The sequence below is a fragment of the Panicum virgatum genome, chromosome 6K, assembly GCF_016808335.1.
Source record: "Panicum virgatum strain AP13 chromosome 6K, P.virgatum_v5, whole genome shotgun sequence".
NCBI lineage: Eukaryota > Viridiplantae > Streptophyta > Magnoliopsida > Poales > Poaceae > Panicum > Panicum virgatum.
In genome coordinates this window covers 29750900-29895078 of record NC_053141.1, presented here as the reverse complement: position 1 = coordinate 29895078, position 144179 = coordinate 29750900, and the positions used below count along the sequence as shown (strand labels likewise).

Below are 144179 nucleotides of genomic sequence, written 5' to 3'. Positions count from 1 at the left end.
GCGAAGTCGCCGAAAAAGTGCAAAGGAATTGTAAAGTTTGTTGTATTGGATGTGTATCAAGTTTTTCCAGTCCCTTACAACTGATATATATAGCCTAGCATTATCAAATCCTAGCCGATCACGGCAAACATTACTTGATTCTAGAGAAAAGACTAACTAAAGATAAACTACTTTAAATACTACAACTGAATCATCAAGATTTTCGTAGGGTCCAGATCCTCTTCTCCTTCCTTGACTTCATCGGCAACTCACCATCGGCCGAGCACTAGAGCGGGCAAATCAGCATCTTTAAAGCATATTCCCTTGGTCCATCGGACGGACTCCATCGGCCGATTCCAACCCTGTGCATATTTCCCTTCACAGGAATCACCTTCCTTGACACGTGTCAAAAAACGGTGTCAACACATGCCCCCCAGTTTCGGAGTAATTTATTTTGTTTCGAAACTACTCCAATCAGCATTCAAAGCCATTCCTCGTACCCTGTGCACACGGCTCCTTCGTACAACTGGGTAAAACTCTTCTTTGCCCCTGGCCTTTCGTCTTCCATCCACGCAAATCTAACGCGCCGATTCTCCTTCCGTCTTTTCACCCATCAGACTGGGCCATAAATATCATCTCTTGGCTTTGCATCGGCAGCAAACCTCCATTAGCTACAGCACTTCCTTCCTTCCTCTTTCAGCAAAAACCCTAGGTCTTCCTGTAGCAATGGCAGGTACCAAGCGCTCCGACTAGGGTCCTTCCAACGCCCCTCCGGCGATCTGCCGCCGCTTGGCGTAAGCCTCTCCTCTTTACCCCCAATCACCATATTCTTGCTGGGTTCTAATCTCCAACCTTTGCACAGCGACGACGCCCCCTCTTCTTCAGACTCTTCCAACTCAGAAGGTCCCTTCCCCGGTGCCGACGAAGGCACTGTGGGGTACATCTGCCAACTCCTTCAAGAGAAGGATGAGGCTCGGGAGAACTACTCTCAGGAGACCATCAGGTCTCAGTGCCTCGCCTCCGAATTGGAGGCAGCACAAGCTGATCGGGACATCATCTGGGCCCAACTTACCGCCGCTGACTCCAGGGTCACCTGTAAGCCATTTCTTCCGAAGCATTGTTCTTTTTCTTACTCAAATCTTTATCTCTAATTCTTCGCTTCGCTAGTCCTGGAGTCGCAGGTCCAAGCCCTCCACGCCGCAGCTGCCACCGCAACCGGATCGGTGAACACTCGCGGCAACACCGTTGCCGCCCGCCTAGAGGACATCCCCAACTGCGTCCGGGAGGTCGCCGGACATGGAGTCCGCTGCGGCGCTGCTGTGGCCCTCGCCACAGCTCAGCTCGAGACCGGCCATGACTTCTTGCAAGACAAACTGGTTCACTTCCTGCTGGGCAGCGAGGATTGGTGGGCATTCGAGGAGCTTGCCGATGACAAGGAGATGGCAGCCACCGCCATCTCCGAAGATGTTAGCATTGAGGCGGTCATCGGCAACGTCTTTGCCGATGATTAGATTTCTAGTAGTAGTATCTCCCTAGAAGTAGTCTTTTGCTGTATCGGCCAGATTATTTGATCGGCACTTTTGTAAACAATATCACTAATGAAGTATTCCCTTTCCTTGTTAACTTCCATTGAATTCGAACACTCTGATTTGTGTAGATTTTTTGCACTAAGGGCGATACATATCATATCGGCCATATCAATTCAATTGATAACTCAATCAATCGGCTATGCATCTATCCAAACGCTAGGGTAATACTTCTTCAAATACTTTCCATTAAGAGCTCTATAATACTCTTCTCCTTCGAGCGTTTCCAGAATGTAAGCATTACCAGGAACACACCGGCTTACTCTAAATGGTCCTTCCCATGTTGGTGACCATTTGCCGAATTTTGAACTTTTCGTTCCTATCGGCAGAATCAATTTCCAAACCAACTCTCCTTGTTCAAAGGCCTTAGCTTTTACCTTCTTATCATACCATCGGCCAATCCTGGCTTTGTTTGCCTCAACATTCACAAGGGCCTTCAGCCGATGGCCAGCTAAATCTTCCAACTCATCTTTCATCAGAGAAGAATACTCATCGGCCGTCAATTGATCTTGAAACGTGACACGTCGTGAATCAAGCTTCAACTCCCATGAGAGAACAGCTTCATATCCATATACCAAATGATACAGAGATACTTTTGTAGCACCATGACAAGCCATCTTGTATGCCCATAAAGGTTCATTAAGCACAATATGCCACTTCCTAGGATATTCGTCAATTTTCCTCTTGATTAATTTAATGACTCCTTTATTAGATGCTTCTGCTTGACCACTAGCTTGAGCATAATACGGAGAAGAATTCAGCAATTTAATACCCATTTCAGTAGCAAATTCCTCAAATTCATCCGATGTAAACATAGTACCCTGATCGGTCGTAATGGTCTGTGGAATACTAAACCGATAGACAATATGTTCTTTGACAAACTCAATCATTTCCTTCGATGTAACATTCTTCAAAGGAATTACTTCAACCCATTTAGTAAAATAATCTGTAGCCACCAAAATGAATTTGTGATTCTTACTAGACGGTGGATATATCTGGTCGATCAAATCAATCCCCCATCCTCTGAACGGCCATGGTTTGATTATGGGATTCATGGCTGATGCAGGAGCTCTTTGCACACTTCCAAACTTTTGGCACTCTTGGCAACCTCTGTAATACGTAAAACAATCTTCTAATATTGTTGGCCAAAAATACCCATTCCTCCTAATCACCCACTTCATCTTATAAGCCGATTGATGAGACCCACAAACTCCTTCATGAATTTCACCCATTAACACCTTTGCTTCTTCTTTATCAATGCATTTGAGCAAAACTTCATCAATCGTCCGATAGTACAATTCCCCCTCCAACAATACATACTTGATTGCTTGGAATCTGATTTTTCTGTCCACTTTCTTGGAGGGATCATTCAAATAATCAACAATTTCCTTCCTTCGGTCATTGGCCATCATTCCCAAAGCTGTTACTTCTTCCTTCGGCCGATACCCTGAAGCATGCTGAGCTAACCGATTTGCATCACTATTATGAAATTTTGGAATATGCTCAATGGTCACCTTCTTGAACTCTTTTAGCAATCGGAGACACTCTTCATGATATAATCGTAAAATATCATCTTTGCATTCATACTCTCCAATTAACTGATTAATTATCAACATAGAATCTCCAAATATTTCAACAGCATCGGCTTTGATTTCTCGAAGTAATTGAATTACTTTGAGAATAGCACGATATTCAGCCTGATTATTTATCGCAGATGCCTCAATCGGAAACAAAAACTCAAAATTCGCCCCCCGAGGGGAAATCAGCACCACAACAATTCCAGAACCATTTCCACACAAAGATCCATCAAAAAATAAAGTCCAAGGAACAAGATCTATCATGTCTAGTTCTGGTCCACAATGTTGCACAACAAAATCGGCTACGGCTTGACCTTAACTGCTTTAGCCGATTCATACCTCAAATCAAATTCTGACAAAGCCAGAATCCATTTTTATATTCTCCCATTTAAAATCAGCAGCTAGAGCATGTATCTAATGACATCATCTTTGCTTACAACAACACACTCAGCCGATAATAAATAATGTCTAAGCTTAGTGCAGGAGAAATATAAGCAAAGACATAATCTTTTGTCGGGAGAATACCTGGTTTCAGCATCCAGCAATCTTCTACTCACAAAGTATATAGCTCTTTCTTTTCCTTCAAATTCATGAATAAGGACCGATCCGATAGCACGTTCATTAGCCGATAAATACAATTTAAACGGCTTGTGCTTTTGGGGAGGAACCAACACTGGAGGATTCACCAAATAATGTTTGATTTCTTCTAATGCCTTCTGATGCTCCTCTCCCCATACAAACTCCTGATCGGCCTTCAACTTCAGTAAAGAACTGAACGGCTGAATCTTTCCAGATAGATTGGATATAAATCTTCGAATAAAATTAATCTTGCCGATCAATGACTGAAGTTCAACTTTTGTCGTAGGGGCTTCAACTTTGTCAATAGCTGATATAGTCTTCTGACTAATCTCAATTCCTCGATCATGTACCATGAAACCCAAGAATTGGCCAGCTGACACTCCAAAGGCACATTTATTTGGATTCATCTTCAAGCCATGCTTTCTCATGCATTCCAAAGCCCTTCGCAGATCGGCCAAATGCTCTTGGTACCTCTTTGACTTTACAACTACATCATCAATATATATTTCCACAATGTTGCCGATGAGTTCATGAAAAATATAATTCATAGCTCTTTGATACGTAGCACCGGAATTTTTAGGTCCGAAGGTCATGACTACCCACTCGAACAAACCAAGATGTCCCGAACACCTGAATGCAATTTTGTGGATGTCTCCTTCTGCCATAAAGATCTGATTATATCCAGCATTGCCATCCATAAAACTGATCACCTTGTGCCTAGCAGCGGCATCTACCAACATATCAGCTATCGGCATAGGATAACCATCCATCGGTGTAGCCTTGTTGAGGTCCCTGAAATCAATGCACACTCGTAACTTGCCATTCTTCTTGTAAACAAGAACCACATTAGAAATCCATTCGGCATAACAACACTGCCGAATAAAATTAGCTTCAATTAACCGTGTAATCTCGGCCTTGATATCTGGCAAAATCTTAGGATTGCACCAAATTGCTCCTTGCTGATATGGCCGAAATCCCGGTTTTATAGGCAAACGATGTTCCACAATAGACCTATCCAAGCCAGGCATCTCATAGTATTCCCAAGCAAAGCAATCTTTGTACTCTTTTAACAAACTCATCAATTCCTGCTTGTATTCGGGATTTAAATTGGCACTAATAAATGTTGGCCTTGGTTTATCACCATCTCCAATGTCAATTTCCTCTAATAAATCGGCCGACGTAAACCCATGCCCTAGCTTCCCCACTTCTTCTAGGAACTCATCCATTAGGAACTCTCTGAAGAACCGACTGCTTGGGTCGGTGTGGAAATGTTACTGGCCGATTCATCATCGGTCTTAGCCTTAACACGCCAAACTTGCGATTTGACCCCCTTCTTGCTAGGAATCAACTCTTGCTCTTCCTCTATGATCTCTAGCTGGCGCAACCTCTGAACACGTCGCTTCTGAGACCTAGTCAAACCTCCTGGACACCACTGGGATTGACTTGTATGATCAGGCTCATGTTCTGGGTCTCTCCGCATTGGCTGATCGTCTTGCACTCTGTCATGGGCCATCTGTTCTAGCCGATCGTGTGCAGGCACTCTTCTTCCAGAAGGATCACGTAGCATGGTCCTGCCCCACAGTCGATCATGCACCAATACTTTTTTTTTCCTAGCCGATCATGCACGGAAGCGCGCTCACGTCGATAGGGTTCATCAACATGACGTGATCTTTTGTATGATCGGCTGCCTTGACCATTGCATTCGGGACAATCATATGCCGATGGCAATGTCAACTCTTCTTCCTAGCAGTGGACAAAGAAAGGACATCTCCAATGATCTTTCTTACGACGCCCCTCCTCTTCTCTACGCTGCTGCCTTTCACGATCACGCTGAAACTTACTCAACAGCATTTGAGATGTGACACGTCTACGTGGTGCCGATGAGCATTCAGCTTTATCCAATGGACCCTTCTCTTTGACTTCATCGGCCGCTAACTGTGTTTTGGGATGAACAGCCCCATATTTCTTGGGCGATGATGATGTCAGGACCTTGACTTGAGAAGAATTTTCATCTCTAGCCACATCAACCATGTTCGTGGCGAAGGGATGTCCATCAATCTTCATCGTCTTCTTGGGAGTCTCAAATTTCAATCTCCCTTGCTCGAAAGCCAACTGAATCTGCTGTCGGTAGACCTTGCATTCATTTGTATCATGCGACGTAGCATTATGCCACTTGCAATACTTCATGTTCTTGAGCTCATCCTCCGACGGGATCTTGTGATACGGCTTCAGCTTGATCAATCCTTCCGACAATAACAAATCAAAGATTTTGTCGGCTTTAGTGATGTCGAACCCGTAAGATTCAGATTCTTTCTTCCCAAATGGACACGTCACCGGCTTTTTGCTATTTTGTATCCACTCAGCCGATGCGACCGTTTTCTGATCTTCTTCAGAATCATCATTAGTAGAATATTCAACACAATTTATCTTCTTCTTAAAAGGCTTCTTGGATTCATAGGATCAAGTCTCTCCTGACATCCTGGCTGCAATTTGGCTAATACTCTCAAGTTCTTGCGATGCATACTTGTCTTTAATATGTGGCAAAAGCCCATTAAATGCTGCATCGGCCAACTGCTGATCGGACAGAACCAGACTGTAGCATTAGTTCTTGACATCTCTGAATCTCTAGATAAAAGCAGCAACCGATTCATTGTTTCTTTGTCTCAAGCTAGTCAAATCCGTCGACTTCAATTCAGTAATCCCAGAGTAAAAGAATTGATGAAACTGTCTCTCTAGATCGGCCCAATATAATATGGAGTTTGTTGGTAAAGTGGTGAACCAAGCAAAGGCCGATCCAAACAAAGACAAGGAGAACAAACGGACTCTAAGTGCATCATGGTTGCCCGCTTCTCCCAATTGTAGAAGGAACCTATTAACATGTTCCATTGTAGAAACCTCTCCCTGCTCCGAGAACTTTGTGAAATCAGGCATCTTGTAATTGTGTGGGAGGGGAATCTGATTATAAGCCGGAGGATAAGGGGTCTTGTACATAACAGCTATCTTCGTGTTCCAATCAACTTGCTGATCAACTGCTGGCTTCTGCTGAGGAGAAGCCATGCTCGCTGTATTCATCATCATTGCAAGCTGTTGTGGCATATGCATCATAGGCTGCCCAGCCGATTACACCTGTTGTGTCTGCTGGGGCATCCGATTGGGTGTCTGCTGAGTTGTCATCGGCTGTGGAGCGGATGGACTAGCCGATTGTTGATCAGTAGATTCCATGTATGGTATGCTGACACATCGTATCTGTCCAGTTGCCTGATTATGGAAAACCCAGTTAACTCCCTTCTGATGAGGAGATTGCGAAATCAGTACTTCGGAAGGAGATTGGGGTTGAAGCAAGATAGCAAGACGCTGTTGTGGAGTCATCGGCAGTGGTGCCGATGCATCATGCTGAGTACCCATCGGCTAAGTGGCCGATGGATTAGGCTGAAAGGCCATCGGCTGAGAAGCCGATGCATTAAACTGTCCTTTGACTGGTGTGGAAAAGAAATCTGGATGCATACCATACCTAGTTGTTGGATCCCGACCTTTGGGAAATCCAGATGCGGATCCACCCTGCATAGATGTAGGGATAGGCGAAGTGGTCGTGTAAACAGGAGCTATCGTAACCGCAGACGCTGTAGCAGTATTTTGTGGCGACACCTGACTGTTGCTTGTTCCTGCCTGGCTATTTTGAGCCAACAGAGCTGCTACCATAGACACTTCGAAAGGAATATATTGCATTTGATCTAGCTGTATATAACAAGGACCCATACATCCTGGAAACGTGTCTTCAGCAAAAGTTTTGACCACTGCATTGTGTACCGTGTTACCCATAACTGTTGCACTTTTGATGAAAGCCTGTGCTACAGCTTGACCAACCGCATCTACCATCTTGTTTTCACGTTGAGCCTCTGTCAATAGTTGGAAGGATGGAAGATCAAACTTCTTAATAACCTCGCCAGATCTTGTGATGCTATATAACTTGAGGCATTCATGTTTAAACATCTCCACCAGCTCTTCATATTCCTTCTTGTCTTCTTCCTTGAACTTGTCTTCAGGAACAGGAATCTGGTTCTCTTCACTGACCGTGGATTTATCTGTGATGTCTACCATGTTGAAGCTTTCGGTCCCACCGAGCGTGCCAAAAGATGTGTTGACACAAAAATCAACACAATGGAATCCGAGGGCAAGTGTTCGACAATCTCCAGAAAGTCAACCAAGCGTGCCAGTCAATTTGACCTGAAATTGACAAGGGTGAGAACAAAGTCAAATTCGAGAGCGTATCGGCTGGGGTTCCGAATATCTCTCACACAAGCGTATCGGCAAGCTTTGCCGATACAATAGAAGACAAAAAGATATTAAATGCAAGCGTATAACGAAAGGGTGTGTCGGCAGGATCAGCCGATGCACTAAACGACAAAACCGGCTTGAGATAGCCAATTACGCGTATATAACAAAATCTAAGCTACGAATGTGCAACTTAGATAATGTAGACTAAAAATAGATCTAAACCGGCTCTTGAAATAACAAGAGTGTTATTGCAAAATCTAAAGCCGATCTAATATGTTTTTAGTAGATAGATATGATAATGGCCAAAAAGCATAGGAAAACCTACAAATCTAGCCGATATCAATAATTGTTGAATAAATCTAGACGAGATGACAGCGATGCGCCCGGAAGTCAAAGCCTAGATAAACTCGATAATTTTTTAATAGATTTGAACGAAGCCACAGCGATGCTCCGGTAGCTAAAGCTCAAATATACTCGGTAAAACGAAGACTCACCAGCAAATCAAGTCGCTCGAATGTGAGGCGTCCTTGATCAACTTGAAAGAACTCATCGAAAAAAAAGAAAAGGCGAAGTCGCCGAAAAAGTGCAACGGAATTGTAAAGTTTGTTGTATTAGATGTGTATCAAGTTTTTCCGGTCCCTTACAACTGATATATATATATAGCCTAGCGTTATCAAATCCTAGCCGATCACGGCAAACAATACTTGATTCTAAAGAAAAGACTAACTAAAGATAAACTACTTTAAATACTACAACCGAATCATCAAGATTTTCGTAGAGTCCGGATCCACTTCTCCTTCCTTGACTTCATCGGCAACTCTCCATCGGCCGAGCACCAGAGCGGGCAAATCAGCATCTTTAAAGCATATTCCCTTGGTCCATCGGACGGACTCCATCGGCCGATTCCAAATCGGCCACTTTCCCTTCACAAGAATCACCTTCCTTGACACCTGTCAAAAAACGGTGCCAACAGGGTTGGAAAAGCTTAAGGTTTGAGAGATTGAGTAAAGAGAGTAATTTTTGGTTCGATTGTGGTTAGAAGCCCTCAATCGGCCACAACCTTTATATTTATAGGCCGGGGAGGACGTACCCCTTCCAAATCGGGTTTCAATAGGACTCCAAACACAAAACCCTAACCCTACTCCGATTATAGGCCCAAACCGATCTGACCGGTCGGCCCAACTGGTCAGACCGGTCAGCCTCGGTTATTACCAATTTTGGCTTCCAACATATGCCCCCCTGCCTTTTTGGTGAGCTATGCAAGCCAAAAAGCAAGTACCTAAACATGCTCTAAGAATACAAAATTACAGACCAAGCACTAGCCTAAAATAATGCTAAGGGAGATATCCAAATACCGGCCATCCTCATCTTCAAGCGTCTTGCCAAACACTTGGATAGTACTTCTTCAAGTATCTTCCATTCAGCGCCCTCGGTAGACGTTCTCCTTGCAGCATCTCCACCATCAGCCCTAGCCCTGGAGGGGGGGCGAGAGGGGCGGCCGCCCCGGGCCCCCAATTTCAAGGGGCCCCACCTGAGTACATACTCCTATTAGACTTAGTAGTGCAATTAGAATTCCAATCGACAATTTTCGTTTTGTTCCGCACTCACGCATCGCTGAAGCCCACAAATCACGATCGCGGCGGCGGCATCTGACCTTCGGCTTCTGCTTCCGCTTCCGCAGTTCCTTGCACCATGCCGCAACTCTTGTTGTCGGCCGTGCGCCGACGACCAATGCGCAGGCAAGATGGGCCAACCCTAATGTTTCTATTGCTTATCAAATTTTATTTACTAAGCCTGTCGCTATAGCATCAGCTGAAAGAACATTTTCAAAAGGAATTATATGAGGTCCACAATGTCTCAAGAAAAGTTAAATGGTTTGGCAATTTTGTGTATCGAGAAGAAATTGTTGGATGAAATCGATATCAATACTATCATTATTGACTTCGTATCTAAAAATATTAGAAGAAACTTTTGAGGTAATATATACCCATCGCTTGATATTAATGTTATCTATACAATTCAAGCGTTTAGTGTACTACTTTTTTCATATATTATTTATTTGTTATTGTTGAAGGGCCCCTAGCATAAATCTCGCCCCGGGCTCCCGAAATCTCAAGTGCGGCCCTGCCACCATATAGGAATTTCCGAAGATAACCTTGACAACTTTGTACGGACCTTCCCAACTTGGCGACCACTTGCCAAACTTATTTCTCTTTGTCCCAAGAGATAGAATTGTCTTCCAAACCAGCTCACCAACTTGAAAAGATTTGGCTCTTACCTTCTTATTGTAAGCTCTAGCCACCCAAAGCTTATCCTTCTCAATTTCCTTCAAAGCTTGCAACTTCTTGTCGCTCACCTCATCAATATTATCCATTATCAAATCATTATAATCAACGGCAGAAAGGTCATTTTGTTTAGCCAATCTATAAGCGTCTAGATTTACCTCAATGGGTAAAATGGCCTCTTGACCATAAACAAGCTCGAAAGGAGTAACTTTAGTGGCACCATGCCTAGATATGCGATGAGCCCATAATGCTTCGGATAAAACCTCATGCCACCTCCAAGGATTTTCTTCTATCTTTTTTCTTGATGAGCTTTATCAAGATTTTATTAGTAGATTCGGCCTGACCATTGGCCTGAGCATAATATGGAGATGAATTGAGTATCTTTATTTTGTAAGATTTGGCAAATTCCCGTACCTTGATCCATTGTCAAAGTTTGAGGAATGCCGAATCTATGAATAATATGCTCCGTAATGAACTCAATTACCTCTCAATGTGTCATATTCTTCAAAGGCACTGCTTCGGTCCACTTAGTAAAATAATCCGTAGCAACTAATACGAAGCGATGTCCCTTTGAAGAAGGGGCGTTAATTTGACCAATGAAATCCAAACCCCATCCTCTGAACGGCCAAGGCTTAACAATAGGATGTAATAACGCAGCGGGCACCAACTGGACATCACCAAACCGCTGATATTCTTCACACCCTTTATAATATCTAAAGCAATCCGAAATCATACTTGGCTAATAAAAACCGGCTCTTCTAAGTAACCACTTCATTTTAGGAGCCGATTGATGCAGATGCCTTCATGCACTTCTCCCATAGCAACATGGACCTAATCGGTCCCCAAACATTTGAGAAGGATATCATCAGCAATCCGACGATAAAGCTCACCGTCAGCCAAAACATATTTAAATACCAAACACCGAATATTCTTTTCTACACCACGACCAGGATCTTACAAATATGCTATGATAGGCACCCTCCAATCTTACACTTCGGCCTCAATCTTTTGAGTAGAAATTTTAGCCGAACTGCTGCTCACACCGCCCTCAGTGGTCAGACCGGTCTCTGGACCGGTCAGACCGGTCTGGGCGGTCATACCGGTCTCTGAGACCGGTCGGACCGATTCGTCCAGAACCAGTGACTCGGCTTTAATTTTCATTGGCTTTCTAATGTTGAAATATTTCTTTGTAACATTATAGCCAAATGCTTGTTGAGCCAGAGCGTTAGCCTTTTCATTCTCTTCCCTTGGAATTTGTCGAATTACAAATTCATCAAAGCAAGAGATAATAACAAGGCATTTATCAAGATATGCATTTAAAACTCCATTGTAACATTGACATACCTTGGATACTTGCTACACCACCAGAAGTGAATCACCAAAGGCTTCAACATGTTTCACGCCCATGGATTGCAAAAACTCTAAGCCAAATAGAAGTGCTTCATATTCAACTTGATTGTTTGTGCAAAATTCTTCTAATCGGTTTGATAACTCAAAAACAGCACCACTTCGAGAGATAAGAACATTACCAATACCAACTCCTCTCCCATCATCACAAACCGATCCATCAAACTATAATTTCCATAGTGTGCAAGTAGCATAGCCAACTTCTAAATCATGCTCATCATTAATCCGATATTCAACAATAAAATCTGGTACAATTTGGCCATTTATGGATTTCAAAGATTCATAGGCCAAATCATATTCAACAAGTGCATAAGCCCACTTGCCAATTCTCCCACTTAAAATCGGCTTTTGTAGCATATGCTTGATAACATCGGCTTGACAAGTAACTATGAATGTACTAGATAACAAATAATGCCTCAGCTTGGTAAAGATAAGCACAACTTTTCAACAAATGTATACCTTATTTCTGCATCAATAAGTCGTCGGCTTAAATAAGTAATGATATACTCCTTCTCTTTCGGTTTCTTGAGTCAAAACAGCACCAATAATTTTATCTTCCGCAACCACATAAAGTCTGAAAAGAAACCCCTCTCCTAGGCGCCTTAAGTACTGGTGGTGAAGACCAATAACTTTTAATCTTATCAAACGCCTCTTTCTGCTCTGCCCTCCAAGTAAATTTGGCTTCATCTTTTAACCGAAGAATAGGAGTAATAGAATCAATCTTTCCTGACAAGTTAAATATAATTCTCCTCAAGTAATTCACCTTGCCTAAGAATTTCTGCAAATCTTTCTTACAAGTCGGAGCCTCAACACGCTTCATGGCTTCAACTCGCTTCGGATCAATCTCTACGCCTTTCTCATGAATAATGAAGCCCAAGAACTTCCCAGCTGATACACCAAAAGCACATTTAAGTGGATTCATCTTCAAACCATACCGACGCATCCTCTCAAGAGCCAATCTTAAATCAGCCAAATAATTTCCCAAACCGGCCGATTTAATTACAATATCATCAATATAGACTTCCAATATAACACCAAGCAAATCATGGAAGATCAAATTCATAGTTCTTTAATAAGTAGCACCAGCATTTTTCAAACCAAAAGTCATCACAACCCACTCAAACAAACCGATAAACCCCGGACATCTAAAAGCCGTTTTAGACATATCTTCTTCGGCCATAAATATTTGATTGTAACCGGCATTACCATCAAGAAAACTAATCACACGATATTCAGAAGCTTGATTAATCAACATATCGGCAATAGGCATAGGATATTCATCTTTGAGAGTAGCTTTATTAAGATTTCTAAAATCAATGGAAACTCTAATCTTGCCCGAATCCTTCTTCTCAACAAGCACAATATTAGAGATCCACTCCGCATATCGACAAGACCGAATAAAACCAGCTTCTAACAATCGATTAATTACTTCTTTGATTCGGTCATTTATAGAATCACAACTCAAACCAGGCATTTTAGAATAACTCCATGCAAAGCAATCAACATATTCTTTTAATAACTTTATGAAGTCGGCTTTATATTCAGCCGATAAATTTGCATTTATAAAAGTCGGCCTAGGAACACTACCATCTCCGATATCTACCTTTTCTAAAGGATCAGCCGACGTAAATCCCTGGCCTAACTTATCCATGTCTTTAGTATCTTCAATGGCCTCGCACATATCGTTCATCCGCAACCGATAGTGCTCAATCCTGTCCAGTAACCAATCTGCACCAGACCGGTCTAACCGGTCTGACTGACCGGTCTGACCGGTCAGCTCTGCGAGCTGATCTGGTGACCGGTCGGACAGATCTGGACATCAAGTCTGACCAGTCTCGCCTGAGTTATTTGCTGCACTTATTTTATTTGCAATAATGTAGCCGATTCTCCATCAGCTTTACAGTAGCAGGTACAAACCCTTCCTTGGTGCAACTGATCAGCTCGAAATCAGACAGATCTAATCCCAAGAGACATTGAATATCATCATGCACGCCAAGAGTGTTAGAATCGGCGGTTGCAATGAAGGATGAAGTGTCACCATGTACCACTTCGATCTCATCGCCGATCCACTGAATGAGAACTTAATGCAAGGTAGATGGTACACATTGATTGGCATGTATCCAATCACATCCCAGTATTAAACTAAAATTACCTTGTACCTCGGAGACGAAGAAGGCTGTCGCAAGTGTCTTGCTCCCCACGGTGAACTCCATGGAAGCCACCCCTTTAGCACCAATAGGATCGCCTCCACCCACGCCGCTGACCGTCATGTTTGTCTTGATCAACTCTTCATCTGTCTCCCCAAACTTCTTGTATAATGAATAGAGCATCAAATTTACAATTGCCCCTCCATCAACAAGTATACGAGAAATTGGCCTTCCATTGGTATAACCCCTCATGTAAAGAGCCTTCAAGTGATTGTCCGATTCCATCGGCTTCTGGAATACGGCCCCCCGTGGCCCGAAATCCAGATGAGCCACCTCTTCTTCTTCTGAAATAGCGTAATAGTCTTCAGAAAAATGCACAACATTAATCAACATGTTGCTGCGTTTCGGGAAAGCCTCGTAACCCACCAATTCCTCATCACCTGAAGCTATAGAAACTGCTGGCACCTCATCATGCGAAGCCGAAACAACAACTTTGGCCGTCTGCACAACTGTAGGTTCAACCGGTCAGACCGGTCGCTCCTGGCGGTCAGACCGGTCGCCAGCACCGGTCGGACAGGTCATCTGGGGTGGTTTGACCGGTCCCACCGATTGGTCAGTCACCCTGACACCCCACTCCTTGCCTTGAGGAACCATTGGCCGATATTTGTTGAAGTGCACATCCCTGTGCTTTTCGGCCTCCTTCACTTTTTGTTCCTGACGCCTTAAACACTGCAATCTCCTCTTTTGTGAATGGCTCAAACCCGGCGGGCACCACCTAGGTTGATGGTACTTGTTCACCGAGCTGCTGCTGCTGGCTTCATGATCATTAGCCAACAGAAGCTTTTGGGGATCAGTTTGAGCCAATTTGCCAAAAACCATCGGCTTCTTCCCAACATCTTTGACTACCACATTTACATCGCCGATTTTCACAACATCATCAGCGGTAATCTTTCCAGAATCAACTTGCATAGGCTAGACTTCCTCCTCCTTCTTCTTGATGCGATATTCTTGCTTTGTAGGATGAGATTGGGCCGGTCTCTGCTGAGATCGGTCTGACCGGTTGGGCTGGACCGGTCTGACCGGTGCAGCATACTGCTGCTGACCAGATTGGCGTGGGCCCAATAGGTCATGCATTGGCATCCTAGAGCCTTCCCCATGATAATGTGGTGGATATGGCATAGGGAAGCTCTGCATCCACACTCCTTCGTGTTCCCACACCAGATTTGAAGCATTTGATGCCGGGGGCATCCATGGCATGGTGGCATATGCCTTTTGGGGCGGGAACACAGTGACGACATCACCTCTGCGTTTGTTGGGCCCTTCCCTCATTAGAGAACCACCTCGATGCGGGGGTGACCAAGACCACCTCTTTAGAGGCCGATCTTGCTGAACGACCTTTGTGTACTTGTTTAGAAGCTGGCCAAAAGTCAGTTTCTAATTAGCAAACCTTACCTGAACCTTTGGCACATTCCACTTCCAAGTACCCACTTCCGGGCGCTTAGGCTTGAAAGTCCTTGGTCGGCCCTGAGGCTGATCGGTCTGACCGGTCGGCGAAACCGGTCTGACCGGTCGATCCTGGACAATAGGCCGACTTGCAGCAGCAAAACTCTCTTGCCCCCTAGGCACATGAGCTTTGACAGTAATTTTTATTAGCTCCTTGCTATCCAGAGTCTTTTCCAGAACCACCTCCCTGGCCAGAATTTTGTCATCGACATTCTTCGGCCTTGTCTCACCAATCACCACGTTCTTGCCTTTAGCTCCTTCGGCTTGTTTAGGCCGAAGTAACACCTTAGCATTGTTCAGACCAATGGTATGTGTATTGGTATGAATAGGGAATGACATTTTATCAATCTTCATCTCAGGAAAGATCAATCGTCCTTCATTCATGGCCGATTGAACCTGGCGACGGAATACATTACAATCATTAGTCGCATGAGAATGAGAATTATGAAATTTACAATATGCTCGCCGCTTCAACTCCTCAAACGGCGGTATAACATGAGTGATTTTAATATGTCCTAAACGCAATAACTCATCAAACATATGATCGCATTTAGAAACATCAAATGTAAACTTCATCTCTTCTTTCCGATTCTTTTGAACCGGCTTAAGTGATGCACATGAGGAAGGTTTGGCCGCCGACGGCAAAACAAATTCAGCAGCGTAAACCTCTTTATCCTCATCGCTCGATGAATCAGAATCATATTCAACAACATGAGTATTTGAACGATGAGGCTTATATGCATCTTTAGAGTTCTTAAACCCTTGGCTCATAGCCCGAAGTTGCAAACCATTAATAGAATAATAAACAAGACCTTGAAGATTCTCTTTAAGATGTGAACGCAAACCACCAAGAGCAATATCAGCCAAATCTTTTTCAAGAATAGTTAAATTGAAACATCGGTTTGTAATATCTTTAAATCTTTTGAAATAATCCGAGACTGGTTCATCTCGGCCTTGTCTAACCGATGTCAAATCTGTTATTTTTGCTTCATTATCCCCGTTATAAAAGTGATCATGGAATTTTTGCTCTAATTTATTTCAAGACTGGACCGAATTTGGGGGTAAAGATGCAAACCAAGAAAATACTGTTCCAGTTAAAGACAATGAAAACAAACGCACTCGTAAAGAATTACTGGAACTAGCCTCACCAAGCTGAGCCACATACTGACTAATATGTTCCCAAGTCGACCAATTATCATCCCCACTAAACTTAATAAAATCAGGAACACGCCAACCCGTAGGGTAAGGAACCAAATCAAAAGCATCGGGGTACGGTCGTTGGTACAAATGACTTTTACCAGGAGCTAACCCTAGTTGGCTCAGCTCGATTCTAAAAAGTTGGCTTAGATCTTCTTTTATCTTAATAAGATCGGCCTTATAATTTTCAGCTGTTCATGTTTGAGCATTGGAATTTAGACGATTTACTGTTGGAGCCGTATCACTCATCGTCTGTACAGCATTGTGAGGACAGTTTTTAGTCAAATCATCCCAAACATCTTATGGCATAGTGGGTGGAAAAGGTGGCTCGCCATATGTTCTGGTGGTATATGGCGGTACAAAGCCTTCCAATTCATCAGTTCGGCCAGAAGCAGCCGAACTTGAAATTGGCGCAAGTGCGGGAGTGGGCGCCGAGGCCAGCACCATGGCACTGGTCTGACCAGTCTGAGGGACCGGTCTGACCGCACCTGCTACCGAGGCAGTAGTCTGACCGGTCGATGCGATCGGTCTGACCGGTTCGGCCGTGGTTGGCCGAACGGCGCCTGGCGGTGGTGACTGCCCAGCGAAATAATTCAGTGGCATACCATATTGCACATTAACATTAGTAGCAGGCGCTGCTGAACTTTGAGCAAGATCTTTAGTGGAATAAGAAGTATCTACAGATTTACCCTTTTCCATCTTATCATGCATGTCAAACAAAAGATTTTGCGTGATCGTTTGTGACTTCTCAAATTTGTCCACAAATTCCCTTAAAAATTTCACAAGAGGATCTTTAGGACGACTTACATCAACAGTAGGAGAAGCTGACGTTGTAGTGGAAGGAGCAAGCGGGGTAGTAGACAGGATCGCTGGCATGACGAATTTCTCCTTCTCGATCTGTCACACCCGATTTTAAGGAAAAAACCGAATGCATATCTATATGTATGCCAGGATAAAGTTTCATACATATAGAGACATTATAAGTGAATAATCAGTAACAGTATCACAAAAAAGAGAAAATACAACAAATAAAAGACTATCAGAGTTATACAGCTTATCCTGGAAATGAAGACTCCAAACTTCACAGGCAATCGACTGGGGGTTGCGTACGCCTTGAACTCAGCAACATCTTCACGAAACTTCATACACCTTTTCCTTCTGAGCAGCAGTAAGCAAAGGTGAGTACACTTATGGTTGGTACTCAGCAAGGCCACAAGAAATAACCAGAAAGTGATTTAAATCCATCTTTAAGTTAAATCAATTATGTGAGGGTCCAAGCCGCTCTTAACCTTGAGAACGGCTGATATATCAGTTTTACACTCTGCAGAGGTTGTACACTTTCAACACAATTTGCGTAAAAGTTCTGAAGAACTTTAAACCCAACCACGCTGTGGCAAAAATGGCCTCTCATGCCATATTTCAATATAATATTTTGGTGATTGATATAGACAACACAACACTTGGACTAATATGATTGTTAAGATGATCATTCTCAGGCTTTTAGGTTCAAGTGATGACAAAGAAAAGATAGGTGTAGCAAGGCCCGAAGGGCCGCCCCTACGAGGGTTGAGGGGGAGCCGCCCCACGCGGGTCTCAGGGCAGCGCCCTGAAACCTCTTCGGTCCAAGGGACAAGAATTGAAGAGACCGTGAAGAAATCAAGTCAAAACGAACAAGACAGAGACAATTTGCTATCACCGATTAAACCGACGTTAGGCAAATTGTACTCATCAGTGCAATGGAACCAGAAAGCTGAGACTAGGGTTTTGCGCCGGATGAACCAATGATGCCTGAAGACAACACGTCGGTGCAATGACTTGAAGTGAAGACTGATCCAGAGGCACCGGTTAAACCGACGATAAAGAAAAAGTGAGCGTCGGTGCAGTTGTCCAGAGACTCCATTTTTCGGGGGGGTTCTGAGCTTGCACTCACCGGTTAAACCGACGTTAGTTTTGAGAGCGTCGGTCGTTTGATCAAGTAGCCGTTGAAGCAGTAACGGCTATGTTGCTGGGAAAATACACTCACCGGTTAAACCGGTGATGACAAGAACTGAGCGTCGGTTTAACCGGCATTAAGGGATTTCGTCAGCCTTTTCCCAACGGCTAGTTTTGGATGTGTGGCTATATATACCCCCAAGGCCGGGTCATTTGAGGTTGCTGGAGACCAAAGAAGTATACAAGAGCCAAAGATCATCTCCAACCACCATAGAGCTTCATTGTACATCATATAGTCTTAAGCACACTTGTGAGAGTGCTTAGTGCTTGTAATAGGGATTAGTTCTTGCGAGAGCTCCCTTGAGAGAAGTCTTGCTGCGGCAAGCAATCCTTGTGATCCGTCGTGTGACCCTCCGACTTGGTGTGGAGTGGCAACGACATTTTGTGCGGGGGAAGAGGAGACCCCCTCCTTGGTGGAGAAGCTCCGTAGTGGATTTCGGCTGGGTGACCGAGAGAGATGGTGTCAGTGCACGAGACTCGGTGTCTTGTGGGCACTTGCCTTTGGTTGCCGGCATCGCCTTGGTGGCGTAGTGCAAGACGGTGATCGGAAGAGCCTCGGTGTCCCATGGACGTAGGCGTTTGTGCCGAACCACGTTACATGACCGTGTCTCCTCGGGAGTTTGCATCCCTCTTGCACTTACCTCTTTACTTACCATATTACGTTTCCGCATTTACTTTATCTTGCGTGCCTTTACTTTCCTAGTTAGTTTGTTTAGGATTGGCTATAGGTTGCAAGTATTTTGGGGTAAGTAGATAGTAGCAAAGCAAAACCTTAGTCATAACTAGCATGTATAGGACGTGTTAGGTTTATCTTATGCAAGTAGTTTGAGCCCTAGGTTAAAAAGCGATTAGCGACCCTATTCACCCCCTCCCCCTCTAGGGTCGGACACCCCGGTGATCCTTACACACGCAATGTGCTAGCTAGGCACAATACCACACTTCCGAGGTGTGATTGCATAGGGACGCTACGAGGCCTTTCCGAAGAATCCCTATATATATGTGTTGGTCCCTGCCTTTGCGGTCCCTCAGAAGACACAGCTTCCTTCACCCGCTCCACAACATAAACTAATAACCACCAAGTCCTCATATACATACTATAACCTTCCTTGTAAGACACGAGCTTGCATAGCTAACAGCTTCTCTTTATCAAATGCTGGCAGACCGGTTGGGACTTGATTATCACTGCTAAAAGGGTTGTGCTGAAATTTTGAGATCGCCTTTGTTGTCTCTATCTTCTCGATTCCTGTTGGGACTCATCATCTGGTTTGGTGGTAGGAATAAGGTTAACAAAGAGAAGAAAGACAAGGTAACGTCCATAATATCATCTTCACCACATCTCTTGGTAGTTGTGATTATTAAATAAATCAAGGTGGAGGGAAGAAAGACATGGAGGTAACAGAAAGGAAAAGAGAGCATTCTTGTCTTCAGCTTCTTTCATTTGTCGATCATTGTAGACACTTGAAGACTTCTACTATTGCTGTCAGTGTTGTCATGAACTCCTTTCTTGACATCCTTTAAAGGATTAGGTAGAAAGATAGAGGATAACAAGGAGGGGAAGGTATAGAAGAAGAACCCATCTAGGCAACTGATGTCATTGTAGGTAGAAGACCCACAATACACCAACAATCATTACAAAGAAGCAAATCAGACAAGGTCATAAAGTCAAACATCATCATGCAAACATCAAATTCCACCAGTCAACATAGTCAAAGACGATGCTAAACGTTGTTAATAGAGTTAGAAAGATTTTTCCTAAGCATGGTTATATCTTCCAGTTTTGTCATTGATGACATGTGCCTCCTTCAACTTGTCCAGTGTTGACTTCACCTTCGTGATCATAGTGGTAGTGGGAGTGTCATAATCTTGCTTGGCCTGAAGTGTGTGCAGGTGGTACAATTTCCAATTGATTTTGACTTGATTCCTCACAATGAACTAGTAGCTCCATTCTTCAGATGACTTGAACAAGCATTGGGACAAGATAGGGAGGAATCCAAAGCAACATTTATTTGGAAAGAAAAGGAGAGGGCGTCGAGAAATTAGGAAAAGAGTAATTGACCTAGAGTCGAGCATCAATAAAAAATATCAAGTAGAGAGTAGGTCAAGATACAAATTTCAAGAATTTTACATTTGCAAATAAGAAAATGCAAATGAAAAGAGAGTCAGGTGAGAAAGATGAGTTATCAAGGCTCATTGGGGAGAGAAATAGTTAAGGAGAGAGAATATTCAATGGAGGGGTCAAAGAATAAACATGAATAGATTTTATATCAAAAGAAACCTTAGAATACAACCATTGCTATCTAGGCTTACGTCCTACAGTCGATACAGCTCTGATACCACTTCTGTCACATCCAGTTTTAAAGACAAAACCGAATGCATATCTATATGTATGCCAGGATCAAGTTTCATACATATTGATAAGTGAATAATCAGTAACAGTATCACGAAAAAGGGAAAATACAGCAAATAAAAGACTATCAGAGTTATACAGCTTATCCTGCAAACGAAGACTCCAAACTTCACAGGCAATCGACTGCTAGATCTGAAGAAACCAGGGGCTAAAACATAAATAAACCTTAAACTTGAGGGTTAGCGTGCAAAACTCCAGCTCAGGGACGGTGGGTTCTATTTTACATTTTGTACAGGGGCTAAACTGAAAATAAAAGGGCTTTTCCATAATTATTTTTGAACTAACGTGGACCGCGGGTTGATTTCAACAAAACTAAGGGCTTTTCTATAAAACTGGATAGGGTTGACCGGTACCTGGTTTGGTTGACTTGGATCTAAACTGATCTGAGCCGTTCGATTGAGATCTGACGGCCGGAAGCGACTAAGGAAGCGTGGACGGCGGCGCAGAACGCCGGCGGCGAGCTAGGCGGCGGTGGGGTGGCCGGACTTGGCCGAATCAACCGTCCGGGGCTCGATTTCGAGCGTGGCTTCGACTGGGAGCATGCGCGCGGCATGGCGAATGCGTCTAGGGCAGCGGTTCGAGCTAGCACGGGCAGAGCGGAGCTCGAGGCGGCGCATGGCGGAGCAGCGGCAATGGCAAGCAGGACCGGGCGAAGTAGAGCGAGGAAGAGGGAGAGAACGGCCCTGCGGGCTTCACTACCTGGGCGCGAAGCTTTGGGGCGGCTTGAGGTCGATGGAAACCACACGGTAAGGCGGCGCGGCTCGGAGCTTCAAGCTCCAACAATGATGGTGGCAGCGCGGGCTAGGGTTAGGGTTTCTGGGCGTCAGTGGCTTCGATACGAGGCCCTAGGGGGTCGAGGGGCTCCGCTTATATAGGGACGCATGGCTCCTAGGTGTGCGGGCCATGGCAGCGCAGCGTGCGGTGGCCGGACTCTCAAGTCCGCGTCGCCCACGGGGTGGAAGACGAGCCCGATAGGCGGGCCCCGCCTGTCGGTGGCTGCAGGAGTGGGTGGCGTCGGGTTGGGCCGGGAGAGGCGGTACTGGGCCGGCGTAAAGAAATGGGGCGCGGATGAGAGTTTTTGGGCTGCGGGAAGTAAAAAGGAAAGGAGGGAATGGGAGAAGAGTTGGGCCTGCTGGGCTGAAAAGGTTTGGGAGAAAAAGAAAGATTTTTCATTTTCTAAAACGGTTCAAACACATTCAATTTAAATTCAATCTTAAGGATTTGAATTCAAACTGAACCACAACCAAAAATAAAAATGCAAAGGCAGCATGAAAATGCTACACAAAAGAACAACCTTATTTAATTTTTGAAAACAACCATTATACATTTTCCCCTGTACTAAATTCCCTGTGAAGAAAAAGAAATGTTGAGAAAATTTTAAAATTATGAGAAAATTATTTTTTATTTTTAATTTCAATCACATCCTGAAATTCAAAAATTTCAGGGTGTGACACGATCACACCTTGCCGGGTCTTCCTGTAGCATGCTAGCATCTTCGCATTGATCTCCTCGTTCTGCCATTTTTGGTCGACCTTGAACTTCTGGCGCTGTTCTTTAGGTAGATCTTCATAACTAATGTTGATAGTGTTAGATGGATCTACCTTGGTAAGATCTGCCTTTTCACCGGCCATCGAAACCGATGTAGATCTTCTCTTCGCCTGAGGAGTCGCCAAAAAGTATGTTGATGCTTTTCTGGTCAACACACCGGTGCGCTAAAACGCGCAGATCGCAACGATCATCACCAGTGGGCTTCAGATGGCGACCGGTCTGACCGGTCGCTCCAACTGGTCAGACCGGTTGAAGGCAGAAACACGCGAAGACCTAGAACCTTGAGCTCGTGAGGGACCCCGTCGGAGGTTGAGGAACTAGGGTTGCCTTGAGATCAGCAGGCCACTCAAGATGCCCTTGAACGCCATAGAGACGAGCAAAGAATAGCAAAGGGGTTGGAAAAGCTTAAGGTTTGAGAGATTGAGTAAAGAAAGTAATTTTTGGTTTGATTGTCGTTAGAAACCCTCAATCGGCCGCAGCCTTTATATTTATAGGCCGGGGAGGACGTACCCCTTCCAAATTGGATTACAATAGGACTCCAAACACAAAACCCTAACCATACTCGGATTACAGGCCCAGACCAGTCTGACCGGTCGACCCAACCTGTCAGACCGGTCAGCCTCGGTTATTGCCAATTTTGGCTTCCAACAGAAGCAGTTCGCAGGATTCACACATCCTCATGGTTGAAGATTTAAGGGCATAACAAGCACTGGCCACATGCTGTAGGTCGTGCTGAAGTTGCCAAATGGAATGAAACCATTAGTAGCCATGGCAAGTCTCAGGTTCCTTGCATCCTTTGCTAACCAATTGTACTTGTCGTCGAAGTGCTTCCATGCCTTCCCATCTGCAAGACGGCTCATTTGACCCTCAACTGTTGCGCGCCTCGTCCAGTGCCACTTGAGGTCCTTAGCTATTCGGCTTGAAGCGAACATCCTCTTCAACCATGGAACTAGGGGGAAATGCCTCAAAACTTTCCGAGGAACACGTTTGCCATCCTTATCTTCCCATCTAGATTGTTTGCATTTTGGACAGGCATCCATGTTGGCGTACGTCTTCCTGAACAACACACAATTATTAAGGCACACATGGATCTCATCGTATCCAAGGCCTAGTTCACGAAGATACTTATTTGCATCATCATATGTTGAAGGTAATATGGAGTCAGGGAATGCTGAGCACAGTAGCTTCAATATTGTGTTGAATGTTGTATTGCTGATTCGGTAGCGCGACTTGATACGAAGCTGCCACACAAGAAAGAAGAATCTTGAGTGGCTAGATCCTGGGCAAAGCGTCCGCTTCAAATCTTTCAGCACTCTAGTAAAATTTGGCAACTGTCCATCCTCCTCTGCGGCTGCATACAATTCTGATAACATCTCCAGATCTGGGATTGCTGGTCACCAACATTGGGTTCCTCGGAAACATGAATCCCATTGTAATGGTGAGATTCCCAAATCACATCATATTCATGTGGATGTGCCTGCTATGTAAACTCAACATTCGCATCAATTTTATATTCCCCATGATGAATCCACCTTGTAGATGTAGCTGACATTCCAAACAAAATAAGGTGGTCGTGGACAACTGCCTAAGGCCTGTGACTTTGATTAAGACACCGAGTGCACAGGCAACTTATATGGCTGTGCTCAGGAGATTGTTGCTTAACAAACTCCATGAATTTCTCCACTCCAAGGGTGTAAGAAGGTGTGAATTTTCTACCATTAGTTATCCAATTTCTGTCCATCTCGATATTTGAATTTCCTAAACAAATCAGGGTGATGGAGTGACCGGATTGGAACTAGTTCAACATCTACTAGAGGAAAATCAAAGCTATCACTTGTCAAACTATAGTCATATTAACAAATAGAAGTTTGCGGGGCGAGGAGACTTACTTCTGGTTTAGGGTACCAGCTGGATTGGAACCATAGAGGAGGCTGAGTACTGGCTGGGCGGAAGGGTCCGACAACACAAGGATCCGCCGCTGCCGCTGCTGCTGCCGCCGCCGCGTAAGGTTGAGTATACCCTAGGTAGACTGTAGATCGTGGATGTTGATTTACCATCCACGGGGCAAGAATCACCCTAGCCGTAGTGGACTGGCTAATTTGGCGCATGGACTTTCCTTTTATTAGATTAAAAAACCGCCACACCCCTTTCGCCTTCTCCCCAAATACGTCCCATCGAGGAGAGGGTTTTCTCCATCTCCGTCACCGGCGACTTCATCTTCCAATCCATCGTTGCCGCCTCCTTCCTTGCTCCCCCTCGCGTCCTTGTTCTGCACCCTAGCAGCAATGATAGAACGCGCCGAGCATTCCTTGCTCATGCAGGTGCGCGACAAGTGGGGTCACTTCTCGAGCGACCCAATGCAAAGCTGAGGCACCGCCCAGCGGCCGCTCATCGCCGGCCGCCTGCCCGGGTACTCCGTCAGCCGCATCCGCCCTCGTCCCCTTATCCTCGTCGGGGTGAGTGCTGAGGAGTGCTACGAGGACGCGGGCCCTGGCACTGGTGGTCGCTACCAATGCCGATGATGGTGCGCCTGCGGCCTCCATTGGGGACGTTCCAGAGGTCACTGCCAATGCCAACGATGGTGCGCATCCGGCCGACGATGGTGCGCGTGCGCCCGAGGACAAGGTTAATATTTCAAGCACCCTTGCTCAACTTTGGATAGATGCAGAATTGATTTTAGATTGGATTGTAGGGAGAGGAGTTGCGATTCAATTGTAGGAAGTTTATATCCTTGGCTTGATTGATTGACTGAATCGGTCAAATGAACTGTGCATCATGTACTATCCTTCCCATGAAATGTCGGCTTGTAGGCTTGTTCTGCTGTTGTGAATTGGTTGAAGATCATCATCTCCTACTTCGTTTGTTAATTAGATTGATTCACCATGTAACATTGTTCTGTACAAAATTCGTTTATGTACCATACTGCTTAAGCTTGGGAATGAAAAATGCACCATGACTTATTGGATACAGAAGGACCATGCTTTTGACTTTGTGAATTATTGCTTTAACTTGATTCCATATATATGTATAGTGACCATGGTTTTCTCATAGGCTGAGGGGATGCATGAGATTCGTTTTCAGGGCATCACAGTGATTCTGCGTGCCATTCAAGACATTAATGATGACGAGGCCTATGGAGAGCTCGTGCTGCCACATGTCGTAAGGATCCCTCTCATAAGCTACTCCTGCACCCCTCATTTTGATTTATAACTTACCTGATTGCATTGTCAACTGTCAGATATGTCAAATGGCACAGTACCTTCATGTTGCCATCAAGCGCAAGATCCTAGCCGGATGCTTCTGCGGTTCGTAGTCCAGACAAACATTACCAATGGGCTTGTTGCCCCTTCTCTGTATTTTGCTAAGGCGAAAAACGAATACCTATTAATTAGTGCAATATTATATTCACTGAAGTTGTGAAATGTTTGTTTCCCTGAATTGTTATCCCCTATCGGTTCAAAGTTGTTGCACAATACGAAATTTCTTGTAATCATTATATCCATCCAATAAGCTTAAATATCGTACCACAATGTTATGACAACTAAATAAAGTATTAATTCAGACATAGTTGTACTGAAACAAAGCTGTCTTCAAACAAAAATTGAACAACATGATTACATTAATTGAACAACAAACAATTGAACAACACAATTACATTAATTGAACAACAAACAATTGGACAACACAATTACATTAATTTGAACGCATACACAGCGAAGGAGTTCAAATCCCAATGGATTTCCTAATCAAACACAAATTAATTGTGCACACGGTGACAGGGCTCACAACATCCAACCCTCGTTCCGAGCCAGGACTCGGTGCCGGCTGTACTTCTTCTTGTTGTCTTCCCTCAGGGCGCGGGACTTGGCCTTTCCAAGGACATGATCCCTGACCTCATTCGGCCTAGTCCATTGGCTCGCCAAGCCAGGGCAAACAGGGCACCAGAAGGTGCCGTCAAGCAACAGGATCTCGCTCTACATTGCCCAGTTGCATGAATATGTAAGTCTCAACACTCTTGTAATTGAAGCTTGTCATTAGTTTGCTTTGTTAATGAAATGAGCTCACACACACACATATGTAGCAAGTCCTATTGTCAGTTATTCCTGCTTGATCATCATGGTTTCGCTGTTTGTTTGACCACCATTTTGGTATATCCATCAGCACAATAACAAGAAGAATGATACCAAAGGCAGTGAAGTCAACGGGGAGGAATTCCAGGAGCCAGTTAGGGAATCTGATGAAGAACTCAATGCTGTGGAAGCATTCAAAGTCTGCCATACCAACTGCAAGAATGGTATGAGTGATGCTGCTAGAGAAGCAGTTGTAAGTCCCCTTGCATGGTTCCTTGCTCTTCCACGATTCGGCTAGTTTTGTTGACATTTGCAATTCCAGTTCTTTAGTAGCAGTTAGAATTTCATGATTAAATACGGCTTTTAGTTGTTTCTGCAAGGCTTTTGTCATCATTTTTCCAATGCTTTGTACATGCTACAACATATAGTTTTAATATGCATGGCTCATGGCTGCCCCTTTCACTCAGTGGTGTGTCATGTTAACACTATTTAGTAGCAACTATCCAATCTGCCTTTGTTCCCAGTATTTTTGATACACTACTTTCTATAACTACAATCAGTGAATTAATAGTTCATCTATGCATTTTGTATATGTCAATGGAAACTATCCGGGCAGAAGCTGTTGCTGATGGGTAGGCACCATTGAGTAGTGCTGAGGTGGTTTCCATGGTCATCTCGTCTGATAGCTCCAACTCCACTTTCTTCAAGAATGCTGGTTTATCCACTCACTCCTTGAAGCCTCCGTCAGCTGCGGAACAAGCGCTACTTGAAGAAATTGCTGCGCAGAAACAAAAAGAAGCTGCTATCACTGAAGAATTTGCTGAGGTCAGGAAGAGGAGTGAAGCAGCAGAGGAATCGCTGGTGAAGACCCAACAACTGTATGAGGACATGAAGAAGCGACAGGAAGAGAACAATCTCATCCTTCAGAGAATCTTGCAGGCAAGCATTCCTGGTATCGCTTCTCAGCCCTGATCCTATCATTACCTCCGGTGTTTGTGGGTTCTGAACTATTTTGGTGGTGCGATGAACTATCCGTTGTGTTGTGGTGAACTATATATCTGTTGTCTGTAATGCTATGTTGAACTATATGTGATTGTAACTTAAGTGGCTCCCTTTCTGTGATTTCCTGCCGCATCATTTTTTCTATGATGGAATGTAGTCCGTTCGGCTGGCTAGGCTGAAATAGTTGGCTGGGCTGGAATGGAATGATAAAAATGAGGTTGGCGCCAGCCAGAACCAGCCTAGTAAAAAGTTTCTGCGATGAAATGGTTCTGTGACGAAAGCACCATGTGCAACTATATGTAAATGACGCGTGGAACAACCGAAAACTGACACGTGGAACATCCATAAAACACCACGTGCAGCACCTCGAAAGTGACACGTGGACCAATAGGCACACGACACGTGGACAAAAAGGGCAACGACACATGGGTCACCGAGAGAATGACACGTGGCCGAATCGAGAAAGGAGACATGGAAAAACTAGAAGATGACACATGTCAGTTGCCCATATCACCACGTGGACTGTTACCAGCTCGCCATGTCACTATCCTCTTTGCGACACGTGATGCTCGCCACGTTACCTGCCAGTGTGTCCCATGGCGGCTGCCAACACGGATGTGCACACGTGGATCTGGGCGTCCAGTGACGTTTCAGTGACGCGTCAACGAAGCAAAAATGGTTTCGCAACAAAATTTCCTTTCGTCATGGAAAACCATTTTAGTGATGTTTCGGCTGTTTCGTCATGGCAGACCTAACTCGATGCGCCCTTTTTGACGAACCGAATTTCATCACTAATCATCAAAAATTCGTCACAGGATTCTTTACACGACGAATTTGGATCCTTCTGTGACAAAAGTTGTTCGTTGTCGATGCATCGATTTCCACTAGTGTGTGTTGGGCGCAATCTCGATGGGTGCCTGTGCTGGTGCAGGACCGTTCCTTCGAGCACTATAGAAGTGTTAGGAGGGCAATACCTATAATGGGTGTGGACCACGGACCATGTTTACGGATACGCATTTCTTGACGAAGATGCTCGCCCCGGCAATATAATTCTAGATTTTGGACCTAGAAACGGAACTATGCCAAACGTGCACGCCACTTATCCATTATGAGGGTGGACCTAGTCCGGGATAGCTTTGCGTGGCACCAAGTCTATAGGAGGATAGGGTATAAATGTTAGAGGGAGAGGGCCGACCTATAGCCCTCGATCAGCAGGATTCGGTTGAATCCCAATTCTAGATTGCTTCACAGCCCCGGGCGACCTCTCGCGGGATGACACACTCCAAACCGGGAGCAGATTGGTGCCGTAGCTGTTAGTTTCTTTAGACTGATACCTCAGAGTCAGTCGGAGTTGCTTGCTGGCTGGTTTTGGGGCGAGTGGGTATAGGTGTACAACCCCTGCAGGGTGAAATCTATATGTATAGCCGTGTACTCGGTCATGTACATTTCTGGATCTGGCTTTACATCATAGAGTAGTTCCATATCTTCTCTACCTCCCTCTAGTCTACTTTTCCTGCTTGATAGCAGTTGAGGTGCGGGGAGAGGGAGTTCCCGCACCGAACCAGGATTGCGTTACTCATAGTGGAAGATAGGAGAGCGGAAGTCCGGGATGCCGGAACAGCCCTCATCGAGACACGACAAAGAGGACGCTTCACCGTGTGCTAGGCTCTAGCACACGGCAAAGCTGGACGGCGTCGTGCTTCCGTCAATGTCCATTAACGGATGGCGTATGTGGCTCTCTCTCATCGTGTGCCGGCCTGTCCCACACGGCAAAGATTAGGCTTCGCCGTGTGCTGACATGTAGCACACAACAAAGATGCGGCTTTGCCATGTGCCTGAGGCACGGCACACGGCGAAGCCTCCTTTCGCCGTGTGCCATTTCGTTGCCGTATGTTTTTGTTGGTGCCAATCAAGAGCCAACACACGAATGCGCTTGATCGCGCGGTGAGCGACAGCTCAATTGCAGCGCCAATGCTCAGACCGGTCAGACCAGTCGGGGTAACCAGTTAGACCGGTTCACCGGTGCAGAATGGCGAAATCCGACGAACGCTCGCCCGGGAGGGACCCCGTCAAGGCAAGCGCGCGTAGGGTTGTTCTAGGATCGGCAGGCCGCCTAGAACGCCTTCAGACGTCGCGGAGACGAAGGAAGAACAGCAAGTATGGGGGTTGGAAGAGCTAGGGTTTGAGGAAGACAAAAAATAATGCAAAATAACAAAAATTAATATATTGATATTTTTTTGATCCATTGGATTCCCTAATCGGCTGTGACCCTTTATATTTATAGGGTGTGGTGGACTTATCCCGCAAGAAATCTTGTTTACAGATCTAAATCTATGAAAAACCCTAGTTATACTCGGACTCTACCTGGACTGGTCAGATCGGTCGGTCCCTGCCGGACATACCACAGTGCCTCGACCGGTCAGACCGGTTGGTGCCAATTTTGGCTGTCAACATATGCCCCCCTGTTTTTTTGGTAAAGCTTGGTTGCCAAAAAACATTCTTCTGAGCCAAATTGTCTAAGGACGATGATTAACACTACATCGGCCATTTTTTGTACTAAAGGCGATAAATAATTATCGGCCATGTTTTGCTCAAGTCGATGTTAAAACAACTTGTTTGGGCTGCCACATCTTCTTCATTGTCGCTGACGTCTTTGGCACGGCCTCCACTTGTTGTTCCATTGCCTCCTTCTTGCGCATACGTTGCAGCCTTCGCTTCTGAGTATGAGACAAGCCTGAGGGACACCACCTCGGCTGTAAATACTTTGAATCTTGCTCTTTGCTCTTCTCATTCTCTTTGCTGCAATCAACATCTTGCTTGACCGGATTATTGCTAGCAACAATCGGTCTTTGTAGTAATGCATGATTTGGATACATAGAAGGATATTGAATATAATATGATTGCATATGCATCCTACTATAATCCATAGGTGTATAAAAGTAAGGATACCAACAATACCATAGAGTAATCGGTCCACTAGATGAAGTATAATTACCTTGACTCGATTGCTCTTGATGTCTTGACGATGATCCCGTATCCTTGACTTCGCTTGGTGGCCCCTTATATCTCTGAGCACTCCCTTTCTTCTCATATTTGGCCAAGAGTTCCTTAAAACTTGGCCTTGTCATGCTTTTGGAGGAATTCCCATACTTACTGGGCATACCGGTCGACCGCCTTTTGAACTGGTCAGACCGGTCGACTCGCTATCGGCCCCTTTTTCCTTGTCCTGCCTCCCCCAGCGTTGAAGCCTCTGTTGCAACTCGAGGAGTTTTGCTCTGCAGCACCTTTTTCTCATGCCTTTCCTCACCAACCACCACATTTTTCCCTTTAGTCGATTCAGCTTGATGCGGCCGAATCAATACTTTTGGATTTGACGTGTATGAACGGGAAAAGGATTTTGATCAATTTGTATCGCAGGAACAACCAATCGTCCTTCATTCATAGCCGATTGTATTTGTCTACGAAGAACATTGCAATCATTAGTGGCATGAGAAAAAGTATTGTGTAACTTACAATATGCACGCCGCTTCAATTCCTCCGTTGATGGAATAGTGTGAGAGAACTTAATCTTCCCAAGCTTTGCCAATTCATCAAAAATTATATCACACTTTGTCACATCAAAAGTGAATTTAATCTCATCTTGCCGATTTTTAGAAATCGGCTTTAAAGAAGTACAAGTGCTGGGCTTATCACTAGATGACCATACAAATTCAGCAGCATATACTTCATTACCCTCATCGTCTGAAGATTCTCCTTGTAGCATATGCATACTAAGACGATCGGGTTTAAATTTTGCATCTTTACTTCGGCTTTCTTGAGCCAAAGCTCTTTGCAACACTTGATTAATGGTTAGAAACTCATATCCTTCTAATTTTTCTTTAATATGAGATCTCAAACCATTAAGAGCTAATTCAGCAAGATCATTTTCAGAAATAACCAAACTATAACATCGGTTTTTTGTATCTCTAAATCTTCTAACAAATTCAGCAACAGATTCATCATGTTTTTGCTTAACCGATGTTAAATGACATAGCCTCAATTCATTATCACCATTGAAAAAATACTCATGAAATTTACGCTCTAATTGAGACCAAGTTTGCACAGAATTAGGAGCTAATGCCGAAAACCATGAAAAAGCAGTGCCAAATAAAGACAAAGGGAACATTCTAATTTTCAAATGATCAAGACTCCCATAAATTCCCATTTGTGAATTAAACTGACTAACATGCTCCCATGTAGTTCTACTATCCTCTCCAGTGAATTTAATAAATTCAGGCACCTTGAAATTCTGAGGATATGGTATGGAATCAAAACTCTTAGGATATGGTTTTTGACAAACAAGAGTTTTATCCTTAAGTTCTATGCCGAAAGACTCTTTAAACATAAAAGCCAAATCTTTCTTATGTTTCTCATGTATTTGATTAAAATAAGAATCATTTGGCCTCTGAACATTGGCGCTAGAGCTATTCGGCATTTGCGGTGCATGATTCGGCTGTGTATATGGTGTTTGCTGCGAATAACCATGGTTTGGCATTGCACCATATGAATAGCCCAAACTTTAGGGAGGCATAGTATACAGATTATAAGTCATAGTGGCGTATGGACCATAACCAGTAAACCCATTTGTTCGGCTAAAATCAGCCTGAACAGGAGGCAAACTAGTAATAGGTTCAGGAGACGATTGATACGCCACCAAAGCACCAGGACCGGTCTGACCGGTTGGAACCGGTCCACCGAGACCAGTCTGACCGGTTTGTGCAACCGGTCTAACCGTTCCATTTGCGTACAGCTCTGGAGGTTTCTGACCATCATAAAAATTCATCGGCATGCCGTATTGTGGTGCAGGTATCACCGATGATTCAGGAGGCATAGAGTAATTTTGAAAAGTACCAGCAACACTAGACATAGGAGCACTACTATCATTGGCCAAGGGTTGCTTTCCTAAAGACTTATCTGTCATATTTTGAACAGTAGCAAGCATCTTTTCTTGACCATCAACCATTAATTGAGTAAATTGCTCCAAAATATCAGGCGATGCTGAAGTACTTACATTATTATTTGCTTTGGCTTGTTCTTCTTCATCCGAAAGAATGACCACCTCCTTATCCTTTAAGACTTCACCCTTCCGATTCCTGGAGAAGTGAGACAAGAACCACTGACGCTTCTCTTCGATTTCTTTCTCTTTGCGCCGTGTGTTCTCCTCTTCGCACAATCCGACGAACGCTCGCCCGGGAGGGACCCCGTCAGGGCAAGCGAGCGTAGGGTTGTTCTAGGATCGGCAGGCCACCTAGAACGCCTTCAGACATTGCGGAGACGAAGGAAGAACAGCAAGTATGGGGGTTGGAAGAGCTAGGGTTTGAGGAAGACAAAAAATAATGCAAAATAATGAAAAGTAATATATTGATATGTTTTTGATCCATTGGATTCCCTAATCGGCCGTGACCCATTATATTTATAGGGTGGGGTGGACTTATCCCGCAAGAAATCCTATTTACAGGTCTAAATCTATAAAAAAAACCTAGTTGTACTCGGACTCTACCTGGACCGGTCGGTCCCTGCCGGACAGGCCACAGTGCCTCGACCGGTCAGACCGCTCGGTCAGACCGCTCGGTCAGACCGGTTGGTGCCAATTTTGGCTGTCAACAGTTTTCTATATGGCTCACGGCAAAGCTGATTTTCGCCGTGTGCCCGTGGAATTCCACACGGCGAATAGTTTGGCACACAGCGAATTACCGGTTTCCAGTAGTGGCAGTAGTGTGTCCTCACACTAATGCATAACATCATGCAGCTGTCAGCAAGGAAGGTGTGGAGCGAGGGGAGGCGGAGCCTGCGGCGCTCGCAGACGATAGTTGACAAGAGCGCGGCTGTGCAACTCAGCCGGCTGAGGCAATAACTTGAGGAGGCCTAGGGGCGGAGCTAGAGAGCAGCAGAGGGGGGTGCGGCACTTCATAGCATATATATATGGTATTCAAGCAAATATGGCAAAAATTGGAAAATGATAAGGGATTGTAATTTTTTCCTGGGTGCGGCTACACCCACACCCCCACTATGTAGTTCCACCAGGCGGGACGATGCAGAGATGCGCACCGAACGACGCCAGAAGCTTCACGACCAAGCGCTGACCTGCCGATCCGACGGATCATACCAACTTAGCTTGAGATCCGATGGCCCTTATACACTGGCGACATGGCCTAATCAGAGGTGAGAGGTTGCCGGCAAGATTATTAGTTATGTAGAGATTCCTTTCCTTCCTATGCATTTATAGAATTAAATATTGCCTACATGCATAGATCTGATCGGCTCGAAATAAACTCATGTAAACTCTCATTGGTAACAAATCAGATGGCATTCTTTCCTATTAGCATTATTGGCTCACCTGTTCCTCGCCAATTTATTGAATAACTAATTCTATAAACATCCACGTGAAAACAAATGGTTTCATATTTAATCAAGAGTTGTCTTATATAGATACTAAATGTTGCTTCCCTTTTAGACTTTTAGATAGCAAATCTAATCGGTGATTCCATCATGCAACAAATGAGATTTTTCAGCAGTAGTCCGATGTAATCCAATCATTTTTAAACAATTTGACTGTAAATAGGTGTCTATGGCACATGCATCTCCACTAGTATAGTTTAAAAGAAAAAGTAAAAAGATGGCAAACTGCTGGATTTGTCTGCTGCCATGCATTCAAGAGGAGCAGTTGGCATGCAGCTGCTGTATGATCTCGTGGGAAAGCTGCTGCTTGCCGGTGATTTTCACGCATGAAATATTAGCGGGCCGGGGAAGGCATAAGAGCAAATATATTATGGATGGGTGAATAGCCGGCGAGATCTTACGTGAAAGAGAGAAAGCAGAAGAGAGTGAAGCAGGCATCTTGCGAATCCCTCGCTGGGAACTGGCGAAACCACTCGTTACTCTCACTACTGCATATTAAATACTAGTGAGTCCGCCACCATCCACGATAAGGCGGAGACTATTAGTCCTGCTCCAAATGGGCCGTGACAGGCTGTCCGATGCCGCAACATAGATAGGAGCTCCGACCAAATAGGCCCCGTGTTTTGGCTTGCCTGTCAGCGGAATCCGTGCTAGTTAGAACATCTCTAGCCCACTGACTAAATATAGGCCTCTATTTTATATTTTTGGGCTGGCCCATAAAATTTAGGGGCTTGAAATCCTCTCCGAACTCCAGTCAGCCCGACCAAATAATGGCCCCTAAATCAATCTGACTAGTGGGACCCAGCTGTCAGCGAAACTCTCTCCCGTCCTCCCTCTGCTCGCGCTCGCGGTTGCGCCGCTGCCGTCCTCCCTCTGCGCCGGCAACCTCGCGCCTCGCCGTCGTCCTCCCTCTCTTCCTCCTGCACCCGACGGAGACCTTCCTCCCGCACCCGCACTGTGTGCTTTCGGTCACCATCTCTGAACTACCCGCACGACGAGCGCGCCGGTCAGCTCTCGTTCCCCTGGCGAAACCCGGCGCGCGCGCCTTCTTGGGCCGCGCGAAGGGAACCGCCGCAGGCAGCAGCGGCCAGCAAACCAGATTGGCAACGACTACTGCTAGGGTGCTAGTACCCCGTGCGAGGCTAGCTGAAGAGTGAAGTAGGTCATCGATCTACCAGATCTTCAGCCGCCTCCTCTTGCTCCTGCTCCTTGATTTTTACTGGTTTTTCAAGATTGGCGCAAGGGATTTCATTTGTTCTCAGCAAAGCAAGGGATTTATCTACCAGAAAACTTCTGTAAGTACAAAGGTAAACCATTAGGGCTATCTGGTGAATCATAGTCAGAAAAATACTTTTGCTTACCATAGTCAGAGATGGCTGAATTTGGGTTGTCAGTAGCTCTAGTTTAAAAAGTAATGGACTTCCATGAGGTGAAATTTCTTCCATTTGCAGCAACGAGGTCAGCAGCTTTGCTTCTGCAATCTGCATATTATGTTCTTCTTGGATAGTTGATTTCTGCTTATGCATTTTTATGTTTAGGTACAGTTTTTTTTGTCAGAATCAGAACAGTCAAGCATTGAATCTAGAGTCCTTGATGGAGCACAAAACTTGGAAGTCTCTTCTGGAAACAACAAAGATGAACAGGTACAGTTTTTTTTTGTTGCTTGTTATATGGTTTATTTCAGCACTAGAAGTCCTTTAACTGTTGATAATAAATATTAAACAGGAACCTCGTGAAAATGGATCAGTCGTAGTGAATAACAATGGTGGACTTAACAGTAGAAATGAAAGGATTTTGAATGGAAACGTAGATAAGGTTTGGTGCTATTTCTGTTTATATGTTTGTTCTAGTATGAAAATCGAAGCATGCTGTTATGAGCATCCATCAAAAGGCTAAAATGGTTATTAATATGCCTATTTGTCTGTCTGAATTTCAGGAAGCACCTGATGGTCATTCCTCAGTAAGCAAACCTGCCCCATCAGATAGCCACAAATTGACGGACCAAGAGAATGAAAATGGTGTGATGTAGCGGATGCATGAAGGCAGACACATCTAGTCATTCACTCATTCTACTGCTATGATACGCTCACTGAAAATTCTGTCCAAGATGGTCCTCATTGGGATCTGCTGTGTAGGCTCAACCGACATAGCCTCCATTGCAATTTTCAGCCATGCGACCCCCATTCGTTGTCTGATTGCAGGTCTACTAGATTGCAATCCTATGATGTCACAGAGAATATGTATAGATGATTTTAGTTGTATTGTTAAGTTGTACTGTGAAAATAATCTGAGATTTTCACTTTGGAGCTTGTGAAAATAATTCACCATTCTGTAATGATATTGTCAGGTGAAAATAATCTGAGATGTTGTTCCAGTTATTGTCAAGTGCAATGATATTGTCAGCTTGTGAAAATAATCTAAGATGTTGTTCCCGTTATTGTCAAGTGCAATGATATTGTCAGCTTGTGAAATTAATTCACCATTCACTTTGGAGCTTGTGAAAATAATCTGTTAAGTTGACAATTGATTTTCACTTTGGAATACAATGTGATAAATACTGACACTATGGCATACAGAGTGACACTATGGACAGATTCTAGCACTAGTGAAATAACACTGCAATCAGCAACTGTACCTTCAAAGAAAAATGAGCAGAAAATAATGTTTAAGATTTAAGAAATATTCTTTGACAATCAAGCCACAGAAAGCAAGGTAATATCATCAAGTAGTGATGGTCTTTTGAAAATGGCATCAAGATGCACCCAGTCTACAACTTATACAAAACCAGAATGCTTGCTCAGAACTGATACAAATCCAGAATGCTTGCAACAACCATACAACATGCTCAGAACTGATACAAAACCACCAGACTCAGTCAAGCACATAAGTGAAAAGATAAATCCTAATACAAAACTGCATCAGATAACTCCATTATCTGTACTACCTTAGAAACATTTCAGAACATTTTAGAATACAGATAACTCCATTATCTTGCACAGATGGGTAAACACAGCACCACAGGTCAACACAACCACAAAATACAGAACATCTTAGAATAGAAGTAGAACAAGATCCAGCATAGATACTACTGTCAAACACAACACTTGTGCCTTGTTCATGAGCCGAATTATAACAGAAGTGTCATTTGGCAGTAATTATGACAGTTTCAGAGATCAACATAATTATGACAATAACTGAAAAAAATGGTCTTCACATGAGAGACTCAGCGTCCCCTCCGCTGCCTTGCTCACTTGTGGAACCTCCCCCCGATGCCTTGAGTAATGCTTCCTTGGCTGTTGCTATTTGTTGCCTCATTGCCTTGACATATGCTTTTTGGCTTTCATCCATGTTGGAGGTGTTGCAGAACATGATCTTTTGTTCTTGATCCCACAGCAACTTCCGCTCTTCGAGGTCCTTCTCAGCTTTCCATCTTTCTTCGCGTTTCTGATGTTCTTCTGACTTCATTTGTATAAAGGTTGCAAGTTGCACGGCATATTCATCTTCTCCATCATTCCTCTTTTGTTTCTGTTTTGATTATTTGTGACCTGGAGGTCGCTTGGAAGGTTCACGGTCATCTTCTTGTGCGTCTTGCAATGGGGTCATAGACTTGCTTTGCCTCTTTTCTTGGGCTTGTTTCATTGCTTCATATACTGATTGAAACTTTTGGTCTCATCATAGGATTTTTGTGCTAAATTGATCTGCAACAAAGATGAAATCAACATTTAGAGAATGAGAAGTATTTGATGAAGTCATGAATTTACGAACTTACATATTCTGTATGGGGAACGCCACTTGGACGGAGACGTTCTATCTTCTCGATGCATTCTTGAAACCGAATGCATTCCCTTTGGATGCCATTCCACCTTTTTTTTCAAGGGAGGTAACATTTCTATCAGACACAAAAGTCTTATTCTCATGATAGTGTTGTGCTATCCGATTCCAATATGTGCCTTTTGGTTGATCACTTCCTATTATTGGGTCAAATGTTATGGCCATCCAAGACCAACACAACTGGATGTCTTCATTGTGATTGTAGTTTCCTCCCCGCCCTCTGCTACTGCCACTATCTGGGATTGGTGCTTGTGTGAGAACCTCCAGATCGGCTTCAGAGTCTTGTGTCAGCATGTCAACCAATGGCTGAGAACTGTCCATTGCGTCCTATAATGGAAACATAATACATGGAATAGGTTACTACTTACTAGTAAACATAATACAACTGATTCTGTGCATAGCTTTGGCAAGTCTCATGAACTGAAATATTACAGTATGTATGGTGAACATTGAAATCTGATATTTGTGAATGACTATATGTTCCAGAAGTGATAAAAAGGCATCATGACAACAGATGGAGGCCTTCAGCAGTAGAAGCCTAAAACAGGGCATATGTATATATTATACACCTTAACTTAATAGTCAACTGCTTATCAACATAGTCAACAGAATACAGAGAAAAGGGGAAAAAGTCATGATGATGAGCCCATCTGTGTATATGCACAAGGCTTGGGGTGCAGTGAGCATAAGCCAGCAAAAATCTGCACAAGGCTTGGGATGCAGTGAGCATAAGCCAGCAAAGTTCCATGCCAAATCATGTTAGCATTGGCCCCCTTGCAAGTTTCTTTTCAAAACAAAATTCAGTAATTTACTAAAATTGTAATAGAAAAATAAATGCACACTTTGAAAAATAAATGTCTACAGCAAATCTGATAGGAACAAAGCTTGAAATTGTCTAGAGTTATCTTTGGCGAGTTCCATAAATGTCTACAGCAAATCTGAAAGGAACAAGACCCTTTGGAAAATGAAGCACTTGAGCTGGCATCTTGCACTCTTTCAGGTACGATATTCCAGATTTTAGGTAACAACTGAAGCAAACATAATGATATTCCAGATTTTAAAGTTGGGGTTGATCTATTTCATTAATTGCATAGAACTAAACATGAATGATCCAGGGCATTCTAAAACATGAGAACTAAATAATATATCACCAATCAATGCGTGTCTGGTTAAAGCAAATAATATCAAAGAACCAGGTGGAGTTGCTACTACCTGCATGGTGTTGTCGGCAGTCAGGGTAGGGCTCCAGTCATACAATGGCATCGAGGAGGAGCTGAAGTAGTCGCCGTCGTCCTGGAGTGAAGTCATTGAGGCGGCTCTTCGGGTGTCCGAGGCGATGGCGGCAGCTTCCCTTGACGTCTTCTGGACTTGGTGCGAAGGAAGCTGTGCCGGCTCGGAGAAGCTCGGCGTTTGGGCCTTCCTGCCGGCGCTAGTGAAGACAGAGCCGCGATATGGTGCTTCATGGCGCAGGGGAGCAGGCAGGAGGGGGCCGGGTGGAGGCGATTGGAAGAGTTGGCGAGGCAGCAAGGCGCCGGGTGCGTCGGGGACCTGGCGTGGCCGGACGCCGCCGGGATCGACCCCGGCGTCGTGCTTCTGGCGAGGTAGGACGCCGCCGGGATGAGGACCTGCCGGCCGTGTGGGTGCCACGAATGTCGACCGGCGTTTCTTGGATGCTGAGGTAGGCGCGGCCGGCCGGGGAGGGCGCCCGTTGCCGGAGATGCCGCGAGGCAACGGCGCCCCGTCCAGGCGCGGCGGCGGCCTAGTCCGGCTCGGCCCATCGCTGCCGGTGCCCCAAGCCGGCCGTCCCTCCCCCAGAGGGGCGGATCCGTCCATGGCGGGGAGTCTACCGGCAGCGGGCGAGGATCTCCGGCGACGGCGAGGCGGGATGGTGGCGGCGGCGGACGGCGCGGGAGCCGCGACCACGAGATCCCCGTCGCGAGCGAACCAGAGGAGAGGGGAAAGAGGAAAAAAAGAAGTGGGGCCCACGTGTCGGGTGGGAATAGAGGCCTCCTGTTCTAGGGGTTCTGGGCCAAAATTTGGTGGCCTCCACAAAATGGTAGCCCGTTTAGGGGTCCGGCTGGAGTTGTTTTTTTCACCTGGGAGACTAAAAGAAGGAATAGAGGCCCATTTAGTCAGTGGGCTGGAGATGCTGTTAACGTTCAGAGCCCCCAAATATAGGTGGATGCTAATTGTCAAATATTCCTGTTCCTTCATTTGTTTTCCCACAAAAGAGAATCAAAGAGCAGACAGCAAGATGTGCGTCCCACAGGCCACACTAGATTCGCACTCAAATATAGTATACTATTTTGGTGAGAGGAAACGAGCCAAACGGACGAGGCACTCAACGTACGGCGTCGTGCTCATCACGAGCACCACGGCGGAAACAAAGGGAATTCTCGGCAGCCGGGCGGACCGACGGACTTCGACAAGCACTTTCCGATGATGAAAACAGGCGGTAATTAAGAGAAACATAACCGGCAACTCGATCCGGTTGAAATAAAATTCTATGGATAGTTCCAGAACAAAAATAAATAAATTTTTGTTAGCCCTGACATGACCACGAAGGAATCAACATTGATTTCACAGGCGAGGACGAGGAAGAGGTGAACGACCACCCGATCGAGGAGGTCCGGAACACCGTGCCAATCAGCGACGACCCGTCGGAGCCGTGCCTGACGTTCCGGACATGGGTCCTGGGGATGTCCTCCTGCGTGATGCTCGCCTTCGTCAACGAGTTCTTCAATTACCGCTCCTCGCAGCTGAGCATCGGCACGGTGGTGGTGCAGATCGCGTCGCTGCCCATCGGCCGGCTCATGGCGTCCACGCTGCCAGAGCGGCCGATCCACGTGCCGCTCACCGGCGGCAGATGCTCCTTCTCCCTCAACCCCGGCCCCTTCAGCCTCAAGGAGCACTGTCTCATCACCATCTTCGCCGGCGCCGGGTGCAGCGGCGTCTACGCCCTCAACATCATCGCCATCGTCAAGGTCTTCTACAAGCGTCAGATCAACCCCTACGCTGCCATGCTGCTGGCGCAGACCACCCAGGTAAAATAAGGGAAATTTCATTCCAATAAAATTCATGCCCCTCACTCAACTATGGTTTAATTCGTAGCTGCTGGGATACGGATGGGCTGGCATGTTCAGGAAGTTTCTGGTTGATTCGGCTTACATGTGGTGGCCTATCAACCTTGTTCAAGTCACCCTCTTCAGGTCTTATTAGCTTTTTCTGGCATCACATTTCGAAATGTCGTCGTTGCCAAATGTTGTGTTTTTCTCATGTGACTAAAATCAAATTTTATCTCTGTCGTCGTCGCTGCTCTCTCCATCATCTCATCTCGACAGAGCAATGCACGAGGAGGAGAAGCGTCCCAGGGGAGGGCTGACGCGGCTGCAATTCTTCATCATCGTGATGATCTGCAGCTTCGCCTATTACCTCATCCCCAGTTACCTGTTCCCAACGATCAGCACCGTCTCGGTGCTCTGCCTGGTGTACAAGGACTCGGTCACGGCGCAGCAGATCGGCTCCGGCCTCAAGGGCCTGGGCGTCGGTTCCTTCGGCCTGGACTGGAACACCGTGGCCGGGTTCCTCGGCAACCCTCTGGCGTCGCCGGCCTTCACCATCGTCAACGTGATGGCCGGGTTCGCGCTCAGCACCTACGTCGCCTTGCCGCTGCTCTACTGGACCAACACCTACAACGGCAAGCGCTTCCCGCTCATCTCGCCGCACGTCTACGACGACGCCGGCGAGGCCTACGACACCAACCGAGTCCTCGACCCAAAGACATTCGCCCTCAACCTCAAGGAGTACAACGCCTACAGCCGCATCAATGTCAGCGTGCTCTTCGCCATCAACTACGGCATTGGCTTCGCCAGCCTCATGTCCACGCTCTCGCATGTCGCGCTGTACCACGGCAAGTGAGTCAGATCCACGCCAACAAGCTCCTGCTTGTTTCGATTGATTGCTTGCTTCTCATGGATTATTTATTTCATTATTATGGGCACGTTCAGGGAGATTTGGGACCTGTGCCGGAAGGCGGCCGCGGGGAAGGCGGACGGCGGTAAGGAGCAAGACGTGCACACGAGGATCATGAAGAGGAACTACAAGCAAGTGCCGCAGTGGTGGTTCCACCTCATGCTGGCCATCGTCCTGGCGCTGTCCGTCTTCACCTGCGAGGGGTTCGGCCGGCAGCTGCAGCTGCCCTACTGGGGCCTCCTCCTCGCTTGCGCCATCGCCTTCTCCTTCACCCTGCCCATTGGCGTCATCTCCGCGACAACCAACATGGTGTGAGAACCAACCAACACTGTTGACTGTACAAGGGATAGATAAATTGATCCTCCCTCCGGCGCGCGGTTCGCAGTTTGTTAATTTACCCTGCTGCCTGCTGCGTTCAGCAACCCGGGTTGAATGTCATCACGGAGCTCATCATCGGGTACCTGTACCCTGGGAAGCCATTGGCCAACGTGGTGTTCAAGACGTACGGCTTCATAAGCATGGGCCAGGCGCTGGCGTTCGTGTCGGACTTCAAGCTGGGGCACTACATGAAGATACCCCCGCGGTCCATGTTCTTCGCGCAGCTGGCCGGCACGCTCACGGCATCCACGGTGCACTTCGCGACGGCGTGGTGGCTACTGACGACGGTGAGGAACATCTGCGACGTGGAGAAGCTCCCCGCCGGCAGCCCCTGGACGTGCCCCGGCGACGACGTCTTCTACAACGCCTCCATCATCTGGGGCGTCGTCGGCCCGCTTCGGATGTTCGGCCGCCTGGGCAACTACTGGCAGATGAACTACTTCTTCCTCATTGGCCTGCTGGCGCCGGTGCCCGCCTGGCTGCTCCAGCGCGCCTACCCACGCAACCGCGTGCTCCAAAGCGTCAACCTGCCGCTCATCTTCGCGGGCGCAAGCGGGCTGCTCCCCGCGCGCACCGTCAACTTCCTCATGTGGGGGCTCATCGGCTTCCTCTTCAACCACGTCGTCTACCGCCGGTACAAGGCCTGGTGGATGCGGTACAACTACGTGCTCGCCGCGGGCCTCGACGCCGGGGTCGCCTTCATGGGCGTGCTCACCTTCGTGGCACTGGGCTACTTCGACGTCTACGGACCACAGTGGTGGGGCGGTGTCGCCGACGACCGCTGCAACCTGGCGATGTGCCCCACGGCGCCAGAGGTAGTGGCCAAGGGATGCCCGCTAGTATAGCTACCACAACCATATGTGCATACAAATCAAGATGATGAATCTGTGTAAATTTTTCAGTCACCAGTAGAGTGCACGTGTGAAACGCACGTGCTTCCAAAAATATACAAATAAGAAATTTTGTCTACGGATCATCCCTGCCGTCCCCCTTATTTCCATTCTAACAGTAGAATGTGGTAAACCTCGATTCAAAAAATAAAATTTATAATAACTAATAACTTCTCTAAACATGCGAGGTGTCCACCTCAGCAATGCACTATCACATGCAATTAAAATCCACTGCACTACCTTTTTTGTTATCCACGTCAACACGCAATCCACTAGCATTAATTTATAATAGTTTATTCATTTGTAAAAGTAATTAGAATATATATAATTACTTAATTCAGCCACTCGTCAACATGTGCATTCCTATTGGGATCCATAAGGATTGATTACTATTTCTCTATTCACCGAATTAGCAACATCACATTCATGTGACCATTCAATCAACCTGGTGCACGTCATATATCCATGAAATTCATGTCTTATTCTTTTTTTCTTCTCTAACCAAAGAATAATTTAAAAATCTATTGTTTTTCATCCAAGATATTTCACATATGGCTTTCAACATAATCTCTACAAATTATTCAAGCTTTTCTTTATTAAAAAATCTATCATTTTTTTGTTTTTTTAGCAAACTCGATCTAGGTGCTTATTTGTCTTACTACATGCTCTCCATAGCATTTTATTTAAAGAATTATTGTATTTTTATCATAATTTCTCGAAAAGTTCTGTCAAATACCATAGCAACGCGCGGGGAATCACCTAGTATCTATAGAAAAATTGCCCACAAGGTTGTATTTTCTAAACACTTCATAAACAACAATTTTTTACAGTAGCCAACAATTAGCATGAGGCGTGCATTAAAATTGATCAATATCTAAAAACATATGGTATTTGAATTCTATGAGTAAAGAGTTGTAGCAAAAAGTTTCCAGCTAAGCAAAATATAGAGATACAAGCCATAATTTTTGAGTTGCATTACACATAACAGTCGTGACATAAGAAAGCACGTTGAGACATATCGTCCGTACATTTCTTGACCATGGACTTTGTATAATGGTTTTTACTTACTATTAAGAAGTAAAAAACTAGAAATATTATTTATGGACGAAATCAAAATATTGTTAACGCGTAGGGGAGTTCGGGAGCCAATAGTTTGTGAAAGATGCCGTTAGCCGTGGAAGAGCCAGGTGGCACACAAGAATAATTTTCCTCTGCAGTGCAGTCTGATTAGCTCGCCACCGTCAGGCCCGTACATCATACGGCGCAAATGGCGTGACAACAGCGGGCCTCCAAAATTCAGGGCCCACCAAATCAAACAATTGGCACATATAAGTATATAGATGTGGACAACAAAAATTGACATAGATAGTACCGACCGGTCTGACCGGTGCGCCCAAGCGGTCTGACCGAAGTACCGACCGGTCTGACCGATGCGCCCAAGCGGTCTGACCGGTCTGACGCTGTAGTTGATCCGGCAAAGGCCAACCGGTCTGACTCGTACGGTTGACCAATCCGACCGGTCTTCGAGGAGTCTGAGTGTAATTAGATTATTTCATAAGTTTTTATCTGTAAGAAAAATTTCTTGCGGGATAAGTCCACCCCCACCCTATAAATATAAAGGGTCACAGCCGATTAAGGGTATCAAATCGATCAAATATACAACTTTTTATCTTTTTCTCTTTTCTCTTTGCCCTAGTTTTACCAATCTACTATTTGTTGTTGCTCCTTCATCTCTAAGACGATTAAGTGCGTTCTAGGTGGCCTACCGTCCCTAGAGCAACCATGCGTGCACCTGCCCCCAACGGGTCATTTCCGGTCGATGTTCGTTGGTTTCGCCGCCGGTCTGCCCGGCGCCAACCGGTCTGATCGGTATACCCGACCGGTCTGAGAATCGGCGCTGCGTCATGCCATCGCTCGCTGCGCGTTCGAGCGCTTTGGTGTGTTGACCCTAGATCTGCACCAACATACTTTTTGGCGACTGTGCTGGGGACTAGAAAGAATAAATCGGCTACCATGGCCAGTATTTCTAAATTTGGTGATGTTGATACCGCCAACATCCAGAGGCCGACTTTTCAGCAACTTTCGGCCGAACATCCAAAAGCTCTCGATGATATCTAGAAGAAGATCATAGAAGAGAAGGAGAAGGAGATCCAGAGGCTGGAGGAAGAAGCCATGAAGCAATACATCTCGCACTTCTCCGTCGACCGACAGGGGAAGGTTACAAAGGATGACACCTTCGACTCTTCTCAATTTGAGGTAAAATTTGATGAGAATAAACAGTCTACTCTTGATTCAGAAGTAATTAATATGATAGATAGTGTTGTTGCTTCTCATGTAAATAATAAGTTGGAATTTATTAGTCAAAATATGCATGATATGTTTGATGATCGCTTTAGCCGAATTGAAATACATCTTTGTATGAAATCTGACGGTAATGATACGTCTACATCTAATACTGATAAGACAATGGGTGGTTCGGCTAGTGGCAAATTTCCAACTAATAATACTATTGTGACTAATTCGGCTAATCAGCATAGCCGAATTAATTATAATACATCACCTAATGCAAATGTGTCATATGGGGCAGCAAGTTCGTTGTGACATTCTACACCCTACACCGCCAAACTTTGCTCAACCTAGTAATACACCAATCACTAATCGACCTAATGCCAATGATGTTGGATCAGGTAGTATTAAAGAAGAGGTGATTAAGATATTTCGGCAAACATTTGGTATAGAACCTAAAGTCAAATGCCGATCTTATCAAAGACCATACCCTGAGAGTTATGATTATGTTGCATATCCTCAAGGGTTTAAAATTCCTGAATTTGTTAAATTCGCTCGTGATGATTGTTTAACTACATTGGAGCATATAGGTCAGTTTATTATACAATGTGGTGAAGTTAGCACTAATGATATTTACAAATTAAGGTTGTTTCCTTTATCTCTATCAGGTGCTGCATTTACTTGCTTTATTTTATTGCGACCTAATTTAGTTTACACTTTTGCTGATTTAGAACAAAAATTCCATAATTATTAATTTACTGGTGAAACTGAATTAAAATTGTCACATCTTACTGTTGATATAAAAATCAACACACTGGAATCTGAAGGCACCATTCGCCAAGTTTCAGAAAGTAGACCAAGCGTGTCAGTCAATTTGACCTGCAATTGACAAGGAGTAAGTAAACGTTAGATTTGAGAGCGTATCGTCAGGAATTCTGAATAACTCTCATGCAGACGTATCGGCAAACTCTGCCGATAGAGAAGACGACAAAAGGATATTTAATGCAGGCGCAAGATAAACGAATGTATCGGCAAATTTGCCAATACAGAAAACGACAAGATCAGCTCAAAGTGGTCGATTGCACGTGCGTAACAGCATAAAAGCTACGAATGTGTAATTTAAATAAAGCTACTCAATGATACCTGAAATAGATCTAAATTGGCATTATGATATAACTATGATATTATCAAGATCGCAGCTGATTACACGTGTTTCAAGGCAGATAAATTTGATAAAAGCTAAAAATACAGAAAAACATATAAATCTATCAAATATCGATAAACTGTGAATAAATCTAGACAAGAAAATAGCGATGCGCCAGAGATCAAAGCCTAGACAAATTCGATAATTTCTGAATAGATTTGAACGAAGCGATGCGCCAGAGATCAAAGCCTAGACAAATTCGATAACTTTTGAATAGATCTGAACGAAGCAACAGCGATACGCCCGGAAGCTAAAACGAACACTTACCAGCAAATCAAGTCGCTCCAATGTGAAACGTCCTTGATCAGTTTGAAAGAACTCACCGAAAAGAGAAAATCGCGAAATCGCCGACAGGAAAGTAAAGTGCAAGAAAATTGTAAAGGGTTGTTGTATTAGATGTGTATCAATCTTTTTCAATCCCATATAGCTGATATATAGCCTAAGCTAACAAGTCCTAGCCGATTACGGCAAACATATTTCTTGACTAAAAAAAGACATCACAACGGAATTGCCAGAATCTTGTTCAAATCCAAAACAGCTCTCTCTGATTCATCGGCAATATCATCATCGGCCGATTGCCAAACCATGCAGATCAGCACCTCCCAAACTGGAATATTCCTTTGGCCCATCGGCTGCCATTCTATCGGCAGACCCTGATCCTGTACACCATTGGCTTCTACCAAATCGGCCACTCCTCCTTCACATTACCATTAATCTTCACACGTGTTAAAAAATGGTGTCAACACATGCCCCCCAGTTTCGGAGTAATATATTCTTTTCTGCGCCAACGCTCCAACCAGCATTTAGAGCGACTCCTCGTATCTTGTGCACAAGGCAAACCAAACGCGGCTGGTTAAAAACTCTTCTTTGCCCTTCGTTTTTGTTTCCCATCCACACAAATCGATCATGACGCTTCATTTCTCGTCTTTCTACCCAACTCATCTTTTCCATTTGGCCCATAAATAATAGCCATCGGTCAAGCATTCTCAGCAAGCTCTCATGAACCACAGTACCGTCTGCTATCTTCCCCTTCTCCAGCCAAAAAACCCTAGTCTTCTCTCAAAACAATATCGAGCAGCAAACGCATTGGCGAGAGGTCTAGCCATCCCCCGGCGATCCGCCGCCGCCATGGGTAATATATCTTCCTTTTGTAACTGGGCGTAATTTCTGACCAAGTTTGATTTCTTGACCAAATCTTGATTTCTCTCCGGACTCCTCCGAACTAGAGAGCCCCTCCCACGACCTTGAAGAGGACACTCACGAGTACATTCACCAGCTACTCCGGGAGAAGGACGAAGCTCACGAGAACTACAACGAGGAGACCAAAAGGTCCCAGCTCCTTGCCGCCGAACTAGAGGTGGTGCAATCCGATCGAGCGGTCGTCCGCGCCTAGCTCACCTCCGCCGACTCCAAAGTTGCTTGTAAGTTCTTCTCCATCACACAACGCTTCCTTCCATCTTCCAATTCTTGTTTTCTGACCCCTTTTTCTTAGTTCTGGAGTCGCAGATCCAAGCCCTCCACATCGCAGCTGCCACCGCAACAAATGCGGTGAACGCACAGGGTGACACCATCGTCGCCCGCCTACAAGATGTCCGAAACCGTGTTCACGAGGTCGCCAGGCACGGAGCTCACCGGGGCGCCGCCATCGCCATCACGGTGGTGCAAACCATGTCCGGTAGTGATTACCGGACCTTTCATCCAGTCTTCCTTGTAGGTGATGAGCAAGAGGACTTCTACGAGCTCGTCGACGACCTTAGTGTAGTTGCTGATGCTGTCGTCGAAGAAATTAGCTTGGACGCAGTGATCAGCAACGTCTTCGATGACGAGTAGCCTAGGAGCAACTGCCAATGTAACAGCCTAATTGGCTTTTATAAATATTAATCAATGCATTGGCTCCTCTTTTGGCTCTGCCAATTCTTCTATCTCGTAACCTTTACGTAAATTTCCTCTGCATTAATTGACACTATATATAGAATTCCAAACACATTTCAGTCAATATGTGACCCAAACAAAACACCACATAATCTGACCAGAATCAACTTTTATAGTTGGATGTTTTTTTGCACTAAGGGCGATATGTGTCATATCGGCCATCAACTCACGATCAACCGATACAATAATCAATCGGCTATGCATCCACCCAAATACTAGGATAATATTTCTTCAGATATTTTCCATTAAGAGCTCTAGAAAACTCTTCTCATCCAAGTGTTTCCAAAATATATGTATTACCAGGAACACATCGATTTATTTTGAATAACCCTTCCCACGTTGGTGACCATTTGCCGAATTTAGAATCTTTCGTTCCTATCGACAGGATCAACTTCCACACTAATTCACCTTGAGCAAAGGTTTTGACCTTAACCTTTTTTATCATACCATCGGCCTACTCTAGCTTTGTTTGCTTCAACATTTATGAGAGCCTTCAACCGATGACCAGCTAAATCTTCCAATCCATCTTTCATCAATGTCAAGTACTCATCGGCTGTCAACTGATCTTGGAACGTGACACGTCCAGAACCAAGTTTCAATTCCCAGAGAAGAACAGCATCATGTCCATATACCAATTGATATGGGGACACTTTAGTTGCTCCATGACAAGCCATTCTGTATGCCCATAAAGTTTCATTAAGCGTAGTATGCCACCGTCTAGGCTGCTCAACAATTTTCCTTTTAATTAACTTGAAGACCCCTTTATTAGATGCTTCTGCTTGACCATTAGCTTGAGCATAATACAACAACAACAACAACAACAACAACAACATAGAATTTTTTTTCCAAGCAAGTTGGGGTAGGCTAGAGATGAAACCCGAAAGAAATAAGTTCAAGGTTCAGGCACATTGATAGCTAGTCTCCAAGCGCTCCTATCCAAAGCTATCTCTTTAGAAATATTACAATCCTTAAGGTCTCTCTTAACCGACTCATCCCACATCAGTTTAGGTCTACCTCTACCCCTCTTTACATTATCGACCCGCTCAAGAACCCCATTACGCACCGGCGCCTCAAGAGGCCTTCGTTGGACATGTCCAAACCATCTCAGCCGATGCTAGGTAAGTTTCTCCTCAATTGGTGCCACCCCGACCCTATCCCGAATAACTTCGTTGCGGACTCTATCCCTCCTTGTGTGCCCGCAAAACCACCACAACATCCGCATCTCTGCTACACTCAGTTGCTGGACATGTCGCCTTTTTGTAGGCCAACATTCAGCACCGTATAACATTGCCGGACGAATTGCTGTCCTATAGAATTTGCCTTTTAGCTTTTGTGGCACCCTCTTGTCTAGCTTGAGCATAATATGGGGAAGAATTCAACAATTTGATTCCCATCCCTATGGCAAACTATTCAAATTCCTCTAAAGTAAACATGGTACCTTGATCGGTTGTGATGGTTTGTGGAATATCAAACCAATAGATAATGTGTTCTTTAACAAACTCAATCATCTCTCTAGAGGTCACATTTTTTAGAGGAACTGCTTCAACCCACTTGGTAAAATAATCTGTTGCCACCAATATGAATTTATGATTTTTACTGGATGGTGCGCAAATCTGACCAATCAAATCAATTCCCCATCCTCTAAACGGCCACGGTTTAATTATAGGGTTCATAGGCGATGCTAGCGCTCTCTGCACATTCCCAAACTTTTGGCATTCTTAGCAACCTTTATAATATGTGAAACAATCTTCTAGTATTGTGGGCCAAAAATATTCATTTCTCCTAATCACCCATTTCATCTTGTAAGCCGATTGATGAGACCCACAAACACCTTCATGTATTTCCCCCATAAGATCTTTGGCTTCCTCTTTGTCAAGGCATCTGAGCAATACTCCATCAATTCTTCGATAATATAATTCTCCTTCCAGTAGCACATACTTGATTGCCTGAAATCTAACTTTTCTGTCCACCTTTTTAGAAGGATCTTTTAAATAATCAACAATTTCTTTCCTCCAATCATCGACCGCAAACTCCAAGGTCATTACTCCTTCCATCAACCGATATCCAGAAGCATGTTGAGCGAACCGATTTGCGTTACCATTATAAAATTTTGGGACATGCTCAATAGTTACTTTCTTGAATTCTTTCAGTAACTGGAGACACTCTTCATGATAAACTCGCAGAATATCATCTTTACAATCATACTCCCCAATCAACTGATTAATCTCCAGCATGGAATCCTTGAATATTTCTACCGCATCGGCTTTGATTTCTCTGTGCAACTGAATCCCTTTAAGAATTGCACGATACTCAGCTTGATTATTGGTCGCAGAAGCTTCAATTGGAAAAGAGAATTCAAAAGTTGCCCCCCGAGGCGAAATCAACACCACACCAATAGCAGATCCATTTCCACACGTTGAACCATCAAAGAACAAGGTCCAAGGAACAAGATCTACAACAGCTAGTTCCGATCCACAGTGTTGTGCAATGAAATCGGCCATTACTTGACCTTTGACTGCTTTAGCCGATTCGTACCTTAAATCAAATTTAGACAAAGCTAGAATCCACTTCCCTATTCTCCCATTCAATATTGGCAACGACAACATATATCTAATTACATCATCTTTGCTCACCACCACACATTCAGCCGATAGTAAATAGTGTCTAAGCTTGGTGTAAGAAAAATACAAGCAAAGACATAATCATTCGACGGGAGAATACCTGGTCTCTGCGTCCAGCAATCTTCTGCTCTCAAAATAAATAGCACGCTCTTTTCCCTCGAATTCTTTAATAAGGGCCGATCCGATAGCACGTTCATCAGCCGATAAATATAACTTAAACGCTTGTGCTTCTGGGGTGGAACCAACACTGGAGGAGTCACTAAGTAATGCTTAATCTCATCCAATGCTTTCTGGTGTTCTTCTCTCCACACAAATTCCTGATCGGCCTTTAATTTCAACAATGAACTAAATGGTTGAATCTTCCCAGACAGATTAGATACAAATCTCTGGATGAAATTAATTTTGCCGATCAATGATTGAAGTTCAACTTTCGTCGTCGGGGCTTTGACTTTATCAATCGCCGTGATAGTTTTCTGACTGATTTCAATTCCCCATTCATGAACCATAAAACCCAAAAACTGACCAGCCGATACACCAAAGGCACACTTGTTTGGATTCATTTTCAAACCATGCTTTCTTGTGCATTCTAGAGCTTTGCATAAATCGGCCAAATGTTCTTGGTATTCTTTTGATTTCACTACTACATCATCAATGTAAATTTCCACAATCTTGCCGATGAGTTCATGAAAAATATAATTCATGGCTCTCTGATATGTAGCACCAGTATTTTTCAGTCTGAATGTCATGACCACCCATTCGAACAAACCAAGATGCCCTGGACACCTAAATGTAATCTTATGAATATCTTCTTCTGCCATAAAAATCTGATTATATCCAGCATTACCATCCATAAAGCTAATCACTTTATGTCCTGCAGCAGTATCTACTAACATGTCAACTATCGGCATAGGATAACCATCCATCGGCGTGCCCTTGTTGAGATTTCTGAAATCAATGCAGACCCGCAATTTTTCATTTTTCTTGTATACAGGAACCACATTAGAAATCCATTCGGCATATCTACACTGCCGAATAAATTTAGCCTCTATTAACCGTGTGATTTCGGCCTTTATATCTGGTAAAACTTTAGGGTTCCACCGTCTTTCTCCCTGTTGATACGGCCGATATCCCAGTTTTATAGGCAAATAATGCTCAACAATGGATCTGTCCAAACCAGGCATCTCATAGTATTCCCAAGCAAAATGTTTGTATTCCTTTAGTAAACTCTTCAACTCATGTTTGTATTCAGGATCTAAACTAGTGCTAATAAACGTCGGCCTTGGTCTATCACCACCTCCAATATCAATTTCCTCTAATATATCAGCCGACGTAAATCCATGTCCCAACTTTCCTTCTTCTTCGAGGAACTCATCCATTAGGAACTTTCTGATGAACCAACAGCTTGGATCGGTGTAGAATCATAATCAGCCGATGAATCAGGATCTTGCTCATTATCGGCTTTCGGCTTGACACGCCAAACTTGCGACTTGACTCCTTTCTTGTTCAGAGTCTGCTCTTGTTCTTCATCTATTATTTCCAGCTCGTGTAATCTCTGAACACACCTTTTTCGTGACCTAGTCAAACCTCCAGGACACCACTGAGGTTGACTAGTGTGATGCATGAATGGTTCTCTTTCAGGATCTCTGCACATTGGCTGATCATCCTGGACTCTACCATCGGCCATCTGCTCCAGCCGATCATGTGTAGGTACTCTTCCTCCAGCAGGATCACAAAGCATGACTCTGCTCCCCAGTCGATCATGCACAGAAATTCTACACCCCCCCCAGCCGATCGTGTACTGGAGTACGCTCTCATCCATGTGATTCATCTGGACTTGGCCTTTTGTACAACCGGCTGTCACGTTGCCTGCCATTGTACTCGGGAGAATCACCTGCCGAGGGCAAAGTCAAACCTTCCTCCTAGCAATAAATGAAGAAAGGACACCTCCAATGTTCTTTCTCACGGCGTGCCTCCTCCTCTCTGCGCTGTTGCCTCTCATGATCGCGCTGAAACTTGCTCAGCAACATTTGAGATGTAACCCTTCTCCGCGGCGCCGAAGAGCGTTCGGCATTATCTTGAGGTTTTTTTCCCTTGACTTCATCGGTTGTTATCTGTGCTTTGGGATCAACACCTCCAGACTTTTTGGTCGATTCCGACGTCAAGATCTTAATCTTAGCTGGACCTTTGTCTTTACTGACTTCTACCATGTTGGTAGCAAATGGATGCTGGTCAATCTTCATCGTCCTCTTGGGAGCTTCAAATTTAAGCTTCCCTTGCTCAAAAGCTAACTGAATCTGCTGACGGAAGACCTTGCATTCATTTGTATCATGAGAGGTTGCATTGTGCCATTTGCAAAGCTCCTCTTCTGATGGAATCTTGTGATATGGCTTCAGCTTGATTAACCCTTCCGACAATAATAAGTCAAATATCTTGTCGGCTTTGGTGATGTCGAATCCGAACGATTCGGGCTCCTTCTTTCCAAATGAACACGATATCGGCTTCTTGTTATTCTGAACCCATTCTGCTAATGCAACCGTTTCTTGCTCTCCATCAGAATCAGGGCGGTCAGAGTATTCGATGTAATTTACCTTCTTCTGGAAAGTCTTCTTTGGCTCATAAGGCCGAATTTCTCCTGTCATCCGACTCGCAATTTGGCCGATACTTTCGAACTCTTGTGATGCATATTTTTCCTTGATGTGTGGCAAGAGTCCCTGAAAAGCTGCATCAGCCAGCTATTGGTCTGACAACACCAGACTGTAGCATCTGTTCTTGACATCTCTGAATCTTTATATGAAAGGAGACACTGATTCATCATTCCTCTGCCTCGAACTGGTCAGATCTATCAATTTCAGTTCTGTAACGCCAGAGAAGAAGAACTGATGTAATTGTTTTTCCAAATCGGCCCAGTACAAGATAGAATTAGCTGGAAGCGCGGTAAACCAAGCAAAGGCCAACCCAGACAGAGACATAGAGAACAACCAGACTCTGAGTGGGTCCTGATTTGCTGCCTCTCCACATTGCGAGATGAATCTATTAATGTGCTCCACAGTAGAAACATCTCCTTGTCCCGAAAACTTGGTGAAATCAGAAACTTTGTACTTGTGTGGGAAAGGGATCTGATCATAAGCTGAAGGGTAGGGAGTCCTGTACATGACAGACTGTTGCTTTTGGCCTTAATCCAAACTGTTCCCTCATCACTTCAGCTATTTTGGTAGTCCAATCCACTTGCTGCCCAGTTGCTGACGCCTGTTGAGGAGAAGCTTGAACCGCTGGCTGCGCATTCGGCGTAGGTTGTGGCGACGTAGGGGTCATCGACTGGTTTGCCAATGTCGTTTGTGGTATCTGCTGAGCCATCTGATTGGGCGGTTGTTGGTATAACACTATCCCAGACGTGGTTGTCGGCTGTGAAGCCGACGGACTGGCCGACTACTGGGTTGCAGGATGCATATATGGCATGTTGATGTGTCGCACTGATCCTGTCATGGCATCATGGAATACCCAATTCACACCACCCCAATGAGGAGATCTTGAAATCAGAAACTCTGTAGCAGTTTTGGGTTGGACGAGCAATGCAAGATGTTGTTGCGGAGTCATCAGCGGTGCCACCGATGCGTTGACCTGTCCGACCATTTGAGGGAATGATGTATTCTGTGCCATCGGCTGTGCTGCCGGTGGATTTTGCTGATGAACTATCGGCTGAGTAGCAGATGCACCAAATTGTCTTGCCGATGTCGGAATAAAGAATTTCAGCGGCATGCCACGTCCGGTCACTGGATCCCATCCGATTGGGAATCCCGAGGCAGATCCTCCTTGAACCATTGTAGTAACTGGTGGTGGAGTCGAGAAAATAGGATCTGTCTAGGGCAACGATGTCACACCAGTAGTTTGCAAGGACACCTGACCATTGCCTTCTTTCGATCGGCCAGCTGAGGCCGATGGAGCTATCGCCGTAGTTGACCCCAAAGGAGGAAAGTTCATCTGACTAGGCTGCATGTAGCAGGGTCCTGTGTAGCCTTGGAACATTCCTTGCCCAAGTGTCTTGAGTACGGCGTTGTGTACTGTATGAGTCATGACAGGTGCACTTTAATAAATGCTTGTCCCACAGCTTGATGCACCATGTCTATCATATTGTTGTCACGTTGTGCTTCCGTCAGTGGCTGAGGAATAGGGAAGTCAAACTTCTTGACCACATCACCACATCTGGTAGCACTATAAGATTTGAGGCATTCACGCTTGAATTTGTCTACGACTTCAAACAGTTCCTTCTTCTGATCTTCTTTAAGCTTATCCTCATCAATAGGGATGTAGTTGTCATTACTGACACCAGCTGCATCTGTAGATTTCATCATGTTGAAGTTTCTCGTCCCACCGGGCGTGCCAAAAGATGTGTTGACGTAAAAATCAACACACTATAATCTGAAGGCACCGTTCGCAAAGTTTCAGAAAGTAGACCAAGCGTGCTAATCAATTTGACCTACAATTGACAAGGAGTAGGCAAACAATTTCTCTGAGAGCATATTGGCAGGAATTCCGAATAACTCTCATGCAGGCGTATCGACAAACTCTACCGATAGAGAAGATGACAAAAGGATATTTAATGGAGGCGCAAGATAAACGAATGTATTGGCAAATCAGCCGATACAGAAAACGACAAGATCGTCTCAAAGTGGCCGATTGCATGTGTGTAATAGTATAAAAGCTATGAATGTGTAACTTAAATAAAGCTACTCAATGATACCTGAAACAGATCTAAATCGGCTTTATGATATAGCTACGATACTATCAAGATCGCAGCCGATTATACGTGTTTCAAGGCAAATAAATTGGATGAAAGCTAAAAAGACAAGAAAACCTATAAATCTAACAAAATATCAATAATTTGTGAATAAATCTAGATGAGAAAACAGTGGTGCGCCAAAGATCAAAGCCTAGACAAATTCGACAACTTGAATAGATCTGAATGAAGCAACAGCGATATGCCCGGCTGCTAAAGCTCAAATTTACTCGGTAAAACAAACACTTACCAGCAAATCAAGTCACTCGAATATGAGACATCCTTGATTAGCTTGAAAGAACTCGCCGAAAAGAGAAAATAGCAAAATCGCCGACAGGAAAGTAAAGTGCAAGGAAATTGTAAAGGGTTGTTGTATTGGATGTGTATCAATCTTTTCCGATCCCGTACAACTGATATATATATATATAGCCTAAGCTAACAAGTCCTAGCCGATTACGGCAAATATATTTCTTGACTAAAAAGAAAAAAGACTTTCTAAATAAACAAAATTAAATCACAACCGAATCGCTAGAATCTTGATCAAATCCAAAACATCTCTCTCTGATTCATCGGCAATATCATCATCGGGCGATTGCCAAACCATGCGGATCAGTGTAGCTTTTCCCTTAGAATATTCCCCCAAGGTTTATCAATCCACGGAACAAGTGTATTACTATGCTTAACTAAGCACTAATGATGTTGGTAAAAGATCTATATTGAGTGTATGAGTGTGAAATAGATCTAATCTAACCAATCTAATCTAATCTAGACTAGTGAGCAAAGATAGATGTGTGCACAAGATATGAAGAGTATTTGTCCATAGGGTCTAGGATCACTAGAGATGTAATCGCCAAGCAAGGAAGAACGGATCTAATCTACCAAAGGTGTGTTCCAAGATCAAAACCTTCCCCTCCCGCATACTGTCACTACACGAGGATAATCGGTAATGAATCAACAAGAACACGATAGTTGATGTAATCTAAGTAAACCATGCAAGAGCAAAGCAAACCCAAAGCCAAGTCGCGAACTATTAGGCATCAAAACATCATCAACAAGAATCATGATAGATCAATCTAATAAAGGATTCGGCAATTACAACACAAGATCTCCTTACAACCCCATGAACAAACGAGGACTTTACCCCATGAAGCTAAGCAAAGCGTAGTCGATCATGGTGATGAAATCTCCAGCAAGGGATGGATCCCTTGCTGTCCTCCAACTTGCAGCGGTGCCGAGGGACGATGAGGCCTCCGGTGTCGCCTTTCTCTTGTGTCTAACTCGAATGTATCTCTAGATGCTCTTTCTCTGCGATCTCTGCGATCTCCCTGGATGCTCCTCTTTGATGGCGGCTTCGGGGTATTTATAGGCAAATATAGTCGGCGGTTTTGGTAAAACACAAATTAGGGTTGACGCATACTTCGCGCTGAAGAAAACCGAGATCGATTGGACTCCGAAAAGGGCTAGGCCGGCCGGCCCAAGGACTCCGGCAGGCCGGCCTGGGCCTTTTCTGGCCCCTTTCGGTCCCATCTTTCGCATGTTGAAGATTTCTCTTATTCCTCATCTTAGCCCAGTTGTAATCATGCGTCAAAACATCTCTGAAAATGTCCAATTTCTTGTCAAAATGCAACATGCTCCAAAATCCAGGACAAAATCGAAAACGGTCAAGTTCGGGTGCCAAGTGGCGGGTTAGTACATGAATCGTCCCGAAGAATTTACCAAAATAACTCCTAATAATATAGTAAAATGGGTACTTAAGGAGCGCCAACATTCCCCCATGCTTAGCTTTTGCTCGTCCTCGAGCAAATCAAATCATCAAATCCTTCCAAGGGTTGCTCAAGAGTTCTCGAACTGCAAAATTCACTTATGCAAACAAGTCTAACAATATTTCTTCAAACAAAGGTCAGAGGAGCAGCGAGGATAATCATATCATGGGCGTTTAAAAACTCATCCAATATTACTCCACGACTCTTACCTTTAACCGGCAACTCAAATATCGACAACACTTGCTTTTCTTGCCATCCTTGGAGGTTTTTCTTTTTTTTTTAGTTTTTAGAAGCAAAATACCCTGCAACAAAGGTTAGACCAAAAATTCTTGCACAAGTCCTTTCATGTCTCTCGATATAAGTGGCTATCCTATTATTATTTGCAAACTCTCATCTCACAAAAGTCTCTCAAGTATAAAGTGGGGCTATAGGTGAGGCTTAGCAAAGTATATACATATATTGTCAAATTAAGAAAACCTTCTAATGGTTGCTTACCTTCCGAGCCAATGATCATGAGAGTTTTTCCATAATGTAAAGGGTTCAAGGGTAAGAAGATTTAGAATGGTGGACATGTGCAAAGGCATACAAAAAGATTGACTTCAAGGCACAAGCATCGTCCTCGTTATCGGATTGCACATGGTTGGAATTGAGGATATTGTTCTCAAACAACAAGGTGATATCTCTTTGCACTTCTCTAATCATAGAATCCCTTCATTTATATATATTTTTTTTCCTTCTCTTCTCATACATTTTTTTCTTTCTTATTTTTCTCTCCCGAATTTTCTCTCTCTGTTCCGACCCTTTTCATAGGACACTTTCTATAAAACATAGATAGGAAAATCTCCAAAGTGTCTCCCTAAATTTTTAGAGCCCGAACCAAAACCAGAGAGGCCTAGGCCGGCCGGCTCAGGAGGTGTAGGCCGGCCGGCCTGGGGCTTTCCCGGGTCGGATTCGGTCCATCTTTCGAATACGCCTTCCTTTCTTTATCCCAAAATTATGTTTTATACAAATCATGCACAGAAATAGAATGTATCCTCATAATTGGGTTGTGGTCAAGGAAGACGATAATAAACAAGATAATCTCGGGTTCGGGTTTTGGAATCCGGTAGATCTCATGAGTTGTTCCAATGAGGAATTCTCATTACCGAATATTGACGTGGCTAGCAATTCAGAGATGAAAAATACAGACATGATCATTGCTCGAAATTAAAACTCCCAAGAGAAAGAAATCCTAACTCAACTCAATGCACACCCAATGCTTATGGTGGAATGAATATAGCTTGTGGGTGATAGGATTTTACTCTCGACTTGTCAAGAACTTGATCAACCTTATGTTTGTAGGGGTTTTATTATTTTTATGAAATTAAAGTCCTCCAAATCATGCCTTACTCGCAAGCGTAATCAAAACCAAGCGCTAGATCAAAGCTCAAGTGTGGGTATTATCATGGACGAATAATTTATTAAGCTCCACAAATAAGATTTAAATTTCATGACAACGCTCGTGAACAATTGCTTTTAAAGAAAATAAAGTAAAACTGAATGCATAAATAAAATTGCACGATCCAACAAAAACAAAGACTCTTTTTATTTTGTTTTTATGACTCAACACTAATTTAAGACTCACTCTCACACATGCGAAAAATAAAGCACACAACGCTAGACTATGACTCTCACACATGCAAAATTAAAGACATGCACACGACGAACTTTCGAGTAAACAAACACTAACAAAATTGATATATGAGCCGTCACACCTCCCCCCCCATGCTTAGATTATGCGGCGTCCTCGTCGCAATGATATAAAAGATGGGTGTGACGCTCATCGGTGTTCTCAACGGCACCTCGAGCAATTACATCTTGGACGCCCTCCTCCTCCTTGCTTTTGTAGATCTCCGGCCATCCCGAATAACTTCCTTATGTTGCGGAGAAGGAAGTTGTAATCTCTTTCGGCCAATCTCTCGATGTCGTCCATCCTTCGATCCATTGCCACGATTCGATCGTGGCAACTATCAATGGTGCCGCGGAGATCCGCGATTTCCTTGCGGCACTTGAAACAGCACCCGGAGTGATGCCCGCTGCGGTTGGGGCTGTCATCCTCGGGCTCGTCGTCGTCCTTCTTCTTCTTGCCGCTATCACCTCCGGAGGGGTCTTCTTCTTCCCTTCTCTCCTCTTTGGGCCACCCCGGCCAATAATCATCGTAGTCACGACCGGAGGCACCCCATGAACCGGGGCTCATGATGATCTCCCAATCGCTGTCTCCAGCATAGTCCTTTGGCTCTGGGGTGTGCTCGATGTAGTTCTTTCTTTTAACTCCGAGGAGGCGCAAGGAACGCCTAGGCGCGGGTGGCTTTTTGTCTTGTCATTTCTCGCCTTCATCTTCGTCGCTGCTGATGACGACGACCACCCTTTGGGCTTGAGCTAGCCTCTCGTTGCACCATTGAAGGCCCTTCCCTCCGACGCTCATCCTTGCTTGAGTATTGAATTTCTTCGGAGGGACCTTCGCTTCACATCGCTTTGCTTCGACAAGGAGGGGCTGCGCACCGGTTGCCGAGATGGGGCTAGGCGTCCTTGTCGTGGGGGCGTCGGGTGTCAAGCCCCTCTCATTGATCTCCATTGCTTCAATCATAGCTCTTGCGCTTGCTGGACCGGCCATTGTCGATGTCTCTCACGAGGTGGTGGTGTAGATTGAAAAGTATGAGAGAATAGATCTACCCCGCGCCTCTATTTATATCCCGAAAAGACTTGGACGACAAGTCCAAAATCTCTTCGATTTTGGCATACGAAATCTATAAGGCACAGGTTTGAAATTTCCTTATCTCGCACCTACCAAAAATCGAGACCGATTCGCACACGAGAAGGCTTAGGCCGGCCGGCCTAGGGGTGTTGGGCCGGCCGGCCCAGAGGGTTTTTCAGCCCCCTGGACTCCAACTTTTTCCGAGGTGCACAACAATAAATTAGAAGCCTATGTTTTACTCAAAGTTCGTCCAGAATAAAAATAAAACTATGAAAATAAAATCTAAAAGAGAATATTTACAAACTTACCTTGCTTAACATCGTTAGGCTTGATGTTCCGGTTCCACATCCATGGTGTATATGTCGATGTAATGAAGGGACACGACGTCGGGCTCCAAGATTACCTTTAGTCGCTGTCCATTCACCACATATTGGTCGCCTTTCGCATCCATGATTGTCACCACTCCCGTGGGTGAAACTGAGTGTACGACGTATGGTCCATCCCATTTGCTTTGTAATTTTCCTTTACCAAAGAGTTTGAATCTTGAATTGTAGAGTAGGACCTTGTCTCCTTCTTTGAATTCCTTTTTTTGTAATCGTTTGTCGTACCATCTCTTCATCCTTTCTTTGTAAATTGATGCACTATTGTACGCTTTCAATCTTAACTCCTCCAATTCGCTTATTTGGATTCTCCTTTTAATTCCAGCGGCTTCCGCATCAAAGTTCATCTCCTTCATCGCCCAATACGCCTTATGTTCTAGCTCAACCGGCAAGTGGCATGTTTTTCCATAAACAAATTGATAAGGAGTCATACCAATCGGGGTTTTGTGTGCCGTACGATATGCCCATAGTGCATCATCTAGTCTCTTCGACCAATCTTTTCCTCCTTTTACCACGGTCTTCTTTAAGATATCCTTCAATTGCTTGTTCGAAGTTTCCGCTTGTCCGTTTGTTTGGGGATGATAAGCCGTGGAGACTCTATGTTCAATTCCCAATTTCTTCAAACATTTACCAAAGTCTTTGCCCGTGAAGTGTGTTCCTCCATCGCTTATCAAGATTCTCGGGACGCCATATCGAGAGAAGATTACCGATTTAATCATGTTTATGGACTCCTCCGTTGATGCCTTCCGACATGGCATAGCTTCAACCCACTTTGAAACATAGTCCACCATCACCAATATATGCTCAAATCCATGTGAGTTCATGAATGGTCACATGAAATCGATTCCCCAGACATCAAATAGATCTATTTGCAAATTGTAGTTCAATGGCATGGCATTTCTTTGCGAGATATTCCCCGTCCTTTGGCATTCCGGACAAGTCGAAACAAATCTTTTCGCATCTTCATGCATCTCGGGCCAATAGAATCCACTAGCCCATACCATAGCTTGAGTTCTAAAGTGCCCATAATGTCCTCCATATCCCGACGAGTGACACTTCCTTAGAACTTCTTCACGTTCCTCCCTCGGTATGCATCTTCTTAGGACCCCATCTTCTCCATATCTATATAAGTATGGTGGATCCCAATAGTATTTTCTTCTTTCCGCGATCACTCTTTTCTTTGCATTCTTGTCCAAGTGATCCAAGGGCATCCCTTTTATTGCCCTTATTATTTCATTCATCCAACTATCTTTGTCGAGAATTCTATATAGGTGATCATCTCTCATTTGATCCTCGATCGGTTCTTTTCCATCATCTCCATGGTTCATCCTTGATAGGTGGTCGGCCACAACATTTTCTGCCCCTTTCTTGTCCCTTATCTCCACATCGAATTCTTGTAGCAACAGGATCCATCGAATCAAGCGTGGTTTAGCATCTTTCTTGGACAAGAGATACTTGATTGCCGCATGGTCGGTATAAACTATCACCTTTGAATTTACTATGTATGATCTGAATTTTTCGAAGGCGAATACCACGGCAAGCAATTCTTTCTCCGTTGTTGCATAATTAAATTGGGCTTCATTGAGAGTCTTACTTGCGTAGTAGATAGCATTTACCTTCCCCTCTTTCCTTTGTCCAAGAACGGCTCCTACGGCGTAGTCGCTTGCATCACACATGATTTCAAAAGGTAGATTCCAATCCGGAGGTTGAATGATAGGAGCACTTATGAGGTATTGCTTGAGTGTTCGAAATGCGTGAAGACAATCACTATCAAAATTGTACTCCACATCTTTTTGGAGAAGTTGTGTCAATGGCTTGGTGATTTTTGAAAAATCCTTTACGAACCTCCTATAGAATCCGGCATGACCGAGGAAGCCTCTCAAAGATTTGATGTCCGTAGGTGGTGGCAATTTCTCCACGATTTCTATTTTTGCTCTGTCCACCTCTATCCCTCTCTCGGAGATAACATGACCAAGGACAATTCCTTCTTTCACCATGAAATGACACTTCTCCCAATTAAGCACAAGATCAACCTCTCCACATCTTTTAAGAACTTTCTCCAAATTTGCCAAGCAATTTTCAAAGCTAGTACCATGCACCGAGAAATCATCCATAAATATCTCCATAATCTCTTCTATGAAATCTGAAAATATAGCCATCATGCACCTTTGAAAAAAGGCGGGCGCATTGCACAACCCAAAAGGCATCCTCCGATATGCAAAAGTTCCATACGGACAAGTAAACATGGTCTTATGTTGATCATCCGGATGAATAGGTATTTGGAAGAATCCCGAGTACCCATCAAGGTAACAAAAGTGTGAATGCTTTGCCAACCTTTCTAGCATCTCGTCAATGAATGGTAGTGGGAAATGATCCTTCCTCGTTGCCTTATTCAATTTTCTATAATCGATGCACATCCTCCATCCCGTAATGGTTCTTTGCGGTATCAATTGCTCCTTCTCATTTTTCACAACCGTGAGTCCTCCTTTCTTTGGAACGCAATGAACGGGGCTTACCCATTCACTATGTGGCACGGGGTATATTATTCCGGCATTCAACAATTTTATAACCTCCTTCTTCACCACATCACGCATAGCATGGCTCAACCTTATTTGATGTTCTACGACCGGCTTGTATTGCTCCTCGAGTTGTATACGATGTGTGCAAAAAGCGGGGCTAATACCTTTCAAGTCGTTAATCGAGTAGCCGATCACCTTTTTGTGCTTCTTCAATAAATTCAGCAACTTCTCCGTCTCTTCCGGGCTCAATTCGTCGCTAATAATCACCGGAAAAGTCTTGCCATCTCCCAAAAATTCATATTTCAATCCCTTGGGGAGTGGCTTCATCTCAACATCGGGCGCACCATCCTCTTCTTGATCTAACTCTCCAATGTCTTCAAATTTTTGTTCCTCCAAATTCCCGCATTGTGGCTTCAACTCTTCCATCCTTTCCACTAGTTCTCCGTCTTGATCATCTTGAGCATCTCCATTCTCCAAAGCGCGTTGGAGAGGATCCCTGAAAGAATCAATGGAATAAATGCTCTCTACCTCTTCGTTATCAAGAGGTAGAGGTGAAGCAAAAGATGGTTTTGAGTGAAATTCGAATGAGCGCTTCTCTCCATCTAGATCAAAAGTGACAATCCATTTTCCAACATCTAGAACAGCATTTACTAATTTGAGAAAAGGTTTTCCAAGGATTATGCCTTCATGCTCATCATCACTAGTATTAATCACAAAAAAGTCGGTAGGAATTTTTTTACCCGCTATAGCAACATTTAGATTTCTAAGCACTCCTAGCGGTTTGATTAATTTACCTTCTCCCATGATCAATTTAATGATTGTGGCATCTAGGTTTGACGTTTCATTAAAAAGCTCAACATAAACCTTGGAACTCATCACACTAACATGGGCGCCAACGTCACATAAAATATTACAACATTTTATTCCTTCTATTATGCAATCAACACGAGGTGTGGATGATGGGTTACCTTCGCCTTGATCGCTTCCAATCGCATATACTTGGGCTATGTGCGCGTAGGGTGACGATTCTGAGTTCACTCCCGGGGTCCTTTTGATCTCTAGCACTTCGTCTAAGTCAATCTCTTCCTCTTTTTCTTCAAAAAGTTTCCGAATAATATCACCGGCCGATTCCTTGCCAAATGTATATCCCGTGTGATTATCCGGCGGGAAGTCTTCCGCTATCACCTTCGCCATTCCTCGCTGATTTGGATGCAGTCTTGCTTTGTCGAATAATCTTCCGAAGTCAATTGGTATCCAATCCATTTGCTCGAATTCCCTTAGCGATTTGGCGGTGCCCATGGTTCTTCCTTTCCTTTCCGGGTCGTCTTTCGTTGCACTCCAGATCGATGCTTCTTCATCGTGGTTTGTCTCTATGACTTTCCCATGCTTCGGTTGTTCTTCCCTCACTTCCGATGCCTCTTTTCTGAAAATTCCAGCAAGCACCCGCACTTGAGATTTTTCCTCGGAGCTTGCCGAACATCGTTTTTCCCAATCTCTTCGCATGGCCGCACCCTTGCTTATTTTTTGTAGGAGTTGGGCGGCTTCCGTGAGTGTTTTCTCCATGAGATCTCCTCCTGCACACATTTGAACAAATTGCATGCACTCGGGGGTTAGGGAAAAATAAAAGGTATGCAAGGGTACTTCACCGGAAAATCCGAGCTTCGGTCCTTGTTCAATCAATCCATTGAATCTATCCCATGCTTGATCTATCCCTTCTTCTTCTCCTTGCGCGAAGTTGATCACTTGCTTCTGAATATGTTGAACCTTGCTTAACGGAAAGAACCGCTCGCAAAATTTCTTCATCAAGTCATCCCAATTTCCTTTTACCTCGAAGGATGCAAGTGCAAACCATCTTCTCGCTTCTTCCACAAGTGAGTATGAGAAAAGATTCCATCTAAACCAAGCTAGCGGAACTCCGTCTTGTTGTACCGTGTTGCATAGCATTGTGAACCACTTGATATGTCTATATGGGTTGTCCGTCTCATCTCCTCTAAAGAGGTTTGCCGCCACCATCTTGATGATTTGAGACTTGATCCCGTACTCGGTGGCTCGCAACACCGAATCTGATTTTTGCATGTCGAAGTCCTCCGATCGCAGGCTTGCATAATCCCTTAGTGATTTTTCTCCTTCCTCCACGTGTTGAATGAGATGGTCCATCTAGACAATCAAAACAAAAACAAGAAAACAAAAAATTTCCTAGGGAAAAGGTTAGGTGTTAGTAACCAACAAAATTAATACGAAGTTAAACGTAGCAAAATCGCTTGTTCCCCGGCAACGGCGCCAGAAAAGCTTGTTGACGCTTCTTAAAGCGCCAATTTACGTACCGCAAGCGCACGAATCCTGTAGCTTTTCCCTTAAAGTATTCCCCCAAGGTTTATCAATCCACGGAACAAGTGTATTACTATGCTTAACTAAGCACTAATGATGTTGGTAAAAGATCTATATTGAGTGTATGAGTGTGAAATAGATCTAATCTAACCAATCTAATCTAATCTAGACTAGTGAACAAAGATAGATGTGTGCACAAGATATGAAGAGCATTTGTCCATAGGGTCTAGGATCACTAGAGATGTAATCGCCAAGCAACGAAGAACGGATCTAATCTACCAAAGGTGTGTTCTAAGATCAAAACCTTTCCCTCCCGCATACTATCACTACACGAGGATAATCGGTAACGAATCAACAAGAACACGATAGTTGATGTAATCTAAGTAAACCATGCAAGAGCAAAGCAAACTCAAAGCCAAGTCGCGAACTATTAGGCATCAAAACATCATCCACAAGAATCGTGATAGATCAATCTAATAAAGGATTTGGCAATTACAACTCAAGATCTCCTTACAACCCCATGAACAAACGAGGACTTTACCCCATGAAGCTAAGCAAAGCGTAGTCGATCATGGTGATGAAATCTCCGGCAAGGGATGGATCCCTTGCTGTCCTCCAACTTGCAGCGGCGCCGAGGGACGATGAGGCCTCCGGTGTCGCCTTTCTCTTGTGTCTAACTCGAATGTATCTCTGGATGCTCTTTCTCTGCGATCTCTGCGATCTCCCTGGATGCTCCTCTTTGACGGCGGCTTCGGGGTATTTATAGGCAGATATAGTCGGCGGTTTTGGTAAAACACAGATTAGGGTTGACGCATACTTCGCGCTGAAGAAAACCGAGATCGATTGGACTCCGAAAAGGGCTAGGCCGGCCGGCCCAAGGACTCCAGGCCGGCCGGCCTGGGCCTTTTCTGGCCCCTTTCGGTCCCATCTTTCGCGTGTTGAATCTTTCTCTTATTCCTCATCTTAGCCCAGTTGTAACCATGTGTCAAAACATCTCCGAAAATGTCCAATTTCCTGTCAAAATGCAACATGCTTCAAAATCCAGGACAAAATCGAAAACGGTCAAGTTCGGGTGCCAAGTGGCAGGTTAGTGCATGAATCATCCCGAAGAATTTACCAAAATAACTCCTAATCATATAGTAAAATGGGTACTTAAGGAGCGCCAACACTCAGCTCATTTCTAAATAGCTTGCTTAGATCTGCTTTCATCCAAGCTAGATCGGCCTCATAATTTTCACTAGTTGATGTTTGAGCATTAGTAGCGAGATGATTTACTTTGGATCAGTAGTGCTCATCGTCTGTGTAGCATAATAAGGATTATTCTTAATTAAATCATCCCAAACATCTTGTGTCATGGCGGGTGAAAAAGGTGGCTCGCCGTACGATTTAGTGGTGTACGGCGGTACAAAGCCCTCCAATTCATCAGTTGTTTGGCCAGGGGCAGCCAAACATGGAATTGGAGAAAGTGCAGGAGTGGATGCTGAGGCCAGCACCATGGCACCGATCTGACTGGTCGGATTGACCGGTCTGACCACTCCTGCTGCCGAGGCACCGGTCTGACCGGTTGGTGCGACCGGTCTGGTCGGTTCGGCCCTAGCGGTGGTGTCTGTCCAGCGAAATAATTCGGTGGCATTCCATATTCTATTTCAATTATAGATGCAGGTGCTGCCGAATTGGGAGTAAGATCTTTAGTGGAATAAGCAGCATCCACAGATTTGCCCTTATCGATCTTCTCCATGCGGTCACTAAGGTCTTGTAAAATATCTTGCGTAATCTTTTGTGAAGTCTCGAATTTCTTCCCAAATTCCGTCAAGAATTGATCAAACGCATCTTTGGGAATAGAACTTACATTGACGGAAGAGGAAGCAGACTCGAGTGGAGGTCTGGTGAATTCAGCCTTCTTAATCACCTCATTCCGAGTCCGTAGCAGGAGAGCAAGTGCTTCTTGGCCTCCTCCTGTTGCAGCTTGAGCTTCTCTTCAAACGCTAGACAGTCCGCTTCTGGGATGTCATTGTAGTTGACATCATTGACATTAGCAGGATCTACCTTATCGGCCATAGTAGCCGATGAGGTCACACCAACAGAGTCGCCAAAAAGTATGTTAACGCTGATCTGGTCAACACACTAATGTCCCACGTCAGCTTCGAACGCTTGTGTGGCGTGTTTGGGACATTGAATGTTACATTTAATAAAATTTAAGGATCCAGGTGGACGATTTGAAAGTTTATGGACCTCGGTGAAATCTCAAGACAAGCTTAGAAACTGGAGTACATAGAGATGGTAAAGGGCCTTGCAATTTGGCCTAGAGAATCTAAAAGTCGGGCTTTAAAAGGGTCGAGCTCTAATTCTATATAATTTTGAGCTAAAATATTTAAGGGACATGGTGAGCTGTGAAGAGACTATTAGGATCATGGCCCATTACCACTACAATTTACTCTAGTAACTATTAGGCTCCTCTATGATAGAAGTTGAACCAAAGAGTGAAGAGTAACAGGGTGTGGGTCTCAATGTAATTTTGTTCTTCACCGGGGTCTGTTATGCAAGAACCAAGGGGTGTAAAATCGCAAACGACCATTTTCCAGCATTGCTCTGGTCTGGTGACAGATGTGGGCCAGTGTAGTCAATCATCATCATCGTTGTGAACGTAACCAACCGACGACAAAAAGCGCAGTGGAGTAACATGGCTCTTAGTCCCACGATTAAATCGCATGCAAATGCGAAATGATATAAAATTGGCTTTCAAAGAAACTGAAACTATTAGAGTCGGAGAGACAGCTTTTGGACTAACGTTCACACAACAAAAACACAGTAATGCCACTAGAGATGTAAATGGTACGGATTTTTTTTCGACCGTATTCGAATTCAATCCGGTCTGGAAAGATTTTTATCCGTCCGTATCCGATTCCGAGTATCCAATATCCGATCCGTATCCGAATGCTCAAAACTTATATTTTTATGATGTCGATATCCATTACAATCTTATCCGACAAAAACTAACAATATCCTTATTCGAACACAAATATGAAAACAAACACAATATCAGTAATATCCGTCCATATCCGATTCGTTTTCATCCCTAAATGCCACGATGCATCATCCAACGTCTCACTCTTAATTCATTTTGATTCCACCACTTTTTTTAGGTCAACCAAATGACCAAAAAAAGGAAAAACATATACAACTTATGTCTTTTCCAAATAACAAAGACATGCATCAAAAACATATACAGCAGTCAAGTAAAAAAAAATCCCTTTACGAGCATCTCCAGACTAATTCGGTCCAAATACAACTTATGTGACAATCATCAGCACGGACACATATATGTTATGTCCAAGAACCTAAAGAAACAAGGCTTATGTTGGAGTAACCACCATCAACAATGGCAAGTCAGACAAGCTACAACAATCTTCATAAACACAAGGAAATCATCTATTCTAACAAAGAACCAACACATAAAACCATCAGGTTTAACCATAAAAGACCTAAAAAGACAACAATCTCAAGAGCACAAACTAAATTAGTGGCTAGCTTTACGTCACTGAATTGTCTATCTATAAAAGCGCATATGCAGTCTTAAGTATGCTTAAATTCCAAACACTAAAATAGTGGCTTTAAGTTCTACAAGTTTATCTAAAAGTAGTACAGCAAACTGAGCATATTGAACTTCAATAGGCCTTTCTAGATGCAGACAAATCTCTCTTGAAAACACATCTAGAATTGATCTTCTGCAAGCTTCTCTAGCAAACAGCAGCCTCTGATGCTTTTCTATCTTCCATATGGATGGTAACGACCAGCAGCACTACTGCCACCAGTGCTACCATAGCCTGTCCTAGCACCGTAGAGTCCACCTGTGCCATACCCAGCACCAGAACCAGCACTAGCACCTGAAGAATCATAACTAGGCCCATAGCTAGAACCACCATAACCCCCAGCATCACGCCCATAAGCACCAGCTAATCCACCAGCATAACTGCCACCACCACCATATCCGCCACCAAAGCTTCCTCCATAAGTGCTACCAAAACGACTAGAATAGAGTGAGGATTCTCCCCTGTATCCTCCTCCTAATGCTCCACCATATGCACCATAGCCACTACCATAGTCAACAGGACCATAAGCACTACTGTAGCCGCCAGGCCTAGCACCAAAACTTCCAGGTGATCTATAGGGGCCAAAACTACCACCATAGTTATAGGAGCTGCCAAATCCATCATAACTGTCCGCATATGGACGGCCCCTAGGTTCGCTATCAATTGAACGAGGTGGTGGGTTAGAGGGTTTCTTTGGTTCTGCCTTCTTGATTTCCACCTACAGCAAAGCAAGAAAGTCAACCTATATTTCCTTTCAAAACGTTTTACTTCCAAGAACGGAGTGCTAATAACCCGCCACTCATATAAGAGTGCAACTAAAGCAACAAAAACAGAAGACACAACTAGAGTGCCACAATTTATTGCTGTGTGCAGTCCCAACTGTACGAAACTACGTAGTTCAGGAAGCACTACGTGAAATCTCACCTGAGAACCATTTAGATCAATCATATTGCCTTTCTTAGCTAATAACTCATCTACAGTTTTTTCTGCATCAAAGACTATAAAACCAAATCCACGTGACCGGTTGGTTGCATGGTCACGAATGATTTCATGCTCCACCACCTTTCCAAACTTTGAAAAGAACTCCTTGAACTCATCTGTAAATCAATTTATGTTGGCAATTTCAGCTTAGTATCCAAAATATTAGAGCTGCTAGCTACTATGCAGCCAATAATACACACATGTATACCTTCTTTTAGAGCAGAGGGTAATCCACCAACAAAAATCTTCTTTGTCTTGAAATCTTTCAAGGGGGCAGCACCCTTGGGGATAGTTCTTTTAATTTCAACCTGAATTTTAACAGTGAATGAGAATTCTAACTATACACGAGAGTGCCTGCTATGTACTGTGAGCAAATATCAAGATATATATATTAAACCAAGGACAACCAAAAAAGTTTTACCTGCTTTCCATTGATAACATGATCATCTTCAATCACTCTGTCAACAACAGCAGGATCTGCGAAGGTAATAAATCCAAAGCCTCTGGGCTTTTGAGTGTAGCGGTCCTTCATTATGACAGCATCAGTTATATCCCCATACTTCCCAAAATGCTCTTTGAATGTACCTGCAAGTTAATAAGTAAAGCAGTTAGTTGCAAACTGAAGGTCCTAGAATAAAACATGCAACTAAGGGTAACTTAGTATCTTCCATGATGACTAGTGATTATTCGAGTTACATACATACTCATATACAATATTAAAAAATTCCAATACAGCTCCAAAACACAAAGTAAGCAAGTTCAATAAATATACATGTCACATACCCAAATTGATCAGCTCAAAATACATACAAAATGTAGGTCCTAGAAAGCCATGTATTATAATATGCCAGAAAAAATATGCAAGTACATATAACTGAATGCTTTTAGGATTTTGCTTCAGAAACTTATAACGTAGACATCCGTAAACAAACAACATTTCACCATAAATTAAGAGACGCCAAGTTAAAAGAAAAATACTAGTAGCAACAGGGATAAAACAACTTGTCACCATAATGTCACAGGCACAGCTTGCCTGGGCGTTTCATAAGAATACTAGCGCATGCCATGGTTTTTATGGCGTCGCCTAGTCATCCATGCGGTAAAATTTTTGTGGCGTCCAGGGCGCCATGAATTTTTTGCATATGGCGTCGTCAGTCGTCGACTAAGCGGGCCTGGCATCCCGACTGCAGCAAGGCGGGCGCCGCGAGACGATTGGGCGAGGGGGCGCGCGAGATTTGGCGAGGGGGCACACGCGGGCCACAGCTGAAAAAGGGGGCGCGCGGTAGGGAAGCTCGCGCCCGGGAATCATGTGTAGGAAAGAGCAGAGCTTGCGCATGCGGGAGCGCGCCAATACTTGCCACCGCGAGGCTCTCTGTTGCTGGCTTGGATTCAGAACAAGAGAGGGAAAGAGAGAGGGAGGGAAAGAGAGAGAGCGGTCGGACGCCTGTACGTGGAATCCTCACCGGCGGCGCTCTGCTCCGAGCCTTTGATCTAGCCATGGCTGCTCTCTTGGTGCTCTGCTCGATTGATGCTCAATCTGCATCACATGAAGACAGGTTCCTTTTCCTCTGCTCTGCTTTAGTGCTCAATTGGTGCTCTGCTCTGCTCTTAGTTTCTCTACTCAATTGGTGCTCTGCTCTGCTACAGTGCTGTTAATCTGATATATAAGTAGATAGCTTGTGTGAATGTGTGGTGTGTGTTTGTTTGCATGTTGCATGTGCTTGTTGTTCAATTAAAAATGTCTAGTCGCTTAGGTTGCATGTTGCATGTGCATGTTGTTCAGTTAAAAATACCTAGTCGCTTAGGTTTTGTGCTGCTCATATGGCGTCGCCTCGCTGCGCGCGCCTTATTCGCCTAGGCATCCAGAAGGGGTGGGTCGCCGCGCCTTGTCTTACCACCGTGAAAACAATGGCGCATGCCCAGAACTTGAGATACAATTAAGTGCTAATAAACTTATCTTTTATTCTAGAGCTAAAACTATGTAGAAAGTGAATATGGTCATGTAAGCAAAGTTGTAAATCTAGTTGCAAGGAATCCAAAACATTTTAGTTTGCATTTTTCTGATTTTTCTATGATTTTATATGAATTTCGGAAGTTCACAGGTTTAACTCAAAAAACTGAAACTTAGCTTCACAAATAGAATGGCCCTCAGCTTTTTCTATGCACGACCCTAGAAAGACCTCAATCTTTGCAATGTCATCCTAGGTGGGGCTGCAGCGGAGGGGCTTCGATTCCCGGCGTTGGGAGGCTCTCCGGCGGTGGGGGAGGGGTGGAGGAGCACCAAGGGGTTGCGATCTACCTCTTGGTGGGTCGGTTTGGGGTTGGGGACGGCCGGAGAGGGGAGCTTGACGGAGCAGCAGGTGCTGCGGCGATGGGCAGCAATCCGGCGAGGCTCTGACAGTCCTGGGCGATGGGGCCTTGGTTCGGCGAGGACCAGGGGGTGAGGGGGAGAGGTTTGGAGTGTTGGTTTCGGTGGAGGATGGGTGGAGGGAGGAGCTCGGCGGAGAGCTCCGGGACAGTGGCGTGACGCTCAGGAGGCTGCCCGTTCGGATTGGCCATTTGATCTCCTGATCGGACAGCCCAAATTTGTCAGGGCGACGTGGCGCGATGACGTGCTAGAGGATTGTCCGGGGAAGGACGCACTTTTGTGTTTTAGAGATATGGCAGCGCTGCAGAGCAAAATAATAACCATGTATTTCTATCACAGGGGCATAGCGGAGAAATTTGGATTTTTGACACTCTGTTCGTTGGGCTTCGCGAGTTTGACACTCTCAATATTGACTTCATAAAATTGACACTCTCTTTATAGACATTTTAATTTTCTTGACATTTTCATTGTTTTAATGGTTTTTACTTCCTTTACTCATTAAAAGTTTAAGGAAGAGATTAATTTGCCCCTAGGATATATTGCCTTACTTGGTTGGTTTGATTAGGCAACCACGCCAGCCATTGTCAATTGCCAGGCCATCATCACGGCAGTTCTGCAGCTTGTTGTCTTCGCCGTCGATCCCGTTCGGCAGCCTGCCATTAGCACCGTCAACCCCTCCAGCTGCTCGCCGACTACTGCGTCGTCGATCCCATCCGGCAACACACCGTCTGCAGCGTCGATCCGTCCGGCAGGCCGCCGTCTACAACGCTGCCGTCCACTGCCGCCGCCGTCCAGCAACGATGTAGCCATCATCAGAGACCTCCTCGGTACGTACATACCTGAACTGAACATGCTTGCATCTGTTTGTTACGTAGTTCTTCTCAGTACTAGTCTCACACTTCAAGTTGCTCCTATGGGATCGACGGGCTGCCGGAGGGATCGACGATGCTAATGGTGAGCTGCCGGACGGGATCAACGCCGCACACACGAGCCGCCGTGACGATGGCTGGCGTGGTTGCCTAATCAAGGCAACTAAGTAAGACAATATATGTAGGGGCAAATTAGTCACTTCCCTTAGGGTTTTAGTGGGAAAAGGAAGTAAAAATCATTAAAACAATGAAAATGTCAAGGAAATCAAGATGTCTATAAAGAGTGTGTCAATTTTACGAAGTCAATATTGAGAGTGTCGAACTCGCGAAGCCCAACGAACAGAGTCAAAAATCCAATTTTCTCGACATAGCGACAGGATTAGTTCATCCCCAATCTGACCACGTTACCAAATCCTCAACAAACAAGAAATTTAAGGAGTAGCTCCTCGTCCCAACTAAACAAAACAGCAAAAACGTAATTCAGCGCTTCCGCAATTAAATTAGACATGCTTACTTAGTGTAAGGGCAACCACAAGCCAACACGAAACACAGAATTCTACAATCAATTAATCTCCACTGGATCAACTAAACGCCATTACAAGCAACTAGCGACCAGATCTGAGCTAACAGGAGCAAATCCTAGCTAATTCAAGCAAAAAGACGCCAGAACGAACAACGGAATACACGAAAATACAAAGCAGGAGTGGATCCGCACTTACCCATGCTTGTGTCCTTGGGAAGCCCGCCGATGAAGATCTTGCTGCATAAAGAGCACAAAATTCAGCGAATACCGTTCCCGCGGGGCAAAAAGAGACCCAATGGGCGTATGCGGAGGAGAGAGGACTCACGCGGGGCTGGCGCCGTCGAACTCCTTCGTCTTTCCGGCCATGGCGGGCGAGATCGGAGACGGATTAGGGTTGGGGTTTCGCTAGCGGGACGGTGCCGTCGAGTTCGGAAGAGGGAAGACGCGTGCGCCCGATAATGGGGGCGAGCGATTTTATCTGGCGTTGGGTGCCTGGGTGGGGTCTGGAAGCCTCCGCCGTAGTACGTTAAGGGCGATCACAATGTGCCACAAAAGTGGTCCTTATACGATAAATAAATTTTTAAGGACTGGCCACATATACTGCACAAAATAAATATAGTTTTAAGGACTGGCCACATATACTGCACAAGTAATCTTTATAGCATTTATTACTAAATAAGTTCATAGCTATATGAACTGGCCACGAGAGAATAAAATACATTACTTTTTGATATCACTATTTACAAATCAATATAAAATTGAAACGGTTGGCAACCGTTGGGGTGGTAACTTCCGTTGGATCGGAGGAGGACGCGGAGCAGGGAGCACAGTGCTTGTGCCCGTTATATCGGAGGAAGCTCTTGTCGGAGAGTCCAGAAACCTCCAAGGTCTTTTATGGTGCACAAATACGACTATATACTACCATTTGAGAAGGGCTCGTATGTAAACATCGGACGGTTGAGATTTATCTATACCACTAAAATATTGATAAGCAATATAGAGTAGTATATTTAGATAGTATAAGTAGTATAAGGGTACAATGGAAAAGATAATTATTATACCCATTCATTTATATTATTATTTTTCTTTCTCTCTATTTTCTCAATCTCTTGTTCATTTCTTCTCAGTCTCATTCCCCCGTCAGCAAGTAGGGTTCCATTGCCGGCGAAGTCTTCGCTCCCCGCCATGGATGCACCCCTGCGAGAAGGGCGAGCAGCGGCTCGCCCCCAGGGCCGACGGTCGCCGCGCTCCTCGCCATGGAGGCGCCCCTGCGAAGAGGGCGGGCAAAGGCTCACCCCCAGGGCCGACGATCGCCGCTGAGAAGTGCCGACGGCTCGCTACTGCCAGGGAATCGGATCGGTCCCCCGCTCGGTCGCTGAGTCCTTGGCGGCGGCGGCCCCCGAGACCCCTGCCCTCTGACGGGAATGGTGGCGCTCTCGGCTCGCAGATCTGTGAAGTCGGCCCCATGCCACCATCGGGTAAGGGCGAGACCCAGATTGGGGGCCCAATCCACCGTCGGCCGCCGCCATGGAACCGACGCGGCCCATTCCTCCTCCGCCACCACGGCAAGCGGCGGCGGCCGCGGCGGCGCCGGCACCCTCGACGGGTCAATTGCTGGATTTGCTGGTTTTGCTATTGAGTATAATTGTCTGATATTGCTCTTGTTAGTTTTGTAGCTGATAAAAATTCTCGATATGATGTGACCTTGAGGCCTTCAAATATTTATTCTAAAAATTTATGCAATGATTTAAATATCTCAGCTGGTAATTCTTTGACAATGTCTACTATCAAGATTTGTTCATTCTTATTTGATTTGAAGAAAAATAATATGAAGGAAGAATTCGTTATGCCATGGTGCAAGAAATTAATTGTGGGAGCTCATTTTCACAGCAAGCAAGAGAAAGTTCCGGCCAAGGAAAACTCAACGTGAGGCCCTCATGCTATTATGTTAACTAATTCAGTTTGTTAATTGAAAGCATTAGCAAGCTTGCCGTATTATTTTAATATATACTCCTGGACGTGAGTCTCTATTTGGTAGAGTGCAGCTTGGGTTGTATTCGATTTTGTATATGTGGTCAAGTCCAAGTCCTTTTCTTTTTTTTGTTTTGCTGCCTGCGTACACTTTCCTCTATACTGGAGCCCAATTGGTTTAGTGGGTCAAGTCAGGCCTATAGTACTAGTTTATCCAAGCCCAATTCAAGTCATGCTCCTGCGTGCGTATATTTGGCGACGAGATGGCCCTGTATCAAGGGACGGGTTCCTTTTTGTTGACGGTGTCTTCGTCGAGGGTCTGCCTCCGGTCCTGAGCAAGAGCACTGGCGGCCTTCTTTCATCTACCTGCCATCCTTCCAGATTGTGACTGAGTGCGTGATCAGGAATTGTTTCCTAGGTGCGCTGCTCCGGATTTCTTCAGTGGATCCCCATCTTCTAATCGTGTCTTCGTGCACAGGTGGAAGAAATTATCTAGGGTTTGGCTTGATATCACTGTAAGCTGAACTCCATCTATTATTTCTGCTACTTCGATTGGATTTCTTGGAACTTGTAATCAGCTTGTTACACATATCGTCTCTGTTGCCTGAGCTTAATTATACGGCTGCTATTGCTAGTTGAGACATTAAAATACAAGAGAATTCTATACTATATATCTTTGGATCTGTGATTGGTTGTTGGGATAAACTAATACCAACTTAATTGCTGTGACTGCAAAACTGCTGATTGATTTCGATTTACCGTGAAAGATTGGGCCAAATATTCGGGCATCGTATTCGTGTCTTTATCACGATAATTAGAGGAAATGTGGCATTATAAAGATTGCTGGACTTGTAAGAAATAAGGTAACCCTCCTTTTTCATCATTCAACTTTACTTATCTCCCTAGATATTATCCTTAATTAACTCAGTGTCAAGAGGTGCTTCTCTTTGTGCTAGGAAATATATACCCCTGGAAGAACAATGTAAATACCATGTTTGTGTAAATGCTAATTTTGTTTGCTTCATACTGCTAGTAACATAGAAAGTTTGAAGTTGAAATAAAAAGAAGCATGGAATTAAATCTATCTTTCCAGTCTTCCAGCTTGTAGGTCTCCTCGGCATCGGTAGATTTGTAGCCATGACTACCTTTTTCCTTGTTCCACGGATAGTCAACAATTGTGACCGCTAGTTTGAGCCTAAAATTAGTAATATCCTTCTGCGCATTACCAATAGAAATAGTGGTTAATTTATAGTGTAAGATGGGGCATAGATTGGTACATGTTATTTGAACATTGAAAGGTACCTGGGTGAATATGGTGGACAATCTACTTCCTGTCCAAAGCTCCATGAATTTCAGTACGAATAGCCCACATGACGAACTGTGAGAGTAGTTTTTATTTTTTGAGTTAGGAAATAGCAATGTAACATCTGATTTGTTTGCCGAATTGAAAATGCGCAGCCTACTCGTTGGTCTGTATTCTCCTGTTGATGCATTCAATGACATGCCACTCTTTGATCTTAACATCCTGCCACTTTGTTTGTGTCTCCATCTTTAGTTTCTCTAGATGCTTGATACGGTTTTGCAGCCCTTTCACCTAAGAACATTGAGATCATCAACAGTTGAGGGAAAGTGTTTTTAGTTTGCTAGTAAGTATTGCCAATAGATTTTAGATTTATTTTTCTATGTGTATTTTTCGAACAAACCAGGTACATACTTTTGTGGAGGTTCCTTTATTTCATCGCCTTGGGCTAGAAGGCCGTGTATATGATGAACATCTTTTATACTTGAGTCTTTCCATTTATGATGAACTCTTCAGTGTCGATGTTAAAACTGTCGGCAATGTCCTTGCATAGATCTCTTCTAATTTAGTCTCTTTCAAATTTAGTAAAGAACCAAAACCTGCTTTATTAACGGCATCCTTTTGATCTAGGCTGAACCGGTTCATTATCTGGACTAGTAATTTCTGTGAGCATTACATGTTCCCTGCATTACGAAAGGATATTGCGTGCGGTCAGAAAGTGAGTTTAGCTAATGTATTTCCGTTGACTTCATAGAAAATTGAATTACTGTCATGCCCTAGTAATATATATTTGCAGAAATATTGCATGCAAGGTTTATGTCATGATCTGATCCTTTTTTTTCTTACTTTTTGCTGCAGCACATGGATTCATTTGGTGAAAGTAATACTCACACGGCCTCTTGATGTGTTCTTGCTACCTGGCGAGGTGGCTCAAACCTAGTCCTGTTTGTTGTGGTCGGCACTGGTGGAGTCTACGAATTTTTTGCCATCAAAGTGTGTCAATTTAAACTTTGAAATCAAGAATTCATCCATACTGATCTTGTAATGCAACGTAAAAGTGTACTTACAGACGATGTAGTTGTATTCTGATTTGCTGCTTCCATCGGCACGTTTGATTGTTGCATCTTCAAGCAATGCTTCAAGGTTGACTGTGTCCTCCCTTATACCTGTAAAATTTGTGTACCCTGTGTCTTACTCAAGCAGGAATCTGTGTCTTGTGTCAAATAAAATACTACGAACCATGGAAGCTAAGCTTATTCGTTCAGCTGTTTGTTTTAGTACTTTTCAAATAAAATACTACAAACCCTGGAAGCTAAGCTTGTTCGTTCAGCTTGTTTGTTTTAGTACTTTCCAAATGAAATATGATGCAGCTTCCTTGTTCCTTCACCAAAGGAGATATGCAACTTCAAACATGTCATTTTCACAATTGTGACAGCGAACAACAGGTTCCATAATTATTATTGACTTCTAATAAAACAAATTCCTTCTGATCAACTGAGGTCTATCTTTTTTTTGAGAACGTGCCTGAGCACGTGTTTCATTAAGAGGAGGAGAAGAAAAACACACAAAAGTTTAAGTTACACTGCGGAGCACCCATGGGCCACCCCGCTCAAAGAAAGAAAAAATTACAATACAGCCAAAGATTCGCGACCAGGAAGACGACCTAGAGCTACAGGTAGACACTCAACTTGTTTGTAGCCTGCTAGTGTCCAAAGAACAGCTTCATCAGCAATGGAGCAGAGGATTTGCTGTACTGATCTAGAACGGTGGTCGAAAATCCTTTTGTTACGTTCTATCCAAAGTATCCACGAGATGAGAATGACTGTGGAGTCGAAACACCTACGGTCAGTCTTGGGTAACCTTTTCCTGGCCCCTGACCACCACTCTGCTAAAGAAAAGGGGTCCCGATCGGGGAACAAAGGTTGCCAATGCAAAGTTTGAAGAATAGCATACCAACATTCTTTGGAGAAAGGGCAGCTGACCAGCAGGTGAGTAATTGTTTCAGAAGCTTGACAGCAAAGGGCACAGCTATCATCATCCTGCAAATTGTGTCTCTTTCTTCTAGCAGCCGTCCAGCAACGATCATGGAGCACAAGCCAACCAAAGAATTTGCATTTACCTGGGGCCTGAGTCTTTTTCAGGATTGTAGCTCCTGGTATGGAGTATTGGCCAATGAAAAATGCCCTATAAGCTGAGGCTGTGGAGAAAGTGTGATCACCCGTCCATTTCCAGATTAGACGGTCAGGGATCTCGGGATGGAGGATGATGTTTCTCGTGAGGTCCCAAATCAAGAGATAATCAAGGAGCACCTGAACTGTGAGTGCACCGGTTATATCACGAATCCACAAGTCCTCCTGCAGACCTTCTGCAACTGTCCTTTTTCTCTGAATGCGCGGGCCAACAGCATTGCAAAGGCATGGCGCCAGGTCCTTAATGGATTTACCCTGAAGCCATCGATTTGTCCAGAAAAAAGAGCGAGTGCCATCACCTAAATCAATGGAGATTGAAGCGTGAAACATGGCCTGAACAATATTTTCTTGTGTATCCTGCAGCTGCGACCAGGGCCTATTATCATCTGTCCTGCTCAGCCAAAGCCAACGCATACGCAGCGCGTATCCAAACAGTTGGAGATCAAGAAAACCAAGGCCGCCCAGCTCAGGTGGCCTGCAGACCTTGGGCCAAGCAAGCATGCAGTGCCCCCCCTTGACGTCTTCAGCACCCTTCCACAAGAAAGCTCTCCTCTTGTTGTCAATATATTTGATCGCCCAAGGGGAGATGTCAACTACCATTGCAATGTGTGTTGGTATGGCTGACAAAACAGATTTGATCAGCATAGCACGACCAGCTTTATTTAAAAGCTTGGATTTCCAAGAGGGGAGGCGGTCATTTACTTTGTCGATCAATGGTTGTAAATCAGTCTTTCTCAATTTTTTGAGGGACAGAGGTATACCCAGGTACTTTGTTGGGAACGGACCAAGCTTGCTTGGGAAGTGTTGCAACAACGACACAGTATCCTCCAAGTTGCATTGAATGGGCGAGATATGACACTTGTCCATGTTTGTTCTGAGGCCAGATACGCGGGCAAAAATTTCTAGGATCCCTTTAGTTAGTTCCAGATCTTGCTGCTGCGACCGAAGAAACAAAACCACATCATCGGCGTATAGGAAGACTCTCTCTTTTACACGATCATCGAGTGGGAGTAGCAGGCCCAATGCATCAGCTTTCTTAAGCAAAGCGTTTAGCACTTCCATTGTGAGGACAAAAAGCAACGGTGAGAGCGGGTCGCCCTGCCTGAGGCCTCTTGCGTGACAAATGCGACGACCAAGGGACCCATTGACAATTATCTTTGTGCTTGCCGAGGAGAGGATCATCGAGATCCAGTTTTGCCATCTCTTAGAGAAACCCATTTGTTTAAGCAAATCAATGAGGAATCTCCAATTTACTGTATCAAAAGCCTTTGATATGTCGATCTTTAGGAGAGCTGTCGGTTTCTTTTTCTGATGCAGCAGCCTTGCTGTGAGTTGGACGGCTTTAAAGTTCTCATGTATCATTCGGCCACGGATGAAAGCGCTTTGGTTTGGTTTTACCAACCGATCCATGTGTGGTACCAATCTACATGCCAAAACTTTCGTAAAAAGCTTGGCAAAGCTGTGGATGAGACTTATGGGCCTAAAATCGCTGACCGTAATAGCATCTTTCCTTTTCTTCAAGAGCACCATAAAAGCTTGGTTGACTAGGTACAAACTTCTACCATCCAGCGACCAGAGTGCATGAAAAGCTCTCATGATATCCGGCTTTATGATCGACCAAGCTTTTCTATAGAAAAGACCTGTGAAGCCGTCTGGACCGGGAGCTTTATCAATCGGAATTTCCAAGATGGCCTTCCAAACTTCTTCCTCGCTGAAGCACTGATCTAGCGTGGACGAATCAACTGAGGGCAAACCAAGAGTGTCAAAATTGATTCTAGAAAAGATATCTCCCGGAGCTCCCAGAATGTTGTCGAAATGTTGAAAGAAAGCATCTGCCTTTTCATCCTCATTCTTGAGTTGTATATCATGTAACCGCAGGGAGTTTATATAATTTTTCCTGCTGCGGTGACAGGCCTGTAGGTGGAAAAACTTCGTGTTTGCATCACCTTCAGCAAGAAAAGTGATACGGGACCTTTGTCTAGATATGGACCTTTGCAAGGATGCAAGTCCCAGCGTGTAGAGCTTGGCCTTTCTCCTCAAAGCGAGTTCATGAGGTGCAAGCGCTCGTCTCTCCTGAGCACAGTCGAAGCGGAAGACAATCTCTCTAGCAATGGCAAGCTGTAATCTTACTGAACCGACATGCTTAGCACTCCAACTCTTAAGAGCCTTGGCCGTAGCTCTCAGCTTGATGTCAAGCGACCTAAAAGCATCCAGGTCTTGGCGCGGCAAGGGGGAGTTCCATGCCTCTTCAACCACTTGTAAAAATCCCTCGAAATTTGGCCAAATATTCTCAAAACGAAAACGTTTGAGGTGAGGTAAGGCGCAATCCGTCTTCAACAGAAGCGGCGCATGATCCGAGCAATCAGTAGAGAGCGCAGAGAGGTCATGATCAGGGAAATCCAGCAACCACTCCTCAGAGGTGAAAAAGCGATCAATGCGCTCAAGGGTGGGGGTGTCACGTTCACTCGACCAGGTGTAAAGACGACCCCTGAGGGATAGTTCCTGCAGCTCCATATCATCTATGAAGCGGCGGAAGCGACCCATCATTCTTCTATTTAAATTGGAATTGTTTTTGTCTTCAGCCTTGTAAATTAAGTTGAAATCACCGCAAACCATCCATGAGTCCGAGCAAGAGGACCTAATCATGCGCAGCTCATCAAGAAAACGAACCTTATCAAGGTCAGACTGGGGACCATAGACACTGGTCAACCACCATGACACACCGCTGGATTTAAGAGTAACCTTCGCGGTCAGTGAGAATTCCCCCCTCGAAATATTTGAGACAGACCACACGTCACCCTTCCAGGCCAAAAAAATTCCTCCACAGGTATGACACGCAGGGAGAGAAGCAAACTCAAAACCAAGGCCAAACAGTTCTCTGATCATGGTGTCATCACAGTCATCTAGTTTTGTTTCCTGCAAGGAAATCAAGGAAGCTCGCTCCTGGCCGACCAATTCATGTACAACATTGCGACGCGATCGCGAGTTCAACCCGCGAACATTCCAAAGTAGAAAGTTTTCACAGATCATTTGGGCAACAGGACTTGCGACCTGGGTGGGAAACCGAATTTACAGCAGATCATCTCCCTCGGAGTTACCGAAGGAAGACAACCCAGACGGTAGTAGCGCGTCCAAAGCCTCACATTGGGAGGAGCTGAGGGTGGAGTAGAAAGTATCCGTAAATTGCTGGAAAGATGATGTGTCTGGCGGGTGGCATGCCGAAGTGAGCCCCAAGCGCCTCATCATGACATTTTGTGCTTGGAGTACAGGCTTCGTTGCATGGTGACGCGACTTCTTGGCCAGCCTCTCGCTGCGCCTGATGGTGGCGGGGAGCTGCGGTGTCCGAGCTCGGCGTCGCGGCGGAGTGGAGGCGAGGACGGCCGGGGAGGCCGCCCTACAGACATCCGCAGCGAAATCAGAAACGACCTTTTTAATCGGCGAGCTGACATCAGGGGAGAGCAGCAAGGGTGGGGCCTCCTGAGATCCTCTCGAGACAGTGACATTTCTCCTTGAATCAGGTGAGCGAGCTACCTGATCGATAGAATCGATTTCAAAACGTACCGATTCCAGTGCGACCTGATTGTGCAGCATGGTTTCCTGGATTGGAGCAGCATCCAGCCTAATATCTGTGCTCCCAGCAGTCGAAGACGAAACACGAGCATGGGTGTGGTAGCTGGTTCCCAATGCCTCAGCTTCCATGAGCATTGGGTCGGCAGTGATGGAAGGAGGGCAAGAAGAGAGGCGCTCAACAGTCAGCAGGGTGCAGCAATCATCTGGCAGGCGGCATGCAAGCCCACGACCAGAACAAACAGAATTGGCTTCAGCGACCATGGGATCAAAAGAGCGTGGTACAGAGCACAAAGACCTCCCAGCAAATTGCGACGCCTCAGGTTCAGGGCAAACATGGGGCAGCGCCGTATGTGAGGCCATGCCTGCAGTAGTCGGGGAGATGTGCCGGGGTGGGGCGCAGCGACCAAAACGCAGAGGAGCAGGCAACGACCAGCCAAGCCTCGATGCAGGCTCCGGGCGAAGCTCCGGCAGTGGCGACCGCGGCCCAGGGGCACGACTTGTTCCCGCACCCGAGGCAGAGTGTCCACAAGAGGGTCCCGCAACAGCGCTACTGGAGCCGGCCAGGCTGCGGAGAACCGTCCGCCGAGGCCAAGGCCGGGAGCGCGAGCCTGAGGACCGCGCCACAGCCGCGCCGCGGCTAGCTCCGACGCGCCGCACCGGCCTCCCCTGGCCCCTAGGGGGCAGCGCGGCCGGCCGTCGGCGCTTGCAGTTCTTCGACGAGTGGCCAACACCATCGCAACGGAAGCAGCGCGTGGGGAAGGTGCACCGGGCCGCCACATGGTTGAACGACAGGCAGTTGAAGCATCTACCGACCAGATTTGCCGGGACAGGGCGGCGAGAGGGGGCGGGGCGACGTTGACGCCGCTCAGACATGAGGCGGCGCCTGCTCAGCACCAGTGTGAAGCCCTCAGCGTCGACGAGCGGGACGACCCCGGGTTGAGCGACCTACATTGACCGACGAGGAATAGCGACCGAGGAGGGAGGGGCGCGATTGCCCCCAGCACCCCCCTGTGGATGGGAGCGACGAGCGTCGGCCATGAATCCGCTGGCATCGCAGCCAGAGGGGCGTGGAGGTGGAGGGCGGCGAGCTTCAACGGCCACCTCCTTGCCCTTCACAGAGGGGCGCGGAGTGGACCAGAGCAACTGCTCTTCTTCTTCCTCGGAGTCGGATGGGGCACTGAAACAAAGACCTTCGGGGGGGCTGCCATGGGGGCGGGAGGGACCAGATCCGGGCGATGGGGCGAATGGAGAGGCGTTGGGGCTCAGGGAACTAGAGCTGGAGGGCTGCGAGGGGGAGCGAGGGTGGCCGCCGGCGTCGGGGTGTCCGCCGTCGGGGTTGGGGGGCGGCGGAGGGGAGGAGGGTGGGTCGCTCATTTTGGGCTCAACTGAGGTCTATCAAAAGAGTGCAAATCTGCATAGAAGTAGCACATTCATCGGGACCTCAATCTTTGTGCCTACATACTACGATCCCTATATGGCATACATTCTACTTGCTACAACTCATGTTACAACAATCTATCTACTTCAAGATGGCATCTCTCACACCAGTAGCCTGCTCTTTTCAATCAGCAGCAAAGTCAGCAAAGTCTCTGCATTCCATTGTTCTCTGCAACAAATCCCACAGCTGTTTCTTCAGAGCCAATTTAAGTAGTCTAAATCTCTGAGCTTCCTGAAATGCTTCTCCACATCTTGCCTCGACTTTGGCCACTCTTCTCTTTGGATGACAGCGGTGGCATCATCCCTTTTAGTCTGAAACATACAATTATGATATCATTAACCACCCAAAATTACTATTGCAGCCCACTTTAACGAACAGAAGGCTAGATATAATAAACAAGCACACTACCTTGTCAATTATTCTAAAAGACTCCCCTCCATAACGTATCAGTAGCAGGTCGTTTCGCCTATCAATTAGACCATTAGGACAACAAATGTGTTATAATTTTTTTAAAAAAAAGTTGCTACATGAGAAATAAACGCTAGGCAGAAAGAGTATAATTTCAGCTAAGTGAGCAATTCTGTTTCTACTACTACTGACACAATCATTGAGCTGGACGTTTGGTATGCCAAATTCAGTAGGTCATTGCATGCACACAGTTAAGTAGTTTAATTAGTTGACAAGCAAGGCTACGGGAGAAAAAACAAACCTGCACGCTTTCAGTTAGTACTCCAGAATTCATGTGGCCCATACATGTTCTTATCTGTAGTTTGCCTTACCAAATACAAAAGAAATTCAAACTAAATCCATGGCCCATACATGTTCTTCTCTGCAAACTGAAAATTGTGACCTAAGGCATGTTCATACTGTTATCTAAACTAATGATGATTCTTGAATCAAAGATTGGTGATATAAGAAATAGAGGAATAAATTAAGGACTACACCATCAATATATTCATACATATAGCAAATCAGAATTTTAATTGACATTACGCCAGCGAATCAAAACACATTGATCCATACGGACCGTACGACGAAAGACAGCAGGTTGCAGATATCACTTACGGCGAGCGCCAGGAGCGAGCTGCGCGGCAAGCGTCAAGAGGCGACCACCTGCAGCAGCAAACGCCCACAACCAGAAGGCCGACGGCGCCCGGCGGCGCCCGCGGTGGCGCAGGAATGAGTGGGCGACGCCGAAGGTCGGGCACACACCGGCGGGGAAGGCCAGTTATGAATCTATCGTGGCCGCGGCGTGGTAGAGCTCTCCCCCGGTGCCTCCAAACTCCAAAGCTCACCACCGCGGCGGCGGCGGCGCGGCCAACGCGCACCTCGCGGAGGCGTACCCCGTGGCGGCAAGCGCAGAGGATGTGGGAGGCGTTGGCGGCCGGGGGGGAGGAGGAGGGGGGCGGGACCAGGAGGAAGCATGACGGCAGGCGGCGGCGCGGCCAACGCGCACCTCGCGGAGGCGCAAACCGTGGCGGCAGCCGCAGAGGACGAGGGAGGCGTTGGCGGCCGCGACGGGGACGGGCGGCGGCGGAGGAGGGGGCGAACCAGGAGGACTGCAGGAGGCGCGACGGCAGGCGGGGGGAATGGGAGTCTCGCGAGAGATTGACGAGGGGGCGGCGGTGGGTTGGAATGGAGGGCTCGAATGCAAAAAATCTAAAAATTCTTCTTAATTTATATTTAATTGGTAATGATAATTTTACGAAAGACGGTTAGATCTCTTCTATACTACTAGTAGGGTGCACGTGCGCACGCACGTATTTGAAGAATGATATTGTGAGAAAATAATCACACTAAATTTTAGTTGCAACAAGTATTTTTTAAAAACTATGTCTCGTTGGTGATGAAAATATCAAAATATTATAAATAAAAACACGTAAATAGTACGAATAAGATTGTACGGAACACGTACGGATAATTAGATAAATAATTAGACATCATGATATAATGCTAACTATCTTAGAACTTCAAACACACTACAATAATATAAGTTGGGTTTAACGGCATGACAGAAGTTGATCTAGACAGCATAGCTTAAGATTTTACAAACCAACCATCAACTACAAATAAAATCAAACTCTTGATGGTCAATATCTTGCAACGTATAGTTTATGCACTCATATTATTGGCAAAACGTGCATCATGAAGGATGTAGTCCACAAGTGCTTTATCTTGCCATTGACTTCGACATTTCCTTGGTTGACCGTATGCATGGTGCTTCCCATCTCGAACAAACAGAACTGCATGACTGCAAGAGCATTCATGGAAAAGCATTCACAGGTAAAATTTATTCAAGCACAAAAAATGCTGCTAATCAGAATCCAATTTCCCCATTTGGGGCGATAAATCTAAGCTGTAAACCTATCATCAATACTCAACGGATACAAATTAGCACTGTTAAGGTCAACTGAGAGAGGAACACATGTTAGATCTAATTAACCATAAATAGGATCTTAGATTAGTCTAATCATGATTACTAATTAATCTTAATGCGGAATTAATTACTTAATGACTAACCAGATCTGATAGCCATCACGGATGCCTCTGTTGTTGAAGATCTTGATGTAAATGACGAGCAGCAACTCCCGTCTATGCCGTAGAGGTAGTAGAACGGGGTGGATGTCGATACAGATCGAGGGACACCGCACTTCCAAACCTTCCAGCACCTTAGAGATCGGTTAGGTTAGGGATACGCTAACCTTGACGGCTTAACTCGCGAGTAAACGCGATTGGGGAAAACCAGGGGTCTTCCCTTGGTTATATAGTGCTGTAGGCTTGGGGCCGGGCCCTTAAATGGGCTGAGTTTGCCTCCCGATCAAAGACAACTAACAGAGATTAATAATTGGATTAGGATTGGGCCTTTCGGCCCAATTAGATCTTGACCGAGGTCAATAATTCCAACATTCTCCCCCTTGACCGAAGGTCAACAACTTATTCTTTATAGTGTTCAAAATATTGATCACGTGAAGGTGGATACACATGGATCAATAATCTCCCACTTAATCGAACAATCTTAATCTTAAACTTAAACTTTTGTCCGCCTTATGTTCACACTCAATACCATAGCAAAACCCAGCAAATGAGTCATTGGCAAACATTACAAAAATACGAGGACACCATTAACCAAAGTCCACTACAGTACCTCGATAGAACACTTACTTAATTTATTTTGGGAGTTTAATTATTCGGCCTCATCCAGAATCACATTTCAGGTTTATCATCAAATCCATACTAATTTTCGCGAAAATAGGATAAGAGATAAAACCCTCAATTAGTCATGTTGCTAGCAATTTTACTTAATGCATTAAAATGATTTGATCCTAAGACCCTTTATTCACAACATAATAGTTTAAATATCAATGGGCTTGACACCATCAACCAAAAATTGTTACTTTAAGGGAATACTGTTATTAAACAGCGACATTGATTCAAAATCAATGTTAATACATTAATGTTACCAGAATATATATATTGCACATGCCTGCCTAAAACATGCTATACAAAATTGGCCTTAATTATGCCAATCTTATTTTAGAGTTTTCTGCAGAATTGCTCATATATGTAAGAGTGAAAGACATAAAACTAATTGTGCACATTTATATCCACACACTCTTACAAAAACTTGACTGAATAGTACCTTAATTAAATAGGCATGTTGTTATGGTGTTTCTATCTTTTAACACCTTTTCCAGCAGACCTCCCCTGGACTAAAACTAATAAAGTTTTGTCAAGCATTCTGGCTTGTCATGCTAAGTCAATTACTTATAGGGCTTAGCATAGAGCTTCAAAACTGAAACCTTAGGAACATCTTCCTATTTATCTTATTCTTAACTTTATTCTTATAACGAAATTTGCTATATCACGCAAACAAAAACAGGCATGGTTGTGTATGCATTCACATGTTGTCACTTTAGAGTCTTTCTTAACATACGCCCTTTAGTGACAAATCCCAATACTCACTATGGTTCCATCTTAGTATCATGCTCCCCCAGAAACTAGGAACGCATTCTTACTTTAGTCAGCTTATGGAGAAAATATTCACCTTAGAGTATCAGGATAATTATTAATCCACCTTTACCTTATAAAATGAATTATAGTTACCCATGAACTTAGCATCTTAGTTTCCTTTGGAATCACTTTTCAAAACTTGTAGACCCATTACAGCCTACTGCCTTGAGCCCATCAGAAAATTGCCATGATATGAATTGTTCAAAATTCACATCCATTAATTTTAAAAATGACTGAGGCTATTACTTTTGTGCCCAAAACTTAAATTATCATTACGTATCTCCGTCATGGTTAAACAACTAATGTAAATCCTCAACAGAGTTTGGATGAAAATTGGAGAAAAACTTATGGCACGATATATATATCAAATCATATATGTATATAGATAGATATATATCTCATCTCAAGTCATTGATATAGAGAAAACTTATCCTATATCTCATTAAGATTTTCTTCTCTATTTCCTTCCTCCTTTGTGAGCTTCCATTGAATTCTGAATAATCAGAATATTAGAAGTGTCAGCCCTTAAACTTATCTGAAATAATTCACAATGGTAGCTCTTTACTATTTATCTTGGCACGACAAAACTATACCGTTGATCAGCTTTCTTTGCTAACCTAGCCCACCACAGCGGTGGCTAGTTAATGAACTAGAGTAGCAAAGCTACGATTAAATGTTCACAAAACATCGGTGGCCAAAATCATGAACACAACCATACTTCAATCATCTCTGATCCAAATTGAACTAATCCACAACAGAGGTGGCCAGAAAATGGATAGAACAACAGGACCTGTGAAAATTATACCGCACCCAGCGGTGGCCAGAATAAAGAATAAAATCATACAAATTTGAGACAATTGGCTTTCCCATCACAATGGTCTTTGAGAGCGTTCTCCATCATATTCACCCTTTATATGAGCCGATTTTCTAATTTAGCCTTATGAATAAAATATGGCGATAAGTTATAGCTCTTTATTGTCTTACATCTAATGACTGGAGTATCTCTCATTCTTATGACACATTACAACTAGAGTATCTCTTATACCTGATGAGACATTCCAATTCTCCCCTTCGAAATGTGATTTAACTAATAATTCACAATTTCGACAAGGTCTCATCAACAACTAATTAAAGCATTACACAATATACAAGAAATGTATATGAAAATTCCTTGACAAATAACAGATCCAACAAATGATGATGTCTTTATTATTTTGAAACTTGACAAAATGTCCAGAATCACTTATTATTACTGAAACAAATATGTCTTTACTCAATCCAAAATATATATCATCAAAATAAACACTAGAGCCAAGCTAATAGCTACGAGCTAATGCGAAGCTTCTAATGTCTTTTGCCTTTCCATCGTCACTTGTTGGATTTTCTCCCCTTGTCTCCCCTTATCTTATGGTTCAGACTTAATGACCTGCAGGGGAATGCATCTCAATCAATCCACCAAAACTTATGGGGAAAATTTAATTTAATTCGACTTATAAGACAACTTTATTACCCTTATTTTCATTCCATTCTTTAAACTCAAGGCATTGCTTCATAATGTGACCAGGTGACTGGCAGAACTTGCAACTTCGAGTTTTCAACTCTGCAGCCATATCATACATGCTACCATTTTGCCCATCATAATGTGAGGTACACGACTTATTTATGAGGAAATTGGCATAATCAACTTCATAATTTTCCTCAATGGAGTTTAGAAACTCCTTAGCACTTAGTTCCCCATCATTCTTTATACAGGGAAGTACTCCTCTTATGGCAACTGAGATTGATTGGTTGATAATCATTTTTCCAAGCTTATTGGAATGTTTCCATTTCTCCAAGTTGGAGTTAAACTTCTTTATTTGCTCATCATAACTCTCAGCATTTGCCGCAGGAGCAATTGGTTCATTATCACATAATGCGTAATCAAGGCCCAGAACCTTGAGAACAGCATGCACCTCTTTATTCCACTTGGGAAAATTGGTGCCATCAAAGGGCTCAATGGTGCTTAGCAAGCCCTCATAATTCACTAAAAAATTATAAAATTGAAGTCTCAATAATCTATACAATAAGATGCACATAAAGACGCAAGATTAACCCTACGATGGTCTAATTAAAATCATGTCATAAGTTTCAATTTGCATCACCGATGGGGAAAACAAACGAAACTTATCATTAACTCATAATTAAAACAAACAATGGTCAGAATTAATTACAAGTGCACTCTAATCAAACTTCTTGATGGTTCCATTTGATTAGAGAGCATCTTAATTGTACATGGTGGAAAAACATATAATTGTTCAGCTTAAACAATGCGAACTAATGCAATGTTCATCAATAAAGCTTAATGGAAACATTAAGGCAAATACACTTATTCTGGAAATTTAAACTCAAACTTACACAGTGAAATAACACATAAAAGGGATCAAATTTCACTGTAAATATAAGCCTCATCAAAACTTTAACTTTGTCTTATATAATCAGTGCATAAAACATTATTAAACTTAATTTTCACTGAAATTTAAAATTTTATTGCACTAAAAGAAATAAGGCTCATTAATCTTTAGATTATTTTCTCATTTAACAAGCACATCAAACTTTATGAAATTAATTGTGCTTGAAATAGCAAGACTCATTAATAGCCCAAAATTGGACTCATTATTAGTGATAATTTCCCACAATTATTCTTAAAATTAATCTTATAACATCAAAGTTATGGGAAATAACACTATTCATAATTGAGAAATATCTACCATAAATAAAACGAGCAATAAAATTATTTGCGAATTATAAATAGTAGATAACTCAAAATATGGAATAAATGCTCATGGGCATTAAATAAACATAAGGCTGGTAATTATAAGTGCAACAGTAATTAATTAAAGCCTTGAGCATAAATAGTGAGGAAATAAAGCTTAAATCATCAAAAAATAGTAATATACAAGGCTTTAAACATTAAATGGGCTAAAAGCTCATAAAACCAGCCCAAATGACTTCCCCAGTCGCCCAGCCCAGCAATGTGCGTGGCCCATTAAGCGCGCGCTGGCCCAGTTAGGCCCACCCACTGCAAACCCTAATCGCGACTCAATTTGGATCATCCATCAAGATCCGACGGTCCACAACTGATTTGGTGCTGCATAAAAGGATGAGGCTGGTCTGAAAACCCTAAGTCTCAGCCTCACTCCCTCTCTTTTCTCAGGGCACGCCGCCAATGCCCTTCATGCTAGGTCGCACCGCAGCTCGGGCACAGCTTGCCGGCGCCGCCTGCTGCCGCGGTCCCATGCGCAGCAGCCTCCTCATGGCGTGCACCGCCGGCCGGAGCCTCTGCTCCGCGCGCCCTGATGCGCACCGCCGCTGCCGCTCTACGGCTCGGGCCGGCCGGGCAGCCGCCTCGCGGGCCCCGCAGGCCGCTGCAGGTGCGGGATCCTAGGGCCGCCGCTCATGCGCGCTGTGCCGCGTGGGCCACCGAGTTACCGGCCGCGTGGGGGTGTGTGAGCCTTGCATGCTGCCGCCTGGTGCCCATGCACGGGCAGGGCGTACCACGCGCGGCTGCGTGGGGTGCGCCGCCTGACCGCCCTTGGAGCTGACCGCCCACGCACAGCGCCTGTCTCATGCGCACGCGAGCGCTCAGGTCCTGGCCGCCGTGCATTCTGATGCACGTGTGATGCCCTTCCAGGTCCTCTCGCCGTGGTGCCGTGCGATCGAGTTGCGCGGCTCCCCGTCGAGGGGCTCCGTTGGGGTGTCTTTGCCGTAATCTCATGGCTCAGATGTACCTTCAGGTAAGAGCTCCTTCAATCTTAGGGTTAGAGTTAGGAAAAATTGGGGCTTTTGCTTAATTCGTCATTATTTGCCCAATCCTCTCCTTCTCATTGCTTACTGATGCAAGAAAATTCAATTCATGGATCTGACTTCAACCGTGGAAATAACAGTGGACAAAGGCTTTAATTTGGGGAAAAACCTTAGCAGCCGAAACCCTAAAACCCTAATTGCATAATTTTATTAACTTGATTCACGAAATTCATCTAATTTTTGCTCTGATTTGCTTAAATAATGCACTAATGAACCAGAATTAGGTCTAATTCGGCCTTAATTACCAGAACAGATTAACAATTAGTCTTAAACCGAATTAGGTTATGGCTAATTGCACATGAACTCGCATGAACCTTTACTGCAGATGCATATTAACTCACATTAACACAGTGGATCTAATCCGGTACTTAAATCATAAACAGATCAAGATTTAACTTAAACTTGGCCTAACTAGATTAGATCTAATTATGTGATCAGAAACTTAATTAGGCATGTTTTAGATCTAATCACGCATGCAGAGCCTTAATTAAACAAGATTTAGATCTAATTGCATGCGAAATCATCACTGCATAAACTGATTGCATCTTAAACCTTGAACCTTTAAATTGTTATGCTATAAGATCTAATCTGCACAACACTTGTGCATTTAAACAGATAGATCAGAGGCATTAACATGACTTAGAAAGTAGACCGTGCATGAACAGATCCAATCTGGATATTAGGATCATGGTAGAACTAAGAAGGCTTTGATATCAATTGTTAGATCTAATTAACCATAAATAGGATCTTAGCTTAGTCTAATCATGATCACTAATTAATCTTAATGCGGAATTAATTACTTAATGACTAACCAAATCTGATAGCCATCACGGATGCCTCTGTTGTTGAAGATCTTGATGTAAATGACGAGCAGCAACTCCCGTCTATGCCGCAGAGATAGTAGAATGGGGTGAATGTCGATACAGATCGAGGGACACCGCACTTCCAAACCTTCCAGCACCTTAGAGATCGGTTAGGTTAGGGATACGCTAACCTTGACGGCTTAACTCACGAGTAAACGCAATTGGGGAAAACCAGGGGTTCCCTTGGTTATATAGTACTGTAGGCTTGGGCCAGGCCCTTAAATGGGCTGAGTTTGCCTCCCGATCAAAGGCAACTAACAAGAATTAATAATTGGATTAGGATTGGGCCTTTCGGCCCAATTAGATCTTGACCGAGGTCAATAATTCCAACAACACACACCTGATCTTGGGGATGGTGTCAAGCTCCTCCTGGAGGAGGTAGTGGATGGCTGTCTGTGACTCCAAAAGAAATAAATTGACACATGCCTTCTTTGTCTTTGCACTGGTATGCTACAAAGTGCACCAGCAGAAATTACAAGTAAGCAAATGAGAAGAATATAATACGAGTACCAACCAGTGCAAAGGGCTTCTCATTGGGCTCGACACTCTTATAATCACACGAATCATACCACCACATTGAACTCAACCAAAATTCACATTCTTACTGGACTCGGCAATCTTGTAATCACGGGTGATGTCTCATTCATCAGCGTAATCCAGATCACACGATAGAGAAAAACCGAAAAGCTAGAGGACAGAAAGTAACAACGAACATAATTAAGTAGTAAAATATTCCATTTTATCAACTAACTGGACACAACATCAGACCAGCACTATAGTTTCATAACAGAACTAAGAAGAACCAATCTCTACTAAAGCACCGTGTAATTACTTAGCACTACATCTTTAAATTAGGAACGACAACCTGCAACGAAAAATCATGATGAACACAATAACCAATCACAAAGAAAGACGTATGCAACCTAATATTTTAACATTTTCTGTGTACATAAGAGGTTATCATCCATTAACCAGAGTTAACACCAGTAATAAATTACCAGCCAAGAGAACTTGGCAGCCATCATATGTGCATAATTTCTTGCAACAGCAACAGAAGGAGATTGCAGGCCAGGTCCTGCCCAGCAAGTAAACCAATTTGGGATGGATGGGGTGGTCCATTTATTTTTCTCGAACGTGCAGGAGAGCTGCGATGAAACCCATACCAGAATCAATATGAAACCTACCAGAACTAATTATTAATTAGAATGCCTTGAACCAGATTACCCAACCATCAATTGGTGTCGGGGGTGCTTTCTAGTTGTCACGACTGAAGCTGTACCTTGGTTCCCGACATCAGCGAACACTGTAGCAGTGGCCAATGCATAAAGGTAAGGTTGGAAGCATCCATTTCGGCCACATTCAGCTTGAAACCGTAGTTACCCTTTTGCCTCCTCATTTCTGCAGGAACAGGTAACTTGTTGACAGTACATTGTATTGTTATGTTAAAGTAGCAAAAGATATTCGAGAGGATAAAGTGATAAACGTCCATAGACATTAGCTACCTATGAAATTTGAAGATTGGCATAGAGGAAAGAGCGGCCATGAAACTAACTGAAAGAGTAAGTAGCCAAGTACCACCAAGAGTCCAAGACGAAGGAAGAACACAATGTATTACAAACTTGGTGTGCGCACGGGAGTAAACGGGAGTGACCAAACCAGCAGCAATTGACCGCCTGCTGGAGTACCTTGGTCCAAATTGGACCGGAGCGAACTGTTGCTCCTGGTTACAGATGAATGCCGGCAACTTGGGTCGCACCCCATCGTGGATGGGGCGTAAGAGCAGGCCAGGGGCGGGAAGGGGGCTGAACTTGCCAGATTACGCACCAGGGATCTCTTCCCTTCTGCCGCACGGTGCCAGAGATCGATTCACACCACCGGACTTCGATTCCCGTTGCCGAAGCTTGATTCGCATCACCAGAGCTCGCTGTCGGGATCCACTCGCGTCACTGTGGTGCCTTTCTCCTTCGCCCACGCCTTCTCCTCGCGCTCCCCGCAACCCGCCGTCCTCTTCCGCAATGTCATTATGGAGCACCGAGATGGGGAGTCACCCATCCAGGTCGCCATTCTTGCCAACGTGATTGGCGTGGAGGCTGGCTAGGAACCGCGACAGCGGCCCCTAGACTACTCCCCAAGTTGTCTTGCTAGCTCCCCAAGCCGCGGCGGCGTGCGGCCAATGCGGCGGGCGACGGCGCAAGACAGCGTGGTTCGGTGCGGCTGGCGGCGCACGACGGACGTAGAGCACGCCCGGCGAGGATCAGGGATGACAGAGGGCTTTTTCAAGACCTTCGTTGAACAAAGCATCCGCGTCGAGAACTACCAAGGGGTGTGGAAGAGGTAGGAATTGATTGACCATCGGGCTGACCTTGGGTTGTATGACGACGGGGACGCGTCCCACGGCAAGGCCCCACAGGCCGCGGCCGGGAGGTCGTCAGAGGATGCCGCAGACGAGGAACCAGACGTCGCCGGCGGAGGAGGGGAACGAGGAGGAGGATCTGTGCGTAGGAGGTCGGCGGGGATCTGTATCAACTTTTTTTTTTCCGCACAATTGATATATATATAGTCCACGCTAACAAATTCTAACCGATTACGGGAAACAAATTATTTAACTAAAAAATAAAAGACTCACTAAACTAAACTATCTAAAAAATTACAGCCGAATCATCAGATTCCTCATAAAGTTTGGATTTTTCCTTTCCTCTCTGACTCGTCGGAAATTTCCTACGTTGGCCTATCGGCTGCAACTTGTTATCGGTCGAAACCCACCGGCGAGCAGCGACAGGCAACACGAAGAGCCGGGAGGTTGCCGGGGCGCTGGCAGGCACTGCTCCCTCGTCGATGGCCCGCAATTCCAGCACACGCCGCGGCTTATGAAGATGCAGGGCGTGCCACCTGACCTATACCCGATCAGTAAGGTGCGAACGTGCTTGCAACGATCTGCCTGCATACACAAACACGTGGAAACATAAGTCCGAGCCGTGGTCGGCTCCCCGGGACGACTCTTGCATCGGTTTTAAAGAGCCGATCGAGTCCCGGTGTCAGATTGGATCTGTTTGCATCCGGATATTGATAAATAAAGCAAATAACTGTAAATCTGCTTCAATTAAATCTAACTAATCTAATCCACGACGATAAAAGCTTCACTGTTAGATCGGAACATCCTACACGTGATTGGGCCTAATGAACATAACAGATAACTAAACCATAACAAAAAACAGAGGCCTAAAAACTAGCAAGAGCCGATTCCCGGAACAATCCCTATCAAGGCTAAGATAAAGCATCTACTACATCACCAGATCGTCCAACCCGTTTGCAAGGCCTAACCTAGCAGATATTACGCCAACTCTTATGTACAAGAGCAAACCGTAACAGATTGGATCTATTAGATATAAAAGAAGCAGGGTGTTGTCTCCGTGCAACTAATTCTATGCGACAAGAACTAGCATAAGATTGAAACGTGATTGCACAGAGACAATATGATATTCGTAGATGATAAGCAATGAAAGCACGATGAATCTACTAAAAGCCATGCTACGAACATCAGGATAACTAGCATTACTCGCCATAAAAAACGCTTTAGAACGAGTAATGCCAAGGTAAAACCAAGAACAACGCTGCCCTGATCGCAAGACGCGATCAGGGCAGCATGGCGCTTACTTGGATGAAACCCTAAGATTAGGGGTGACGATGCGCCGAGAGTTGTTTGCTAGACGTGACGACGCTCTTCTTAATGAATAACATAAGGTACATATTTATAGTCTGGAGACTTGGGAAACAATCTAAACTAATCTTGTCCTGATCGGACTCTATCTCTAATCTTGAACTAAATCTAAAGATACATGGCCCATGTGGCCCAAATGCTCACGCAGGAGCCGATTTACAAGCCTTCTTAATCTTCTGCTTTAAGCCCAACTTGCTTTCGACCCATAAATTAAGCCTGTTAATTTATGGTGATAACACATGCCCCCTGGTTTTGGCAATGATAATTTCAAAACCATTCCGTCGCTTCAACTTCCCGTTAATGTTCATTAAACACACTGCAACCACCAAGGAAGACCCAACGTCTCTGCAACTGGCTCCTCGTAGAATGTGAAACTGTCGATCCGTCTCCCATCTTTTCAATATTTAATCTCAACCCGAATCGGCTCTTCTTCACGACAAACTCCTTCTTCCTCCCAAAGCCAAGTAGCGCAGAAAACCTCACTCCTCCGCCAGCCATGGCGATCTCTTCTTCCTCTGGCTCCAACTCCTTTGGAAATTCCTCTTCTTCCTCTTCCTCACCTCTTTCCGCCTCTTCCATCGACCCCATCTCCGAAAGTCGAGAGCCGACTCCCGAATGGGACCCAGCAGCAGCCTACGAGGCACTGGCTCCTCTGCATTGGGATGCAGAGGAGTTCGATTTCGGGGTCGTCTCCGAGGAAGACGAGCCCAAAACCGAAGGAGAGGAAGACCTCCAGTTTCTGTTCCAGGAGGAACTGGAGAGCAGCGAAGACGACGGCTTCTCTTGGGAGGGAGCCGACTCCTCCGAAGAGATCGACTCCTCCTCCAGCGACGACACGGCGGCAGGAGGAAACCCCTACCAATTCCTCAAAGCCCCCACAGAGGAAAGCGAAGAAGGAAGCAGCAGCGGCGGCGGACGAAGCAGCAGCAGTGCCGACGACGACGACGATAGTGGCAGTGACGACGATGATGATGATGGCGGTGACGCACCGGCGCGAAGCCCCAAGCGCCGTAGGCACTTAGATACCTACGATTGGTAGATGTAGGTAGCATCGTAGGGGTAGGATCACAAAGCCAAAGGATTAATTCATTTGTAACAATCGGCTTTTCCTTGTAAGAAACCTTTCCTTTTAATGAAATCGATTTCCTTCAATTCTGTGTGTCCGATTTACTTTCCAAAAAGCCGATGGCAACGCATCAGGCTTCTATAAATATCCAAGAGCCGACGAAATTCAAACTAGAAGCAACCCACATAAGAGTAGAGTATCACTTCCACCTTGAACCGAACTCGAAACAAACTCTCAAATCCGATCGTAATTCGAAAACCCAGCTCTACAAATTCGAGCAAGAACTCTCCAAGCACCCGGAATTCGAATCAGAGCCCACAGCAACCAAACGTTAAGTCAACAGATCTGAATCATGGCAGACTCTGCAGCTCAGGCAACAAATTCTGCAATCGATGATGCGGCAATCTGCGGCCTGAAGGTAACATTCAGCCCAATCCCTTTAACTTTCTTCAGCTTACCAAGCCTTTGAAACATTAAACTCTAAAACCTGACACCATATGCATACTTCTGAATTTCTGAACTTCAGGTGTCAGACATTCTTCTGCCGCATCCTTCCAACCCAAAATCTTTCTGTCTTGGCCCACGAACCTATGAAAACCCCATAGATTTAATCTCTTGTGAAGCAAATAGGATCCCTTTTGTGAGTCAAAACATCGATTTGAACCTCTGGGCCAACTGCTTAAGAGCCTGGCCTAATCCCCCTGAGAGCTGGATTACATGGTACAGCAGAGTAGCAAAAACTTATATGCCCTTGTGGCAAGACTTGAACATAGCCGATGCACTCACCTTATCATTATTACCCCTTGACAAAGACGAGAACCTTCTGAAAACCATCGGCTACTTTTGGTCTGATGCCCTGAACTGTTTCTTCTTTGGTCATGGACCCATGACCATTACTCTGCTAGATGTCACCATGATCACTAGCCTTGACATTGGATCTCTTAATCCTGCTGCCCACAAAATGGCAGAAGTCCCCTTTAAACTTTCTTCCAAGGTTAACTGCACAAACTAGGGCACTTACATGAGCCAGCACATGAAAACAAAAAGTCCAGTGACTGAAAAAGGAACACACAGCCTTCTTAAATCTTTGGCTAGAACACTTCATCTTCTGTGGTTCTTCTTTAGCTCCAACTAAGAATTATCTTCCCTTGGCCTACCATCTGGCCCATGGCAACCACACTAGCCTAGGTAAACTTTTTCTTGGAGAAACCTACAGATATCTCCATTTGATGACATCTAACTTGCTTAACTAAAAGAAACTAAGAACTGGAGGCCCTTGGTGGTTTATTCAGTTGTGGGTACAACTGTACTTTCAGCACCATATCCCCAACTTCCAAAGCCTAACCAAGAATTCCTTTCCTGATGAAAGTGGCAAACCAATTAGATGTACTAGTTATGGCCAAGCTTTATTCAGTCTTCCTGGCAGTACACTGAATCCGACAGATGCAGTAAAATGGTTCAGAGTCCTCTACAAAGGACTAGACAATCCACTGTATTTCCCATCCACTGAATCTGAATCCTTTGAGAATCCAACTGCCTTTAGACTGGATAATTTTGCCGATGACAACAACACTCGGCATCTATACTCTTTAATGATCCGACCTGGCTTCCTTCCCATTGGCATCAGCACCTCTAATAGAATTATCAAGCCAGGTTACGAAGCTTACCAACCAGTCATAACAGCTCGGCAATTTGGCCTAGGACAGGTCCCTCCCCACTTCCATATTCACCACTTGGTGGAGAGTAGAGCCGATCTGCCTGACGGCCTCACCAGTTCAAGATGCTACAGCATGTTTGATGATCTCCACATTCCAATACCAGCCGATCTATCCTTCACCTCCTCATCAATCGACTTCAGCACATGGTGGGGAATGTGGAAAACACATGTATTCAGGAAAGCTCTAGGTTCTCGACTGCAGCAAATTGATCCTGAATATGTAATCTCCGAGGAAGAGGTACTGAATCTGTGCACTTTATTCCTTCTAAGTCCTCTATCCCTTTCTCTTGACTAATCCTGCTCACTCTGTTGGCAGCAACAAGATGGTCCAGAACCTATGACCAGCAACGGGGAGCCATTCCACTTTCTTCCAACTGCCCCTGATGTACTCTTCTGCAAAGGATCACCAACAATGAAGAAAGTGATAATGACTGTTCAGCCAGACTTACTTCTGTCGGTTTCCAAACGAAGACAAGCTTCTGCAATTGTTGCCCCCCGAGTGTTAACCAAGAAAAGAAAGATGATCACGAGGCGAATCATCAAGAAACCAGCACCAACTTCCCCAAGTCCATCAGAGTCCAACACCAACCAGGTAACTCATCTTTCTAAAACTTCTTCTTTATTGCATACACATGTACTCTGGTTGACTGTAGTTCTACTTCCAGGACGCAGCTGAAGACATCCTCTAAACCAGTAGCCCAGCACAACACGAAGTCATCGTTCATGAAGCTGACACTAGAGCAACTGAAACTTCAAATACTCTGACGGATGTACATGATGAACAGGCTAACACAGTCGAAGCCCCTGTTGTCACCTCCAATCCAACCGGATCAGCTACACCTGAACCGATCATCACTTCTTGTTCAGAACAGGTGACTTTTATGAGAACCAATTCTGAACCAGCCGATAGCTTCATAGATGCATCTTGCTCTAACTTCAGATATGTCCATAGAGCTTTGATATTTCAGGTTTGCTTTCCTTTGATCTGGCATCAATGGGTCTGACTGTCCCTGGAGCAGAAACACCATCTTTGCAGCAATCGGCTAATTTGGCAAATCAGCTTCATCTCATCAAGGATCTACTATCTGCTCCGATCACTGCTCTGGTTGATGATTCCAGCAAGATAAAAGGAATTCTTGAGCAGATAGAAACCCGGCTTCCAGAATTACTTCGAGTCAAACTTTGGCCAGCCGGCCATCTTCCTTTCTTTCGGGCAGAGGTGAAGGCAGCTCAACAAAGAATAGAAGCACGTCGTTCTCAAGTCTCTCTGAAAACTGACATAGCTCAAAAGTGGAAAGCCCTCAACCAAAAGAAAGCAACTCTGGATGCTAAAGCTGATATCTCCGAGAACACAAGACGACTCAACCTCTTGGAAAAGGAACTGATGGAACTTGAAGAAAAGGTCTGTAATACCCAAAGACTAATCCAAGAGGAGAAAGCTTCAATCGCAAACTCCAAGCAGGAAGTCCAAGAAATGACTGAACAAATAGAGGCAGAGTTTGTAGAGGTAAGCACGTTGAGTCGACAAACAATATCAGGCAATGACAAGGATGACGAAGAAATCATTGCAAGAGCTGACGATGTTCGTGCAGAAGCCATCCATGCCATAGAGAAATTCCCGAACTAGTAGGACTATTCAGAAACATTTGATGTTGCATGTTAAACCTGAAACTTGTACTCATCTAAAACACCTTAAGTCGATGGTTACACATCGGCTATCTTGCTTTTCATATGTACTTTACTAGCCAACTCAACGTGTTGGCCTCTCATTCATTTTTTTTACCGGCCAACTCAACGTGTTGGCCTTTCTCTTTCCTTTTTCTTTTTACTGGCCAACTCAATGTGTTGGCCTTTTCCTTCTTTTTTTTACTGGCCAACTCAACGTGTTGGCCTTTCTCGGTACAGCCAGATGGATCTCATCGGCTCTTGTTACTCGCTTTCCCACATGCTCGGGAAATACTTCTTGAGGTGTTGACCATTGAAAGCAACAGGAAACTTGACGCCATCCAACTCCTCAAGCATGTAGGCATTTCCGGGCAAAACCTGATCAACCTTGTACGGCCCGTGCCAAGTTGGAGACCACTTACCATACTTTTTACCTTTAGTTCCCAATGGCAAAACTGCCTCCCAAACCAAGTCTCCAACCTGGAAATTCTTTGGCTTGACCTTCTTATTGTACGCACGAGCAACTTTAGCCTTGTTTTCCTTAATCTTTTACAATGACCAAAGTCTTAGCTCTGTCAAGTCCTCCACTTTGTCATTCATCAAGGCTGCATACTGTTCGGTTGTCAAATCGTTCTGGAACTCGACACGCCTTGATCCAGCTGTAATTTCCCATGGTAAAACAGCATCTTGGCCGTAGATCAAATGGTACGGCGATGTCTTGGTGGACCCATGACATGAAATACAATATGCCCACAAAGCTTCTGACAACACCTCATGCCAGCGCCTAAGATATTCATCGATCTTTCTTTTGATCAACTTGATAAGGCTCTGGTTGGATGCTTCAGCTTGTCCATTAGCCTGGGCATAATATGGAGATGATCTGATCAGCTTAAATCCCATGTCATCGGCGAACTTCCTAAATTCCTCTGATATAAAGACCAATCCTCTATCGGTTGTAATAGTTTGAGGAATCCCAAATCTATGAATGATGTGCTCTTTGACAAAGCTGATCACATCTCTTGACGCTACTGATCTCATGGGCACTGCCTCCACCCACTTTGTGAAATAATCTGTAGCAGCTAAGACCCACTGGTGACCTTTGCTAGATGATGGGTTGATCTGACCAATCATGTCCATGGCCCAACCTCTGAATGGCCACGGTTTGATGATAGGATTCATTACTGATGCTGGCACTATCTGAATTTTGCCAAACCTCTGACATGCCTGACATCCCTTGTAATATTTAAAGCAATCTTCAAGCATAGTGGGCCAGTAATAACCTGATCGCCTAATCAGGCACTTCATCTTATGAGCTGATTGATGAGTACCGCAGGTTCCCTCGTGAACCTCATGCAAGAGCCGATTTGACTCTGAAGGTCCCAGACATTTAAGCAGTAGTCCTTCCAAGGTTCTGTAGAACATATCATCCCTTATCAGAACATACTTCATAGCCTTGAGTCTTATCCTTCTGGGTGCCCCCCCGAGCCGAATCCTTCAAATAATTGAAGATATCGGCTCTCCAGTCTCCAGGTTCTAGAAACTGAATCTCCACATCGACTCCATCGGCTGTTTCCTTGTACCCGGAAGCCATCTGTGCCAAATCTTTGGCTTCACTGTTCAGAGTCCTGCGTATCCAGTGGAAATTGATATACCTGAATCGTGACATCAACTCACAGCACTGCATCCATATTGGAAAAAGAGCCTCGCTCTCACATCTATATTCTTCCGTGAGCTGAGAAATCACCAGCTTCGAATCTCCAAATATTTCCACCGCTTCTGCACTAGTTTCGAGGAGCAGTTCCATCCCTTTGCGAACGGCTTCATACTCTACCAAATTATTGGTGCATGCGGCAGTCATCCTGATGGAAAAGGAGTAAGTCGCCCCTCGAGGCGACACCAACAGAATTCCCACACCACAGCCATCGTCACAAGCCGATCCGTCAAAGAACATAGCCCAAGCACGAATAAATAGTGCAACAATATCAGTACTGATCCTGTCTGCAACAAGATCCGCCAGTGCCTATCCTTTGACTGCTTTTGCGAGCTGATATCGAATATCGAACTCTGACAAAGCAAACATCCATTTTCCAAGCTGGCCTTTCAGAACAGGAGCCGACAGCATGTGTTTTATGACATCCGATTTGCATATGACAATTGTTTCCGCCGAGAGCAAAATATGATGAATCTTTGTACATGTAAAGAATAAGTAAAGGCAAAGCTTCTCGATTTCAGGATACCTGGTCTCGGCATCTAACATGCGCCTGCTGAGGTAGAAGACTACCCTCTCTTGGCCGTCGTGCTTCTGGATTATCACCGAAGCAATGGAAGTGTCACCCACGGATAGGTACACATAGAACGGCCTATCTTGCTGAGGAGGAACTAACACTAGAGGCTTTGAGAAATATTCTTTGATTTCGTCGAAAGCTTGCTGCTGTTCTGCCCCCCAGCGAAACTCATCATCGGATTTGATCTTCACTAAACCCATGAACGGTTCGATGCGTCCAGACAGATTAGAAATAAATCGTCTAACAAAGTTAATTTTACCGATGAGCTTCTGCAACTCCTTCTTCGTGGTAGGCGGCTTCATCATATTCACAGCTTCTTCACTCTTCAGGCACCAGGAATCCCAAAAATTGACCGGCCGATACGCCAAAGGCACATTTCTTTGGGTTCATTTTGAGCCCAAACTTCCGAGTCCGCTCCAAGACCTGACGCAAATCTTCTAGATGCCCCCAGCTGATTTGGATTTGACCACGACATTATCAATATAAATTTCTACCAGTTTGCCGATGAGATCATGAAAAATGTAATTCATGGCACATTGGTACGTTGCACCGGCATTTTTCAATCCAAAAGTCATATCCAAGTACTCGAACAACCCGACTGCACCTGGTACTCTGAACGCGGTCTTGTGTACATCTTCTGGGGCCATGAAAATCTGATTGTAGCCGACATTACCGTCCATAAAGCTCATCATCTTATGGCCAGCTGCTGCATTGATCAATGTTTCTGCAACAGGCATCGGATACTCATCTTTTGGCGTTGCTCTGTTGAGGTCCCTGAAATCCACGCAGACTCGCCATCGGCCATCCTTCTTTTGTATGGGGACCATGCTGGAGATCCACTCTGTATACCGATATGGCCTGATGAATCCTGCGTCCAGCATCTTTTGCACCTCCTTCTTAACCTCCTCTAGGACTTCGGCCTTCATCTGCCGCGCTGGTTGCTGAAACGGCCGAAATCCCTTCTTGAGTGGGAGCCGATGCTCGACGATATTTCTATCTAGACCAGACATCTCAGTATAATCCCATGCAAAACAGTCCCGGTACTCCTTCAACAGTGCTATCATTTGCTCACGCAAGATCGGGTCTAACTTTTTGCTGATAAATGTCGGTCGCGGCTTATCCCCGGGACCGATATCGACTTCCTCCAAATCGTCAGCAGACGTAAACCCATAACCTAGCTTGCCACCGTCTGAAAGATTGACATCGACAGCAAACACAGGTAGATGACAAGAAAAATTTTCCGGCCAACCGCATGGGCTGGCCGCTCCCACATTTCCATTATCATTCAGAACTGAATGCTCAGCAAAGGCCATTGTTTGTACACGATGTGACAATTGTAACCCCAAATACATATTACTCATTTTTTGGGGCCGGTCACTGGGACTAGCCTCTCTAACCTTGCTGGATTCCGTAGCTTGCTAGGATGTGTCTACTCTGTGAGGCCAGTGGATAAGACCAGCCTCATCCCATTTTTTGTCGCTTCGTTCCGATCACAATCTTCCAGCACGATCCCTAAGATCGGCTCTTGCCCTTCCGCATCCCAGGCGTTCATGTCCACAAGCTTGGGGCGCCACTCTTTTCTTGGAGGGCGCCTCTCCTCCCTTTGCGGTCGCCTGACTTGCTCCGCGAGATCCGGACGCGCCTTCCTCAGCACGTCGAGGTACTTTGCTTCCGCTTCTTTGAGATTGCGCTGGCACTGCACTCTGCGCTTCTGTGATTGGCTGAGCCTGTCAGGACACCATCGCGGGCGGTGGTACTTGTCTTCCTCTTCTGGCTCGAGATCATCCCTGGATGGCCGCCTCACACGGTCATCGTGGCGTGTTCTGGGCCCTAAGTGCTGGAACACTGATGTCTCGCCCTGCTGGTGTTCCTGAGGCCTGCACTCCAAGCAATCATCTATAGTAGGGAATCGGCTCATGTTGGAATTCCAACAGTACCTGAAGAACGGGCAATGCCAGTGGTCGCGTATAGCCTGGCGTCTCCCGAGCGTCCTTCCTGTGCGGTGCTCGTACTCCTCTTCTTCCGATTCGTATCGGCGGCGCAACTTGTACTGGTACTGGTGCTTTTCCAGAAGCCGATTAGAAGCTGGAAGCTGGTTGCGGATGTGACGCACTTGCTCTTCAGTCACATGTTGCTGTTCTAGTTCGTGTTCATCCTGTGGCCGTTTGCCAAAAATGGCCTCTCTCCTCTGTTCGTCACGGCGGCGCATGGGTCCCGCCATGTTGATCTAGAATACCAAATTCTGGCCCTCGGATCCAAAATCTGACAACTCCACCACGTTAGCTTGTGGGAACGGTTGACTGTCCACTTTCATTGTGTGTTGGACCAGAATTAATCGGCCCTGCTCGATAGCCGATTGGATCTGACGACGCAGCTCCTTGCATTCACCTGTGGCATGAGTGAATGAGTGATGCCATTTACAGTACGGCCTCCCCTGCAACTCTTGTGGGGTTGGCAGCTTGTGATTCTCTGGGAGCTTCAACTGTTTTTCCTTAAGCAGTAGATCAAATATCTGCTCTGCTTTGGCCACGTCGAAGTCGAAGCCCTTCACAAGCCCCTGCTGTTTGACCCATTTGCACGGGACGGGGTTTGCCCCCCCCGAGTCCATTCTGCCACAGCCACTTCCTGTTCCTCGCCAGAATCATCGGAATCACCTGCTTGGGCCATGTTTACATGGCGCTTGAATTTTTCTTGGTACAGATCAGGGTGGTAGTGTTCATATGCCGTAAGGTTCTGCACCATGTGAGCCAGAGTGGTGAATTCCAACTGAAAAGCCAGATCCTTGATCGGCTTAGCGAGTCCCAGGACAGCCAAATCGACTGCCTCCTTCTCTGTGATACGCGATGAGTAGCAATGGTTCTTGACTTCTCTGAAGCATTGCACATACTCTGAGACAGTTTCCCCACGCTTCTGCCTGACTTGAGCGAGGTCGGCAATCCCAGCTTCAGCAGCCTCTGAATGATACTGGGTGTGAAACTGATCTTCCAACTGCCTCCAAGTCTGGATCGAATCTGGCGGTAGTGATGTGTACCATCCAAAAGCTGAACCTGTGAGAGACTGGGAGAAGAAACGGACCCTCAGAGGATCCGATACTGAGATCATCCCAAGCTACGTTTCGTATCGGCTCACATGCTCGATAGAGCTGGCCCCTTCTGCCCGCTGAACTTGGTGAACTCCGGGAGCCGATACTTGGGTGGCAACGGGATCAAGTCGTAATCACTTGGATACGGCTTAGAATAGTCGATCGCCTTTCTCTTGGGCAGGATGCCGAACTGATCCCTCAATATTGCACTGACCTGCTCCACACTAAGAACTCCTGGGGCCGAGGGCTCAGCACTCGGCCCGGTAGCATACTTTGCCAGCCATGCCTGTTTCTCTGCATCTGCTCCAGAAGCTCCTGGGTTTACCAACTGCACCGAGCGTATTGAATTGACGCTGTCAGGAATGTATGCACACGTGTAGCCATGCGGGATCTCCTTGGGTGGCTCGGTCAGGAACTGTCCTTCTCCAGGACCACCGCCGATCTTGTGGACGACATAGATCGGCGAACTCTGCTGTCCTGCTGCCGCGAGCGAGTAGGACACTGGCGGCCTAGATTGCAGTGCAGCTTCCCCCCTGTGACTCCCCAGAGTTGGTCCCGATGGGAAGTACTGGTTCTTGATTACCTCCTGGACAACGTGATGTGCCACGCGCTCAAGCTCGTTCACCAGGCTTTCTGAGTGCCGATGGAGCGCGTGAGCCACCATATAGTTCATCTCCTGGCGTAGGGCTCTGGTGCGCTCCTCCGATGGCACAGACAGATCAACGTTGTCGAGCGCGCCCTCTGGTGAGAACCCATTCCACCTGATGCCTTGGTTACGGGTCCTCTCAAAAGAGCCGATGAGATCGGCTTCGAACTGAGCTTTGACCTCATCGTATTTTTGCTTATGTTCCAGAGTCAGCTCTTCATACGTGACAGGCTTGGTGACCGGCGAAACCGATGCTTGGTCCTGTGCTCCTGTCATCTCTGCGGTGGGCGTTGTTGTTGATGAAGGTCCCACCGGGCGTGCCAGAATGTGTTGTCGGTCGAAACTCACCGGCGAGCAGCGACAGGCAACACGAAGAGCCGGGAGGTTGCCGGGGCGCTGGCAGGCACTGCTCCCTTATCGACGGCCAGCAATTCCAGCACACGCCCCGGCTTATGAAGACGTAGGGCGTGCCACCTGACCTATACCCGATTAGGAAGGTGCGAACGTGCTTGCAACGATCTGCCTGCATACACAAACACGTGGAAACATAAGTCCGAGCCGTAGTCGGCTCCTCGGGACGACTCTTGCATCGGCTTTAAAGAGCCCATAAAAAACGCTTCAGTACGAGTAATGCCAAGGTAAAAGCTAGAACAACGCTGCCCTGATCGCAAGACGCGATCAGGGCAGCATGGCGCTTGGATGAAACCCTAAGATTAGGGGTGGCGATGCGCCGAGAGTTGTTTGCGAGACGTGACGACGCTCTTCTCCATGAATAACATAAGGTACATATTTATAGTCCGGAGACTTGGGAAACAATCTAAACTAATCTTGTCCCGATCGGATTCTATCTCTAATCTTGAACTAAATCTAAAGATACATGGCCCATGTGGCCCAAATGCTCACGCAGGAGCCGATTTACAAGCCTTCTTAATCTTCTGCTTTAAGCCCAACTTGCTTTCGGCCCATAAATTAAGCCTGTTAATTTATGGTGATAACACAACTCCATCGGCCAACCCTGACCCTGTGCATGTTTTTGGATTCTTCCAAATCGGCAACTCTTTTCTTCACAACATCAACTTTCTTGACACGTGTCAAAAAAAAATGGTGTCAACACATGCCCCCCAGTTTCGGTGTAATTTATTTGTTGCTCCGAAATTGTTTCAAATCATGATTATTTCTCTGCACCAACGCTCCAACCAGCATTTAGGGCAGTCCCTCGTATCTTGTGTACACGTCACGTTCATAACGGACGAGTAAAAACTCTTCTTTGCCCTTGGCTCTTCATTTTTCATCCACATAATCTGAACGCGACGATTCATCTTCCGTCCTTTTACCCAATTCCTTCTTCCTTATTCAGCCCATAAATAATACCTCTTGGCAACAAGCCTCCATTAGCTACAGCGCTTTCTGCTCCTCTTCCTCCTTCTAGCTGAAAAACCCCAACCTTTTCTACAGCAATGGCGAGCAACAAGCGCTCCGGCGAGGGTCCCTCCAATGATCATCCAGCGATCCATTGCCGTCAAGAGTAGTGCATCTTCCCTTTAGCTCGATTAACCTAATCTTGGCCTATTCTGATCTCTCGCTACAGGGACGACGCCCCCCTCTCCCAACTCCTCCAATTCGGAGGGCCCTTTCCCCGGTGTCGGCGAAGACACCGTGGAGTATATTCCCCTTCTCCCTTGATGATCGCGGTTGTTGCGGTTGGCACTGGGTACGCCGTACTCCTCGTCGTAACGGTGGTGTCGCTCCCGCTCGGCGGCATCCCGCTCGCGATGACGGTTGTTGATGTGGGGTCGAAGATCGCGGAGGTTGAGGCGGGCGCAAAGATCCGGCTGGTCGACATCCTCGTCCCGGCAATGGGGGCGTACCGAGCGGTTGGAGCTCGTTTCGCCCGGTAGTTGGAGTACTCCTTCCTCAGGCCTTGAGTCTGGGCTGCTGCAACGTGGAGACGAGCACGGGCTTTTGCAATCTCAGGAGTTTGATGGAGATTCTCGAATACCTAGAATACGGCGGCCATGTTTGCAGATGGCGTGGTGAAGACTTCATGGCCGTCGTAGTCCAGGACGAACTCATTCTCGAGGCTCCTGGGCCTTGGTGGAGATCCGCATGCTCGTGCAACCCGGGAGTTGCGACGTTCGTAATTCTCGAGGTCTTCTTCACCCCGGAGGATGGCCTCGTCGTTGGCCCAGCGTTCGGCACTGAGTGTTGCGGCGGAGGCGATCTACCCGATATTGATCGTCCTCGCCGTCGAAGGACTCAGAGTCAAGCGAGACAACTGAGATCTGGCGCCGACCATCGGAGCTGTTCTGGTTGGGCGGGAGGGTGAAGACGGCGACCTAATATTCAACATTAGGGTGCGAGGGCGAGTCAGATCGGATATGTTCCGAGTTGGACTGATCCAACTCGGTGATGCGTAGATTACCCATGCGTACTCGGACCTGATTCGAGTACACCGCTGAGTTGTTGCGGAGACCGTAGTGCGCGGAGGCCAGGTCGCCTGGATGACCCAGCATGTTCTCGCCGAGTTGAATGCACTTGGCGATGGATCAGGTAACGAGATCCATCCTAGAGATGAGATCGTCATTGGAGATGACAGGGCGACGTGTTGCCCTGGGGCGAACGATCGGAGGATCGTTTATATCGAGTTTGGAAACTCGACGAGCGATGGAGCTTTGCGCTGTCAGATCGGATCTGACGCCTGTGGAGTTGCCGCTCTCGGTGCTCGAGGGGCTGGTGGGTGGGTTCCTGAGAACCATAGTTTCCGGGAAACTACCAAAGGTGAAGAAGAATCCGGCGGCGGCCTGCATCTGGACACTGACGCTGGCGGAGAAGAAGACGCCGGATCTTGATGCCATCGAACTCGCTGCAAGGACTCCTGAGAAATCTCCCCTACCTGGCGCGCCAACTGTCGGATTGCTTATCCGGCAAGTCCACCAGTGGTATGCCCGGCGGTAGATTTGTAGGTGAAGAGGGGATTCCGGAGCCAAGAGTCAGATGGTTGTGTGATGACGCTAGGGTTTAGACAGGTTCGGGCCGCTCGGGAGCGTAATACCCTACGTCCTGTGTTTTGTGTATTGTATGAGCTAGACGACGATGAATTGATTGATCTGTTTTCTATAGGTCTCCCCACGGCGCCATTATAGGCTAGATGCCATGGGTTACAAGTAAGGGAGGATATCTACTCGGGTTGTTACATGGAATCAGGTCAGTTGAGATCCCTAGATATCCGGAATCCTTATCCGCGCCTTGATCCAGATCCTCGGAGGAACCTTCCGACGTCCAGCCGAGTGCCTGTCCGCCAGGTAGTCGTGCAGAGTAGTCTGGCTGAGTAGGTACCCAGTCGGGAGATAACTACTCGGTTGGGAGGTACCCTGGTGTACCTCCGTCACCGGCCGCCTGCGTGACATCCCCCGCCGCGTCCGAGACGTCACCGGACATGGGGTCAGCCACGTCACAGTATCAGTCCGGCCATGACTTCCGGCAGGTGGAGCTGGTTGACCTCGCACTGGGCGGCGAGGACTGGTGGGCGTTCGAGGAGCTCGTTGACGACATGGAGATGGAAGCTTCAGCCATCTCTGAAGATGTCAGCATCGAGGCGATCATCGGCAATCTTTTTGCCGATGAATAGATTTCTTGGAGTAGCATCTAATGTATTGGCCTGATCATCTGATAGACCTTTTGTAAAAACATGATCAATGAATCAACTTTCTTTCCATCAATCTCCTATTACTTAATGCAATTCTCTGAATCTCTTCGTTGCATCATCTGACAACCAAAAAATCCAGACTGATCTGATTCCAAACATCAAATCTGAACACAATCAATCTCTATTGTGTAGATTTTTTGCACTAAGGGTGATACATATCATATCGGCCATCACGATTCAACCGATAGCAACAATCAATCGGTTACGCATCTACCCAAACATTAGGATAATATTTCTTCAAATATTTTCCGTTAAGAGCTCTAGAAAACTCTTCTCCTTCAAGCGTTTCCAGAATGTATGCATTACTAGGAACACATCGATTTATTTTGAATGGCCCCTCCCATGTTGGTAACCATTTGCCGAATTTTGAACTCTTGGTACCTATCGGCAAAATCAATTTCCAGACCAGTTCTCCTTGAGCAAAGGTTTTAATTTTAACCTTTTTATCGTACCATCGGCCCACTATAGCTTTCTTTACTTCAATATTTATAAGAGCCTTCAGCCGATGCCCAGCCAAATCTTCCAATCCATCTCTCATCAGAGCTGAATATTCATCAGCTATTAACTGGTCCTGAAAATGTGACACGTCGCGAACCAAGTTTCAACTCCCACGAAAGAACAGCTTCATGCCCATATACTAACTGATACGGAGACACTTTAGTAGTACCATGACAAGCCATTCTGTAAGCCCATAAAGCTTCATTAAGCGTAGTATGCAACTTTCTGGGTTGCTCATCAATCTTCCTTTTAATCAATTTGATGACTCCTTTATTAGATGCTTCTGCCTGACAATTAGCTTTAGCATAACATGGGGAAGAATTTAACAATTTAATTCCCATTCCAATGGCAAATTCTTCAAACTCCCCTGATGTAAACATAGTACCTTGATCGGTTGTAATGGTCTGTGGAATATCGAACCAATAGATATTATGCTCTTTGAAAAAATCAATCATCTCCTTTGACATTACATTTTTCAGAGGAATTGCTTCAACCCACTTAGTGAAATAATTCGTCGCCACCAATATAAATTTGTGATTCTTGCTTGACGGCGGATATATCTGGTCGATTAAGTCAATTCCCCATCCTCTAAATGGCCATGGCTTGATTATGTGATTCATAGCAGATGCAGGAGCTCCCTGCACACTCCCAAACCTTTGGCATTCTTGGCAACCTCTATAATATGAGAAACAATCTTCCAGCATTGTTGGCCAAAAATAACTGTTCCTTCTAGTCACCTATTTCATCTTATATGCCGATTGATGGGATCCACAAACACCTTCATGAATTTTACCCACTAGAACCTTCGCCTCTTATTTGTCAATGCATCTGAGCAACACTCCAATCGTCCGATAATATAATTCTCCTTCCAACAGCACATACTTGATTGCTTGGAATCTGATCTTTCTATCCACTTTTTTGGAAGGATCCTTCAAATAATCAACAATTTTCTTCCTCCAATCATCGGTTGTTAATTCCAAAGTCATCACCCCTTCTATCAACCGATATCCAGAAGCATGCTAGGCTAACCGATTTGCATCAGCATTATAAAATTTGGGGACATATTCAATAGTCACTTTCTTGAACTCTCTCAGCAACCGGAGACACTCTTCATGATATATATGTAGAATATCATCTTTGCACTCATATTCTCTAATCAACTGATTAATCACCAGCATAGAATCTCCAAATATTTCAACCGCATCGGCTTCGATCTCTCGGAGTAATTGGATCCCCTTAAGAATAGCACGATACTCAGCTTGATTATTGGTTGCAGATGCTTCGACTGGAAATGAGAATTCAAAATTTGCCCCCCGAGGAGAAATCAGCACTACACCAATACCAGAACCGTTCCCACATGAAGAACCGTCAAAGAACAAAGTCCAAGGAACAAGATTTACCATAGTTAGTTCTGATCCACAATGTTGCACGACAAAATCAGCTACTACTTGACCTTTAACTGCTTTAGCTGATTCATATCTTAAGTCGAACTCAGATAGAGCCAAAATTCACTTCCCAATTCTTCCATTTAAAATCGGCAATGAGAGCATATATCTAATCACATCATCCTTACTCACCATGACACACTCAGCCGATAATAAATTATATCTAAGCCTAGTGCAGGAAAAATATAAGCAAAGACATTACCTTTCAACATGAGAATACCTAGTTTCAGCATTCAACAATCTTCTTCTACTTACGAAATATATAGCTCTTTCTTTTCCTTCAAACTCTTGAATAAGGGCCGATCCAATAGCACGTTCATCAGCCGATAAATATAACATAAACGGTTTGTGCTTTTGAGGAGGAACCAACATAGGAGGATTCACCAAATAATGCTTGATTTCATCCAATACTTTCTGATGCTCTTCTCTCCATACAAATTCCTGATCGGCCTTCAACTTCAATAATGAATTGAACGGCTGAATCTTTCTGGACAAATTAGATATAAATCTCCGGATAAAATTAATCTTGCCGATCAATGATTGAAGTTCAACTTTGGTTGTCGGGGCTTCAACCTTGTCAGTAGCTGAGATAATTTTCTGACGAATTTCAATTCCTCGTTCATGCACCATGAAACCCAATAATTGACAAGCTTGCACACCAAAGGCACATTTATTCGGATTCATCTTCAAACCACGCCTTCTTGTGCATTCCAGAGCTCTACGCAAATCAGCCAGATGTTCTCAATATCCCTTTGACTTCACAACCACATCATCAATATATATCTCCACAATCTTGCTGATGAGTTCATGAAAGATATAATTCATGGCTCTCTGATATGTAGCACTGGCATTCTTTAGTCCGAATGTCATAACTACCCATGCGAACAAACCAAGGTGTCTTGGACATCTGAATGCAGTTTTGTGAATATCTTCCTCTGCCATAAAGATCAGATTGTATCCAGCATTGCCATCCATAAAACTGATTACTTTATGTCCAACAGCAGCATCTACTAGCATATCAGCTATCGTCATTGGATAACCATTCATTGGCGTAGCTTTATTAAGATTCCTGAAACCAATGCATACTCGCAATTTTCTATTTTTCTTGTAAACAGGAACCATATTAGAAATCCACTCGACATAGCGACACTGCCGAATATATTTGGCTTCAATCAACCGTGTAATCTCGGCCTTTATATCTGGCAAAATCTTATGATTGCACCGTCTTGCTCCTTGCTGATATGGCTGATACCCTGGTTTTATAGGCAAATGATGCTCAACTATTGATCTGTCTAAACCAGGCATTTCATAATATTCCCAAGCAAAACAATCTATGTACTCCTTGAGTAAACTCTTTAGCTCTCGCTTGTATTCGGGATCCAAATTAGAACTAATGAACGTCGGCCTTGGTCTATCACCATCTCCAATATCAATTTCATCTAGCATGGCCGGCGTAAACCCATGCCCTAGCTTCCCTTCTTCTTCTAGGAACTCGTCCATTAGGACCTCTCTGAAGAACTGATTGCTTGGATCGGTGTAGAATTGTACCAACCGATGAACCATCATTTCGTTCACCATCAGCTTTGGTCTTGACTCGCAAAACTTGTGACTTGACTCCTTTCCTATTCAGAGTCTGCTCTTGTTCCTCTTCTATAATTTCCAGTTGACGTAGCCTCTAAACACGCCTCTTCTGTGACCTAGTCAAACCCCTTGGACACCATTGCTGTTGACCAGTGCGATGCGTGTGTGGCTCTCTCTCTGGATCTCTGCACATTGGTTGGTCACCTGGTACTCTATCATTGGTCATCCTTTCAAGCCGATCAAGTGCGGGTATTTTTCTTCTAACAGGATCATGTAGCATGGTCCTGCCCCCCCCCCCCCCCGTCGATCATGCACAGATATCCTTTTTCCTAGCCGATCATGCACAGAAACACGTTCACGTCGGTGCAACTCATCCCCATGACGTGGCCTCTTATATGATCGGCTACCTTGACCATTGCATTCGAGACAATTATCTGCCGATGGCAATGTCAACCCTTCTTCCTAGCAGTAGACAAAGAAAGGACACTTCCAATGTTCCTTTTCATGACGCGCCTCCTCTTCTCTGCGCTGCTGCCTCTCACGGTCATGCTGGAATTTGTTCAATAGCATTTGAGATGTGACATGTCTCCGTGGCGCTAAAGAGCGTTTAGCCTCTTCCTGCAGACTCTTCCCTTTGACTTCATCGGTTGTTATCTGTGCTTTAGGATCAACAGCCCCAGATTTCTTAGCCGATGATGATGTCAGGATCTTGGCTTGTGGATGACTCCTCTCTTTGGTCACATCTACCATGTTGGTGGCAAATGGATGCTGATCAATTTTCATCGTCCTCTTAAGAGTTTCAAACTGCCTTGCTCGAAAGCCAACTGAATCTGCAGTCGAAAGACCTTGCACTCGTTTGTATCATGAGATGTGGAATTGTGCCACTTGCAATACTTCATATCCTTGAGTTCCTCTTCCGACGGGATCTTATGGTATGGCTTTATTTAGCTTGATCAACCCTTCTGACAACAACAAGTCAAATATATTGTTGGCTTTTGTGACATCAAACTCATATGACTTGGGTTCTTTCTTCTCGAATGGACACGTCACCGGCTTCTTGTTGTTTTGAATCCACTCAGCCGATGCGATCGTTTCATGCTCTTCATCAGAATCAATAGAATATTCGACAAGATTCACCTTCTTCTAAAAAGGCTTCTTTGACTCGTACGATCGAGTTTCTCCTATCATCCGACTTGCGATCTGGCTGATGCTTTCAAATTCTTGCGACGCATATTTATCCATGATGTGCGGCAAGAGTCCATTGAAGGCTGCATCGGCCAACTGCTGGTCTGACAGAACCAAACTGTAGCATCGGTTCTTGACATCTCTGAACCTCTGAATGAAGGCGGCCACTGACTCATCGTTCCTTTGCCTCAAGCTAGTCAGATCCGTTAACTTCAATTCAGTAATCCCAGAGAAGAAGTACTGATGGAATTATTTTTCCAAATCGGCCCAATATAATATGGAATTTGCCGGCAGTGTAGTAAACCGTGCAAAGGCCGATCCAAATAAAGACAAAGAGAACAATCGGACTCTCAGCGGGTCCTGATTGGCTGCTTCTCCACACTGCAGAATGAATTTATTGACATGCTCGACTGTAGAAACATCCTCTTGCCCTGAAAACTTGGTGAAATCAGGGATCTTGTACTTGTGTGGGAGAGGAATCAGATCATAAGCCGGAGGATAGGGAGTCTTGTACATGACAGATTATTGCTTTGGCCTTAACGTAAACTGCCCCCTCATCAGTTCAGCTATTTTAGAAGTCCAATCAATCTGCTAACCAACTGCTGGCATTTGCTGAGGAGAAACTAGATTTGTCGGACTTACAGCTGCTACAGGTTGTGGTGATGTAGGGGTCATCGGTCGTCCCGCCGATGCCATTTGCTGTGCTGCTGAGCCATTTGATTGGGTAGTTGCCGAGCCATCTGATTAGTTGGCTGTTGATACATTATCAACGCAGAAGTAGCCGTCGGTGGTGGAACCGATGGACTAGCTGATTGCTGAGCTGAAGAATCCATGTATATCACGTTGACGCGTCGCAATGCTCCTATCATCTGATCATGAAATATCCAATTGACTCCACCTTAATGAGGAGATCTTGAAACCAATATCTCTGAAGGAGTCTTGGGTTAAAGGAGCAATGCAAGATGCTGCTGTGGGGTCATCGACGGTGGCGCCGAAGCATTGAACTGTGCAACCATCTGTGGACCCCATGTACTCTGAGTAGTCGGCTGTGCTGCCGATGCATTCTGTTGAGGAGCCATCGGTTGAGTAGCCGATGCGTTGGACTGTACAGTGGATATCGGAGTAAAGAACTCAGGTGGCATACCAAGTCCAGTAGCTGGATTCCATCCTCTTGGGAATCCGGATGCAGATCCTCCTTGAACCGTCGTAGGAACAGGTGGCGGAGTTGAGTAGATGGGATTCTGCTGATGTGGTAATGTCACAGCAGTGGTTTGCGTTGACACCTGATTGTTACTTGTTTCTGGTCGGCTATCTGGAGTCGACAAAGCTGCTGCTACAGCCGCTTCTAGAGGAGCAAAGTTCATCTGATCTGGTTGTATATAACTTGGACCCACGCAACCTGGGAACGTGCCTTCTGCAAAGGTCTTGACCACTGCATTATGCACTGTATTACCCATGACTGTTGCGCTCTTGACGAAAGCTTGCCCTACGGCCTGGTAAGCCATGTCTATCATCTTGTTCTCACGCTACGCTTTCATCAATTGCTAGAGAGATGGGAAGTCAAACTTCTTGACCACCTCACCAGATCTAGTGATACTGTATGATTTGAGACATTCACGCTCGTATCTATCCACACTTTCACGCAACTCTTTTTGCTGATCTTCCTTAAGCTTACTCTTGTCAACAGGAACATAATTTTCCTCGATGACTTCAGATCCATCCACAGGTTTTGTCATATTGAAGCTTCTGAGTCCCACCGAGCATGCCAAAAGATGTGTTGACGCAAAAATCAACACACTAGAATTCGAGGGCAAGTGTTCGCCAAGCTTCGGAAAGTCAACCAAGCGTGTTAGTCAATTTGACCTGTAATTGACAAGGGATAAACAAGAGTTAAATCTGAGAGCGTATCGGCTGGGATTCTGAATATCTCTCACACAAACGTATCGACAAGTTCTGCCGATAGAGAAAACGACAAAAGAATATTAAATGTAGTTGCAGGATAAATAAATGTGTCGACAGGTTCAGCCGATGCGGAAAACGACAAAATCAGCTTAGAGGAGCCGATTTGCACGTACGTAACAAGATCAAAGCTACGAATGTGTAACTCAAATAATGTTACTCGATAATGCTTAAAACATATCTAAACCGGCCTTTACGATAATATAATGATATTACGATTTCATAGCCGATCTAATGTGTTTCTAAGCAGATAAATATGATAATGGCAAAAAAATATAGGAAAAACCTATAAATCTAGCCAATATCAATAAATTGTGAATAAATCTAGACGAGAAAACAGCGATACGCCCGAGATCAAAGCCTAAATGAATTTGATAACTTTTGAATAGATCTGAACGAAGCCATAGCGATACGTACGGAAGCTAAAGCTCAGATTTACTCGGTTAAACGAAGATTCACAAGCAAATCAAGTCGCTTGAATGTGGGACGTCCTTGATCAACTTGAAAGAACTCACCGAAAATGAAAATAGCAAAGTTGCCGACAGAAAAAGTAAATTGCAAGGAAATTGTAAAGGGTTGTTGTATTGGATGTTTATCAACTTTTTTCTGTCCCGTACAACTGATATATATAGCCTACGCTAACAATTCCTAGCCGATTACGGCAAACACATTATTTGACTAAAAAGTAAAAGACTCCCTAAAATAAACTATCTAAAAATTACAGCCGAATCATCAGAATCCTCATAAAGTTCGGACTTTTCCTTTCCTCCCTGATTCGTCGGCAGCTTCCATCGGCTGATTACCAAATCGTGCGGATCAGCATCTTCATAGAATATTCCTCTGGCCTATCGGCTGCAACTCCATCGGCCAACCCTGACCCTGTGCATGTTTTGGTTTCTTCCAAATCGGCAACCCTTTTCTTCACAACATCACCTTTCTTGACACGTGTCAAAAAATGGTGTCAACACTCACACATCACGATCCTAATCCAATTTGCCTCCTGCATCGTCACAGCTTCCATCTGTCCTTCCATCCTCAGAAATGCCGAGATCTCTCGCTCCTCCTTATCGACGGTCTATATTGACCCAATTTGACCGTCAACTCCTGCACAAAAATCAGACACATCATGGGATAAATGCTAGCAAAGGTTTATTTATTAACGAATTGCACAGATGTTGGTATAAAAATGTGTGTAGGTGATTCCGAGCTAAAAATGCAGCAAAATGGTAAGGCACGATCCAAGAAACGATGTTTTGATGTATTAGAGCACGCCATGTGTCATTATATGGATTGGAGGGCCCATCAGAGTAAGGAACCGACATACCAGAAGTCATTCCATGTGCCAATGACAAATGGGCCCATAGGATAGCCCATTAGGACAAGATTGGGGGCGGTTGGCACCACTGGGAGGCCGGCCGACGGCCTAGTAGGCCCCAACGCCTCAATCTTCCACGTGTCACTCCATGGTTGGCTGCTGAAGTCGGTTTGGAGAGGCTTGGCTGCAGCTCACTCCGTCGCTCTCTCCTATAAATATGAGAGTGGGGTGCAAATGGAGAACACACACCACACCTCACCTTGATCCTCTTCTTCTTTCTCGGAGCTCGAGAGCTCATCCTAGGTGCACTAGGCAGCCTAGGAATGTAGAAAAATAGGGAGAGAGTGAGGAGGAGTCGGGGGGAAGTGCTGGGATTATCTGTACTCTTCTCCACTTGTACCTCGACAGATATTTATTGGGTCATTGTAAATGTTAGTGACTTCCTTATTTAGAATTAGAGTTTAATTGTGAGTTTTATCTTCTGCCTTTTACTGGATTGAACATTTGCTTAGAGTTGTGAATGATCCTATCTTAAGACTTCTAATAGAGACAGATAATCATGGCCAGGATTAGGATAAGTACGGTATAGTGTGGACGTGGTGTCTAGAATGGACTTTACCACTTGGTTGTTTTGTATGCCCATAGTTTGTAGAGGTAGCCGACAAGTGGTGACAGCCATGTCCATTGCCCAGTAATCATCCACGTTCAGTTATGAAATAGTGCACAGTTGCCGGAATAACTGACTTATAGTCAGGGGAAACCAGTAGCCCCGAAGTTTAAGGAGAAGTTATTTCTTCCTTTAAGCATAGATTCTAAATCTTAGGAAATCCTCTCTACCCTGTTTATCCCACACGAGTGTGTGTCCTTGGATGAGCCTGAACCCGTAGATAGTGTTTCCACATTCCCAAGTGGATACGATACCCTGGAATACTCATCGGTGAAAGCTACAGCGGTATCCGTGCGCTTGCGGATTTTATTCGTGATGTTATAAAATACCAACAAGATTTTAGCGCCGTTGCCGGGGAACAGTAGCTACATTATCTTCGGACTCGGTTGTCCTCGTATCTTTTTCATTTTTCTTTTCTTCTATCTCAACCCCTGCTACTTATGAAGCAGCTATCCCTTCAACAGCTCTCTTCACCCAGGAACAAGTTCTATAAGCCACCAGCACCTGCTAACCCAATTCTTTTCACTAGCTATGAACTTAGCTCAGGCTTTATAGCCTTAGTTCAGAAAAATTCCTTTTGAGGAAGAGATTGTAAAAATCCCTACCACCATATGCACGAGTTTGAGCAAGTGTGCTCGTGTTTGAAAATTTTAGGCATGACACACGAAACTCTTAAATAAAAGTTGTTTCCTTTCTCCCTTTCGGAACAAGCGAAGCAATGGTACATTCGTGTCATAAGATACATAAATGGAAGTTGGAATGAGCTCCGGAACAGATTTTGTTATGCGTTCTTTCCACTCTCCTGAATTTGCGCTCTACGAACGAAAGTTTTAACCTTCCGTCAGAATGACAAAGAATTAATCGGTGTAGCTTGAGCTCGATTTACCATACTGGTTCAATCAGGCCCTGACTTGTCATTTACCCAAGCATTTATTGTTTCAGCATTTTTATGCTGATCATGACAAGGAGTTCGCACACCACCTTGATCTCACTCCTGGTGGATCTTTTGCTCGTCTTACCCCAACCGAAGGCCGAGAAGTCCTTAATAGAATTCTAGATAGAATCTCTTTCGTTTGTATCCACGAGCCAACTCCAATAGAACCCGAGTTGTGTCAAGAGGTTCCCCGACATTCGGGTTCTGTGTAGGAGTTCATGCAAAGAGGTAACGGGACTGAATGTACTCCAGTGTGGGACCTTCTCTCCGCTATCCCATTTTCTTAGCACCTGCAGCCCTAACCATGTCCTAACATGGCCTCAGCTTTGAATAGAAATACTAGGACACCTAACCTAGCATAAGCTCCAGCTGATTTAATGTAGGATAGATTAGTCTTTCTTTTGTTCTTTCTCTCTTTTATTCATTTATCCTGGAGTGTGGATGTGTACTGTGTTGCATTACCCTTACTTATTTCTTTATCATGGCTTAGACCTGTCAGAGTTTTGCCTATTGCTTGAGGCACAATGTCATAATTAATGTTGAGTACAATACCTTTGCCACTACCATCCTTTGAAAAAATATAAATAATGATACCCTTACTTTCTGGATGAAATGCTACAATGGTATATCCGTGCGCTTGCGGATCCTTCTGTAATCGTATAGACTATACCACGAGAGTGGCGTTTCTTTTGTGCAGTTGCTAGAATGGGTCGGCGCCCTCGTTTGTAGTGATTACACTAAGAAAAGCCAACAAGCATTTCTGAGGTCGTTGCCGAAGTTATAAAAACCTGGTAGCGACTTAAGAAATGCCAACAATCATCTAGGGTGTGTGTTGATGCATTTCATGGTTACTATGAAAAGTATACTAGCTCTTTATAAAAGGTGTATTTGCTCTCAAATACAATCACATACACACATATGCAACTATTTAAATTTTTCATGATTAATGATGCATGATGGTAGGTTTAAATCCTCTCGCTTAGCATTTTAATTACCTGGGATGCCACATAAATTATGAACAATAATAAGAAAGAAGATGGATTTGACTCTCGGCCTAATTTTTTGATTCAAATCAAGGCTCGGGGGCTACTCCATACGCTGCGCAATATAAGAGAAGAAAATTCGGGATTTGAGCACCTCATAGCCTCGTTGTAGACAAGGAAGTACTTGGAAGACTACTCGAAGCACTCGACGGACTTCAGGATTGCATGATGGGGCGAAAAGCAGTAAAAGCACTCGAATAATGCTTTCAGAAGTATTTGAAGCTTGCAGAACTCGATTACGAAGAACTCGTGGGGTTGTCAGACCCGGGGCAGCTGGACTGCTCACAGGCGTAGAATATTTTAGAGTAAGGAATATCGCATGAGATATGCCTTACTGTATTGTAACTATTCATACAGAAGTAGGACTAGTTGAATTGATGGAAACTACCCGATAGACGTTGGGAAGGACTCCAATAGTACTTGATTAGGACTTTTCATGTAACCCTGTCCCATACATTATATAAAGGTGAGCAGAGAGCCATAGACCCCTCTAAAACACACGATCATTGATCAACCCTCAAGGCAATACAAACAACCACACAGGACATAGGGTATTATGCTCTCAGCGGCCCGAGCCTGTATAAATATTTATGTTCCTTGCACAATCGTGTTCCTGATCTCGACGAGTCTTTGCCTACAATCAACTACCCTTGGGATACCTGTGGTAGGCTTGACGACTAAACACTGACACTCTCTCCACATGCCCTTGGTTCTGAGAAAGATGGCTGGGAGTGCTGTTCCACCCGAGCTCCGTGAGCTTGTGTCCCTAGCCATGGAGGCGTAGAGGTTGAAGAAGAACATGACGAGTGGGGCCCACATGTCATTGAGTGGAGGGAGTGAAGTGGTAGGGACGAAATATATATACATATATATGGTCTGACAGCAGGTTTAGGCACGTGAAAGATGTATGAAATGGCAAGTTCCGGATAGACGAAGAATTATAATGTCAAGTTTCAGAATAATTTATCAGAAATTCAAAAATTGTAATGGCAAAAATAAAAAGAACTCTTTTTCGCCTCGACCTCACCCCTCCCCTAGCTCGAATCAAACCCCCCCACAAATCTCTCTCCCACTGCTCCTCTCTCTCTCCTGCCCCACCCAGCCACCCCTCGTTTCCCTTTCCCCCTCGCCAGCTTCCTCGCAAATCTCCCTCGCTCTCGCTCGCGACACGCACGCCCGCGCGCGTGAGGGGGACGCGGAAGCTAGGGGGAGGATTCGCCGAGGCGGCGGCGGCGAGGGAGATGGCGGCGGGCGGTAGGGTTTCGATCCCGGTGGGGGCGCGGCGCACGGTCGCGGACATCAAGGAGATCGCCGGCGGCCACACCGACGAGGAGGTCTATGCCATGCTCCGCGAGTGCAACATGGATCCCAACGAGACCGCCCAGAGGCTCCTTCTCCAAGGTTCGCTCGCTCCCCCGCCCATCCCCTCCCCCATTCCGTCTAGATTTCGTCGCTTGATCTGGTTTCCTGGTCCGTGCGGCTGGTTTGAGTTGGGCGTGGGGCGTGCAAGGTTGCGTCTGCGGCATGCTATTCGATTTGTTCTAGGCTTGATTTGTTCGGTTCTCGGGAGAGGGTACGGCAGAGGGTTGCGTTGGCGTCACTATTGGGGTTGCATTTTTAGGGTTTTTGGAATCCAGCAGGCTGCTTCGGCTGCTTTAGGGAAACGTCTCCGTGCCATTGTTCTCTTGATCTCAATCGAGGTGGGAGGTCTTCTTGTTACTTTTTTTCTTTTGGTGATGATATATGTCAAACCATATTGCATCTGTAGTCGCATTTCTCGACCGTGGAACTTGCAGCGGGCGTTTCTCGACCGTGAAACTTGCAGCAGGCGTTTCTCGACCGTGAAACTTGCAGCTGCGTTTCTTGATGAATAAAGTTTGCTGTGGTATAGCAATAGAGTGGGAACATACCAGGGGCATTCATAGAAAACAATCATCCTTTTTTTATATCACCTTTTGGTGATCCTTTAGCTTCTGATATATGTGTCTTTAGGGTTTGAAATGATCAGGGCTAATGCTAGTTTCTTAGCGAAGGGATTAGCAATCTGGTATTTAAATTATTGTATAGGTTCATGCTATTTGTTGTTTTTTTCTTATGGCCAAACTTGGTCTTTAGATATGTTTAATGATAATAAATTCTGCCCCTGTGCCTGAATGGGCCTGTCTGATGCTGGGAGTAAGGTGTTGAACCAAATTTTATACATGAGGATAGACAACCTGTCTATGCCTATTACCAATTTCCATGTACTGCCATTATAACAATTAAAATTGGCGGTGGTTCTTTACTTCTTTTACCCTCTCTTAGATACCTACAGAAAAGGGAAAATACCTCTGAGTAGTCTTTAAAATTTTTTAATCTAACCTCAGCAATCTGCCCCCTCTTACAATGTTTCTCTGAGCTCCTCGTCAAGTTGAAGGTGCCATGATTGCAGGACAAACATGCTGGGTTGAATGCAGCACCAAAGGCTCAACAAGTGCCGCAGTGGAGCTCAGTTGAGCTAACCATAGAGCTGGGGATGTGACGTAATCTGAACAATTTGTAACACAAGTTGCTTAAGCTATAGCTCTATATAGTGGGATATGGCCTTTTAGCAAGGCGTAATTCAACTAGTGTTTTGAGTGTCCTCACTTTGATTGGATACACAAGTCTACGCAATTGCATGTCGATACTTGCTTGGGCCATTAAATATAGTAGATTAATGTTTGCAGAAGTGAAATGTTCATGTGAACTCTGATAATGGTAATATACTTGAATTGAACTCGAAAACTGTTTCTTCTGCTGTTCAAATGTTTGCACTGGAATGAACAAAATAATATTTGGTGTGCTGTTTACATTACCTTACAGCCTTTTATCACTGGCCAACTTCCTGTGAATAGCTGCTTCATCATGAAGTGCACCTAAACAGAGCATTATTTTGTAAAAGCTGTGTCAAATATACCATACATGGAGGTTGTCCTGCTGTACTGCAGAAAATGTATAAGTTATAAATACAGTTTCTTTTCCTCAGGTAATCTGGTAAAGTAAAGTGAGTGGAACTGAGAAAACTTAAGATTTTATTCTTCCTTTTATGGCCTTGAACCATGCAGTTCCTAAGAGATGTTTAATGCTTTGTTGGAGTTTATTTTCTTAAGAGCACTTCTTGTCTGCTGCATTTTGGGTGTGCGAACTGAGGGATCAACTCTTCTAAGAATTATATCTATGATGTGATACTAAATTTTGTAAGGTTCTTCGGGCAACACAAAAGTTAACCTTTACTTTGCTGATATCTGCTTTTCTTTTCCTTGCTCCATGCACGTGTGATGCTCATATTTAATACTTGAGTTCAGATTTTTTTGTTGAGTCCTCTAAGGCTGTTAGGTCTACAGGTGGGCCTTTGAACATATGGTTGGTTTCTTACTATACGATTGCTATATGCTTTCACTGGTATGTTGACACAAGTGGATCAATTGCTAATTGAATACTCCCTCCGTCCTGGAATGTAAGTCATTCTAGAGTTTTTAGGACAGATTATGGTTGTGTAGAAAAGACTCTCCTACCCCTAATTATTAAGCATTGGGAATGTGCTAATTAAACTAGCATGCCTTTTCCCATGCACCTTCCCCACATGTACCTCCCCCTACATGGTTGCATGCACATCTTTCTATTGGGAAAAACCCGAAAACGATGCACAATTAAGATGGTTGGGTCCACTCCCAACCTAGAATGCCTTATATTTGAGGACAAATTTTGAATCCCAGAATGACTTATGTTTGAGGATGGAGGGAGTACTTGTCTAGATCCACCATAGTATGCTTTATTTTTGTATCCGCACTTCTATATTTGTAATCTCTGTGACTCAACTTAGACTTGGTTTGTCATTTTTAAATTTCAGATACCTTTCATGAGGTGAAAAGGAAGCGTGACAAGAAAAAGGAGGTAGGGTGATCTTTCCATCTGTCACTGTTCTTTTCTCTTTCAAAGTATGATCCATTGCTAGTCACGTGTTCTGTGCAAGTTGTTGAAGGTAGTAGGAGATATATTTATTCAGAATGAATCGCCTTATTGTTTGAGGCTAGGTTGTCGGACATGTTGCTAGATTTATGGCAACTGCTTTTGCGCAACAGTTTGAGAAATATGCCCAACAGATTAATGTCGAAGAGCCCTTATTTTTGTGCTCATGCTCAAAAGCATCACAGTTAGAAATATACGCCAGTCGTTTTGGCTTTTCTAGGTACATAGTTTTTGTTATGCATCTAGATATATGTTAGTGTCTAGGTGCATAGCAAAGTCTATGTATCTAGAAAAGCCAAGACAACTAAGAGCATCTCCAAGAGTTTGCCATATTTTACTTGGCATATCTTGTGTTTTGCCAACTTCTAAAAAGATATGCCAAGTAAAAAAAGAGCTTATCTCCAACAGTTTGGCATAATTCACTTGCCAAATCCAGATCTAACTTACATCAGGAACCCTGAGAGAGAAACAAAATTATATTTATGCCCTTCCACCTCTTGAAAACTTAAATCAGGAACCCTTCTCTGTTATTTATTTATTTTTTCACCCTCCCACCTGACTAGAAACCACGATGCCAACCGGGCGCCGCGCGCGTATATTTACGCGCTGGAGGCTGGTTTTTCCCAAGTTGCCAAAAATTACCAAGTCTTTTGCCAAACTGTTGGAGGAGTATTTTTAACGTTTTTGCCAAAAATCAAAGATGGCAACTCGATTTGCCAAACTGTTGGAGATGCTCTAATAATTTGGGATGGAGGGAGTACCTATTTGAATAGTGTGGGAAATGCTATTTCAGTCCCTAGCAGGTGCTATAGTCAAGTTATGATAGCTTCTCTGAAGGGTGAATTGCTAAAATATTGCTGAAAACAACTGTTGGCTTACATAATAAGTTCATTTTGGCCTTATGTTTCAATTTAGTGGAAAATATATTATGAAGCATCTAAAGCTTGCACATCATCACATTATATTAATCTCCTTAGATTCGGCTTTATCAACGCTAACTCTAATTATTCTGATAGCTCTTTTAAAACAATTGCAGTCAATCTGAAACAATAAGTTAGATATAAAAAAGCATTGACAGCAATTGTGAATGGAGTTCCTAGGCAGTACTGGGTTAGAGTAGACCTGTGCATGAATCTCACAGCAATACCCTTCTCAACACCCGTCAAGGTGCATATTATTTTACTTCTATTTACGTGAAGCCAAAAGCAATATATACACGTAGATGCTGCAATGTAGCTGCATTTGATTCAGTAATGTTTCAATTCTTGTTATTAAAAACTTTCCTGCATCAGCCAAATCATTGGCTATCGTCTTGTTTCAAGGTACTGTTTAAATTGATTATAACATCAAGTTAGTTTTATCCACAGGGTACTAAAGAGCCATCGGATTCTCGATGGAGACCTGCCCTGCAGGGACGAGGTGGAAAGAGTGGTCGAGGGAACTATTCGTTGCGCAGTTTGTCCAGTTCTAATGGTATGTTTACAGCATTCTGCCAACATAAGATTTAGAGAAAAGCACTTGATGCTATTGAAAATACACTTCAAGTTTTGCTATTACATAGACCACATGCTATCTTGTTCCACTAGGTTTTCAAGAAGTGTTCATGTGTACATATTATTGATGTTGAGAATTTGTTTACAACTTAGAGCTGCTTTTATCACAAGCCTTTGGGACAACCAAAACTTGTGGAACGAGACCATCCATGTTAATTTTTAACATAAAGTAATTTTTAGCATAAAGTAAACTTAATACACATTTTTTTATCTTATTGAAGATTCTGCTGGACGAAGTGCTATTTCTGGAAAGGAGAATGGAATAAATCATATCATCGAAAAAGGTAGTAGTTCTACTCCAACAATCAGTACGAATATGGATGTTATAACTTCTACTTCCATGCCAAGGTATACATACTTCTTCAGTTTTGATTTGTTATGAAGCCCGTCTTTATCAAATTCACTGTCCATTCTATTACCTCTAAAGACTATTGCCAAATGTTACTGAGCTTATTTGTTCTTGTGTACGCTATGTAGCAGAAATATGCATACATTTGCTCATGCATTTTCCTTTTTGATAAGAGTGGAAGTGTAAGGTGTTTACTAGTGGTAGCATATGATTAATCTCAGAAAGCTTGCTTAAGTAAATCAGTTTATTATTAAACTTGATTTCATGCAGCTCTGTGTCGGAAGTACCCTTGCCGTACTAATGAGCTGAAGCCTTTGATATATATTTATTCTTATGACCATTGAAAAGCGTTTCCGAGAATGTTTTCTTGCTCATTTTTAAACTTGAGCTATTTAGGCATATCTATGATTTCCAACAATCTTAGAATGATATTTCTCAATGAATGTGTCTTGACTTTTGATTTGTTGTTTATTAACTTCTGATATAATGTATGGATACTGTGGATGTCTTAGGTATGCAATAATGCAATAGACACCCTTTTTGACTACTTGACTAGATACTCCCTCCAGGTTGGTAAAGGAAGTCGTTTCAGACATCGACACGGTCTCCAAAAACAACTTTGACCACTATCTTTTTGCTATAAAAAATTATAAATATAGTCAATGTATACTTCTACGAAACTACATTTCAAGATGAATCTACTTACATCGCTTTCATATTTTCAAACTCAAAACGACTTCCTTTACCAACATGGAGGGAGTACAGCTAATCAGCTATAGTCGCTAATGTTTCCTGTTGGAAGAAGTGGCAATATACTTTCTGTCTGACTAGGCTGAATATACCTGTAATTTATAAATATTCTGCTTGTAAATTTGCAATGCTTTGGCTGCAGACTTATCATAGTGACATCTATTTTACACTGGAGTTGGTGCATACATAGGGTTGGGTGTGCATCTGCTGGAGCTCAATGTTTGGAATATGTTCTAGTTGATTCTTATCCTATTAGTACTGAATTATTAATTTTAATGTAGCTGAGATGACCTAAGAAAGTTTTTCTATAGGAAAAAGAAATAAGGCAATGTTTGACCTGAAACAAGCCAAGTACTAAATTGCTTCCTTGTTTTGTAACATGAACCATCCATAAGAGCGTCCTGTTGTTTCACATTTTTCAAACTTGTGGTGTGCTCAATTGTTTGTACATGGATATGATGGAGTTCCTTTAATAAATCTGCAAAGACACATTCTCTTCAAATCTAGCACCGTATGCTAATGTTACAAAACTTCATTGATTCAATAACAGTTCGTCAAGTGGTCTTCCCAACGGTCAATCTCAAGCATTTAATCCTGCTACTGTGGTGGTGGCAAGTTCTAGTGCTGCTGGTGATATGATTAAGTCTGGTCCAACAGCCTCAGCTGATTTGAAAGGTGGTGTTCCATCCGAGGATGTAGTTGCTACTCTAGGTTTAAATGCACCACAACCACTGAGGCCAGCATCACCATCAGATTCTGCGGTTGTGCCTTCTCTTCATTCTTATGGCCTTGCTGATGTTGGTGCTTCCAGACAAGATATTGGAAGCAATAAGACATCAGTAGAACATAAGGTGGGCCGTGATGTACCAATAGACAATAAAGGTATGCTAGAATTCACTTGAGGCATTTTTCTATAGTTTAAGCAAACTTTATGATACTTTTTACAAACTTCTATTTTTCCCTTATGCACTGTTAGGCTCCTCCCAACAATCTGTATCATCATTGTTTGGACGATCATGTGGTAGTAGACCATCTTCTAGCTATAGCAGTCATTCACAACAGTCATGTGGATCCCAAAAAGGTATTTATCATGCTCCGCTCCCAGCCTTATTGGACACAATGTTATTTTTGTGGTACATGTTGAAATGTCCTTTTGTTTCTTTGCATATAATACTATGCTTGATTGGTACTTCCTATCATGCCTGAAGTAGGCTCACAGCAGTGGATCCTGCTTGGTACTCTGTTTTTCCCTATCCCTTCCTTTACTTTTTTTAGAATACCCACTCAAATTGGAACGAGATCCTCTCCAGTCGGCCGAAACGACTTTTCTCTGCAGTCGATAATCTAAACCATCCAATTTGTATCCAACCGTGACTCTGTGAGACTAGCAAACAGGCCTGTAACCCATATGGCCTAATGGCTAGCGAAGTCCCTGGTCGACTGCCGGATCAGCGTTCTACTCCCCGACCGGCCACCGCACGACGCTCTCCCCGACCGTCCACCGCACGACGCTCTCCCCGACCATCCACCGCACGACGCTCGGAGCTCCCTACCTCGCCGGTGCTCCTGTCTTTGTGGCCGTAGCCCCTGCCGCCCCATCGACACCCGGGCTAGAAATCTTAAGGACTCGAAGCAGCAGTAGGACATCTCGATGTGCTTGTCCATGCGGCCGCCGCCGGATCAGCGCCGGGTCCACACCTTCTCAACGTGGTTGGTGGTGAACACGATGATGCGCTTGCTGCCGCACGCCAATCAGATCCCGTCGATGAAGTTGAGCAAGCCGGAGTGCGTCACCTTACTGGCGCTCTTGTCCTCCTCCTCCTCCTTGCCGGCGGCCTCTGCACCGTCCTTCTTGTCGCCTCCATCCTTGCTGCTGCTCTCGGCGTCATCACCCTCCACCGCCTGCTGGTTCTTCTTCTTGCGCTTGCTGGTGAGGTCGAGGGAGCAGTCAATATCCTCTATGGCGGTGATGGACTTGCTGGTGGTCTCGATGAATAGCTTGCGGAGGTCGGTGTTGGTGCGCACGGAGGTGAGCTTGATGTCGTAGACATCATAGTCGAGGTAGTTGGCCACGACGACGATCATGGTTGACTTGCCGGTGCCCGGCGTGCTGTAGAGCAGGTGGCCGCGCTTCCACACCTTGCCGACGCGCGCGTAGTAGCTCTTGCCGCCGCCGGTGAGCCGGTGAGGTAGGGAGCTCCGAGCGTCGCATGGCGACCGGTCGGTGAGGGGAACGCCGACAGCGACAGAGTCGAGTCGACCAGGGACTCGCCAACATTGGGCTCATATGGGCCGTTACATGCCTTATTTGTCTGCAGTGTTTGCTAGTCTCACGGAGTCACGGTTGGATACAAATTGGATGGCTCAGATGATCGACTGCAGAGAGGAGTCGTTTCCGCCGACTGCAGGCGATCTCGTTCCCTCAAATTTGGGCTGAATGTGCTGAGTAACAAATGTTTTAAAATAACCTATTGTTTATACCTAATTAGTATTTGACAAGGGCAGTCCCAACCCTCCACCTCAGCTAGTGTCCATAGACTTAACTACACTGCCACATAAGCAAAAATCTGATGTGGCAACTAAATTAATGAAGAGAGGAGAAAAAAACATAGAAACCATTTCTCATGCAGGAAACGGTGTCAGCACGCAATCCGACGAGCGAAGAAACGGACGGATGTGCGTTGGGGACGAGACCTGGTGTCTTCACCACACGTTTATGGGGTCCACACCTGAGCCTAGCCATCTTAGCTGTGGAGTCTTGGCAGCTTCGAAAGAGAAGCGCCTCCCATGGCATGGCGTCGTCTCGGGTCCTGCTGGTGCCTCAACGCTGTCCATGGAGGTCCTGCCGCTAACCGAGGGGAGCCTCCTACCGCCTCTGCGCGCTCCTTGCCACGGACGTGCCTGCACGTACCTCACCACCGGCTGCGCATCCTCTCCGGCCTTAAATCCGGCAAGCTTGAAAAATATATTTGGAGTGAGGCGCTCACAAGCTTGAAGAATCGTTCTTCTATACACCAAAGCAAGCTAGAAAAGATGAGCATGCCGCTCGCGGCTAGGTCACCCATGGCTAGGCTGCCCCGGTGCTTGACACAATTGTCCGTCGCAAGCTCTACATCCGTCCCATGCACTCAGCCGGCAAGCGCGCAAGCTCGACGTGACATCCTGCCGTCAGTTTTATTTGAGGAAGGGTAGCAAGTATGTTGATCAATTCAAGTAGAGAAGTTCCGAGAGAGCTGTTGGTTCGATGGGGAAGAAAGAGTTGTTGGTTTGCAGGGAGAGAGAGGATGGAGAGGATGAGGGAAAGAGAAGGGAGAAATAGTGAGAATATTTATTATGGGGTCCACACAAGAAACCATGTGTTTTTTTTGAAGGAAACAAGAAACCATGCGTTGGGAGGGTGGTTTCTAAAGAAAATTTCTTGTTGACGTGGCCACAAAGACACTACCTATGGACACCATGGGTTGGGACTGCCCTAAGACTAACCTGGCATTTCAATAATACCTTAACGAGTTGGTATTGGTTTTCAAAGCCTTGCTTGCTACTCTAAAGTAGATAAATAGCTCTTTTGATATCTGCAATGATATCTGTGGTAATGCTTGATGAGTGAACTTTTCATTTGCTGTTTGAGTTTTGTGTCTGAGAAACTAATGAAGTCTAATGCTGCACTGTTTTGAATTAAGCTATAAGGATTATGCTACCTTATGTTATCTGAGTATCCTCTCTTTTTTTATTGATGGCTATTTTTTTTGAAACATCTTTCATTTAGTTATTCCAAGTAAAGAGTGGAAGCCAAAACCGATAAGCTCGGCTGCTTCCCAAGCAACCGAGAATGTCACCATACTTAATGATGTACCTTTGGCTGCTGACACTATTCCCCAATCATCTGCAACATCAAATTCAGTTGGCACAGAGCAGTTGTTGAAGGTGGACAAGAGCTTCAATAGTCTGCAGTTATTAGATAAGCAACACGTGATAATTCCAGATCACCTTCAAGTTTCCGAGTCAGAAAAATACGGCCTTAGCTTCGGAAGCTTCAATGCTAGTTTCCAGCAGACTATGGGCTCTTCTGATCCTGAGTGTGCGAAGAGCTCTTTACCTAAATACAATTTGTCCCATGAATTGAATGACAGTGATGATGAGCCTCAGCCCAATCAAAGGTCAGTTTTAACTCCCTTTCTCTTGATTTCTTTAGAGACTTAGATCCTTGTGACGCTCTTTTAAGCTGCTACTGGTACTTTTTGGCAGCATCAGGTTCATTCTTTTTCTCTTCATTTCTCCTAGTTTCATGATTGAATTATGGACTGCTACAGCACACTTTTGTAGTTACTAATGTGCCAGTATCACATAGTAGAACACCTTGCTTGCAAGTTGCTTTGTTTAGGGTACCATATTATTTAGTTCCTGAGGCTTTAATTGATTTAAATATTACTTATATCATGGAAATCTTTCAACTTATTTTGCAATTTGATGTTTTGAAGACCTTGGCATATTCTTTAACCTGCATTTACATGGTAACCTTCATGGGTTTGTAACTTTTACTTTGATTGAATGTCTTTCCTTTTCCAGCTCATGCTTTGGATGTTGAAGGCAGCTGCATTAATAAGTACTAGGATACTCAATCCTTAAGCATAAATGTATTTTTTTTGCATGTCTTGGTGTTTATTAGGCATATCTACCTCTGTATGGTACTATATACTTAGGCCATTAATTAACTGTGGTTAAAATAATTATGCTATTCAGTTTCCAGGTCTATTAGATCCTGTATCCATGTTAATTTGCTTTGTGAATCTGTTTGTGTTGGCATTCATTTGTTTTGTTGGATTCTCAGTGTTTTCTTGTAATGTATGTTAGGACATGTTTGATTTTTAAGTTTTTGTGTATACAACCTATTAGATTCTATATATACATATTAATTTTATGCAAAGCTCTCTTGTTCAACATATGTTTTTGTCAAATTCTAGATGTTTTCTTGTTGGTTAATGCAGATTATGTTTAATGTATTAACTAATTGGCGCGTATAGTATCCAAATTATGTTCTGGTGTTGGAACGAAATTTAGTTAATTGTAAGTAATTTCAACAGTTAACGCTTAGTGATATTTTTCAACTACATTTGTTCATAGTATTTTCTTCTTTTTATTTCTTATTGAAATGCAGAGATCAGAATTCATCCTCTCCCATTCAAGATGAAGCTGACCCTTTTCTCCAGCAACCACCTTCTACAAAGATAGAAAACCATGTGCCCTCAGCAGTGGAGATTTCCTCTATTGGCCTGTCAGAATCAGATGAATGTAGGGATGATTCAGCCACTTCGGAGGTTCCTCAATCTACAGCAATTTGTACCACACCATCTTACATGACATATGGATTGGCATCACAATTACATGGGGATCAGATTGCGGTGATAGATAAGTCTGAATCTCAGGCATGTGATGCTACTCTACAATGGATACCGCTAAAATTGCAGTCACATATTAGCTTTCATTTGAAGGGGAAAATGTTTTAATAGCACCATCCTGATTGTAGCACATCATAACAGTTCTTTTGTTTTACATGACAATATGCAAGCTAAGAGCATCTCCAACAGATTACTGATCCCTCTCCCCGATATCCAAAAACTGTCCTTTTGGTAATGTGAGAACTGAGAAGTGCTCCAGCAGATTGCCAATTCCATCCCTACCAAAATATTTACCAAAATACACCTTCTTACTCAAATGTAGGGGAATTCCTTCCTATACCCTATCCTTTGAGTAATTTGCTACAGCACTAGCTACCAAAAATGTAAAAAAATATTATTGGTGATGGAGAGAGAAAATATGTAGGGTATAAGTGATCAGTAATCTGCTACAGCACTAGCTCCCAAAAATGTAAAAAGTATTATTGGTGATGGAGAGAATATGTAGGGTATAAGAGATGAGTAATCTGCTGGAGATGTTCTGTGAAGATTGCATTACTACCATTGCATGTTGGCCTATTCTTAATTAATCAAAGTAAAAGCTACTAAATGCTGGTTCCAATTTAGATTGGATCCAATGCATGAGATTGAGCTTTTGCATATGTTTGCCAATGTACTCTTACATGCCTGATGCTTCTAGATGCCAGAAAAGTTGGTCCGCAACCCCTCTTGCGGTACATTACACCTAAATAACTTGAGGGTGTCGACCAAGGAAATCTTTGTTTATTGGTGCTTATATCAGGGAGCCGCCATTATATTTGCACATAGAGGGTTCCTGCTACCTCCTGATTTTTGCTCTATAAAATTATGGGCAGGTACAACCACCAATTGATTATTCCACAAGTTATTCTACGCAATCGTACCAACCTGCAAATGATGCTGATGAACGGCTGTTCCCTTTTCTTGCTGCTGAAGCATCTCACAAGTATCGGAATATTCCAGTTCATCCTGCACAAACTGGCCAGGATCATGAGGTTTGTATCGACACACAACTTTGCATGACATCCAAGGCATTGTGTCATCTGTCTGGTGGTGTTTGAAACATAGCCTGTCAATATATATCAAGTACATTTTTCAGCATGCCATCAAAAGACAAATTAATGTGTCTGGAAGTTCAATATAATTTTCATGCACATACAGAATTTTGAATATTCAAAATTACTTAGGGATAGCTGCAGGTTAACATTTATCTGAAGGAGTTCAATCACTTGACCTTGCTTTATTCAAATGTCATGCTGTCATAATGGTGATGTTTCAATGTCAGTATCAAGTGTTGAGAAAACATCTGAACTTGTTTTGCCTAAGTTTATATCGTGCATGATGAAAATATTATCCTTTCATATTTATTTATATCTGTTAATCGCTGCAGGGGAATAACTCACCTGTGATTGCTTCATCTGTTTCTGCTTCGGTTGCTACCCCTTCTTCTGGAGTTCTGCCGACTTCAGTTGCTATCCCTCAACAGTCTGTTCCTCTATTTCGCCAGCCTTTGGGTGTTCACATACCACAATTTCCGACAAATTATGTACCATACAATCAGTACATTTCACCATTTTTTATTCCACCCCCTACTCTTCACCCTTTCATGGGCAATGCTACATTTCCTCCGCCACCTTCAACTGGGGCCATGTACCCAGCTCCTGGAAGCACAGGAATTCTACCACCTGTCAAATACACACTCCCTGCATTCAAGCCTGGTCCTAACACTGGGAGCCAGGCATCTATTGGAATTCCTGGTGGCTATGGAACATATGGTTCTAGTCCATCAGTTTACACTAATAACACAACTGTGTCATCTGGAAATCCTGCAGAGAATGATGATGTTACTTCATCTCAGTTCAAGGAAAATAGCATCTATATTGCTGGGCTCCAGGTATGATTTTGTTTTGTATTAGAAAAAGTATAATGTATTGACACATCATTATTTAATGTATATGTAAGATACTTTCTTGAGAAGTTTAAGACATTTTCGTTTTCTTCTCCAGCAATAGACTCATATATACATTTTTTGTGTTCAAAGTTTAGAAATCAGGTGAATTGAATCATGTTAATGCTGTTCATGATTCAGTTTTTATTATCTTGATGCATTCTGGAAACCCAAGTCTGTGTTGACTTCAAAATCACCACTGAGTGCAGTTAGTGTTGGTGGAGGTCCTCTACAATCCATGTTGGCCATTATTTATTTCTGGACCATATCAAAACCAAACTGAGTCATTTTAAGCGACAACTGTAGTCTTGACCAATCTGAAATTGTGTTGTGTACAGAGCTATGGTGAACATTATACCACGACAATGGTTGTGCTAAAGCTGAACTAGTAAAACAACTTTAGAAATAGGAAGCTGCATGAAATCGGATTTAGGGCTTTCTGGAAGTGTTTGCAGAGGATAACATGAAAAAGAAAAATTGAAAGATAAAAATCCAATGTGCAATGTAGCCGTTTTTATTGTCATGCCTCAACTAGTTTTGATCCAATACTTGGTTTCACAGATGTAACTGGGACATGGTACCGTGGTACACATTGTTCCATTTTGTGCTTGCAATGCTTGTTTGAAGTGAAATTTGTGCTGTTCCTTTGCCCACTTAGCCTGCCACTTCACTGATACTTGGTCTTTGTAGGCAATTGTTTGTACCAAACTGCATTACCAACAAACTTGTCATGATCAGATAGCCTGTTTACAGTTTTTCTTGAACATGTTGCCTTTCCTTTTTGTCAAATTTGGTAATACCTGTATTTATTAACCAGAATGAAGGCTCAGCTCTATGGGTTCCTACGCCTGGACGTGATATTTCTGCTCTTCAGGCCAATCCCTTCTATGGTCTCCCTCCTCAGGGGCAACAGGTAACTTTTGCGCCTCAAGCTGGTCCTTTTGGAGGGATTTACCACCCAGCGCACACCATGGCAGGAGCTGCTGTTCATCCGCTGCTCCAGCCATCTCACACCATGGCTGGAGCTGTAGAAATAGTCGGGGCGCCTGGTAGTGTTTACCAGCATCCGCAAGCTCAAATGAATTGGGGAAGTTACTGATAGTCACTGCATATTGTTTCTTTGAGTGTCCATAACAATGCATTTGGCTGGGAGGTCAGGTTTCAACATATATGGACATGATCAGGAGTGTATATATGTTCTCAGCATGGCTGACCAGGAGGGGGGGAGGGTTATGGCTTCCAGAAGCTTACATATTGTTGTGGTTGTGATTCTGTTTGTAGCAGATACTGGCCATTAAGTTTGGTTGAGTTTTATCTGCTCAGGTTCCTTAATATGGGTTCACTAATACAATTTTAGCCTCGTGCGCCCATCCATTTGAAACTGCTGCTAGGATCGTGAGTTTTGTTCGCTTATCTGAATGAGGTTATAGATTACTTTGAAGCTGCAAAAGCAAAACTGAGCCAGTGGATTTTCATTCTTTCCACTGCTTACATGTAAATTAAATTTTGGTACTGCAAGAATGTGTAACAGCTGTTGTACTTGGTGTAAAACAAGAGGTGCAAACACACAGTTGGGACTTGCAGCTAACGACAGTTTAAGTGCCATATGACTTATTTAGCACATTTGTCGTATTTCTGTAGTTCAGAGCTTAGTTAAAAGTTCATTATGTTGCAGCTTCATTGTTATTTTTGTTCCATTTCAATCTTGCTTTGGGTCAGAGGAGCAACACCCTGTTTCGCTCACTTGTTTATGATATCATGGACTCATGTTGCTATTGGCTTGTGGTATGTAATTGTGGACCGAGTGATCCTGGATGCCTCTGGTTGGCTGGGTGCATGATCTCCTGAGTGAAACTTATCTTTTGACTAACTCCAGAGGCTCCGTCAAAATTTGAACAAAATATTAGATTACTTCTGCATAATCCATTGATTGAACATTTCATCTGTGGTACTCGGTGGAATAATGTTGTAATTTGAACAGCACGTCAAAGAAACTAAAATGACAACGAAGTGATGTGTTGATTTGTTTCTTTAGAGCAACTCCAGTAGACATGCTAAATAAATTTCCATCTTAAATTTGAAAGGTTAAATAAATCCTCCGCTAAAGCCCCTATTTTGGAGAGGTTTTCAAATCTCCATCCATCCTCTTATCTCTGGAGGGTCTATATCCACTGATAGTTGAATTTTCACCTTTTATATTAAAAGAAGATGGTGAGCCTTCTTTCCCATCTTGATCACCGTCTTCTCTGCGGTTGGGCCCTTCTTTATGATCGACGACTTATTTTCCCTTTTTGTTAGACCCTTTTTCTATGTGTTTATTTCAACAAGTGTAATTTGATACAAATTCACAAACGATCAAATGCGTATATATACCACTTCAAAGCCAGAGTATTTCTTATCATTTTCGTAATCAAGACATGATAGTAGATTGTTGTTTTAGGCCTTGTTTTTATGTTGGCCCTCGCAATCTCTATGAAAGACTTGAAATCCCTCAAGTACTGTGTTCAACAATGGCTAGGAAGACCCAGCAAACTTTTATCCTCCATCTTCATCCGCAAGAATACAAGATATATCAAGAATTAATTGAAGGGAGGGGGAGGAGGGCAAGGAGAGGGAATGGGAAGAGAAAAGAGAAGGGAGAGGGGAACAATTTGGAGATCTAACCTTACACAACTTCAAAATCGCCCAAAATCTCTGTCGACCCTTGCAGCCGCTAGAGGGAAATATTAGGTCAAGATCAATTGTGACGAGCATCAATTGGACTTGTCACCTGTGTATCCTTTAAAGAGACGAGCATCAATAGTCAGTCACTTATACCTACTAGGCCAAGGCCCGTCACCTATGACATGATTATAGGTGACGGGCTCCATATACCGCCCGTCACTTGTAATATAGGTGATGGGCTTTATGGGCCGCGTCACCTTTGATGTGTCAAAGGTGACATGCAACGTTTTGTCGGGGTCGCAAGGAGAATAAAAGATGATGCGCCTCATCTGTGCTCGTCACCTTTCTTATATAGGTGATGCACGATATAGATGTGTCATCTTTGTGCGTGTCACTATAGGACAGTTCTTACATAGTGACTCGAGGCTAAGCTTGGCTCAACTCTATCTTAGCCTAACTCAAATAAAAGTATACAGTAAAGTAGATAGGTCCGTTTGGTATCTGTTGATCCCGGTGCAAATGACCCTATTTGTAGTGTTGAAGATGCTTGGAAATACTTGTAGGATCGAGTGAGATGAAGGTTGATTGACAAAATTTCGTACCAGATTGGACTTGAAGTGCCTGTGGAGCTTGGCGATAGACTTCTATATCGCCCCTCTTACACGATTCATCTGTGTCTCGGATGTGCCCTCAGGAAGCTCCAAGTATTGCTTCATGGTCTCGAACAAGCCCTGTCGCGCGGGATCATCCAAATCCTCAAATTTGACATTGATTCCAACTCTTTGTAGGGCGATTAATCCACAGATTAGTCGCCACCGTTTCAGACCATCATCATTTGTTGGGAATCCCGCACCTTGTGACTCTTATGATGTCATTTGGCCACTTTGTCTGTGCTCTTGGCTTCCTACGTTGAGACGTGGTAGATGCAGCTGTCTGTCCAGACACTTCTTGATGATTGCCCTCTCGGTCACATTGTCCATTTGAAGTGTTGGAGGATCTAGTTTGCTGCTTGCCGTGATCTTGCAAAATTAGGCAGCAAATTAAATCACTATTTGCAGAAATAGGTAGAAAATTAAATCAATATTTGCAAATAATTTTCCATTAAAATTTCCAGCAAGAACATTATTTTTGTACAACATGAACAACAAGTGTGTATATATATATATATATATATATGACAACATGAACAGTATTGCCTAGGGGCAGCAGCGCGGCTCTAGATCTTGACTACGCAACGTCGTGCCCGGCTCTGGATCTTGCCTGCGGGCGGTGTTGACGGTCGCTATTGACCCATTTTGACTGTCAACTATCATGCAAAAATTGAGCATAGGAAGGAATAAATGTTAGCATAGGATAATTATTTGACGAATTCCACAGATGCCAGTCTGAGAATGTGTGTAGGTGAATTTGGGCCAAAACTAGATGGAACTAGCATATTATCCAAGGCACAAATTCCTGACCAAGCACAAACAAGTCTAAAGGCCAAAAAGGCCCATTTGGCAGCCACACAAGAGGAGAAGCATCCCATGTGCATGACACGTCATCAATCCAAGGCGATCTCCTCTCGACCAATCAGACGCAAGCGCAAGGATTAAAGGGTCCACATGGCAGCCATGCACAAGGAGGAAATTTGGCATGCACTCATCCCTGCATGACGGGGTCCACATGTCAATCACTCAGCCAAACGAGAGGTCGGTGGGCCATTGGGCCAGGCCGGCCGACCACCATGGTCGGCCGACGGCCCAGTGGGCCCCACCGCCTCAATCCTCCACATGTCACTTCCCTATTGGCTCTAGAAGGGGATTTGATGAGGCATGGCTGCAACAACACGGCGTACACCCCCCATGGTTCCCTCCTATAAACAGTAGGGGAGAGGGTGAGAATAGGAACACACACCACACACATCACAAAACCTCTTCTCTTCTTTTGGAGCTTGAAGATCATCATCCTAGATGCTTTAGGCAGCCTAGGAGTGTAGAAGATTAGGTGGAGAGTGAGGAGGAGTCGAGGGAAGTGCTGGGTTTGTTGGCACTTTTCTCCGCTTGTACCTCGACGGATGCTTATTCGGTTGTAAGTATTCGAGACTTTCTTATTTAGAATTAGAGTTTAGTTGTAAGTTATTTGTTCTGCCTTCTATTGAATTGAGTGTATGCTTAGAGTAGCATTTGATCCTAGCTTAAGACTCCAGATAGAGAAGGATAATCTTGGCCAGGGTTAAAATTAGTACGGAATAACGTAGACGTGGTGTCTAGGCTAGATTTTACCACTCAGTTGTCCTATATTTCCACTGATTGAGAGGTAGCCAACAAATGATGACAGCCCTGTTCGAGCCCTAGTAACCCTCCACGTTCGGTTATAGGATAGAGCATTATTACCGGCACAACTGGCTTGTTCAAGCCAGGGGACACTAGTAGCTCGAAGTACAAGGCGAAGTTATCTCTTCTTTTGAACATAGTTTCTAGATCTTAGGAAGTCCTCTCTGTCCTATCCCTCCTACACAAGTGTGTGTGTCCCTGGATGAGCCTAAACCCGTAGATAGTGTACTCATATTCCTCAGTGGATACGATACCCTAGAATATTCCTGGGTGAAAGCTATTGCGATATTCGTGCGCTTGCGGATTTTATTTGTGACGTTACAAAATACCAACAGGCGGCAGCATGCTCTGGATCTTGACTGCGCGACGGTGTTCCCGGATCTGGATCTTGTGGGCAGCAGCTCGGCGCCGGCGAGCGGACGTCTGATGGCGCGACGAGGAGGCGCGACGGTGTGCTCGGATCTCCTCCTTGCCTGCGGGTGGCAGCTCGGCGCTGACGGGCGGGCGTCTGGTGGCGCGACGAGGAGGGGCGACGACATGCCCGGATCTCCTCCTTGCCTGCGGTCGGCGGCTCGGCACCGACGGGCGGGCGTCTGGTGATGCGATGAGGTTGCGGCGAAGAGGGCGTGTTGGCGCCTACCAATGTCACCACTGGGAAACAGCGATGACGCTCGCAGACGCCAATGGGGGCGGCAGGTATTTCATGAACCACTAATAAACCCGCAAGCGCACGGAATACCGCTGTAGCATTTTACAAAAGGCCGAATATTACAAGAGAGAACTACAGATGAACTAGAGAGCAACTCCGGGGACTCGATGACTCCTAGACTTCTCCTAAACTCCACTAAGCCTATATACTACACAAGATGAACTTCAGAAGAGAGGTGAGTGTGTGTGTGTGTGTTCTATTCTCTACCCCCTCCCCTTGTATTTATAGGAGGGAGCCATAGGCTGAGACCCCTGGAACCGACCTAAGGGACCAATGGTGAAGCTCCACGTGACAAAGTAGAGGCGGTAGGGCCTATGGGCCTGGTCAGCTGACCAGGGTGGTTGGCCGGCCAACCCATGGCGCCAACCGCCCCCAACCTTCTTCTGGTGGACTGTCTTGGCCTTCTTTGTCTGATCCACGCTGGTCTCGGCCTGTCTTGACTGGATTTGCATCGGTTCTTGGGCTACACTCGGTCCATTTGAGCCTTTATCGATGCTTTGATATTTTCTGTGATTTTATGTCGGGCCAAAGTGTGCTTGCAACCTGCATATTAGCTCAAAAACACATCTTGCATTTTCTAGAAGGTAAAGTGTGGTTTAGGAGTTTATTTGGATAAAGATGCATGTAAGAAATGCAAACTCTCATGATTTTCTGATCAAGTTGATGCCTGGAATTGATTGTTAGTGAGCGTCAACAAGATCTCCCAAGCTATCCTTTGCTTATCCTGAGCAAAGTAGGACAAATCAGGTTGTTGATCAGAAAATCACTTTGACTCATACCTACCTATCATGTCATAGTCTGAAGCAAAGATTTTCATCTATAAGTTTAGATGAGTTGGCTCTCTTACCTTTGCTCAAGTACCTTACTCCTTCATGGGGCTTCTTAGCTGACTCCTCGTCTTGGGTTGTTGAGAGTTAGAATGGTATGCAAAGTAATACTTGTTCGGAGATCTACAATCCATCTAGAGATATTTTTTTGAAATTTTTTGAAAATATGGCAAAGTTCCCAAGATGATTCTCAGCACTCAACGTTTACTATCCTCACCAGGGCAGTATCTGCTTTCAGTCTTTTCTACTATATATATATAAAGCTTTTGTTGAGCTCAGGGTAGGATAAAAACAGTGCATACTTGCATTCCATATATTGTAAAGTCAAAGAGAGGATCCATGGAGAAACAAGTCATGCAATCTCGATCAAAAGGTGCAAGCGTATGAATGGATGGATGGATGGATAAAGGTATGGCTTGCTCCTTAAGGCATTAGTTCTCTCTTTTGTATCATCCCTTTCTCCATTTTTGTTTTTTTTGAGACATGGCTGCCCTCTTTTTCCTTTCTTTCTTTTTTTTGGGTCATGCTTCTTTAGCATGCCATCTTTTCTCTTTTTGGGGCAACCATAATCTAACATCTTATTTTATTTTAGGGATGTTCTAAGAGATAGTTTACCAAAGCATGGAAAATAAATGGATGGATGCTGGTGGTGCTAACTCCTAGTGTAGGAATGTAGCAAGTGGATGGTGACGTGTACATGCTTATGATCGAGGGAGCATGAAAAGGTTCGCACTCAAATCACACAATTTGACAAAACTCAACAGAATGTCAAGCAGCATATGTGAAAGGTTTTCTCATGGTATATGGCATATGGCTCTAGTAGAACTCGCTTATCACTCAGGAACTTGCCTTTTTAACTTTTCAAAAACAAAAGACTCCAGATTTCAAGCATCATTGGAACAATGTTGTCCGACTTTATTTACCATATCTATACTCACAACAACTTAGACTTGGATCAAGCATGTGCAACCCACGAAACTTTCAGGTTTATTGACAAAGCGTTTACATAGCCAACAGACTTAAACTTAAGAGAACTTTTATTAGCAAACTAGACATAGCATATAAGGTAGAACAAAGTAAAGCTAATCCTTTCAACTTTCATAAGAAGTTAAAACATTCTTACCGTGCATAAAAGGAAATAAAGCAGTAAATGTTTGTTTTATTTTGAAACTTTTTATCAAATTTGTTCAAAAGCAAGTAAAAGATACAGTTGGTTTAGGGTCTAAAAAGCAGGACTTTTCTCCATACCAAATTAGGTCGAGGTCATTTTGTCCGTACTTGGAGAAGTAGTAGCGGGCGATGATGTCTTCTTCTTGCGCCATACCTTCTTGGTCTTCTTTGTTGGCGTAGATGGTGCAGGAGCAGGATCCTCGGGTGCAGGATAGACGATCTCCAGGTCTTCCCATATAGTGTTGGTGATGAAATCAGAGATCTTCTGGTCATCTTCTACTGGCTCAGTTGGGGGAGTATGAATCTCCCAATCTTCCCAGGCAGGCTCGGATGGAGAGTGATGAATATTCCAATTCTCCCAACCGGGCTCTGCCCATAACCCCTGTTTCTCGCTATCCTCATGGATCAGGAATAACTCCCTCTTGTTTTGAAATTTGAACTTCATAGTTTTTCCCATGATGCGGAGGCTGTTTTTTGCTATCCCAACATCTATTCTGGCATTTGTATCTCTTAGGAATGGCCGCCCAAGTATGAGCGGGATCCCAAGATCCCCTTCCATATCGAGGACCATGAAGTCCGCGAGTATGAAGGTGTTCTTGACTTTTACCATGAGGTTTTCCACAACTCCTTCGGGATACCTCACGGTGAGTCCGCCAGCAATACACAAATGGTGGTAGGAGAAAGTGATGGATATCTTAGTTTCTCGAATGTTACCTTGGGCATGATGTTGACACTGGCGTCAAGGTCACATAGAGCATGATCGAAGTTGCAGTCGAATATTGAGTAACTGATCACTGGGGTTCCAGGATCCTCTCGTATTGTAGCTACTAGTTCGCCCCA

General features: G+C 44.6%; 5 protein-coding genes and 2 long non-coding RNA genes across 9 annotated transcripts; 4 read left to right on the top strand and 3 right to left on the bottom strand.

The window, feature by feature from the left end:
* The first annotated feature begins 34675 nt into the window (after positions 1-34675).
* LOC120712181 lies at positions 34676-36383 on the top strand. Of its 2 annotated transcripts, XR_005690742.1 has the most exons (3): positions 34676-35635; positions 35718-35807; positions 35929-36383. It is a non-coding gene; the product is annotated as an uncharacterized LOC120712181 (long non-coding RNA). The 2 variants fall into 2 exon arrangements; XR_005690743.1 differs by lacking the exon at positions 35718-35807 and having other exon boundaries at positions 34715-35635.
* Positions 36384-40414: 4031 nt separating this feature from the next.
* On the top strand, positions 40415-43018 carry LOC120712178 (oligopeptide transporter 1-like). The gene is made up of 5 exons (XM_039997895.1): positions 40415-40867; positions 40935-41032; positions 41165-41737; positions 41831-42104; positions 42215-43018. Exons 1-5 carry the CDS (start codon positions 40523-40525, stop codon positions 43016-43018), a joined length of 2094 nt encoding a protein of 697 aa, XP_039853829.1. The 5' UTR covers positions 40415-40522.
* A 25825-nt stretch (positions 43019-68843) lies between these two features.
* On the bottom strand, positions 68844-74440 carry LOC120712180 (heterogeneous nuclear ribonucleoprotein 1-like). The gene is made up of 6 exons (XM_039997897.1): positions 74261-74440; positions 74132-74172; positions 70597-70760; positions 70384-70483; positions 70119-70291; positions 68844-69912 (listed from the first exon to the last, which is right to left on the bottom strand). Exons 1-6 carry the CDS (start codon positions 74299-74301, stop codon positions 69370-69372), a joined length of 1062 nt encoding a protein of 353 aa, XP_039853831.1. The 5' UTR covers positions 74302-74440; the 3' UTR covers positions 68844-69369.
* Positions 74441-75056: 616 nt separating this feature from the next.
* Positions 75057-78364, top strand: LOC120712177. Its single transcript, XR_005690741.1, has 2 exons — positions 75057-77924; positions 78065-78364. It is a non-coding gene; the product is annotated as an uncharacterized LOC120712177 (long non-coding RNA).
* A 5982-nt stretch (positions 78365-84346) lies between these two features.
* LOC120713372 lies at positions 84347-86939 on the bottom strand. Its single transcript, XM_039999353.1, has 5 exons — positions 86924-86939; positions 86567-86654; positions 85469-86062; positions 84812-84869; positions 84347-84714 (listed from the first exon to the last, which is right to left on the bottom strand). The coding sequence occupies exons 1-5, from the start codon at positions 86937-86939 to the stop codon at positions 84598-84600; spliced, it is 873 nt and encodes a 290-aa protein (XP_039855287.1). The 3' UTR covers positions 84347-84597.
* Positions 86940-89560: 2621 nt separating this feature from the next.
* On the bottom strand, positions 89561-95649 carry LOC120712176. 2 transcript variants are annotated; one of them, XM_039997894.1, is made up of 7 exons: positions 95483-95649; positions 94400-95403; positions 93635-94265; positions 93461-93570; positions 93070-93218; positions 89925-90437; positions 89561-89840 (listed from the first exon to the last, which is right to left on the bottom strand). In XM_039997894.1, the coding sequence occupies exons 3-7, from the start codon at positions 93695-93697 to the stop codon at positions 89833-89835; spliced, it is 843 nt and encodes a 280-aa protein (XP_039853828.1). In that variant the 5' UTR covers positions 93698-94265; positions 94400-95403; positions 95483-95649; the 3' UTR covers positions 89561-89832. The 2 variants fall into 2 exon arrangements, 1 of the variants encoding a protein (XP_039853828.1); XR_005690740.1 differs by lacking the exons at positions 93070-93218; positions 93461-93570; positions 93635-94265 and having other exon boundaries at positions 94400-95649.
* A 27020-nt stretch (positions 95650-122669) lies between these two features.
* LOC120712175 (GBF-interacting protein 1-like) lies at positions 122670-137334 on the top strand. Its single transcript, XM_039997893.1, has 11 exons — positions 122670-123033; positions 125504-125547; positions 126990-127095; positions 127397-127523; positions 128825-129156; positions 129251-129355; positions 132041-132431; positions 133430-133697; positions 134543-134701; positions 135097-135600; positions 136472-137334. The coding sequence occupies exons 1-11, from the start codon at positions 122874-122876 to the stop codon at positions 136751-136753; spliced, it is 2478 nt and encodes an 825-aa protein (XP_039853827.1). The 5' UTR covers positions 122670-122873; the 3' UTR covers positions 136754-137334.
* Positions 137335-144179: the final 6845 nt, after the last annotated feature.

Excerpts from the sequence above, each read along its gene's own strand:
- LOC120712176 (XM_039997894.1), bottom strand. The coding sequence starts at position 93,697 with ATGTGGTGGTATGATTCGTGTGATTATAAGAGTGTCGAGCCCAATGAG. Across the intron at positions 93,571-93,634 it reads ATGAGAAGCCCTTTGCACTG|CATACCAGTGCAAAGACAAA; the intron begins GTTGGTACTCGT and ends TGCACTTTGTAG. Across the intron at positions 90,438-93,069 it reads CGTGATGGCTATCAGATTTG|TGAATTATGAGGGCTTGCTA; the intron begins GTTAGTCATTAA and ends ATAATTTTTTAG.
- LOC120712175 (XM_039997893.1), top strand. The coding sequence starts at position 122,874 with ATGGCGGCGGGCGGTAGGGTTTCGATCCCGGTGGGGGCGCGGCGCACG. Across the intron at positions 134,702-135,096 it reads AAACTGGCCAGGATCATGAG|GGGAATAACTCACCTGTGAT; the intron begins GTTTGTATCGAC and ends TAATCGCTGCAG. Across the intron at positions 135,601-136,471 it reads TCTATATTGCTGGGCTCCAG|AATGAAGGCTCAGCTCTATG; the intron begins GTATGATTTTGT and ends TTTATTAACCAG.
- LOC120712178 (XM_039997895.1), top strand. The coding sequence starts at position 40,523 with ATGTCCTCCTGCGTGATGCTCGCCTTCGTCAACGAGTTCTTCAATTAC. Across the intron at positions 41,033-41,164 it reads GTTCAAGTCACCCTCTTCAG|AGCAATGCACGAGGAGGAGA; the intron begins GTCTTATTAGCT and ends TCATCTCGACAG. Across the intron at positions 42,105-42,214 it reads TCTCCGCGACAACCAACATG|CAACCCGGGTTGAATGTCAT; the intron begins GTGTGAGAACCA and ends TGCTGCGTTCAG.
- LOC120713372 (XM_039999353.1), bottom strand. Across the intron at positions 86,063-86,566 it reads AATGGCAAGATAAAGCACTT|ATTTTTTGCATTCGAGCCCT; the intron begins GTGGACTACATC and ends AAGAATTTTTAG. Across the intron at positions 84,870-85,468 it reads GCTCGCTCCTGGCGCTCGCC|GCGAAACGACCTGCTACTGA; the intron begins GTAAGTGATATC and ends TCTAATTGATAG.
- LOC120712180 (XM_039997897.1), bottom strand. The coding sequence starts at position 74,301 with ATGGCCGGAAAGACGAAGGAGTTCGACGGCGCCAGCCCCGC. Across the intron at positions 74,173-74,260 it reads TTCGACGGCGCCAGCCCCGC|CAAGATCTTCATCGGCGGGC; the intron begins GTGAGTCCTCTC and ends CTCTTTATGCAG. Across the intron at positions 70,484-70,596 it reads ATGTTATCAATGGAAAGCAG|GTTGAAATTAAAAGAACTAT; the intron begins GTAAAACTTTTT and ends GTTAAAATTCAG.